A 144179-nucleotide genomic window follows, 5' to 3' on the forward strand; every position below is an offset into this window, starting at 1 on the left:
CGATTCCCGGTGGGGACATCACAAAAAAAATACTTTGTGGTCCCTAGTTTGGTTAGGACATTACAGGCTGATCACCTGATTGTTTGAAAGTAAGATGATCCGTGCTTTGGAACGCACGTTAAGCCGGTGGTCGCGGTTACTACTTACTGATGTAAGTAAGTAGTCGTTACATGGGCCGTGTCAGGGGCCTTTGGCGGCTCAATAGTAACCCTGACACCAGTGTTGATGAGGTTGGTATTCCATCTCACAACCCACACGATAGAAGATTGGAAAATAGAACAATTTCACTCATGACTGAGTCTGGGGTCGTAGGCTCTTTACAAGTGCCGATTGACATACTATAAACAAATAGACACACATTTACTAAGGAGTTTTTCTAAAAAAGCGTCCGTACTTTGTTATAAATATAATGTATACGTTAAGTTACGTTAGATAGTAAAGCTCCTACCCTCAAATTAAGATGTTATGGCTGTTCAAATAAAGTGCAACATGGGTTGTACAGTGTCGTTACACTCCGTCGCTTGTAACTTCAGGACCCCGATACCGACCCCGCCGGCGTGGTCGACGTTTTCCCTCATTCAGCGCTTATCGCTATCGACCCACTAGGGTCGATTAATTCTTTCAAATATTTTTCCTCTCAGACGACGCCCTGAGCCGAGGTTCGCGTCCAACTGGGCACCCACAGGCCTGTTGTCTTATACGTTGTAATCACGTCAAAAAAAAAGTTTGTAACAAGATACGCTGTGGCCACTTTTTTACGGAGAATGGTTGTTTATGAGGTCAACACAAGCCTTTCCATCGATGCAATTTTCGCAGTTCAGTTGGACCGGGGTAGCGAACCAGACGGAGCATAGTTCAAAATCCAATGCGTTGAAAGCGTATCCAAATTCCGTGGCCATTGTGAAATCTGAGCGGCGAACTATTTGTGCAAAGCACGAAATAGAAGGAAGAGCTAGTAAAGGCTAACGCGCATTTTGTTACCGGTTCATTCAACGCTACTCTAAGATAGCTACACTGCTTCTCAAATTTCGTAGCCGCTTTTACCAGCAATGTATATTTTGTGTGATACATACATAAACTCACGCCTTTTTCCCACTTTTTTTGACGTCACTTATTGTAGATTTGCCGCAGATGGCATTAACTACGCTAGCGCTGAAGGCTCTCACCCGGTACAACGTTTAAGACAACAGGCCTGAGGGTGCCTAGTTGGGCGCGAACCTCGGCTCAGGGCGTCGTCTGAGAGGAAAAATATTTGAAATAATGAATCGACCCTAGTGAGTCTATAGCGATAAGCGCTGTTTGAGGTAAATCGTCGACCACGCCGGCGGGTTCGGTATCGGGGTCCTGAAGTGTTTGGTGTCGCGAGCTGATTGGCTGCCTCTATGGCTAGAGTAATCAGGTCGTCGGGATCGTATATTACGTCCTTCGTGTTTTAACAGGGCATTGACACTTGGGCTTTAAATATTACAAAAATATAAATAAATAAAATACACTCAGTAATTTTAAATAATTATTATGATATTAAATATATCACCACACACGTTAACTAAATAAGATTTATAATTTGCTGCGCCTTTGATTATTTCGCAAGAGGCTTATAATTTCCTTTATACAATTACTTGCGCCGAATGTTCGCAGGAAATATTTTGAATGTGACCTTATGAAAATATATGTATATAATTTTGTTCGTATTTAATAAATATTAAGGTCCTGAATTCGGCTTAGAGGTTAATGTCCTACGAAAATAAAGTACGTACTAGAAAGAAAGTTGAAGCGCTTTTAATTTTTTTTCTACCATTTTTAGGGTTCTGAACCTCAAAAGGAAAAGAACGGAACCCTTATAGGATTCCAGACAGACTTTGCATCCCGCTTAGGGACGGTACTGAAAAGTATCGGCGTCCGAAAGACGTAATATACGATCCCGACGACCCGATTACTCTAACCATAGAGGCGGCCAATTAGCTCGCGACACCAAACACTTCAGGACCCCGATACCGACCCCGCCGGCGTGGTCGACGATTTACCTCAAACAGCACTTATCGCTTATAAACACACGCAGTAAGCAATAAAATAATCGTCTAACCGAATATTAAACTCTAAAAACTTTTATTTAAACACAATTTCATTGAAACAAAAAAAAATTAAGTTTTCTTCAAGATTAATAAGAAATTTGACGCCACAGATATTAATTTTGTTATTGATAAGTTTGGTAGGCCGCCGGGCGCCTCAAGTTCAATGTTATCGTGTTTTACATTAAATTGCTTTTGTAACTATCCGGGATTGAAACAGCTTTCGGTAAGTCATTAATATGCAACCTTAAAGCTAAGCTCACTTTACATACAGCCACTTAGGCATAGAGGCAGCTTAAAGGACAAAATGGGAATGAAACTAACTTTAAATATCACTACAATTTACATGATTTTTCCAATAGGAAATTCCACTTTATATCACTCAAAATCATGGTCTGAATCGTACCCCAAAGTTTTCGCTAACATCCTGTACTTTGTCACAGCTGCTAGGCGCTCTGAAACTTTTGTATTTGGTCTCACTATGGGAACGCATATATTATTATTATATTATGTATGTTTGTTGAACAACCTCCGTGGTTTAGCGGTTAGAGCGTTGAGCTCTCGATCTGGATGTCCAAGTTCGATTCCCGATGGGGACATTGTCGAAATCACTTTGTGAGACTGTCTTTCGTTTAGTAAGGAGATTGCATGCTTGAATCACCTGATTGTCCGGAAAAGTTATATGCTTCCGTGCTTCGGAGAGCACGTTAAGCCGCAGTGACTCAGCGTGGTGGTATACTGCATACCCCCTCCAGTTGATTGAGGGGAGGCCTACGCCCTGCAGTGGAACATATATAATAGGATGTTTATCTATGTGTATCTACTTTTGTCAGTATTTTTCCTATGTCGTGTGGGTTTATAGATTCCACGTCACTAACTTTCTATCAGCTTTTTATTCTGCCAAAGTCCTGAAATAGCTCTAGTAATGATTCAGTAATAGATTTACTTATCGATTATCAATCGTATTTTGACTTACATAAAGAACAGTTTCAAGCCGATGTTACTTACTGTGTGATGTTACTTTGTGGTCCCTAGTTTGGTTAGGACATTACAGGCTGATCACCTGATTGTCCGAAAGTAAGACTCCGTGCTTCGGAAGGCACGTTAAGCCGTTGGTCCCGGTTACTACTTACTGATGAAAGTACGTAGTCGTTATATGAGTCATGTCAGGGGTCTTTGGCGGCTCAATAGTAACTCTGACACCAGGGTTGATGAGGTTGGTAATTCACCTCACAACCCACACGATAGAAGAGAAGAAGCTGATGTTACGTCAAAAAATATATGCATTGATAATCTCTTCTATCGTGTGGGTTGTGAGGTGGATTACCAACCCCGTCAACCCTGCTATGCATTGATTATAAAATAATGTTATAAGTCAGTTCTGTTTCTAATAATAGTCACTATGGTCTTGTGGTTCACAGTGAACGAACACGAACAAACGGGGAGCGCCATTTCGAACCCCAGTATCGGACTTGCACCAATGACTTGTTTTCACTAACACAGTTGGCTCGACCATTATAGACGGCGATACGGCTCACCACCTATCATGTTGGTCTAACAGAAAGCTCGGTGAGGTGTGGATACTTAGTTCATCTTGCCATGGATGTGCCTTTGACTACCCCTATTGGGGTGTAGTCGTGAGCTTATGCTGTGTGTGTGCAGTAGCGCTGCATCTTCTTTTATCGTGTGGGTTGTGAGGTGGATTACCAACCCCATCAACCTTGGTGTCAGGGTTACTACTGAGCCGCGTCCTCTGACATGGTTCAGGTAACGACTACAAATAAATAAATCATTTAAAAAAAACTCTGATCAAGACGTAAAATAAAAGCCTACTTATAATGACATAACATAACATAACAAATACTTTATTGCACAAACAGGAAAAAACAAAATACAAAACAAAAGAGAAATAGAATTAGTACAATAGGCGGCCTTATTGCTAAGTAGCAATCTCTTCCAGGCAACCTTTAAGTATAGGAGATATTGAATATTAGGTAATATAGCGGGATAGTGCAGCATGGGAATACTTGTGCATATAAAAATAAATACACTTTTCACTACATAAACTACATAATAATAATACACATAATGATGATGATTCTGTGAGTCTGTTACATTAGTTTTTACTTATACCTAATTGTCAAATATTACGTAAATACCTCGCAACAACACACGTCTGTAGTAGATGCGGTATAACAGTACAATCCCAACTAGTTTCTGGAAGCTTAATCCTCGAATTCCGAAACTTATCCAATTAATTTGCAAAGAAATTCAGCGAGTGATATATTCCTGGCTAGTACTCTGCCTAGTACTGAATAGTGCTGGCCCAGTTTCTTGTACAATCACAGAAAAAATCGTAAATGTACTTATTCAAAGTCTTAAATCCCAATTTCAGTTTCACAGCTCTTTAGTACCATTCTCCATTAACAATATGTGATGTTTATTGCACCAGCCCGTGCTCCAATACATAATCTTCTTTCACCCTAAGGTTGCCTGGCAGAAATTGCTGTTTAGCAATAAGACCGCCTATTGTGCTTATGTTTTTATTCGTATGTTTATGTCCTTTGTATATTATTGTTGTGCAATTAGTATTATTGATTGATTGACTTGTCAAAAAGTCACGTTAAAAAATAACTAATAATACTGTGTGTGCGTGCGTGCGTGTGTGTGTGTTTGTGTATATGTGTGTAACTTCAAGAGTGGCTGCTGTAGTTTTCTGATGACTTGTATTATTCGTCCATTATTATAATATATTATATGGCCAATTCTTTCACTTCCTTATGAGACACGACGTTTGCCTTCTCTTTAATTTCTGTGAAATGAATGGATTGGCTTTTGATAGATAAGAATAGAGAACACTTCATCGACAAGAGCGGTTGGTGGAGAGTGTGGTTCTTAAGTTAGTGATGTTAATAAATTATGGAGTATTTACACGTGCAAAATATCAACAGAGATATTTTCCCAACACTACCTCCAATTAAACTTGGAACAGAAACGGTACAGGCCTGACAGATCGCTACTCGTGTACATTAGAATTAAAATCTTGAACTAATAAACTTCTTGTTTAAGGTACATTTTAAGAGTTACTTCTGGAAAGGAGGGCGGCTCTTAATCCAATAGAAGACTGCTAAGACGGGTTTCTCCTTAAGCTGATCATTTACGCTCCGGACACTTTGTACAAAACATCTCATTATACACAGACACTATACATTGACGTTATCGTACACGCGCATCCGTGTGTGTGACGTGGGACGTCCATACGATTGAACGGTAAAGTAAGGTCGAGGGGGTGAGGTGAACCTAGCTCAACCAGGTGGGGAGCGGAGAGACGCTGTTCTATACGTAGTATTTTTTTTTTATTTACTTTCTTTGTAATTTATTTAATTTTACTCTCTATAAACACGACTAATAATGAATCTATGTAGACTGATAATGTAATAACATAAACTGCTTATATACGTCCCACTGCTGGGCACAGGCCTCCTCTTAATCAACCGGAGGGGGTATGGAGCATACTCCACCACGCTGCTCCACTGCGGGTTGATGGAGGTGTTTTTACGGCTAATAGCCGGGACCCTCCGCAGCACGGAATCATCTTACTTTTTTGGACAATCAGGTGATTCAAGCCTGAAAAGTCCTTACCAAACAAAAGACAGTCTCACAAAGTGATTTCGACAATGTGCCCATGGGGAATCGAACCCGGACCTCCAGATCGTGAGGCTAACGCTCTAACCACTAGACCACGGAGGCTGTTATGATAATGTAATAAATGACGGTAATCCTAGTTGGAGGTCTGGAGACCTATAAAACAGGGTATCCTAGTTTAGGCTCCGGCCTCTACAAATGCTATTAAAGTTTATGTTATTAATCATTGTGAATAAGAAAAAGATTATGTTATTTGTCATCATAATCATAATCACCAGCCCATTAACGTCCCCACTGCTGGGGCACGGGGCTTCCCTATGGATGGATAGGGAGATCGGGCCTTAAACCATCACGCGGGCCCAGTGCGGATTGGTGGTTATTAACGACTGCTAATTCAGCCGGGACCAACGGCTTAATGTGCCTTCCGAAGCACGGAGGAGCTCGAGATGAAACTTTTTTTTTTGTGGTCACCCATCCTATGACCGGCCTTTGCGAAAGATGTTATTTGTAGAGGAAATAAATAATTTAGCTTCTTACTGACTATTATTCCTTGTTCTCCAGCGAGAAGTTATTCGGGATTCGGTAGCCGGTAATTAATTGTTTGCGCAACCAACCAGGTGAAGTACTTTCACGACTACATTTATGGTGACTTAGTGAGATAGGATCCTTATTACGAAACTATACTATTACTACCTATGCATGCACAGGCCCCATTCACATTTAATAGAGTTTTATTTATTTTTTTAAATACAGTTGTAAAAATTCAATTCCAGCTACAGGGATGTTCTATTTCTTTAACTTTCTTCTTATGGATTACCGATCTCACCGACCGTGGTGTCAGGGTTATTACTAGTAAGTACTTACATCAGTAAGTAGTAACCGCGACCAACGGCTTAACGTGCCTTGCGAAGCACGGATCATCTTACTTTCGGAATCAGGTGATCAGTCTATAATGTCCTAACCAAACTAGGGACCACAAATTGTGTCCCCAACCGGGATTCGAACTCGGGACCTCTGGATCGTGAGCCCAACGCTCAATCATTGGACCACAGAGGGCGTCAAGAAATATATTAAACAAATAAAAAAACGTATAGAATTTCACATGTTACGTATTTTTTTGAGTTGTTTATCGTATTTAAGAAGAACGATATATATTATAGCCAGGAAGTAAATTTCAGCCTATTCTTAGCAAGGTTATTTTGTAGTTGCATCTGATTCTGATTAAGTTAAAACTCTACTTACCCAGAGTCCTTAATTGCCGTTACACGAACTAGTTATCTGGGATCTGCCTTTATCGTGTCTTCAGCTTGAATAGATTCAAGATCTTTGAATTTTACTTCATAAAGATAGGTACATGGCCAGTCTCTACTAGTTGGATAGGTAAATGAATAATGCAGGGTGTTACTGACACCGTACTGAATACACAGGGGAATGATTCAGCTCATTTTTCTGAGTTAATATCGAAAGTGAAATTTTCCATCCCAAAATTCATGTTTATTTTGTTTATTTTAATTATTTTTTATTTCCATACTTTTTCGACGGAAAATTCCATTTAATATTAACCATCATGAGCTGAATTATCCCCCTCAGTATTCAGTACGGTGTCACTAATACTTAGTAGAGTCGGCACTCTGGCAGATGCTTAAATTTGAATTTAGTTTAATAGTTCTAAAACTGGCTTTATCTCTTTCTTGTATTTATGGTAAGTAAAGGACAGCACTCATCAACATCATCCTCATCATCATCAGCCGTACGACGCCCACTGCTGGGCATAGGCCTCCCCCAAGGATCTCCACGACGATCGGTCCTGCGCTCGGCTGCCCGCATCCAGCGGCTTCCCGCAACCTTCACCAGATCGTCGGTCCACCTTGTAGTGGGCCTACCCACTGAGCGTCGTCCGACACGTGGTCGCCAAGGACAGCACTATTTAAAGCTAAAATAAAATAAAATTTTGTTCGCTTAAAAAAAAAACCGACTGCTACTCCTTTCTCACATCTTTGAGAATATTTTTTAACTAAAGTCCTTTAGCTTCTTTCTTTCAAAGATTTGTCGCCGCATATTTTTTTGGTAAGTAATTTTATATTTCCTGTGTGTGCACTAGTATATGTTATGTCACCTGTGTTATTTCAGATTTCACGCATTCAAATTTAACTAAGGAAAACAAACCAGGTCAAATGAAATGATCCGAGAACGACAGTAAGAGACAAGGGTCATACAATATTAGGAAGTCAAATGACCAACTATATATTTCCTTTGGGATTGAATTTATTCGTACGTAATTTAGAGCAGGTGACTTTGGATTACAATGTCAAGCAACATAAACAGAATGACAGTTATATTCGACCTTTGCTTATCGCGAAACACCAGTCAGTAGTATTTGGCCGGTCAACGTATACAGGATCACACACCGGACAATCCGTACAAAAATCTCGTTCTTATCATGTGGTGCCTAACCCCGCGACAGACTAGACTAGAGAGAGTCAGGATTGATGACGTCGCTGAGTTCACAACCCACACGAGAGAAGACCGTTTTAATAGGCTAAACTGGCTCCAAAGGAGTAAACAAAGCTCACCCCTATCACACCCAGGACACTTCATTCAAAACACCTTGTTTTACACAGACACTACACATTGACGTTATCGTACAAGCGCATCTGTGTGTGACGTCTGACGCCCACACGATTGATGACTAAAGTAAGACCGAAGGGGTGAGGTAAACCTAGCTAAGCAGCTGGTGGGGAGCGGAGAGTTGCCGTTCGATACGTAGTATTATTCCTTATTCTTTGTCAATATCCTCAACATAGCTGTAATGTAACTTTTAGCTCTCATAGCCTTGTGGCTCGGTATAATTGGGAAATTATTAAGTGGTGACATTCTGTCATAGAATGATTAATAATACTAAGTTCTCTTAGGACGATGTCCACCCTGCTTCAATACGAACTTGGTGTGATAAAGTTTTGAATTTTATTACTGAACATAAATATAAATGAAGCTTTCTTAAAGAAAGTAACTTTATCATAATTAATTTCTTTTGCTTGCCTTTTTAATTCCTTTTTATACACGTATATTTTTTGCTTTTTCTGTTTACCTTTGTCTTTGAGTGTACCTTGATAAAACCTCTTGATCTACGGGCGACTGTCTCATGAAAAATGGGCATTGCCGATTTTTGTTCAACAATTTGTTTTGTTGAGATTTTCTCTTAATGTGGCCTTGGAATGTTTAGATAACATTACTTAGAATTTTTCAACAGTGTAATGAGTCTCATTCCTAACGCGTAAGGCTGCGTTTCCATTGACGCGGAGCTTCTTCTTCTTCTTATCGTGTGGGTTGTGAGGTGGATTACGAGTACTAACCTCATCAACCCTGGTGTCAGAGTTACTATTGAGCCGCCAAAGGCCCCTGACATGGCTTATGTCACGACTACTAACTTACATCAGTAAGTAGTAACCGGGACTAACGGCTTAACGTGCCCTTCGAAGCACGGATCATCTTTCTTTCGGACAATCAGGTGATCAGCCTATAATGTCCTATAACCAAACTAGGGATCACGAAGTGATTATTCGTGAGCGATCGTGAGCGAGACACAGCTCGCGCAATCCTTCTTACTCCTTAGCGGATTAGGGTCATTTAAGACTAAAGTCACACCCCGGACACTTTACACAAAACACCTCATTTTACACAGACACTATACATTGACGTTATCGTACACGCGCATCTGTGTGTGTGACGTCTGAAGCCTATACGATTGAAGACTAAAATAAGACCGAGGGGATATGAGGTAAACCTAGCTTAGCCGCTGGTGGGTAGCAGAGATTTACCGTTCTATACGAAGAGTATTAGGTATTCCTTATTTTATTTTATGCTAAAATTAGACCTAGAGGTCGGCGCCCGGTACGAATTGGTACAGGGTGTAGTGTTACCGTTCTCTAGAAGGTACTTTATTCTAAGATATTCGAACAGATAAAGCCACACAAACTGTTAGACTACGGCCCTACAGTGGCTATGCTGCTATTGATTGGCGTAAAATAAAGAAGTGCCTCATCATAAACAGCCTATATACCATCACCACTGCTGGGCACAGGCCTCCCCTCAATCAACCGGAGGGGGTCAAAAAAGTGCGCTGGGGGGGCTTGTGAAGAAGTGCCTATAGAACCATAAATTTGCTCACTTGTTTGTAGTGCTCAGATCCAAATTGAATACGTCACAGTATTGGATTAACGATGAAAATAGATTGGAAGCGTTATTGGGTTCAACGAAATAATGAAAGTTTAATTCGTTCCGTGGAGAATTGGAGCGGTGAGTCTGCTATGTCCTATCTATCTTGACTAACGTACTTACCGAGTATGCTATGCCATTAAGTCTGTTGGTCGCTTATCTCTAGCACCGAACACACAGTAGTTTTTTTTTGACGTGACTTATTGTAGATTTGCCGCAGATGGCATTAACTACTGAGCCGGACAAATAACACACACTGGGTTAATTGTGTGCGTCCATAGATTTACTCATATCAGTCGTGATTGGTTAATTTCCGCAGAAACTATTTCAGTCCGGCACAGCAACCGCATCGCGCGCGGTTCGAATTATATCGGTGCTTTGACCAATAGCCGTTAGAATTAGGAACCATTAAAATTATTGGGTATAATATAACACAATAGGTATATTTTAGTGTTTTTTGCTTTCTCTCTGTGTATTCAGCCGAGCGACTCAGGCCTAAGTCAGGTAAGCGTGTTACATTTTTAATATTTTTATCTCAAGAAAATAATCTGAATTTGAATTTAGACTATAATCACGGTTTATTCTATCATAAGCAATGGGCATAGTCATTATAATATCGTTATTTAAAAATCGCCCATTTGCTTTTAATGTTTAGGTCGAAAATTACGATTTTCCATTTTCTATTCTTTGTCGTCTCTACAGAATTTTTGACACCCATTTTTAAATCCATCTTTCAGTCACTTCAAACGAAATCCAATGGGACAATTGTGTTATTATCATCATCTGGCACCTCAAGGAAAATTATCCACGGCCCCATTTACAAATGATCCTTTGTTAATTTGTACGAAAAATTCACAGCCGCATTTTCCTACAAAAAATGCAAAGAAATGGTCTAAATTCAATAGGATTCAATTATGTTTCCGCACGACTACTTCTCAAAGGTTTGCCACGAGATTTTTTCATTAAAATCAAATCAAAAAGTTTCCAAGGAGGAGTTTTATTTTGAGCTGGTGTAAGATAGAAGCGGTCAAGATTGTTCAAAAACTAAATAGTCATTGTGGTCTTGTGGTTCATCGACTTGCTTCTCAAACAGAGCATACTTTTGAGAGGTATTTTTTACGGCTAATAGCCAGGTCGAACAGCTTAACGTGCTCTGTCGTATTACAATGTCAATACGGTTTTTAAAACATCATGAAGATCAAATATTGGCAACAGACGGATTTCTCAAAATTCAGCTAATATCTGGCCGCATTCGCTCGCAACTTAAAGTCAATATTACGAGTCGAGGAGAGTTTCAGTTGGAAACTTCATTGGATATTCTTTCGTCGTTGCATTTCTGAGGAATCCTCCTAGCTGAACGTAAGAAGTGTCAAGTAGATGCTATGTGTTGGCTCAGTAGTGGAATATTGAATGAACTCTGTGTACTTTTTCATATCTAATATAGCATCAGGCCTGTATGTATGCTTATGGGCCGAGATGTATATATATATATATACGTATATATATATATATATATATATATATATATATATGTCGTAACAGTGGGTCGTAACATCATCATCAGAATGGAGGGTGGGCGTTAGAAGAGTGGGCGTTACAAAACAATAATGGCCGTCATTAGTATCACAATCATTTTATTTACTTCCACATAGTTTTTGTATCACGATTAGATAAAGTCACAGCATAAGGTACACACTCACGGCAACGTCACGGTATTCGTAACGGTTACACAGTCTCTCGTTATCTAGCGCGCATAAGGACGTTAGCGCCAAGGGGCCCTCCACCACCCATGGTTCCAACATTCGGACCGAATCATCGGGACATGTGAACGTACTTGCTAGGCGCTCTTTTCCGATCACACTTTCTTGACGTCCCTACAAGTTATAGGTGAGCGACTATAGCACTCCTCGTAATTATTCGACACGTCCGCTCATGACGATGGTTCGCTGTAGACTGCCCGACTAGAACGGCAGTACACGTCCGCTCAACACGACGACTCTGTAGTGACTCCCCACTTCACTCCGCTCTGCTCGTACGCCACCTTTCGTCGGAGCGTTGCAACTTCATGACGGAAGTGATGTAACTTCATTTTATTTTCCGATTTGATCAATTTCTCTTCTTAATTCATAAATAACTCCGACACACACACATATATAAAAAAGGGAGAAGTTTATATATATATATATAACTTCTCCCTTTTTTGTATATATATTTAGTATATAAAAGCGAAAGATTACTCACTCACTGACTGACTCACTGATCACGAAATCTCAGAAACTACAAGTGCTGGGAGGATGCAAATTATGCATGCCTTTTAGGACGTAGGCGCTTACTAAAACGGAATTTTGTGAACATCAAACTTTAAGGGGGTAAAAGGGGGAAAGTTTGTATACAACTTGTATAGTGTAGATAATTATTATTTACTGTATATAGTATACATACATCTACACTTCATAACCACGGTTGCGCTACCGTCAAAAATGTATGCAATTGTATAAAGGGTGCCTACCTTGAATGCGCAGTTAATTCGTTGCTAGATACCAGATCCTGAATAATTTCCCCGCTGGTCTCTTGGCCAGACCATTTAGACGCCGGTTTTATTGCACGCGAGGCAGTCAACTTGTCAAGTCGTGACACCAGCTATTGACGTCTTTTAGCTCGTTTCAGAATTCCAAAGCATTGACAGGAAAGCGCTTGAAGACGGAAAACGCAGAGAAAGTCTTAGGAAAGTGAGTGAAATTATTGGTTCCCCAACGAATGAGACCACTGACATGTAAACAATACGTTGGACAAGTTGACGAATACCTTTTGTGCCTATAATTTGTGATGTTGTTTGTCAACTCAGCAACTGGTTTATTATGTGCGAGTTTTTCGGATGTGCAATTTAATACATACATAGGTAAGTCCAATTCACAACTGTAAGGCTGCGTTTCAATTGACGTGGAGCTGAGCACAGATGAGCGGAGATGTGCAGGAATCGACCAATCGCCGTGAGAGAGAGAGTGACAGAGCGTCTTCGTTTTTCGCTCTCTCGGACGCTGTGATTGGTCCGCACATCTCCGCTCTTCTCCGCCCATCTCCTCGTCAGTGGAAACCCGGTCTAATCCCTGATGGGATTTAATCCGGACAAATGATGAGAACTGAGGGATCTCATCCGGTACAAATATTAAGACAACAGGCGCAGTTGGGGCGCGTACCTTGACTCAGTGCGTCGTCTGAGAAGATTATATTTGAAAGAATTACTAGTCGACTCTTAGTGAGCCGATGGCATAGACCACGTCGGCGGGGGTAAATACCTCATAATCCACAGGATAGAAGAAGAGTCCTTAATTATTAGTATTCGTCCTTAGGACTTATGGTGCGGCCGCCCGAATAACGATTATGAGGAAGGATTTATTATTTAATTATTATTTATTTATTAAAGTACATACAACATTACAGTATGACCCAATGCGTTGTATGACGAGAAAACAATATACGAACTAACACAACAAAAATAAACATTGAATGAAAAAAAGAAAAATAAGACAAATAACATGAAAAAAACTAAAAGAAATTCCAATTTCAAAATTAAAAAGTAAACTATCACACAAAAATAAAAATAATAACAGAAAAAACAAAACAGTAAATCATTAATCAATCGTCTCGCAAAAAGCCAAACACTCTCTCCATACACTCCACCGTCTATCAACGAACACATCACATTGTATCATTGTGATTGTTTATGTATGAATAGCATTATAACACTCGCTATCTATGTAGTTATGAACAGACCCTCTTGTTCAAACTCCCTTCACCTCACAACCCACACGACAGAAGAAGTTGCGAAGAAATTTCGCACGCAGTAGTTTCAAATCGGCACAGATTTTTAGGTATCAGATGGTACGGATAGCCACTTTAGAGTATTGTATAGAGTTCATTGTATGAGACACAGCTGTGCGCTTGAAAGAAATGAAATTCCTACATCACTTGTTCATGTGACGTCACTAGCGACGTGCCGGGAATTGTAATATATACGACTTGATATAACGTCAAGTCAAGTTTGGTTTGCTGAAATGTTTCTGTTTTCGAATGTTCTTCTTACTTGTCGGGATTTGTAAAGTAAAGTAACGAGATCGGCTTTCTAGTCTTTGGTAAGCGATTGACTACTACAAACATTGATTTACCACTACCGTAGATACAGCGCTTGATACAAAAATGTGGCGAAAATTTGGCGCTTATTTAGCTATGGTACACATCGGTATATACATTCAATAAAATCGTGTCAAATTAAGAAAGTACGCATCGTCTTATTACGTATACTAGCACGTGGTGCTTCGTAACGCGGTCGGGTTATACTGCGACTCGGATTGACCTGGCATGCACAATGCCATTACGTGTTAGAAATATGATGTTTCATCCTTCTTTTTTCGCTTAGAGCTTCTATTTTTGCAAGTTTTTACCACGCACTTCCCCGTGTTGCCAGTTCGGCGCCTAATCGCGCACTGAGGTAAAGTGCCGTCATCGTCGCTATATTAACAGTAACTTTGCGACCCACTTTTTAAGGGTTGATGTTCCATCTACGGTAGTAGCAAATCTATGGCTATAAAATATAACATTTCGGAAGCTATTTTATAATAATACACTTTTTAAAACTTAGGTTAAAAGTCTTGTGTTAACTAAAGACACAGTCTGGACACTCCTTAAAAAAATCTCGTTGTTACCGTCTAAGTGCGAGTGAGACAGACTGCGCGCTCTAGTTTACGGCCATTTAGACTTAAGTAACACCCCGGACACTTCATACAAACAATCTCAGTTTACACAGACACCACACATTGACGTTAACTAAAAACCAAGCTCACTCGCTGGTGGGGAGAGATATAATTCATCTATAATTTACTACGTACAGAACGGCAAATCTCCTTTCCCCACCAGCGAGTGAGTTTGGTTTACCTCACCCCCTCTCGGACATAGTTTAGTCTTCAATCGTATGGCATCAGTACATACACACACACAGATGCAAAACTTGTTACTGTAACTTCTAAATATAAACGGTTTAGTAGGTAATAAAAAGCTAGATACATGTTTAAAAAAAATACTGTAGTACTTAACGGAAATTATATTATAATGTACATCATTTTAGTCTAAAGCAAACTTTAAGGTCTTAAGTTCGAATCCAGCACAGGCCTAAACCAATGATTATCGAATTTGTTTTCGAATTAGTTCATGTTTGGATCATAAATGGTTATCATGTGCTCAGCGGTGAAGGATTAACATCGTGAATAGACCCACATTCCCGAGAAATGCATTTTCGGAGGTATGTGACTTAATCTGTGTTGGGTTGGTTTTTCCTTCGCGGGTTGGAATGTCTGACAGGCAGTCGCTTCTGTAAAAAACCGGACAAGGCTACGGAGATTATGAACAACGATACCCAATAATTTATTATATTCAGATATATAATGAATAATATAGAATGAAATATATGTTCTCAGGAACATGTTCATAGATTTGGGTGGACAATTTGGAAATAATATATAATAGCGTCAAGTTTCTAACTCTACACGTCCTAATTATACAAACTATAAGTTCACAAACTCTACACGTTACGCAAAATATTTTGTTTTGTGGGGTTTTTATTGTATCAATATTTTTTGTGTCCTTATTATGAAAAAATAACATTTTACTTACGCAAACACAACAAGTACAATTAATTGACATCAAAAGTATAAGAAACTATAATGCTTTTACTTTTAAGGTGACGTACACCTTATGTAGCTAAGTACGTATTTTAAAACTTTCCCATCGATACGTTATCCAAAACAAATACGGCATACTTACAACAAACAATTCCCTACAACATTAATAAAGTCGATACATGAAACTTCTAAAGTCCCAATACCATCTAATTTATGTTTTGATAACAGTTTTATCGGATCTATATTGTTCTGCGGAGTTCGACAGCAGAATTCACCTTCCGTGTTTTATCTTTGTTAAAGTAATACTCATATTTCATAAGGGATTGTATAGGCCGTTGTGTACCGTTCGTATATTTGCAGTTACACAACTCCATTGGAACATTTTGTTCTTTGGCCAAATTTTATGGTCGTACAAAACGTCGAATGTTTTGTTTGTTTTACAATACAATACAAACTCTTTCTTTGCATGGAGAATGCTACACCGACAAGAGCGTGGATCATAAATTAGTGATAACAAACTATTACACAAAGGGTAAGCAGAGGTGGAATATATGTGCACACACTCTTGTCTTGACTTTTCTCTTTTTTTGACGTGACTTATTGTAGATTTGCCGCAGATATTGTTAACTACTTGGCTGGACAAGCGTGGGCTCTCACCCGGTACTAAATTTAAGACAACAGGTCTTAGGGTGCCCAGTTGAGCACGAACCTCGGCTCAGGGCGTCAATCAATCAATCAATCAATAATATTTTATTGCACAACGACATATACAAAGGACATGAACATACGAATAAAAACATAAGTACAATAGGCGGCCTTATTGCCAAATAGCAATTTCTGCCAGGCAACCAGGCAGGGCGTCGTCTGAGAGGATCGTATTTGAAAAAAAAATAATCGACACTAGTTGGTCGGTATCGGAGTCCTAAGTGTTTGTTGTCGCTAGCTGATTGGCCGCCTCTATAGCTTCGACCCAGAAAGTCACCAATATGAAGGTTCTCCAACGCGTCGGTATGTCCCGGAAATTGATGCAAACTGTCAAAAAACGGAAAGTAGCGTATTTGGGGCATATTCTTAGGAATGAAAGATACCAGCTGCTTCAATTAATTATGATGGGCAAAATTGAAGGGAAAAGACGTCGAGGGAGGAGGAAGAAGTCATGGCTGCGGAACATCCGCGAATGGACCGGCGTTACAACCGTAGAACAGCTGTTTCGTCTTGCTTCTGACAGAGAAGAGTTCTCAAAGCTGACGGCCAACGTCCAGTAATGGACAGGCACTAGAAGAAGAAGAAGAAGAGAGCCTATAGTCACTAACTGAGCACAAATCCGGGAAACTTCTTGATATCAATCATCAGCGGGTCAAAAAGGGCCACATTGCAGAACTCGCTTCAATTCAAATTAAAATTTAAAAAAAAATGTTTACTCCTACAACATAAGATGCCTTGGTGGGTTTTTGTAGATCCACTGAATTATTTTAGTTATCATACTGGCAGCTAATTGATATTGTACTTCCCCACTTATCTTTAGTACGTAACGTGATATCGTGTGAAAGTTTTTCTTGTAACAAACTTTGTTAAATTGTGATTTATTATGTAATGTTTCAGATTTTACCGAACAGGACTGGTTTTCCCTTCGCGGGTTGGAAAGTCGGACAGGCAGTCGCTTCTGTGAAAACCGGACCTGTCAAGTCTTCAGGTTATGTAAGCGGACCCTGTGAAAACGGGATAACGCTTGCGAGATGATGGGTTACTTTTCTTCGCCTTGCTTAGTTTGCTTTCACACTGAACTGTTGCGAATAAAAAAAACAGGATTGTCTAAAAACTCATATCATTTGTTAGTTCTAGTAGGGTAAGTCGGGGATAGTTGATCTTAGTTCTTAGTACTTCTGTTTCGGACGGGTCCGGTGATCTGTCAAATCTTCAGGATAGGTAAGCGGACCTTGTGAAAAATGGGATAATGCTAGAGAGATTATGATTATGAGTTTACATAGTCCCTCATTGTACTGAACTTGGGTTCCGGATAGGTCCGGTGACCTGTCAAAACTTCAGGTTAGGTAAGCGGACCCTGTAAGAAACGGGATAATGCTAGGGGGATGATGATGATGAGTTTAGATAGTTGTAGATCTCATTGTATTGATTTGGTCGTTCTATTTTAGTACCTACAGGACAAGTTATTAAATAGGCACTGGTAACGCGCGTGAGCTTATAACAGCTCATCAGTTTTCCGTCCACGTGCTTCCCCGACGAAATATTGGCTTTTTGATTTACGGCTGACATGTTGTTACAAGCAGGACGTCAGCAGTTCACCCTACCACCAAATAAATAATAAATTTTCGTATACGATCGGCTCGGGCATGAAGAAAAATGAGATATTTTATTTAGTTTTGGGTACCTCCTTTGAAAAATGTATGTAGGGTGATGGAGGTAAAAAAGAAATAACTGTAATACTTGAAGTTTTCTTATATTTTCTCTTATTATACAAAGCACAACCTTGCTTTCAAAATCTACCCGTCGCCATCTTCCTTCCCCTTCCTCTCTCCCCTCTCACTCCCCCTCAGAACACGTTCATAAACTTCACCTCATACACATTACGTTCATAAAAAGAATGTACGAATGTATGTGGGAATGAGTTTCCATTCCCACATATATGTATAACTGATTATAAGTCATTAAAATGCCGGGCACTTATGGCGCTAAATCAGTAAAATCAAAAATATACTTTAAAAAAAATATTCTATATAAAATATCTTTAAAATTTGGCTGCCTAATATCAGTTCCCAGACTTATTTTTTAAGATAGGATAGGATAACTGATATAAGGCAGCCAAATTACTGAATTTATTTGTATAATATGTATTATATTTTATTCAAGAATATTTTATATAGAATATTTTCGGTTTAGCTGATTTAATGCGATATAATATATTAAAATTTTGATTTCGAGTTAATAGGTAAGGCTATCTAAAATAGTATCAATCCTGTTTAAAAATTCATCTCGGAATTATTTCGAACGTAAGACAAGAGAAGTCTAGTCCATTTTCGTTTGAAGTTGAAGAAACAATGACGCTGCTGTTGAAACGACAACGTTCCTAAGGCTTCTATAAAAGGTAAGTACCTAGTAAAAAGACCAGACGACATTAATCCGATGGGACATTTTGAATTTTATTTCTATAAAATAGTCTGACTTAGCAGAATTATTTCCTTTGTCAACTGTAGGTCTTCATCTTTAAGTTAAGAACGTTTAATTTATTTATTTTGCAAGTCATACGGTATTACTCTTCTTATCGTGTCGATGGCAAACTAAATAGTGTCAGCCTAAAACTAGGCAACAAGTATGGCGCTATCTGCAGCGCTCATCAGATTCTCCTGCGTGTTTCGGGCACGCAGGACACAATGTAAGATGTACCATCGTTTGGGGAACAGTGCCGCACTTGCACTTTAAGTCCGAGCTATTCGAGAAACCCCACCTGAACAAATCGTCCTTACTTTGGCCTACCTGAGTCCGAAGTCTATTTAGAGACTTCCAGGTAAGCCAGGGCAAATCAAGACCGGACGGCGAAACAAAAGGGTTCGGGAGCTGTACCCGTTCCTGCCAGATCCTGCATCTTTCCGTAGAGCGGTCATCATCATGTAGAGGCGACACACACTTGGCGAAACTTTTGCGGCTTTTCAGCCTTTGCGGCACAGGATGATAGCTGTGGAGTGGCTGCCGTGTGTCGTTCGTTCATCATTTAGTACGTACAAATTTAAATCCAAAAATATCTTTATTCACACTTTTAATCGTCATTTTTAAATAACGAACGTCTCATCCGTTTAAACCTACCGCAGCTTTTTACGACCTGCATAGCCGGGAACAACAAGCTGCAAGAAAAACCAGGGCACATTAGGTATATAATAAGTAGTTATCTATTTTTCCTTTTTAATTTTATTTTACGTGCATTTCATGTTTGTTAAGTGCAATAAAGCAAACTAAGCAAGGCGAAGAAAAGTAACCCATCATCTCGCAAGCGTTATCCCGTTTTCACAGGGTCCGCTTACATAACCTAAAGATTTGACAGGTCCAGTTTTTACAGAAGCGACTGCCTGTCTGACCTTCCAATCCACAAAGGGAAAACCAGTCCAATACAGGTTAGGTCACATACCTCCGAAAATGCATTACTCGGGAATGTAGGTTTCCTCACTAAGTTTTCCTTCACCGCTGAGCACGTGATTATCATTCATGTTTCAAACATGAATTTGAAAACAAATTTGACAATCATTGGTTTAGGCGCGTGCTGGATTCCACATAATGTTTTCCTTCACCGCTGAGCACGTGATAATCATTTATGAACCAAACATGAATTTGAAAAGAAATTTGACAATCATTGGTTTAGGCGTGTGCTGGATTCCACATAATGTTTTCCTTCACCATTGAGCACGTGATAATCACTCATGTTCCAAACATGAATTTGAAAACAAATTTGACAATCATTGGTTTAGGCGTGTGCTGGATTCGGACTTGCGACCTTGAGAGGCAAGCGTTCTACCAACTGGCTGAATGCAATAATGAATGCTACGTATGATTCGTATTGAATGATTCAGTCTGAATCAAATGAAATCCCTTTCTTTCGCAATTGCTGTCGCGGGCCCGTTATACGCGGACGTGCTTGCCTGTTTGACTCGCGCGTGGCACGCGTGGTATTTCTTTAATGCGGGGCTGCCCGCATGGATCGCTTCACTTAGGAACGTCGTGGACACGGTAATTGCTAAGAGTCTTGGGTTTGAAGAGCTTTGATAATGACGTTTTGATATTTGGTGTCAGCAAAAGTTACTAGCTAAACTAATTTAATAAATACGTAAATATGAAATGTTTTATGTATGAAGGAGCCGTGGTAACCCAGTTGGTAGTACGCTCGCCTCTCATTTTGAGGTCGCAGATTCGAATCCAGCACATGCCTAAACCAATGATTGTCGAATTTGTTTTCAAATTCATGTTTGTGCTCAGCGATCAAAGAAAACATCGTGAGGAAATCCACATTCTCGAGTAATGCATTTTCGGAGGTATGTGACCTAACCTGTATTGGGCTGGTTTTCCCTTCGCGTTTTGGAAGGTCAGTCGCTTCTGTAAAAACTGGACCTGTCAAATCTTCGGATTAGGTAAACGGGGGACCCTGTGAAAAACGGGATAATGCCTGGTTGGCAGGCGCTTTATTTTATAAGTTAATCTGTAAATGAATGTCTTGTGACTGGGAGTTTTTACGGGGTCGTGCGCCTAACACAATGTTGATTATTTCATAATTCATTCGTATTTTCCCTTCAATTACGCGTCTGTTTTCGTATAGAAGAACAATACACCATAATTGTATCGATTCCACCGGTTTTAACGGCCTCTGCGGTCCAGTGGTTGAGCGTTGGACTCACGATCCGGAGGCCCCGGGTTCGAATCCCAGTGGGGACATATCACAAAAATCACTTTGTGATTCCTAGTTTGGTTAGGACATTACATGCTGATCACCTGATTGTCCGGAAGTAAGATGATTTGTGCTTTGGAAGGCACGTTAAACCGTTGGACCCGGTTACTATTTACTGATGTAAGTGAATAATCGTTACATGAGCCATGTTAGTGGCCTTTGGCGGCTCAATCAAAACCCTAACATCAGGGTTGATGAGGCTGGTATTCCACCTCACAACCCACACAATAAGAAGATCGGTTCCACCAATTGTTACCACACTGCCTAATGAGGAGGATAATGTTTTTCGAGTGTATGTATGTATCTCTATTTCTTTGTGGCTTATGTATTTAACTATCTATTTCGAATACATTTCGTAGTGCATTTAATATTGTTGAAACAGTATTTCATAGCTTACTGTTGTGGGGCTCTTGGGGGGTTGTTTTCTTCATCTTCTATTATGTTATTAGTGGTGCGACTGTCGTGGTGGACCATGGTGTCCTAGTGAGATATGGCCCTTATGTAAACAGTTTTCTTTTTCATATTTATTGTATAGACTTACCTAAACACCCGGACTAAATGAATTATAATTAGCTATATAATTATTGCCCCTGTAAATCCGACGACATTCACCTCAACAAAATTTCTTAAACAATTTCTTTTCACAAACGCAATTTACCCCAAAAGGGAAAATTTAGAAAAGGTGGCTATAGAATTTGGCAAACTGAAGGCACCTTTTGGAAATTAATGCCTCTTGGAAAGTTGTTGGTAACGACATTCAGTTAAACCAACATTACAATTCAGTTAAAGTTTGTAACTTCATTAGTGGAGTCGTCAAGACGGAATTACCGTTTAGAGACGAGGTATCTGGGTACACTTGCCTGGGTAACAAGCAGAGTCGACCACTTAACTCTTCTTCTTATCGTGTGGGTTGTGAGGTAGAATACCAAGCTCATCAACCCTGGTGTCAGGGTTATAGTTGAGCCACCACTTAACTAGTAATTCTGTTTTATTGAGCACAAATCAAAAATACATAAACAAATACAATTCATTGAATCAAAATTGTAACAACACACACAATAATTAAAACAATTTATTATTATAATAATAATTCTTAGTTAAATAATAGACGCTAGTAACATAACGAATTTACGAATGCAGTCTAGCGACTGTTCGCTTTGTCTGATTTACAAGGACTGAAAATAATAAACAGGAAATCCCACTTATTATTACTATTTTTTCTAAGGCATTCTTATGTATTTTTTTAAAGAACGTCTAGGGCCCTGTGCCGAAGTTTTACTTTAAGCTTTTCCCCGGCTATACAGGTTGTGAGAAGCTGCAGTAGTTTTAAGCGGATGAGATGTTCATTATGTAAAAAATGACGATTCAAAGTTGATCGATGTTACCTACTGAAGAAAGATACTTTTGAATATGAAATGAATTTTGCCTTGACATCAACTCAGAATGATGGTCTGAATCATCCTCCAGTTTCGTGACATTGTCGAAATTACTTTGTGAGACTGTCTTTTGTTTGTCAAAAACATTTTTTTTTACCTTTGACGGGTTTGTTCTTGGCCTCAGACTTGTCCGAAGGCATTGACGAGGCCTAAGATGGAGCGAGCTCTAAATCACCTGATTGTCCGAAAAAGTAAAATTATTCCGAGTTTAGGAGCACGTTAAGCCGTTGGTCCCGGCTATTAGCCGTAACACACTTCCACCAACCCGCAGTGTGGCTGCGTGGTGGAGTACGCTCCATACCTACTGTGGTTAATTGGGGGGAGGCCAGTGCCCAGCAATGGGACGTATATAGGCTGTTTATTTTATGTTATTACTAGCTTTTGCCCGCGACTTCGTTCGCGTGGCGTGTTATAAAAGAGAGATCTTTGTGTGTGAGGGAGTGCATATCAAATTTCAAGCATCTAACTTATGCAGTTTAGATTTTTTCATACAAATGTTTCTTCCCGCTAACTCCCGTTTCCGTGGGAATTTTTGAAATATCCTGTTGCAACTAAGCTTTAAGTTTACTAAGGTACCTGCATGCCAAATTTCAAGCGTCTAACTTAAGCGGTTTAGATTTTTCATACAAAAAGATTTTCCCGCTAATTCCCGTTCCCGTGGGAATTCCGGGAATTCCTTTCTTATTGCACCTCTGCGGTACCTAAGCTACGTCCCTTCCAAATTTCAAGTTCCTACGTTTAGCCGTTTAGGCTGTGCGTTGATATGTCAGTCAGTCAGTTTCTCCTTTTATAATTAGATAGATGTACTTAAATATAACTATTTAATGTTATAAATCAATAGTTTACCGTTTAATTACTCCTGACAACGCCAAATAAAATCTTCTCACTAAAATGTACAAGGCTCATTACACTGAATTGAATTTATTTAGCTATCAGCTACAGCTCACTTTGCTTTTTCTTCGAAACTCTTCTTAAATGAAACTTGTTAATGAATTAAAATAGTTATTCAAGAAAATAAAAAATAATGCTAAGTAACTCTAACAGACGAGTAAATCTAATATAAAATTTATTGAGTTCAAGACAGGGGTAGTACGGCTGTGGTGGGTGGTGGATTGATCATGTCTTTAGAAGACATATTGAACACCCGTCCCGACGAGCTTTAACCTGGTGTGCGCGTGGAAAACGCAGAACAAGAGACCTGGCGACCCCCGGGAGACCTGGCGACGCTCGGTTGACCGGGAATTAAAAACTCTCGGCACGTCATGGGAGCAAGCTACAGGGGCTGCAAAAGATCGCGAGGAGTGGAAATCTGATAACTCAGCCCTACATCAGGAAGAAGAAGATAGGGGTAGCTGTGTTCGGAAAACGCGTGACTTATTGTAATGTCCTAGTTCAAATCCCTGCTCATCTCAAAGCCACTAAATTCGACTACGCGAGTTTGAAGTCATGTTTGGCTATGGATAATTGAAATTACGTGTATTCTACGTTGATGGGCTAATGATGATGATGATGATGACACATTATTTTCCAGGAGTGGTGTACTATACAGCTCTGCCTACCCCTTTGGAGGATGTAGGCGTAACGCTATGTTATAACTAAACTTTAAAGGCATATATAAAATCTTTAATATTAGCAAGCATTCTTCTAAACTGCAAAGATAATTTTTATAGAAAATAAAACATTTAAGTACGTTTTTCTAATGTTCTCTTCAAAGAGAGCATTTCTCATTTAAATATCATTCTATTTCTAAAGGCTAGAAGGCTAAAGTCAAGACTACAGTAAATATTCATTGGAAAAGTAATCTAAGTGAAATAGGGCATAATAGTGTTGCTACACTACATTAATAAAAAATAAAAATATTATTGACCATTCTAACAATGGCCCCGATTCCTGCAGACACCTCCTAATTTTATTTTAAGTTATACCCGTCATTTTCTTATTCGCAGAAAAGGAAAGGAACGGATGATTGACTACTGTTAAAATTTTAAAATCAAAGAACAACCCGCGCTAGTAAAATACCGTGTGACATGTGCTGTCAACTTAATTCTATCGGGTTATTTGCCAATATAAAATTTCGGAAGGGATTTTTTTAATTTGTGCTTAAAACGTGTGTTCCATAAATTTTATGCCTGTCGATTATCCGTCCCTTTCCTTTTCGGCAGATAAGAAAATGACAGGTATAACTTAAAATAAATTATGGTGTATAAGTACCGGATCTCACCAATATCTAACACTAACACATGCAACTTAAATATAAAGCTGGCGAGGAGTTGGTGTACAGTCACGAGCAATATCACGTGCCCACTTTAGAACCCTGTCGCAATATCGTATATTTAATAAGAGTTACGGTTTATTTTGTCAAAAAAGTTAATGTGACATGGTTTTAAAGTGTATACATATTAGTACTCGTGACTGTACATACTAGTACTAGAGATTATACACCACTGCCTACCTTTTCAGGGATACAGGCGTGATGCTGTTTGTTATGTCTAACACTATAACATTTACGTGTTAATAAATAACTCCCTCATTCAGCGCTTATCGCTATCGACCCACTAGGGTCGATTAATTCTTTCAAATATTTTTCCTCTCAGACGACGCCCTGAGCCGAGGTTCGCGCCCAACTGGGCACCCTCAGGCCTGTTGTCTTAAACGTTGTACCGGGTGAGAGCCTTCAGCGCTCCCCATTTGTCCGGCCAAGTAGTTAATGCCATCTGCGGCAAATCTACAATAAGTCACGTCAAAAAAAAAAAAAAAAAAATAATAATAAATAATGTTGATTAAGAAGTTCCCTATTAATATTAGAAATGCGAAAGAAACTCAGTCCATCTATTACGCTTTCACGCCAAAATTACTAAACCGAGAATTGAGGAGCGCTGGTCAGGATTGAAGGTAAAAACGAAGTTCGCCTTTTGTAAGATTATTATAATAAAACGACACAAATGACAACACAAGACAAAAAAAGACATACCTTCTTATAAATCCATAGCCAACGCCGATTTTGATTAAATTTGTTTCGGAGATAGCTTTGACCTCGAGAAAGAACAAAAGAAAGATTTTTTTAAAATTACTTAGAGGTGGAATAAACGCGAGCGAAAGGCTTTTGTTAAATAACTTTTAAAACGTGTTAAAACCCAGTAAAAAAGCACCAAAAAAAAAAAACTCTATGACCGTACGACAGCTTGCCTTTGCCACGTTTGACTTGAAAATTGTGAGCTTTTACTCTTTCTAATAGATACAAGAACGGCTCAAAACACTCGCTTCTTTAATATCTTAATTACACTGAAATGTGCACGCTTTTAGCGCTGGTAAAGTTGCAGGCTGTATACGCGAGGTAGCGATTTCTGTAGCGTTTCTCTTTTTTTTTCAACCTTAACCATAGAATAAAGAATAATACTACGTATAGAACGGCAACTTTTTGCTCCTTCGCTCCCTACCAGCATCTGAGCTAGGTTTACCTCACCCCCCGTCGAACATAGTTTAGACTTGAAGCGTATGGCATCAGACGTCACACACACAGATGCACGTGTACGATAACAGTATTTATTTATTTATTTATTTATTTATCAATGTTCCAGAACTATCTTTACAAGACTATCCCAATACAATAGTTCACTAGAAATATACATAATTATACAAATCTTAAAGTAGTAGCAATTAATTATATAGTACATAGCATGTAACATATAAGGTGACCTTTCGGAATTCGGCCAGGCTACATATAAATATATCAGTCCTTTCTGCGATCTCATTAAGTGTGTGCAGTGCTCGAGTCAGGGGCGATTTGTTTACAAGGTTCGTCCGTCCCCTGGCAACGCTGAACAGCCGAGGCATCCTTCTCCGATACACATATCTGTCGGGTACACTTACTTTTAAATATGCTAGTGCACCGGGATTGTGAATTATTCCACGAAATACTTCACACAAGTACACAGATAACGCCAGGTTCCTCCTAACTTCCAGTTTGTTTTAGTAATGTGTAGTGTCTGTGAAAAACAAGGTTTTTTGTATGAAGTGTCCGGGGTGAGCCTTAACATAAGCATCAGTAAGTTCATGACTTTATTCCTAATTACCTTCTTAACAGTTGTAACAATAAAATATAAAATATGTCGGATAATCATTTAATTATAATAAATTATCCAATAGCATTTTTTTTATTACGATATTTTTTTTTTTTGTATTTTATTTTTACAAAATAAGAATGTATTTTTTTATCTGTGTATTACAAGACTCGAAACACCGGCGGCCATGATTGAGCTTCGTGTGACTACTACATTTTCGTGTTGCTCTAAGACACACCACACCCAGGACACTTCAATTTAATTCAATGCAATTCTTTATTCATAATAAATATTTCACGTCAACAAATATTTCCATGAGTAGGTACACATTCTATAAATTACGTTACAATATTTCAATATTACATCACATAAAAATCATAATATATAAATTTAATCGCTATATTGTCGTCATCCTAATTTTATCATTAAATCATACATAAAATAATACATAATATTTTATCCTTTATACATAAAATCTCGTTTTACACAGACACCCACACATTGACTTTATCGTATCCACGCATCTGCGTGTGTGACGTGTGACGCCTTACCGCCATATGATTGAAGACTGAAGCGAGACTGCGGGGAGGGGGTGAGGTAAACCTACCTCAGCCACTGGTGGGGAGCGGAGAGTTACCGTTCTATACGTAGTATTATTCCTTACGTCTAAGACTCGCATAGTTAGATTAATGTCAGGTTTTTATTACGTTGACAGGACGTAATATTGTTGTCTATTTCTACGACAAAGCCAGAAAAAAACCGAATCCTGTCTTTACCGAGATAAATAAAACGAAAAGTCGAGATGAAGATGTAATAATGTTATTAAATGAAGCTATTCACTGTTGTTCAATTTCCTTTACCAGATATAAGATAAGGAAAAGTCCCTTATTGCAATAACGGTAAGATATTCTTTGTAAATGTTATTAAAAGAAATCGACGGTACAACGTCTAGAAATTCCTAATAACAGACACACGGGTTCTGTCAACATATCTGACTAATAGATCAGATCTAACGTAACCCAATCAGGGGGGTTAAAATGGCCACATCGAAACAATTCATCTAGGAAAGCAATATTGCAATTTGACATTTGTTTGCATTGCGCACTTACTTTTATATGCGCAAATGTCAAATTGCAATATCGCTTTTTTAGATGAATTGCTTCGATGTGACCATTTTAACCCCCCAGAAAGCAGCGTCGCGCCATAAAATTATTATGATTTGTCAATTAGTTCCATAAATACCCGTCGACTTCTTTCGTGGCGCGGACTATACAAGGAACTATATGGAACGGAAAATAATTAAAAAAAAAACATAAAACATGAATTTTCCGTTCCATACTTTTCCGACGGAAAATTCCACTTGATGTCAACTCAGAATCATGGCCTGAATCGTTCCTCAAAGTTTTCGTTACGATGTCACTAACACCCTGTATTTTATTTAAACCTGGATTTATCTCTAATCTTTGTTTTGTAATAAGGCGGTGCGGGTCTATTGCATATATCGTCGATGATAAGAGTGAAATAGACAAGAAATTCATCTTATTTATTTCTTTTATATTTCAACTGTCCATAATATTATATTTCGATTTCAAAAAAATAGATGTTTACCTTTTATATTATTTTGCTCATAAAGTCAATTGATAATGACCACTAGCCACTGTAAATGAGAAATTACTTTATTTATTTATTTATTATTTATTTATTTATTTTGAGGAAGACTTACGGCCATATACATTTTCTAACCTAATAACCAGACAATAACTAAAGGCTAATTACAAGTCTCCACCTAATAGTGGCTAAGTTATTTACCCTTTTACAATTATAAAAATAGAGTATTAAGTAAGTAGGTAGGTTAAAGCAGGTTAAGTAAGGTAGATACAAACATTTGACGTTCTCAAACTAGGGCTGATAAGTCACTAGTGTCTCACAAAAAGTTCCAATTATATTTCTAGTTATACTTGTATTTTTTGAGTTTTTTTTAATATCTTCAGTTCCATACTTTTGCGACGGAAAATGCTACTTGATATCAACTCAGAATCATAGTCTGAATCATCCCTCAAAGTTTTCGTTACGATGTCACTAACACCTTGTAGTTTTGAGGTTATGTTATGTTGTTAGAAATTCCGCTTTCCGCTCTTCTTGTTCACAAAGTAATTACAGTTTTTGAGCTAGCTTTGCACATTTTCGTGTAAGCAGTACTAAAGCGTAGCCTGAACATTTTTCTGGCAAAACCGGGTACTTTCCGTAAATCAAGCTAGAATGTAACTTTTCATATAAAAAGTTTTAGTTTTCCTGTAGTTGGTGCAAGTTATAATTAATAGCTAGCAACCCTAATCCAAAAATGATATATGGCTGTCAATATTTATGTACTTAGTTCGAAAATGTTGTCAGCGAACAGGCGTTGCGGCGTCGCGTCAGATGTCTGCAAAATGTGAATCTTGTATAATACGTATAAGCATTATGAATAACAATTTGTTTTGTATCTATGCATAGGATTCATGGTTTTGTAAACAGTTGGTAGGTTTTATGTTCTAAGTATCACATGATCCGCTAGATATATGTTTTCCTTAACCGCTGAGCACATGATAAACATTTATGATCCAAATATGAATTCGAAAACTAATTCGACAATCATTGGTTTAGGCATGTGCTGAATTAGAACCTGCGACCTCAAAGTGAGAGGCAAGCGTTCTACCAACTGGGCTACCACGGCTTTTAGTATGACTGTTAGTAGGTAAACCTCAATAAATAAAAAAAAATGTCATGTGTAAATTTCTTTAAAATTCAAATTCAAATTAATTTAATTCATATTTGGATCATATATATCACAATAAGGAAGCTACGACTGCTAAACAAAGAAAACATGTTATGTATAAATCATTGTCGATTTCCTGAATAAATAAATAAATAAAAACAGTTTATTCAACCACAAATATTTTTACAAAATTACTTATAATTACAGTTGTGGTTGAAAAGGAGGAGTCTCAGCATTTTCTACTGCTTTTCAGTCACCCCCTTAAATAGATCTATGTTATTTGTCAACATTTGTCACCCTAAAATTTTCAACTTTTATTTATTCGGTATTTACGCGTCACAGAGCGATGAATTCTAAGAAGTGAGCAAAATATTTTCCTGGTCTTCAATTAAAATGAAATCGTATAAAGTCAAACTGGCAAAGTGAAGTTCACAGAATTAATTGAACTGAATTAAATTAGTCCAACAGGTCAATTTCAATAATAATCACATACATACATACATAAAAATAACATATATACTTCCCACTGCTGGGCACAGGCCTCCCCTCAATCAACCGGAGGGGGTATGGAGCATACTCCACTACGCTGCTCCACTGCGGGTTGGTGGAGGTATTTTTACGGCTAATACCCAGGACCAACGGCTTAATGTGCCCTCCGAAGCACATAATCTATTTTTTCAGACAATCAGGTGATTCAAGCCTGTAAAGTCCTTACCAAACAAAGGACAGTCTCAGAAAGTGATTTCGACAATGTCCCATAGGGAATCGAACCCGGACTTCCAGATCGTGAGCTTAGCGCTCCAACCACTAGACCACGGTGGCTGTTTTCTCATACCTACTTTATTAACCTTTTCAAAGTGCTTTGTTAAATAAAATGAAGAAGGTTATTTCGTCTACAATAAACTTAATTAACAATTATCAGGGTTGGAGCTTGCTAGTAAGTGCAAAAACACCTTTGGCAACAGGATCCGCTCCTCCATAGTCATTCTTAATTATTCTTGGCTTCGCTCGGGTGCAATGCTGAGGAAAAAAAAAAATCATCACCAGCCCATTAACGTCCCCACTGCTGGGGCACGGGCCTTCCCTATGGATGGATAGGGAGATCGGGCCTTAAACCACCAAGCGGGCCCAGAGCGGATTGGTGGTTATTAGTTATTATTATATATAAGGGCTTAACGTGCCTTCCGAAGCACGGAGGAGTTCGAGATGAAAACTTTTTTTTTGTGGTCACCCATCCTAAGACCGGCCTTTGCGAAAGTCGCTTAACTTCAACAATCGCAGACCGAGCGCGTTTACCGCTGCGCCACCGAGCTCCTCATCTTTCGTCTTTCATGTGAAAGACATACTTACAATAATACAAAGAACATTTTTTTCGAATTTTGTTGTGTTGGGTATCAAATTAAAAGACTTAATTTGCACATTTCAAATATGTACATACAACTAGCTTTTGCCAGCGGCTTTTTTTTGTATTTACTCGATAATAAAAATAAAAAAGAACGAAGATAAGACGAATGCTTAGACATCTTCCAGTTGACATCAACAAACAAACATCAACTCAGAATCGTGGTCTGAGTCAAAATCGATCATCCCTCAAAGTTTTCGTTACGATGTCACTAACACCCTGTATAGAATTTTCAGATTTACATAGCAAATTAATTCATACAATCGTAAATAATCTAGGTCAAATACAGCGAAAAATCATGACATCATTTCATACGTATATTTCCACCGCTTTTGAGGCAGTGAAACTTTGACGTTTTCAAAGTAAAACTCACGTCCAAATCCTTCAATTAAAACGTACGCCGCAGTACTTATGTCGTCTCATTAATTTACACTCGCTGTGAAAGTCTCACGTCCTCAAACATTGCGTAACTACCTCACTGGCTACGTACATAGGTACATTAACGTATGAAATGTTTCCTACTATGGTAATTCAAATTCAAATTCAAAAACACTAGAACTTCCATGAACCGTCACTAACATTCTTATGTACTCGTACCACTACCCTGTTCTTGCTTGTACGGGGTGTAAGTGAATGATTCAGCTCATTATTCTGAGTTAATATCAAGTAAAACTTTCCAACGCAAAAGTATAGAACTGAAAAAAAAACTCATTAAGTCACGAATTTAGCGACGGGAAATTTCTCTTGATATCAACTCAGAATCATGGTGTGACTCATCTCTCAAAGTTTTCGTTACGATGTCACTGACACCCTGTATACATTCATACCATGTTGATGATGATGATGTGATCTACCCGGTTTCTTCTACGGTAACTGTTTCAACTCCTATCAGAATCAGAATCAGAATCATTTATTCAACGTAATTATCATGGATAAACTTGTTGAAGGTCAATAAAAGTTCTACTACCAATTGTCGAGTTATAATGAGTTATAACCCAATGGGATCAATCAGTGTTACTGATACTGATTTAATTACTCATTATAATTCGTCGCTTCATTCTTCTCAAAACCATTTTATATCTATTATATCTAACAATTAATACCCAATGGGATCAATCAGTGTTACTGATACTGATTTAATTACTCATTATAATTCGTCGCTTCATTCTTCTCAAAACCATTTTATATCTATTATATCTAACAATTAATATCAAGTAAAACTTTCCAACGCAAAAGTATAGAACTGAAAAAAAAACTCATTAAGTCACGAATTTAGCGACGGGAAATTTCTCTTGATATCAACTCAGAATCATGGTGTGACTCATCTCTCAAAGTTTTCGTTACGATGTCACTGACACCCTGTATACATTCATACCATGTTGATGATGATGATGTGATCTGCCCGGTTTCTTCTACGGTAACTGTTTCAACTCCTATAAAAGTTCTACTACCAATTGTCGAGTTATAATGAGTTATAACCCAATGGGATCAATCAGTGTTACTGATACTGATTTAATTACTCATTATAATTCGTCGCTTCATTCTTCTCAAAACCTGCGATTTTGCCTATAGGTTAAAGGGACTACCTTGTATTGATTTATATTATATCTTCGAATGAAACGACTCATATAATAATGATCGACCTTCACTTATTAGAAGTTCGTTTGATCATCTATTATATTTCATCGATTGAGTGGCGTCGTGATCAGTGAAAAATCGATTTTGGGATTTTCATCCAAAGAGCATTATTCTTTAAAAAAAAAATTGGCTCTACTTTCTTTCCTTTTTTTCTTTTCTATTTTTTCTTTTTTTTTTGTTTTAGGTTGATCGATTGACATTAGGAAGTTATTGGGTTCTTTTTGAGTTTTCTAAAGGTAAGAAATCCATTTAAGAAGAGAACAGAGTATCCGTACGTTTTCTCTCAGTTTGTAATATCCTGCGCCTGGCATATTGATACAAACCGCAGCCAGCTGTTGTTGCGGTAAACTCTGTCTGTGATGGCCGGCTGTTCTCTGGGAAATTGAAACACGCTGAATAATAACGAGTAAAAACGTACATAATATAACATAAGCTCACGACCATATCCCAATTTGGGTAGTCAGAGGTAGCCAATTGGGGTAGAGGCGCCGCTGAGCACCAGGCACAATGTTTTCTATACACCTATCCCCCTTTTTTATGGTTTATGTATTATAATACAACTCACCAACTCAACTCTTATAGCCTGGGGTCCTTTAAATCACGGGTGATTAGGCATTTTCTGGGTAAGCTCGTTCCAACGTCGATCTCTTCTTCTTGTGGAAGAACGAAGTCAAGAGCAAACCCATCTTAATTAAAAAAAAACCTTATTGTTGTTTCTGTGTTCTATTTATATGTGCAATAAAGCGTTTTTGTATTGTATTGTATAATATTAAAGAAATTTCGTCTTAGTTACCTACATCCATCATCATAAGGTTCAGCATTACCGTAAAGTTCATCGTCATCATAAGGTTCATCTTTACCGTAAGGTTCATCATTACCATAAGGTTCATCTTTACCGTAAGAATCATCATGACCATAAGGTTCATCATTACCTTAAGTAATGATGAATCACCATAAGGTGCATCTCTACCGTAAGGTTCATCATTACTATAAGGTTCATCTTTACCGTAAGGTTCATCATTACCATCGTAGGACTTCGTATCAACATCAGTGGCTGCAATTTGTCCTTGATTACTAGTAGCCTGCCACTCCGATAGGGATTAAAACTCAAACTCGAAAATATCTTTATTTATTAGGATACATAAGTATTACTTAAACAAACTTTGAATCGTCAATTTTTACTTAGATAATATATTTTTGACGATTGATCGATGACGGTTACAGGTGTGAGTTAGATAAGTATGTCAAACTATTTTGATCACAATTTAACACGGTCAACTTGAATTTCGAACAGAGAATAACGTGTTCGACCACGGACCTAGTTCAGATTTGTGGTCAGCTTAAAATTCCAACCCAAACCGAATTAATAGTTGGACCTCTAAATTTTCAATAAGGGCCAAGCAATCGTCATCGATAACCGAATCCTCTTGAAATTGAAACTTGATGCTTAGTTGTGGACCCTTTTGAGGTCGTGGGGTTAACCGAGCCCACATTTAAAACGAATTGCATACCAAATGGGTAATTTCAAAATGACCTTTGCGGGGTTTTTTTCCTCGAATACTACTGGTAACGAATCTACTGAGTAAAAAATATGTACCAATTGGGTGGTTTTCTGAGCAATCATAGACTTTGCAAATGTCTAACCCACATTAAAAAAAATAGATCGAAGTTCGTATCTCCCTAAACCCTCTAATTTAAGCATAAGCTATACAGGGTATTTTGCCTTTGGTGGCTCAATAATAATCCTGAAACCAGGGTTGATGAGGTTGGTAAAATTCAGATTCAAATTCACCTCACAACCCACACGATAGAAGAAGATTCAGACCATGATTGTGAGTTGATACAACACTTACACCCATACGTACGGTCACGACCATTAATATATATACACTGAGGTACCATGTCACATTAACATTTTTGACAAATTGAATTGTAAGTCTCAGTAAATGTCAAATATGTTAGTGCGACAGTCCTAAAATGGGTACATTATATTGCTCATGACTGTACTTGTATGGGGTGTAAGTGACATCGTAACGAATAGTGAAGGGGTAATTCGGACCATGACGCCGAGTTTATTTCAAATGGAATTTTCCATCGCAAAAGTATATAATTTGAAATAATTTGAAAAATTCATGAATTTTGATATTAATTCAGAATCATGGTCTGAATCATCCCTTTCAGAATTCCGCGGTGGCCGTCCAGAGTCTGCTGGAGTTTGAGCCAGTAGCCTGGGACAAGTGATTGTCGCTTGTTTGGCTAGGTAGAATATCAGGCTACAAGCTTATTTTTTCGGACAATAAGTCACCTTATAAAAAAAAAATAAGGTTGATATTCCGTAAAATGATAATAACAATTATGTATCCATCGTTTTTGGTGAAACCACGCTTATTTGCATTTAGATAAGCGACGAAGTCAGCGTTTTTGTTTTTTTTTTTATTCTAAAATTAATTACTAAATGTCTTAGATAGACATTACAAAATGAATACAGGAGGGGTTTCGTACCCGCAGTCTAGACTTCAGACTTTCCGTTAACAATTTAATGAATAATTGAATAATATTTAACTGTAAAGTTTTGATTTCTGTTAACGCACTTTAGACTGCTTACCGAATCAAACCAATTTCTCAATCGGTGTTGTTCTAGCTAGAGCCCTACCAGAATCCATATCCTCGGCCTCCAACCAGTACTGATACCGCTGCTGCCCGGCATCAGGGCAACCTCCTCAATCTTTATTTTATTGGCGGCGAGGAAAAGCTGATAGCGCTGAATTATTCTTTATTCTACGGTTTAGGTTAACTAAACCTCAGCAAGTAAATAGATATAGCAAACCTTCCTTTTGGCTTCGCGCCAAACAGTTCGACACACATATTGACAAACGAGGGAACACATCACTCCACAGATCCAGTGAGCCCAAACCGATTTATTTGTTGTTTCCAGACACTGTTACGAGAATATTAGACTTATTGCCGGCTCTATAACAATCGAGGTTTCTATATTCGGTTAAATTAGTTATTGGTTATTGGGTTACTTTTCTTCGCGGTTTTATTTTCTTCGCAACGCTTGACTCTCACTGTAAGATCGCAGGTTCGAGTCTAACATGGGTGTAACAGTTTCACTAATCACTAGAACCTATATTTCTAAAGTTTAAATAAAAACTACTTACTTAAATGAAAACCTTAAACTACATACCTTAATAATAAAACTTATAAAAACATACGCAAATAAATAAAGTCTTTTTCCAATACATGCATTATTTATTTATTTACGTAGATTTTTTATGATCCATAAATGATAATCACGTGATCAGCGGTTAAGGCAAACGTCGTGAGGTGTGTTTCGGGGGTATGTGGCCTAACTTATATTAGGCTGGTTTTCCGTCCGCGGGTTGGAAGGTCCGACAGGCAGTCGTTTCTGTATAAAACCGGACCTGTCAAATACTCAGGTTAGGTAAGCGGACCCTGTGACACCGGAATAATGCTAATGAGATGATTGATTACTTTTCTTCGCCTTGCTCAGTTTGCTTCCACACTGAACTGTTGCAAAAAAAAACATAGGATTGTCGCAAAAACCGATAAGTATATATAATTTGTCACTTCTAATAGGGTAAGTCGCGGATAGTTGACCTTAGTTCTTGGTCCTTCGGTTGTTAGCAACAAATTCGTTGCGCAAACAGTGAGGAACGCTTTTTACAACTGTTTACATGTTGTGACATTGCAAAGTTATCTCGTTATACGAAATGTAAATAGTGCCAAATGTAAAAAAAAATATTTCCAGGTTTTACAAGATTGACAACTAAAAGCTAGGAGTCAAGAGTAGTGATATAGAGGTAGGTATCTTGGAGGCCTTTTCATCAAACTCTACGAGTATTGCCAACAGCATCACATCTTAGGCTGTTGTGGATGGGGCATGAACTAAAATATGTTTTTTTTATCAATATTAGACAGTCTTGATCGATGGGTCTGGCAAACCAAACTTTGTCAAAAGCTAACTTCTATATAAATCAATAAAAATAAGATTTGTGCTCGGTTAATGGCAATAGGCTCGCCCGCTATTATATATGGGGTTTAAACGTTGCAAAGAGTACCTTTTTTTGGTCGGGATTTTATTTTAAATTTTATGTTTATAATTCAAACGCACAAAATCGAATTCTGTGGTTTAGAGCCCGGGCCGGAATTCGAACCAGAACCACGCGTTCTCCAAACACGGCTATCACGTTTACACTTTGAAACCATGTCACATTAACTTTTTTGATAAATTAAACCGTAAGTCTCATTAAATGTCAAATATGATAGTGCGACAGGGTTCTAAAGTGGGTACATGATATTGCTCATGACTGTACCTATCAATCAATCAATCATTTTTTTGCGGAAAATATTGGTATCATTGGGTATTGTTTACTATATACCTACCTCTTCATGGATAAAAGCATGATGCTATGTTCACGCTAATTTAAGAGCCACGCTCTTGTCGGTGTAGCATTCTCCATGCTACTTTTTAGGGAAAAATAGGGCAGTAGTTTCCCTCTTACCTACTACCCCGCAGTACTCTGTCTGACGCGAATGTGATGGCTCCCAGAGAAGTCTATTCCAAAGCCGTAAAAGGACTCCTGTCCTCTGCCTCTGAATAGTACTGACAGTTACTGTTGCCCTCTGTCAGGTTCCAGATTACAGTCCCTGTAACTCGCCTCTTTCGTCCTGCATTGCCGATGGCTACCGATGGCTCTCATCCCCGCCTCTGCAACCGTTGAGGTCTTCCCTATGCTATGATGCTTCGTTATGTTAAATAATTTTGAAAATTAGCTAACATAAGTTCTAATGGAGTACAAGCCTCCCCTCAATGAACCGGAAGGTACAACATAAATATACCATGATAATTTATTAATAATCAAGCCAGAAACAAGCCTTTTCAAAGAAAGCTGATGAAAGTATTTCCCTTACCTCTTTCTTAGCTGTTCAATGCCCGGAAAAGTCGAACATTGTAACGACTCTCTAAGAATATTATTGAGACAAATCTGTTGCGATCAACGCCTTTTGTTTGGTAGGGTTACCAGACTTCTGAATATTAAGTAAAATTTTATTCTGCAATAGTGCCACTGTCATAGGATGGGTGACCACAAAAAAAAAAGTTTTCATCTCGAGCTCCTCCGTGCTTCGGAAGGCACGTTAAGCCGTTGGTCCCGGCTGCATTAGCAGTCGTTAATAACCACCAATCCGCACTGGGCCCGCGTGGTGGTCTAAGGCCTGATCTCCTATCCATTCATAGGGAAGGCCCGTGCCCAAGCAGTGGGGACGTTAATGGGTTGGTGATGGGAGTTTTCACTGACACGGTTGGCTCGACCGTTATAGACGGCGATACGGCTCACCACCTATCACGTTGGTCTAACATAAAGCTCCATGAGGGGTACCTCTGGCTCCCCTAATTGTGATATACTCGTTAGCTTATTTTATATTATGATCTACTTATACTACGAGTACTATGCTGGACTGGGAGGGAAACAAAAACGTAATAAGCATTCAGCTAAACCACCGGAAAAACTAGTCATTTGTCCCGGGTTTCACGCGATTTGCTTAGTAGATAAAGATTTTGGGAAGAGTTTTTCCCCGGAACTATTTCTTACGTTTAGCTGTTAAATTTCTCGGGATTAACATAAAAATCAACATGGGCCATTTCTTGGACAATATATACTGATCATCTGTGGTCATACGATTCATCCGGTGGTTGAGTGGGCTTACGATTCGGAGGTCCTAGGTTTGATTCCTGGCAGGGACACATGTAACAAAAAATACTTTGTGAAACTGTCCTTGGTGTGGTCAAGACATTGTTGGGTGAAATCACTTCGAACCCGTGACACTTAACGTCATCGACCGTTGACGTCCATTGTCGTTGGCCTGTAAGCGCCCTAAGTTGTAAGTCACGTGTTAATGAGCAGGGTTGTCACATATTCAAATTACCCGCGACTTCGTTCACATGAAACCCTGCTATTAAAACTAAAGGTGTTTTAAACTTTTCCACCCCTTTTATCCCCTTAAGGGTCAAATTTTACAATATCATAATCATCTATGTCCTAAAAGGACAGAGGATAGGCTTGGCAGTTCAGAGGGAAAATGCTGGCAGCGTTTTGGGCGCTCAGCCTCAGTGTGGCGCGCTGGAAGAGTTTTCTATTTATAATAAGCTGGTGTTGTTTTTTTTACATTTTTTTATTTCTATCTCTTTGTATATTATATTATATTTGAATTAATTAACTACTTAAAGGGACACAGACATGTCCAATAGTGAAAAAACAAATATTCATTCTATCCCTGCGACGGTGTTTGCCAGAATTTTGTCGTTTCTTGGCGACTGGCCAATTAGGAAGACAATGTATGAGTCTTGATGGCGCGTTATGTTTCGTTCATTTTCCAAGGCTTTAGTTTCATGGCTATTTCTATAACATAAGTTTTCTAAAGTACATCTTACCCGGTACTGAACTTGCACCAATGAGTTATTAATTTATCTTAAGTGTAGTTTTCACAAACACACTGAGGTATTTTCCAGGCTACGTTGACCGAAAAACATTAAATGGAGTTATACAAATTTAGGAAAGAGAGGAAGGGGAAGACCAAGAAGATCTTACATGGAACAGATTAAAGATAAAGTTAACGTCGTGTCTTATAGGGAACTCAAGGAATTGGCCTTTGATAGACTGGAATGAAAAATGCTACACCGACAAGAGCGTGGCTCTTAAATTGATGATGATACAAATTTAACGTGATAATGGCCCCGATTCCTGCAGACATCTCTTAATTTTACTTTAAGTTATACCTGTCATTTTCTTATCCGCCGAAAAGGAAAGGGACGGATGATTGACAGCTCTTAATTTTAGGAAGAATGAGTAAATAAATGAATAACCCGGGCGAATTTTTAGACGGTTGTTTTAGATTTGTGCTTAAAATTGACGTGTGTTCCATAAATTTTATGCTTGTCGATTACCCGTCCCTTTCCTTTTCGGCGGATAAGAAAAAGACAGATATAACCTAAAATAAAATTAGATGGCATTTACAGGAATTAGCACCATTAAGAGACTTTCCAGACTTCGTTCCCAAAAAAAAATAGTTGCTGCTGTGTAGAGTTGCCTTTGTTTAACCTTCTAATTTCATGGATAATAGACATAATAAAAATAATAATAATAAAAAAAGTTTATTTAGGTAAAATCTACGACATGTCGCTTTTATCATTGTTTTTGGGTATAAATGATGGCCCTTGTTATTACACCCAGATGCAACACATCTTCCATCCATTATAATTCTGACCAAAATAAAGATAAACGATATAGGGTTGCAACATAATTCTATACCATATACTTAACTTGCTCCTTACTAATTTTGTAACTTCTAAATTGTTATTAAATGGTTTCTTGTGGAAATAAATTTTATTATTATTATTAATAATTAGGCCATATCTCGATATTATTGGTACCTACTACACACCATCAATTAGGATTGAAGATAATTATGTCAGGATTATAGATGTCAGTATTGCACTTGCAAACAATTTAATATCATACTGTTGTCATAAATTAATCCGGGATCATCCCTTATTTGATGTAACGTGATGTAGTACCATATAGACACAATTAACTGACAATATATAATTATACATTTTGATTATTATTATACAAATTTATGGACTCAATATGATTGATTTTAATTGTTTACTTTTTTAAATTATTATTATTTTAGTTATACACATTTCTGTTCATAATTAATTAATAGAATACGTAAATTTTGATTATTATTTTAAACTTACAATTATTTTTTAATATTATTTTGGTTGATTAGTTGTTTTAATTTATTATTGTTATAATTATGAATAATTATTTGCATGCTTATTTTGGTTTAACATTAAGTTACTATTTTATTATTATAATTAAAACACATAATAACGGGTTCTTACCGCGTTTAAATGGGGATATGAGACTCCCGATATTTCGACACTGTTGCAAGTGCCATGATCATGGGATGACTGATTAGTTTAGTTAGTTTTAATTATGATAATAACCGCGTAAACTTAAAACAATGTATTTTATTATTTTAAGAACCAATGATACCAATATTTTCCGCAAATAAATGATTGATTGATTGATAGGTACATTCATGAGAAATATCATGTACCCACTTTAGAACCGTGTCGCACTATCATATTTGACATTTAATGAGACTTACGGTTTAATTTGTCAAAAAAGTTAATGTGACATGGTTTCAAAGTGTAAACGTGATAGCCGTGTTTGGAGAACGCGTGGTTGTGGTTCAAATTCCGGCCCGGGCTCTTAACCACATAATTCGATTTTGTGCGTTTGAATTATAAACATTAAATTAAAAATTAAAAATAAAATCCCGACCAAAATAGTACTCAATTATCATGACAAAAGGTTAAAAATACTAAACTTTATAAAAAGCAAAAAATAACTTATCCCACATATGCTTGCAAACAAACTGAGCGTGTAACGTTCCTATCACACTTAACAAACGACCTGATGACCTTGAAGATCTGAACCGATTTCCACCAAACATAGCTAAGAACACTCTCGTCTGATATACCTTTCAAACAAAAACAAACCGCATCAAAATCGCATCATCCGTTTGGGAGCTACGATGCCACAGACAGACACATACACATTTACACTTATACACTTATAACACCCCGTCGTTTTTGCGTCTGAGGTTAAAAACGAGATCATAGATAATTGATATCACGTGATTTCCAGAATTTGTGCCCGGTTAATGGCAATAGGCTCGCCCCCGAAGAGTGTGTGTACTATTACCTCCTCTGCCTACCCCTTCGGGAATACAGGCGTGATGCGGAGTTATTTTACGCTTGTCATCATCATCATCAGCGCATTAACGTCCCCACTGCTGGGGCACGGGCCTTCCGTATGGATGGGTAGGGAGATCGGGCCTTAAACCATCACGCGGGCCCAGTGCGGATTGATGGTTATTAACGACTGCTAATGCAGCCGGGACCAACGGCCTTCCGAAACACGGAGGAGCTCGAGATGAAAACTTTATTTTTTGTGGTCACCCATCCAATGACCGGCCTTTGCGAAAGTTGCTTTACTTCAACAATCGCAGACCGAGCGCGTTAACCGCTGTGCCACCGAGCTCCTCAATTTTTTTTTATAATCATTTATTTATTCGCAATAAAAAATGGTATTACAGTTTGCAGATGGTCAGCATTTAACATTTGGTCTACATTTTTAGTTATTTAAATTATAATATGCAAATAATTAAATATAATAAAATAGATAATTTAAAGGTCAATAATTAGGTACATTAATAATGAAATAATAATATAATGATTTACAATGTCATTATCCAAATTACACATCACATAAAAACAAACAACACACAAAACAGAGAAAAAAAAATAGAAAAGAAAAACAATGAAACGAAACATTCAACGTTTCATTCGATCGTTATAATAATCGATATTAGGCCTTTATCAGTGGGTTCTTCGTGATTGTCTAATGGATTTTACGTCACCGACTACCACGATGGGACCAGTTTATAGTTGTCACTGTTTGAATAGGCTTTCGAAAAAAAAGGGTTGCCTCACCTAATCCTGGGGCAGTTTTTGTATAAGGCAATTATTTGTTTCATTTTTTTGGTGAAATTTACGTCATCGGATACCACTTAGAGACCTGAATCTAGCACGGAATAGAAAAAACAGTAAATAGGAAACAGGAAGTTAAATTTAGAGGGTTTTTTTTTGAAGTGACTTATTGTAGATTTGCCGCAGATGGCATTAACTACTTGGCCAGACAAATGGGGAGCGCTGAAGGCTCTCACCCGGTACAACGTTTAAGACAACAGGCCTGAGGGTGCCCAGTTGGGCGCGAACGTCGGCTCAGGGCGTCGTCTGAGAGGAAAAATATTTGAAAGAATTAATCGACCCTAGCGGGTCGATAGCGATAAGCGCTGAATGAGGGAAATCGTCGACCACGCCGGCGGGGTCGGTATCGGGGAGGGAAATCGTCGACCACGCCGGCGGGGTCGGTATCGGGGATAAATTCAGAGGTTCGTGCAAGCCTTTGTATGAAAAATTTAACATACAGCCAGTGACATGTATCTACATAGAGAAAATTTGTTTATTTGTAAAAAAAAGACTAGGAAAAACTTGGACTGTTTCAGTAAAAAGAAGAACTAATTTAACTCTAACGGGCTCCGTGGTCCATTGGTTGAGCGTTGGGCTCACGATCCGGAGGTCCTGGGTTCGATTCCCGGTGGGGACATATCACAAAAAATACTTTGTGGTATCTAGTTTGGTTAGGACATTGCAGGCTGATCACCTGATTGTCCGAAAGTAAGACGATCCGTGCTTCGGAAAGCACGTTAAACCGTTGGTCCCGGTTACTACTTACTGATGTAAGTACGTAGTCGTTATATGAGTCATGTCAGGGGCCTTTGGCGGCTCAATAGTAACCACCAGGGTTGATGAGGTTGGTAATTCACCTCACAACCCACACGATAGAAGAAGAATGTATTATTCTGTCAGATGTTCTACGCAAAAAGTATGATGAAAATGTTAAATGTGATCTTTTTAAATCCCCAGATTGCGTACAACAATGTCTACACAAAAAGTCAGATAGAAGACATTAGTAGGTGCGCGCACGCCTCGTTTTTCATCCGGATATTGGTTGAGTTTGGGTAACTAGGGTAATACTGACCTTCCATCCCATAGGGTAAGGCCACTATGATAGCGGTTAACCTGGATATTTGAGGCCCAATAAACTTACTCATGTTATAATATATATAATAAAATAATAATGGCTAAAATTAAATACAGACATAAAATTATATAATTTATTATAATACAATTACAAATTAAATATTAATAATTACAATTATAAATTAACAATTCAGGACCTTACGTGTCTAATCGTCAAACATTACATTACATTACACTCGCCGCAAGTTAGATTAAATCAAATCATTTATTCGCATAGGATTCATGGTTTTGTAAACAGTTGATAGGTTTTATGTTCCAAGTATCACATGATCCGCTAGATAAAAGCATGCACAAATTTAGGAGGTAAGTAATATAAATCTACCTACTAACTTAACTAACCTAAGATAAATGTAATAAAAAAAAATAAAGAAAACAATCTTACAATAATTAACAAAAATAAATATCTCCTCAAAACTCTCTAAACATTATTAATATAGCCTGCATATTGCATTATTAGCTTGCCTGTACCATCTGTTTTCTTTGTATGTTTCTTGTGTCTGTTTTATTGTGTACAAATAAATAAATAAATAAATAAAATTAAACTTCAATACTTTCTTGTTTTTCTTATTAAATTGGATTAGTATTTTATTAACCCACCTGCATTCGAACTAACTTAAGGTTTTTGTTTTCTTTTTCCATGTTAGCTATTATTTTTGTGTACCGTTGTAGCCGCTTTTCTTATTTTATTTTGTTCAGCTATCCATTCAATATTTAGTTAATTTAATGAATAATTAGTCTGTAAGTTCTCCAAATAATATAAAATAAAAATAAAATAAATAATTCATACTGGCTTCCGCCGCGTTTGTCTGCGTGGACTTCAGTTTTCGCGCGCGGCTTTATTCATCAACTTTTAAACCCCTTAAAGATAAAAACTTTTTTAATCCTACTACTAGCCCTGCAGACATCTCATAATTTGATTTAAAGTTATATCAGTAGTTTTCTTATCCACCTAAAATGAAAGGAACGGAGGATTGACAACAGTTAATTTTAAAATGAATGAATGAACAATCCGGGCGAATAAAATAGGCAGCTCGCTGATTTGCAACCCATTTGTGAGTACTGTCAACATAATTCGGTCGGGTTATTGACACAATATAAAATTTTGGAAAGGATTTTTAAATTTCTGCCTTCCTTTTATAAATTTTATGCCTTTCGATTACCCGTTCCTTTCCTTTTCGGCGGATAAGAAAAAGATAGGTTTAACTTAAAATAAAATTTTATGGTGTACTGAAATCAGCACCATTGTTACCTTATTCACCATGTTTGGAGCAAATAAACACTTCTCTATTCTATTCTATCCTATATTTTATTCCATAGATCTAAAACTATCTCCATACGACATCGAAATTAGTCTCTTCTGTAAAAACCGGGCTTTATAAATAGTACCCCTTTGGACAATAGGTGTGATTATAAATGAGCTGGTGATAATACAAATATATTTAAAAAACAAGTTTTACACACATGGACGAAAGATACAGATCAATCTGGCGGCCATATTGCTAAGCAGCAATTTCTTCCAAACAACACTCAACAGTCACCACAACACCACAACAAAAGTTTAACAACAACAACAGCAGTTTTAGTGTTAATCAACAGTGTTTTTGATAACAGTCAAAAATCTCGCTAGCACAAGAGCTCTACGCTTAAAGGCTGGGCCGCATCCCTCGGTTCTTTTTTTATCAAATAGCCGTCATCCATATTTATTTCAATCTATCCAAAAGGCCTGCATGTAGATACCACCATCGCTGGAAACATTTTATTTGCAAATCCCAATTTATTTTATTTTTTTCATGGTGTAAACAGAGCATCGGTGGTGTTAGAGCGAATGAAAAGAACGAAACACGCACCGCTGCTTATCTTTCCGGGAATCGTTTCCGGGAATTGGGAATCTTATGAAAATCAATAGAGGTATTGGGAACATTATATATTTTTTTTATCGTTATAGCGATAAGGCTGCCATTTGCCATGTACCTAGTTAAATGGCTTTTGTAACTATTTTTTTTTAGTTCAAAATAAATTTTAATTTGGATATCTTATTGTATTTAAAAGACATTTCTCTTTTCGTATTTTTATTATTTGCATTTTATTTTTACTTTACTGAATATTTTATGAAATCGACGCTATTATCTAATGTGTTTATAAGATCGGAAGTAATTTTAGTAGTAAGTGTAACTACGTTTATTTTTCTGTGTGAATTTACGCCCTGTGATATGAAATTGTACCCTACTGTGTTTTTGTTCTAAACTTGGTCCTTAGTTACATACAAAGTTACAACATACTAAAGTAGAAATCATTTGAAATTCGAACGTCTCTATGTACTGCGGGGAGGGTCCTTCTTAACTTTACTTCTGTGCGAAAACAAACCTTGTAATCAATTTTATTTAGGTATACTTCGTTATTTACCTAGGCACCTTTGCCAAACATTTAAGCAGTTGCTCGTTCCGACAGAAACGATTGTTTTAGGTTACAGTTACTACTATTTTGACCATTATCACCCCACAATAATTTTGTACCTAGTTAAATGGCTTTTGTAACTATTTTTTTTAGTTCAAAATAAATTTTAATTTGGAAATGACAATCAAATTGGGAGCGAATGAAAAGAAAAAAAACTAGTTCCGCGGTTTATCTTTCCGGGAATGTTATGAAATTCAAAAGAGGTATTAGGAACATAGTATATTATACACGTGTTAGTGACATCGTAACGAAAAGGGGATGAGAGACGATTCAAAACTTTATTGTAGTTATCAAGTGGAATTTTCCGGAACTGAAAATAAATAAATACAACACAAAAAAAACATGGATTTTCTAACAGGAAGTTCCACTTGATATCAACTCAGAATCATGGCCCGAATCATCCCCCTCAATATTTGTTACGCTGTCACTAACACCCATATGAACTTGTATGGCTTCTTGTACGTGCTTGTATAGGGTGTAAGTGACATCGTAACGAATACTGAGGGAGATGATTCAGTTAATTATTCTGAGTTAATATCAAGTGGAATTTTCTATCACAAAAGTATAAAATTTAAAATTATTAAAAAAAAACAAAACTGATACATGAACGGAATATTCCATTGATGTTCGCTGCAGCGCGCGTTGATTGCTTATTCGCCACAATGCGCAAAAGATGCACGTCTCTGGTGCGCAGGATACGGGCTAGTTCCAGCAGCATCCTAGCGATGTTGGCTAGCAGATTGGACTGTGCTATTGCTGGGGGTGTGGCAAGGCGGTGAGTCGCGGCTCAACTCTCCCGTATTTAATTTAATTTCCTTAATCTACTAACCTAGTATGTAAGTTTTGTTATTAACAAATTATGAGTCCTAGTAACTTGAAAAAAGAATTTAATAATAATAATAATTGCAAAATTTACTGATTTGACTAGTTGAAAACTACCCTTAATTCTCAACATATCGTTTGTTATGACTCGAAGTCATCATCATCATCAATTGAAGATCCACGCTCTTGTCGGTCCAGCATTTCCATGCTACTTTTTTAGGGAAAAATAGGGCAATGGTTTACCTCTTACCTTCCCCTCCGCAATACTCTGTCTGACGCAAGTCGGATGGCGCCCAGAGTAGTCTATTACAAAGCCATACTAGGACTCATGTCCTCCGCCTCTGAATACACTCGAAGAAACTCGAAGTATCAAACAAGAAATCGAGAGTAAACTTTAATAGCAACAAAACTCCTCTCTATTTACCCCTGAAACGAAAACGCCGTGATTATTCAGTTACACGGAAATACTTAAACAGTACTTCTAATAATGCAAATACGATTGTCAAAAACTTTGTTAATTAAAGAAGTTTGAACGCTCTCTTCACTTTAATATTATTCAAGTTCGCATGAAAATGCGAATAAAACCTAAAGAGACAGGTTCAGAAGAGATGGAAGGTGGCTGAATTGTGAAACAGTGTGTTTTTAAACTTAAACGTATAAAATGAAGTCTCATTATAAACTATTTACTCATACTTGTATAGCGCGCTTACTTAGCGCTTCCCATGGTATAAGAAAACCAGGTATGCTCAATCCTACAATCCGCCATTGCTAGCCCTATGACGTAAGTGTTACCATTGATTTGGTATCTCCAACATTCCAAGGAAGTAAACTTTATTATTGAAAATTAAGTGAATTTCTGACTAATATTATTTAATTACTACTTATTACTTGTCACATGTATATAAAACTTTAAAACTGTAAGTAAATCTTTAACTAAACGTTGACAATTTCCTTGCAAAGTAAATTAAAATCATTGGTCATGGGTAATTTATTTTAACGAAATGGCAACGCAGGGTCGGTTGACGTCAGCTGGGCTAACCTTGAAATGTTAGCTGTCACTTTTGAGCATACCTGCTTTTGTTATATCATCGACACACTTCAAAACTTGAATTGAATTGAATTCTTATACCATGGCGCTGCCAACCTCTTTCTTGTATTCCTTGTGACGTACGCTATCCGAAATCAAATATACCTGTGTCAATGTTCTCGCCACTTAGCGGGAACTAAAAACGCAACCTACTTGGTTATTCTGGGAATCGCGTGAAATGCACAATGGGGCGTGACGCGACTGAGAAGGGAAGAGGTGCTACTAGTACTCTGATAGGCTTTTAGTGACGCACGGAGTGGAATCTTAATTCAGTAGAGGTACAACTCACGAAGGCGGCTCTGTTTTTAGCTACGGAAGAAACTGTAGTTCAGTCGTCATGGCTACCGGCAGAGAGATTAATGATAGTAACATTACAAAACACTTTATCGCACACACAATACAAAAAATACAAAAGAGAAATAGAATGCGGCCTTACTGCCAGGTAGCAACTCTTCCAGACGATCTGCTTACTTGTCACTATTGGGTTTATCATATAAGGGGCCTCTACGTGTTGGCTTCGGCCCCACGCACGCCTTCCAAAAGTCCGGGCCTCCATAGGCCCGAGATAAGGAAACGACATACAAATAATAATAATAAAAAAGTTTATTCAGGTAAAACCTACGACACACATATACATTTATAACATTAAAATATACACACTAAAAAATAAAAATACAATAAATAAATAATAAATATATACATTAATATTACCTCAAAGTGGAGTGTATGGTGAGAGTGTTTGGCTTTTTGCGAAAAGATTTATTCATGATTTTACTGTTTTGGTTTTTTTATATTATTATTTTTGTGTGATAGTATACTTTTTAATTTAGAAATTGTAATTTCTTTTAGTGTTTTTCATGTTATTTATAGTGTTATTTTTCTTTTTGTTTCTTTTTTTCATTCAATGTTTATTTTTGTTGTATTAGTTTTTATATTGTTTTCTCGTCATACAGCGCATTGGGTCATACTGTAATGTTGTATGTACCTTAATAAATGAAAAATAATAAATAAATAAATATTTAGTTGGAAAACATAAAGGTATACGGGTATCATATCTATCTTAGGACTTTGTAACAGCAGTGGCTATAATTTGTCTGTCATTACTTACGGGTCTGCTTACTCATCAGGGATTAGGAGCGCGAGCGTGAGGCTTAGTGGTTTTCAAAAGTAGAGGGTTCGAATTTTGGTTCAGTCACTGTTAAACAGACATAATCTTGGCCGTGCCGGTGGCGCAGACGTGCACGGCACGGGGTGCGCCCACAACGCATGCACTCACTCTGCTTAACCCTTTGCTTGCGCGCTCCCCATTTGTCCGGCCAAGTAGTTAATGCCATCTGCGGCAAATCTACAATAAGTCAAAAAAAATTTCTTGCTCAATACCCAGAAGTGGATATATTTTTTACTAGTTTTAAATATATTTTTATTGAATGTTGTACTGTATTTTTAAGTTACCTGTAATTGTCTAATTGTAATTGTGTTTTGTCTAATATTGTCTTTCGTTTTGGTGTATAACTGTCAGTGCAATAAATGTGTGTACTTAAATAAATAAATGTAACCCACATTCAAACTCATAAAATCGAATTCTATAAAAATAACAAACAGAAAAAATAACATCTCACAATAAATCTAAAATCATCCCGAAAAATCCAACTACGTATATAAAACTTTTGGCGTCACAATTGGAGCCTGAAAATGGACAAAGGGACTTTTATCTCCGTTCGATTCTTTCCAAATTTCCTCTTAAGAAAGAAATTATAGATGACAATCTCAGTTGTAATCCCTTCTGGTGTGAAAAGTGTAACAGGGACTCAAGAGTCATCAATAACTCGAAGGTCTCTTAGGTTGTACGAGCGTTGTCTTCGATCTAAGAATAAAAAAGGGGGGGGGGGGGAAGCGCTTTTAGTCCGGACGGACTTACCCTCACCATAAAGGTCCCTTTTACCCGACTTCACTTTGACGGCCTCCTTCGTCCAGTGCTTGAGCGTTGTGCTCACGAACCGGAGGCTCCGGGTTCCAAACCCAGTGGGGACATACACAAAAATCACTTTGTGATCCCTAGTTTGGCTAGGACATTAGGTAGTGCTTACTGATGTAAGTATGTAGTCGTTACATGAGCCACGTTAGGGGCCTTTGGCGGCTTAGTAATAACCGTGACATCAGGGTTGATGAGGTTGGTATTCCACCTCAAAACTCACATGATAAGAAGAAAACCCGACTTCAAAAACAGAAGAAGGTTCTCAATTCGTCGGGATCCTTCTTTACGCTAAAAGCATCTTACATCCTTGGACTTGGAATATTTTTTTTACATACAGTACTTTCTCGCTGCGACAGAGATCGTCTGTCTCTTTCTGTGCTGTACTGTGAGAGAGTGAAGGGTGACGCATGTCGAGGCGAGAAAGAGTCGCGCGCTTACGGTGCTAAACCCGCTGTGCTTCTATTATTTTAATGCACCTCAATTATCATCGCACCGAATACAAACGAATGCTAATTTCCATGTTCATCAATTATTCGATTTATATCAGAATTTGAAATCAGAACTAATTATTGTATTGTTGTTATGTCCACGCGGTAAAACAGACCGGCTATGAAGTTGGTACTCCACTAGTTCAATATTTCGGCACATATTTTTTTCAAACTGCAACATTATAGCAGATCGGGAGCCGTGTAAGACCAAATGGTAGAACGCTTGCCTCTCACTTTGAGATCGCAGGTTCAAATCCCAGCACAGGCGTCAAACAATGTATGTCAAATTTGTTTTCGAATTCATGTTTGGATCAGAAATGATTTTCACGTGTTCAGCGGTGAAAAAAAAACAACGTGACGAAACCCATATTTCCGAGTAATGCATTTTCGGAAGTATATGAGCTCCGGACCAATGGCTTAGCGTGCCTTCCGTAGCACGGAATCATCTTACTGTTTCAGACAATCAGGTGATTCAAGCCTGTAATATCAAACAAAGGACAGTCTCACAAAGTGATTTCGCCTCGACAATGTCCCCATCGGCGGTGATTTGATATTTGCGCAAATAAAAATAGTGCTCTGTGCAAACAAATATGTGATAGATATAGCATACTAAATGAAATGTTTGAATATGGCCCTTCAAACCCCGTGGAATAAACTAAATCATGGAAATATCGAAGCCAATTACCGAGTAAAGCAACTGTCACTAACATTCGGCAGGCTCCGGCAAAGTGAGAAGGGTCCGGATTGAAACAATGCGCGGATTAATCGACTTTGTACTTATGCAGCCACATAACTGATGGATGGAACTCCCGATTTATAAAGACTTCTCTTGACTCCCACTGTATGGCCAAGCGGTAAAACAGGATTAGGATAAACAGAGAGGGAAGACGTAAAATCAAGATCAGTAATATACATTTCTAACTATTTATAACTAGTTATAACACTACTCTTGCCTTCTGCAGCACTCTGTTTGACGTGTGTGGGATGGGGTCCAGAGAGAGAGAGAAACCACTGCTCTATTTGTCCCTAAAAAGAAGCATGAAGGGTGCTACACCGACAAGAGCGTGGTTAAATTAATGATGATGATAACGCTACCAGCGCTCTCCGTTTGAGAACAATGAGTAACGACGATTTCCCTTATTCAGCGCTTATCGCTATCGACCCACTAGGGTCGATTAATTCTTTCAAATATTTTTTCCTCTCAGACGACGCCCTAAGCCGAGGTTCACGCCCAACTAGGCACCCTCAGGCCTGTTGTCTTAAACGTTGTACCGGGTGAGAGCCTTCAGCGCTCCCCATTTGTCCGGTACCGGTCCTGCACCAATGAGTTATTAATTTATCTTAAGTGCAGTTTTTCACATACACACTTGGCTCGACCAATATAAACGGCGATACGGCTCACTTTTTGGTATAACAGCTCGGTCCTTGCTGAGCTGTTTTACTAAAAAGTTAGGACTTAGTTCATCTTTAATGGATGTGTTTCTGACAAGGCCAATTGGGATATAGTCGTGAGCTTATGTTATGATACTATTAAAAAAAGTGTTTGTTTCGTAATAATAAATTACTCGTTGTCACAGTGTTAAAATATACAGGTTTTGTTTTTAACGCCTGCGGGAATCTTCATATCAATTCATAGCTCGAGGTGTTATTGCTAAGACCGTACGATGATGCATATCGTATTTATAGAGTGACTCCCATTACGTTCATTTGTAGACGTCCAAAGCGCATTGGCCCATCTATACGGGTGCATTTTGCCAACAATAAATATTAAATAAATTTATATTCGATCTCTTCGGGGTATTTGGATAACGTTTAAGAAAATATAACAAATTGTATCTTTTTAAAAGTTTACCTTCGCCTTTCCTGTTTTTTAAAATCAGAACGGATTGTGCACATTGAATCTGGTCCTAACTGTTTGCGTCATTTCTAGTAACGGTGACTAAACATATTTTTGTTATTAACGCGTTAATGATAAATACATTTGAAACTTATACGTGCACGTTCTTTGCCATAGTGTGTCTGTGTTTATCGAAATAATAACACACGGAAGTCAGGAGTCGATAACTTGATACCTAATTTTCTTTTAACGTGTTAATATTAATACAATAATTAGTTCGACCTGTTAGTTCGACAACAAATATACCGTTTAAAATCATGTTCTAAACTGGTTTTAAAAATGTTTTTCTTACAAACAAGTAGCAAATAAAATACACGAGTTTTTGTTTACGAGTCATTATGATTCTACATTTTTAATCACATGCGTGCGACCTTGTTACAATGACTATTAGTTTCTTATCGTATAGATAGATAGCACTATGTATAAAATGACTATGAATATTTGTTGTCAACTAGTTATAATATTATCGTTAATGAAACCATTGGAAAAGATGTTGGTTTCTTTGTTAACGTTGTGTGTTGTGGTATTAGCGATACGTATTGACGCGGCAAGGATATTAACAGTGATTCCTAGTCCCTCAATTAGTCATCAAGTTGTCTTCCGTCCATTGACCCTGGAGCTGGTCAAACGTGGACATGAAGTGGTCGTTATCACAACAGATCCTATGTTCCCCAAAGGAAAAGCTCCAGCAAATCTCACAGAGATAGACGTTCGCAATGTATCATACTCGATTATTCGAGACAGTCTTCTAAAAACGATGTCCCAAATGAGTCCAAATGACGTCGTTGGTCAAACAGAACAAGGCATGCGTACGATCAATACAGTGTTTGAACAGCAATTGCAGACAAGTGAAGTGAAGGAAATTATACGCGGTAAACAACATTTTGACTTGATTTTTGTTGAAGCGTTCGTGCGACAAGCTTTAGCGTTTTCTCATGTTTACAAAGCACCAGTAATTTTACTTAGTTCATTTGGTGCTATGCCTGGTACATATGAGGCTCTTGGGGTACCAACACATCCACTGCTTTATCCTACGCCATTCCATCGCAGATTGCATAATTTGACATTCTGGGAGAAAATCAACGAGTTATACACGCATTTTAGATTACTAAGACTAATGAAGGCAAATGAAGAAAAAGAACACGAAATGCTAAGGAAATATTTTGGAGAAGATTTACCTTCAATAAACGAATTGCTGAATAATGTGGATATGTATTTTGTGAATGTACATCCTATATTTGAAGGCAATTTCCCCGTACCACCAAGCGTGGTTCACATTGGAGGTATACATCAGAAACCACAAACAGAATTACCAGAGGTATGTGTTTTATGGAATATGGTATGCTTACTCTATTTTATAACAATAATTTGGATGTTTAAATTTTTTTTTCTGTATCATTGTCCCCGATTCCTGTAGACACCTCCTAATTTTATTTTAAGTTATACCCGTCATTTTCTTATCGGCCGAAAAGGAAAGGGACAGATGATTGTCAACAAGTTAATTTTAAAACGAATGTATAACCCGGGCGAATAAAATAGGCATATCGCTGGTATGTAATCCGTTTGACGTGCTGTCTACTTAACTCTGTCGGGTTATTGGCTCATGTAAAATTTTTAGTCGGTTGTTTTAGATATCTGCTTAAAATTGACGTGTATTCCATAAATTTCATGCCTGTCAATTACCCGTCCCTTTCTTTTTCAACGGATAAGAAAATGACAGGTATAACTTAAAATAAAATTAGATGGCGTCTACAGGAATTAGCACCAATGTGTCTATAATTTTGATGCTAAAAAAGATTAAAATTATTATCAGACGTTGGTCAAAAGGCAGAATTTGTATTCAAAAAAATCATTGTGAAAAAAGTTTTGCATCAATAACTCATTTAATTCTCGGCAGCCTCGATCCTGCAATACTCGGCAGCCTCGATCCTGCAACAGAATGTTGTTAGTAGGCCCTGTTCACATACCCCTGAACCCCCCCCCCCCCTGCCCCCCCTACCCCTGGGCCCTGTGTAGATTTCTATGGGCAGTCTTTTACGGTGTAATCTGTGCGACTGTGGAATTCTTTACCTCCCGCCATCAGAGTAGCTAATTCTCTTCAGAGTTTTAAAAATCTGTTACGTGCTCATTACGAGTCGTTGTGTGGATATTAATATAACGTATTTTATCCTTTAGTAGTTATAGGAAACTATTGTCATATCTACATGTAATGTCATATTTAATTATAATATTATACGTCTGATTTAAATGGGTATATGTATATATGTAATTATATTTATATATTTCTATTTTATTTTTATTTATTTATTTTACTTTTATTTGTTTTTTTTTATTTATAGTATTTATTATTTTATACTAGATGTTGCACTGTCCCGCACCAAATTGTAATAATGTTTCCTATCCACTGGTTGCCTGGAAGAAATTGCTGCTTAGCAATAAGACCGCCAGATTGTACTGTATCTATCATCATCTGTGTTAATTTGTTTTGTATATTGTGTGCAATAAAGTATATTTGATTTGATTGATTTGATTTAATTGTTCTCAAGGATCTAAAATCTTACCTGGATTCATCTAAGCACGGAGTCATCTACATCAGCTTCGGTTCAAACGTCGACCCAGCAAATCTACCTCCAGAAACGATACAGATGTTCATCAGAGTGCTCTCTAAACTTCCCTACGACGTTCTGTGGAAGTGGAATACGGATGAACTGCCTGGAAGGACTCCTAACATCAGAATTAGCAAATGGTTCCCACAATCTGATTTACTCAGTAAGTAAATGCAGGCACACATACACACACACAATATAAAAATATGCAAATGGTTCCCGCAAACTTTACTTAATAAGTCATAATACCGTAATAATATTTTTTAAGACAATATTAAAACAATTAAAACACATAATAACGGGTTCTTACCGCGTTTAAATATCGGGAGTCTCATATACCCATTTAAACGCGGTAAGAACGCGTTATTATGTGTTTTAATTACAATACAATACAAAAACTCTTTATTGCACTCTTTATTGCTCTCTTTATTGTTGGTTATGATAATAACCGCGTAAACTTAAAACAATGTATAATATTAAAACAAATCGTCTCAAGCATTTGTTTCCGCTAATAGATTTACTAAGTATTATTGAACGACATCACAAAAAATGTGCTGTAAAAATGAAGAAAAACAGCTGAAGAAATTTTATAACCCTTTTTCGGTCATAGAATAACAAATAATAGTATGTAGTAATATAGCATGTGATAAGGTCCTGTCCAAAGTATAGGGACTTAAAATTGTGCCTTTTCTAATAGGAGATAAAGCAAGATTCTTTCAAATAGTTAATCAAGCAAATGTCATTATAAATATGCTTTTACGTCCATTTACCAATATCATGCAGATCTAGCTATATTGTCATAACTAAAAACAAATTAATATTTCCAAAAAGTAAGCATTAGACAAGGATTGTCGACCATAAACTTTTGATACAATGTCCTTTGAAGAATAAAATTATTATGAACAGTATAAAGTGACAGATGATCAACCTATCGCCCAAAACAATAAAATGAATTATGTTTTTCAGGACACCCAAAAATCAAACTCTTTATCACACAAGGGGGTCTACAATCAACTGATGAGGCTATAACAGCTGGTGTACCGCTGGTCGGTATGCCAGTGTTTGGAGATCAGCCGTATAATACTGAGAAATATGTCCTCTTGAAAATTGGTGTAAAATTACATGTAGAATCTGTTACCGAAGATGAGTTCCGAAATGCTATTAACACTGTCATTGGCGATAAAAGGTAAGTTAATTTTACATGTTATGCTTATATAAGGCAAGTCATCAAAAGAATTGTTGTTCGAAGATAAAACAAAACACGATGGACGATAATAATGTCAGCTTATCAATCTATTAACGACTATAACCGTGGAAAGTGGACTATATCATGAAAAACAATATTATGGAATAAGTACCTACTAAGGTATTTGTTTTATTCCTGAATTTATCAATGGACTGGCGTTTGATAAATTGTTTCTATCGCTTTCAAATTGATTTTGATGAGAACGTCTAGGGCCCTGTGCTGAGGTTTTTCTTGCAGCTTCTTTTCCCCGGCTATACAGGTTGTGAGAAGCTGCAGTAGTTTTAAGCGGATGAGACGTTCGTTATGTAAAAATTGACGATTCAAAGTGTAACTATGTTACCAACTGAATAAAGATATTTTTGAATTTGAATTTATAATAATAATGTTCTTCAATTCCGCAAGTGATGTTATCGATAATATTATCCACTAGAAGTCTAACAACATAAGCAATATTGCTGTTCATCATCATCACCAGCCCTTTAACGTCCCCACTGCTGGGGCACGGGCCTTCCCTGTGGATGGATAGGGAGATCGGGCCTTAAACCATCACGCGGGCCCAGCGCGGATTGATGGATATTAACGACTGCTAATGCAGCCGGGACCAACGGCTTAACGTGCCTTCCGAAGCACGGAAGAGCTCGAGATGAAAACTTTTTTTTTTGTGGTCACCCATCCTATGAACGGCCTTTGCGAAAGTTGCTTAACTTCAACAATTGCAGACCGAGCGCGTTTACCTGCGCCACCGAGCTCCTCAATATTGCTGTTAAAATGCCATAATTATCTGAAAAATAAAACACAATCATATCATCATTATTACTTAAAAGCCATTTGACTTTCTTGTCGGTGTAGAATTTCACATTATTGTCTACTCACACTTAATTATTTGCCTTCTCTAAGACTAAGAATACCAAGCAATATTATTCTGTAAGTATAACATTGATATATATATTGTAAAATCGAATATTTCGATTTCAGCTACAAAAAGAACATCCAGAATTTTAATTCTTTGATGCGTGACGAGCCACAGCAGCCGCTGGAGCGAGCAGTCTGGTGGACAGAGTACGTGCTACGTCACTCTGGTGCCAAACACCTTCGAGCACCCGCTGCCAACATATCCTGGGCTGAATACCTTCTGCTTGATTTCTTCTCAACTCTACTCTTGGGTCTTTGTGTCTTAGTGTCTATAGTGATTATAACTCTATACCAATTGTATAGCTTTTATACGAACTCTAGTGTTAAGTTAAAAACAAAGTAAATAATTATGTTTTTTTTTTTAATTAGGATTATGTGTGACTTTTTGTGTAAACTCTTTCACCCCGTGAGGGTTGAAATTCTAATAACCTCTCTTCTTGTGTTCTTGCCAACATTATCAAAAAGAAGCTTTGTATTTTTTTAACTATTTGTTCTGAGTGCTTTAAAGTTGACTTAGTTCTATAATGGATGTACTCATATTGGTGTGTCTTCAAATTAGTCGCGACTGTTACCTGGGACGACTAGGGCTGCAGCCACGTGGCGTTTATAACTTTTTCATTGCAGCAATGCAATTGCTTTGAAGGCGTCCTTACTTCTTTATCTGTGATAATTATTACCTACGTAAGTCGTGTTTATGTTTACTTAGTTAAAAAGAGAGAATAAACTGTTGATTCTTGTAAAACTCTTTATTGAACACATTATTACATAAATAATGGCAAAAAATAGATATAAAGCTGGACTTATCTATGAAAGATATATCTTTCAGTCGACCCCGAATGTTGTGAGAGGTCACTAAAAGTGGGAAGGCACAAAGTGTACAAATAAAAGAAACGTATATACATAAAAATAATAAATAAATAAACACGTGTAAATTTCGCGAACATCCTGTGATATTAGCGAAATCATAACGAATACCGAGAGAGATGATTAAGACCATAATTCTGAGTTGACATCAAGCGGAGTTTTCCGTCGCAAAAGTATAGAACTGAAACAAATTAAAAAAAAAATCAATTTTTCTGAAACTGAAATTCCACTTGATATCAACTCAGAATCACGGTCTAAATGATCCACTCAGTGTTCGTTATGGTGTCACCAACACCTATACACGTACTTACATATGGCTACCTGTATGTGCTTGTACGGGGGTGTAAGTGACATCGTAATGAATACTGAGAGGAATGATTCAGCTCATTATTCTGAGTTAATATCAAGTGGAGTTTTCCATCGCAAAAGTAAAGAATTAAAAATAATTTCGCGACGGAAAATTCCAATTGATATTAACTCAAAACCATGGTCTGGATCATCCCCCTTAGTATTCGTTACGATATCACTAACATCCTGTATTTTTAGGATATTTTATGTCATCAATAAATTCAATCGAGTATTTTATTCAATAATTTGTAATATCTTGTTGTTTATCCTTTACTAGACGGTAGCTAGTAAAATTGAGACGCATTTTAAGATGCGACGTGTCCGTTATAAGTTATCCCCACGCAAAACCATTTATTAACGTGGCAAATATGAAGTCATTGAAATAAATTATTATGTTGTTCGCCTTAGTCTATAGTATAATGTACTCGTCATTATCATGTTGCCTTAGAATATTTTATCTGTAAAGATATTTAAAAATTAAAAAATATATATTATAACAATAAATATAAAGGTTTATCATTATTTATGCTTAACCATACTGTAGCATGCTGATAGCAACAATTATTAACAATATCGTTCAAAGTGTCGATAACGCAGCGTTGATATTATCTAACTCGTATATATACTTAATAGTCTACCTGTGTTGATTATTACTCTGTGAGAAACAACAATAGTGAGAACGATGTTATTTTATTCGTTATTATTGTGTACTGTGATAGTGATAAAATGTGAAGCAGCGAGGATTTTAGCCGTGTTTCCTTGTCCCTCTATAAGTCATCAAGTTGTCTTTCGTCCGTTGACCCAAGAGCTGGCCAAACGTGGACATGAAGTGGTCGTCATAACAACAGACCCAGCATTCCCCAAAGGAGAATCTCCAGCAAACCTTACCGAAATAGATGTTCACGATTTAACTTACAATATGTGGGTGAAGAATTTCACTGAATTATCGAAAGGAAAACAGCAAGATGCCTATGACCAAATAGAAATTGCTATGGATATGCTGAACACTGTAATTGAGCAGCAGTTGCAGATGAGTGAAGTACAAAAAATTGTGCGTGGGGGACAACATTTCGACTTAGTTTTCGTTGAGTCCGTTGCAAGGCAAGCATTGGCTTTTACACATGTGTACAAAGCTCCTGTTATTTTGATCAGTTCTCTTGGCAATATAGTTAACATACAAAAAGCTCTAGGGATTCCAACACATCCACTGCTTTATCCGTCACCCATAAGTCATAGATTGTACAATTTGACATTCTGGGACAAATTGAGTGAATTATACAACTATTATAGATTTGAGAGATTTATGAATAATAACGTAGAAAAAGAAAATAGGATGCTGAGAAAATATTTTGGAGAAGATCTTCCTTCAATTGCTGATTTGCTAGCTGACGTTGATATGTTATTTTTGAATATACATCCGGTATATGAAGGCAATTTCCCCGTACCACCTGGTGTAGTGTACATATGGGGGATTCATCGGAAAGAACCGAAAGCATTGCCACAGGTTTGTTATTTATAACCAGAATCTGTTTTATGTTGCATCTTAAATAAGGTCATGACATAAAATTGGGCGAAGTTACGCCAAAGTTATATGAATTTGAGACCCTAGCTTTCAGAAAAGAATTGAACGAAAGTTAAATCATTTAAGGAAAAATAAAGCAGTATTATAGTGTTTGTCGAAATAATAGTTTCTTTCGTCTAAAAATAACAACTTATTTCAGGATTTAAAATCTTTACTGGATTCATCTGAGCACGGAGTGATCTACGTCAGTTTTGGCACGAACGTCGACCCAGCACAGCTACCCCCAGAAACGATACAGATGTTCATCAGAGTGCTCTCTAAACTTCCCTACGACGTTCTGTGGAAGTGGAATACGGATGAACTGCCTGGAAGGACTCCTAACATTAGAATTAGCAAATGGTTCCCACAATCTGATTTACTCAGTAAGTTACCTTCGCTTCTTCTACTCTCATCAAACTCTTGATACATGCTCGCTCGTTGATAGTACTCGTGATCTTGCTTGGTTTTGATCGTTATACATTTGACGGCGTCGCTTCGTGTACGCTTAGATTTTAGATTTGCTTTTCTGAATGAACCATTTATATTTAAATAGGTGTTGCTAAATTACTATGGGAAAACACCCGAAATAAAAGATTTTTATTTTTATTTTTTTTATTTTTTTTTTTAAATTATAGTAATTCTTGTTCACGTGCAAAAAAGTTGTGATAAGATAAAAGTAATGAAATTGTGATAACTAAGTCTGTGTGTCTAGAAATGTCGTCGCGTAATCCTGTGACAATAGATTAACGAGTTTTTATCTATTCAGAAGTGTAATATTGATTAGATTCATGAACTGCAAATTTCAAGTAATACACCTTTACGGATTCCATATCTTTCATTCATGGAATTAGGAGGGAGATTAACAAGAACCTTATTGCAATCACTTTTGACATCAAATCCTTAGAAGGATATATCCTGATGTTCATCTCCTTATCAGAAAATCAAATCTTAATTAAAAAAAAATATTTTCAGGACACCCAAAAATCAAACTCTTCATCACACAAGGGGGTCTACAATCAACCGATGAGGCTATAACAGCTGGTGTACCGCTGGTTGGTATACCGATGTTGGGAGATCAGTGGTACAATACTGAGAAGTACGTCCATTTCAATATTGGTGTCCAACTAAATGTTGGAACTGTTACTGAAGATGAGTTCAGGAATGCTATCAACACAGTCATTGAAGATGAAAGGTAAGTTAATTATTTAACATAATATAACCCAAAAGCAATGGTGTATAGTATACACCCACTCTTCGCCAGCTATGTTTAAATCTCATGGCGAGCCTTTAGCCATTTACCGGGCTAAAATCTTGGAAACAACGTCATATCATTTATCTACCTCTATGATCCAAACATGATTTCAAACTCATACAGTTAAATTCAGTGTTTAAGAGCATTTAGAGCGTGAGGCGGAATTAAAATTTAAAGGACTAAAAAAGGATCCTTTACTAATTTCAGCTATAGAAAAAACGTCAAGAAGTTGGATGAGTTGATGTCTGACCAGCCCGATGATCCACTAGAGCGTGCAGTGTGGTGGACAGAGTACGTTCTGCGTCATTCGGGCGCTAAACACCTGCGGGCACCCGCTGCCAACATCTCCTGGGCTGAATATCTTCTATTGGACTTTTTCTTGACTCTCTTCTTAGGCCTTTTTGTTTTAGTGTCTTTAGTTTTTACAGGTTTATATCAATTTTGTAGGAATTCTCATGTCAAGTTAAAAAAGAAATAAACAGCAGATTGTTCTTTTTAAACTAGGACTTACCGTATCCATGACTTAGTCCGCGTGCTATCTCATTAACTATCATACTTCTCTGTTATCAGTGCTGATAAAATTACCCGTTGTGATGACATCAAATTTTGCAAGTGCATAATTCTTAAACTTATCTATCTTATCATGTTACGTTTATGTTTCTGTTAGAGAAGATTCAGATAGGATCACATCACTAATTTAAGAGCTACGCTCTTGTCGGTGTAGCATTCTCAATGCTACTTTTTTTTAAATAAGGCAGTGGTTTCTCTTTTACCTCCCGCCCCGCAGTACTCTGTGACGCGAGTGGGATGGCGCCAAAAGTAGTCTATTACAAATTTGTACTACGATATACAATTTGTTAGTAAACACATCGACACGATATTAATTTTATTTATTTATTTATATCGTGGTGTGACATCGTAACGAAAACCTTGGGATGATTATTTAAACCATGATTTTAAGGTTATATCAAGAAGAATTTTCAGTTCTATACTTTTCCTTTGCAAAAGTATAGAACTGAATATAATTAAAAGAAACTAAAACGTTCATGCATTTTTCGATAGGAAATTTCACTTGCTATCAATTCAAAATCATGGTCTGAATCGGACGATTCAGACCTCAGTATTCGTTACACTAACACCCATAAACACTCGTATGGCTACCCGTACTTACTTGTAGGGAGTGTAAGTAATATCGTAACAAATACTGAAGGGGATGATTCAGCTCATTATTCTGAATTCAATCAAATGAAAAATTTCATCGCAAAAGTATAGAATTGAAAATCTAAATATATAAAAGGAGAAACAGACTGACTGACATATCAACGCACAGCCTTAACGGCTAAACGTAGGCAGTTGAAATTTGTAAGGGACGTAGCTTAGATACCATAGAGGTGCACTAAGAAAGAAATTCCCGAAATTCCCACGGGAACAGGAATTAGCGGGAAAATCCTTTTGTATGAAAAATCTAAACCACAAAAGTTAGACAATTGAAATTTGGCATGCAGGTACCTTAGTAAACTTAAAGCTAAGTTGCAACAGGATATTGCAAAATTCCCACGGGAACGGGAGTTAGCGGGAAAAAACATTTGTATGAAAAAATCTAAACCGCGTAAGATACAAGTAGATGTTTTCAATCTAGCATGCATGCATACCTTAGTAAATATAAAGTTAAGTTATGGCTGTATTTTGAAAAATGGGAGTTAGCGGGAAAAAATGTTGTATGTAAAAAATCTAAACTGCATAAGTCAGATGCTTGAAATTTGACATACACTCTCCCACACACACAAAGATCTCTATTTTATAACCCACCACGCGGCCGAAATCGCGGGAAAAAGCTAGTAATTATATAAACGGAAGAGTAATCATAAATTTTTGCGACGTAAATTTCCACTTGATGTTAACTGAGAATCATAAGCTGAATCATCCTCCTCAGTATTCGTTACGATGTTACTAGCACCCTGTATTTTTAGGATATTCTTTAAATAGATAATTGTAAAAAAAATTATTCAAAGTATTAAACGTGTTTTATTTTGTTATGTCATCAATAAATTTAAACGAGTTTTTTTGTTTATCAATTTGTATTACAAGGTGTATAACCTTTTTACCAGTGTTTAGTAGAATTGAGACGCATTTTAAGACGCGAAGTGTCCATTATAAGTTGTAACTACGCACAATGATTTTATAACATATTTTACGAACCCAATTTGTATCTTGTGTGTAAAATCATTGACATAAATAATTATGCTGTTCGCCTTATTCTGTGGCATAATATAGTCGTCGTTATTATATTGTCTTATCTGTAAAGGTATTTAAAAATAAACAAATATATATAATAGTTAAGATATACGTATATCACTATGATTTGCAAAAAAAATACTGTAGCATGCTGATAACAACAATTATTAAAAATATCGTCGTTATTGTCTAACTCGTATAAATACTAATCACTGTATCTCTGTGTTGGTTATTACTCTGGGAGAAACAACAATAGTGAGAACAATGTTATTTAATTCGCTATTATTGTGTACTGTGATAGTGATAAAATGTGAAGCAGCGAGGATTTTAGCAGTGTTTCCTTGTCCCTCTATAAGTCATCAAGTTGTCTTTCGTCCGTTGACCCAAGAGCTGGCCAAACGTGGACATGAAGTGGTCGTCATAACAACAGACCCAGCATTCCCCAAAGGAGAAACTCCAGCAAACCTTACCGAAATAGATGTTCACGATTTATCTTACAATATATGGGTGAAGAATTTCATTGAATTATCGAAAGGAAAACAGCAAGATGCACATGACCAAATGGAAGTTGCTATGGATACGTTGAACACTATAATTAAGCAGCAGTTGCAGATGAGTGAAGTACAAGAAATCGTGCGTGGGGGACAACATTTCGACTTAATTTTCGTTGAATCCGTTGCAAGGCAAGCATTGGCTTTTACACAAGTGTACAAAGCTCCTGTTATTTTGATCAGTTCTTTTGGTAATGTTTATTTCGTACAAGAAGCTTTAGGAATTCCAACACACCCACTGCTTTATCCGTCAGCAATCAGTCATAGATTGTACAATTTGACATTCTGGGACAAATTCAGTGAATTATACAAATATTATAGATATATGAGATTCGTGAATAATAATGAAGAAAAAGAGAATAGGATGCTGAGAAAATATTTCGGGGAAGATCTTCCTTCAGTAACGGATCTGCTAGCAAACGTTGATATGTTATTTTTGAATATGCATCCGATATTTGAGGGAAATTTTCCTGTACCATCGGGCGTAATATACATTTGGGGGATTCATAAAAAGGAACCAAAGGATTTGCCACAGGTAATTTTTTTTAAATTGTAATAACTTAGCTTATGTCTGCATTGGCTGATGCCAATGGATGAGTACAAAACTCCAATTTGTGAGGAACAGTCTCATTTAAAAAACATATTACTCAATTTGTATTTCAAAAAATTTGCACGTTTTAAATTTATTTGAAATGACGAAACAAAATTTCAGGATTTAAAATCTTTCTTGGATTCCTCTGAACACGGAGTGATATACATTAGTTTTGGCACAAACACCGACCCAGCAAATTTACCTCCAGAAACGATACAGATGTTCATCAGAGTGCTCTCTAAACTTCCCTACGATGTTCTGTGGAAGTGGAATACGGATGAATTGCCTGGAAGGACTCCTAACATTAGAATAAGCAAATGGTTCCCACAATCTGATTTACTTAGTAAGTAATTGCAGTCACACACACACACACACCCACACGGGATCATGTTTTGTATTGAATAATGTTAGGCTTTTCTTTTCTTAGAACATCTCGTACTTACATGCGCTGCAATAATGCTATTGCACAATTGGAAATTAATATACGTAGTATCAAACTTGAGAATTCGGTAAGGAAGTACAAGACAGTACAGTAGATAAGTCATTATTAAAACTACAAGCGTTTTCCATATTGGAAGTGGGAAAATCTACTGAATTCGTAGTCAGTAGTCGTTTGGGGTAGGCAGAGGCACACAAGTAATGAGCGGACAACATGCAACCACTTTTGATACTATGTCCTTAGAAGGATATCACGATGATAAATTGTTGGATTCATGTGATCATCTTCTTGCTCGCCAAATATTTTTTTTTTTTCAGGACACCCAAAAATCAAACTTTTTATCACACAAGGAGGTCTTCAATCGACTGATGAGGCTGTAACAGCAGGTGTACCGCTGGTCGGTATACCCATGCTGGGAGATCAGTGGTTTAATACTGAGAAATACGTCCATCTTAAAATTGGTGTGCAAATAAACGTTGAAACTGTCACTGAAGTTGAGTTCAGAAATGCTATCAATACCGTAATTGAGGATGAAAGGTTTGTTAACGATTTGTATTTTAAAATGTTTACTCCACAGCATGAATTAGTATTTCATATCGTTACTAAACTTAATAATATGATTTTCTTTCATTTCACATAGAACCTATTAAACCACTTGCTGTTATAGTGTCTAATAGGTTTCACAGCTAAACAGAAGTAATATTATAAAGTGGTGACATGGGTTCTAAATTTGATTGCTATGATTAATTAAACTAAGAATATAAATTATTTCGTCTATCTAATAAAGATAAAATATTAACTCATTGTACAAAAACTTATAGTAATCGTGAATGGAAATGCAGTTTGTAAAAATCGAGTAAAGGTGAACGAATCTCTTGTAACATTAATTTTGATTTTAAAGATAATGTTACACGATTTAAAGGCTAACTGATGTACGAAGACTGATTATATTTTGAATTAGTAGAGGTATGATTTAAGCAAAAGGGTGGGACTTGCACTTGAGAGAAGAATTGCCGGAGAGAAATAAGTATGTTTATCCTTGTACAAAAAGCCGTCGTGAGCTGTTTTACCCAGTTGGTAGAACGCTTACCTCTCGCAGGTTTGATTCCAGCACATGCATAAACCAATGACTGTCGAATTTGTATTTGATGTAATGTTTGGAACATAAATGATTATCACGCGCTCAGCGGCGAAGGAAAAACATCGTAAGGAAACCACATTCCCGAGAGATAGATTTTCGGAAGTACCTAAATGACCTAACTGGCGGGTTTCCCTTCACGGGTTGGAAGGTCAGACTGGCAGTCGCTTCTGTAAAAATCCGGAACTGTCATCTCTTCTGGTTAGGTAAGCAGACCCCGTGTAAAACGGGATAATGTAAAAAGTGTTTTGAATTTGAATTTGAATGAGGTTGTTACAAAGTGTATAATTTTATCTCATGTTGTATATAGATTGATAAAATGTATTAAATTAACCTATTTAATTGACAGCTATAGAAGAAACATCAAGAAGTTGTATGAGTTGATGTCTGACCAGCCCGAACAGCCTCTGGAGCGTGCAGTCTGGTGGACAGAGTACGTGTTGCGTCACTCCGGTGCCAGACACCTGCGGGCGCCCGCTGCCAACATCTCCTGGGCTGAATACCTGGAGCTAGAATTTATGTCAAAATTACTCTTGGGTCTTTTTAGCGTCATCGCATTTCTGCTTGTCGCTTTGTACCAGTTGTTTTGCAAGAAATATTTTTTCTATGACAAGTTAAAACGGGAATAAATATTTTTTTTCATTTGGACATTAAATTATGTCGATAGTATGAATTCTTATGTGATCTAGAGTCGGCCGATGGTTATAGAAAAATACCATTAAAGAAGGTCTTTGTTGAAAGTGATCAACTATTTTGTTGTATTTTGTATAATGTAAAAAGATGCCTCGATATTTTTACAATGTTTTTTGCTGTATATCTAATTTGAATAAGGTTTGAAATATAAATAAAAAAAAACATTTCTTTTGCAAAGTTGTTTTATTATAAACAGAACAACAATTTACGTGCAATAATGTACCTTTTTAACAATGCAAAGTTATAAAAACACATGCACTAAAAAGTATACACATTTAGTGTACCTTCAAATTAATAGCGCGACATTCGCATGACAAAATACCATCAAATTCAGTTAAACCTGTAAGATCCGATTTTACAGACCCAATATTAAAAAAAAAAGATTTTTTGATTTTAAAAGAACATTGCACGTCATGACTTAGTCTAACAGTTCACAATATCACAGATACAAGAATAGACCCTAATTATCTTCTTGGCCTTGAATCTTTAATCAACATAAATTTACTTACAAAAAATCACTACTATATCACAATTATAATGATGATCTATTTTTTAATGACACACACACACAAAATCATTAAAATTAGTATTAACCTGTTGGCGTATTAATGGTGACAATAATTTAAATTTAAGATGAATATAACAGTGCTGATTCCAGTACACACCCTCTAAATTTATTTTAAGTTATACCTGTCATTTTCTTATCCGCCGAAAAAGAAAAGGACGGGTAATCGACAGTCATAAAATTTAAGAAACACACGTCAATTTTAAGCAGAAATTTAAAAAACCTTTCCAAAATTGTATCCTGGTCAATAACCCGACAGAATTAAGTTGCCAGCACACGTCAAACGGATGCCTTCTAAGCGAGATGCCTATTTTATTCGCCCGCGACATTCTTTCATTTTAAAATTAACAGTCGTCAATCATGCATTGTTGGCAACACCAACACGCGCGCGCATGCGCGATACAAAGGACCAGAGGACAGGAGCGCCGCGCGCGCGGACCCGCCCACTTCTCGACCGACTCCGCCGCCGCCGCACGCGCGCTTGTTTAATTCGTCATATAATTATTTCGCTGTAATCTAAAGTAATTAAATACATTTTTATACTTGTATTTAGCGTCGTTTAATTTAACTTCAACACACAGTCTACTTAACATTTTGGTCCTTCGAGCTTCGCGTTAAATTCACCCGGCAACGGCGACGACGCCCATCGTAACCGCCATTTTGAAGAGACGCGGGATTACGGCGCTAATCCAGACGAAAATCAAGACGAGACCATCTACACAGCGCAGCGAAGATCAAGCAAGCGGCAGTCGAGAAGTCCACTGGAATTCAGTTTCAACGCCCGCGACATCGCGAAACATCGTGACCAGCAAGCAGCGTTGAAACATCCAGTGCCGTCGTCAAAGTGAAGCATCACCGGCGACATCAGAAGAACAACCAGTCAGATTGTTCTAAGGGTTTGGTGCAGCAGTCGTGAGTCGTTCCAATTAATTACTCCCTGACACAAACTCATTTTCAGAAACTCAGTGTGTGTGTTCTTGTTTAGGTATCTCAATACCTACACAATATTTTTCAGACCTATTCAGACATTTTTCAGACCCATTTCAGATATTTTTCAGACCCATTTCAGACATTTTGCAGACCTTTTTTCAGACTTATTCAGACCTCAGATTGCTAAATAAATTTCATACTTCATACGTATAACCTATGTGCAACCCCATTAACACCTACTCAGCTTGGCTCTAATTTTTATTGAAATTAACCCGCACCCAACATTCCACAGCACTGTGTTCGCTTTTGCTGTGGTGCTACTGCACGGCCCTGCCACGTCACCAGCCTGTCCCGCGCAGACACCCGCGCACCCACGCCACGCGCCCACGCCACGCGCCTGCGCCCCTGCGCCACGCGTCCGCGCCCACGCCGCGCGCCAACACCCCGCCATCTTGTTGCACTGCACTGCATTCGCCGCTCTCACCTTCATTTGCTAATTTAAGTATTGCATTTCTTTTTTTGGTTATTCTGCTCAGAACATTTTGCAACAACATTTTCATGCACAAAACCTTAACCTTTTTTTTAAATTTTATTATAGACAAGTGAGTAATACAGGTATTTTCAATAATTTTACAGTAAAAAAGTCAACATGTCGAAACAAAGTGCTAGTGATTTAATAAGAAAACGTAGTATACTTAAAGGAAAAGTGACCATTTTCAAAAATTATATTGATCTCATTGCCTCCTGTCAGTCATTAACAGATGTACAGCTTTTTGAATTAAAAAATAGACTGTCAGTATTCAAACCAATATACAACACCTTTAACGAAACACAAACTTTAATAGAATCCCTTGTGGATATTTCAGAATGGAACGAAGACCTGCCAGACCCGGAACGTGAGAGGTTCGAGAATGTCTACCACCCTCTGGTAGCCCAAGCGACTGAATTAGTTTCCAGACATGACAAAGCGGTAACCAAATCTATGTCGGACACTGACAAATCAGGTGGGACCAAATCATTTATTAAATTGCCCACAATTGACTTACCACACTTCTCCGGAGACTTTCATGATTGGCTTGAGTATAGGGACACTTTTCAATCTCTTATTAACAAACACAGCACACTAGATAACATTCAGAAATATCATTACCTTCGTGCATCATTATCAGGCAGTGCCTCATTAATCATCAAGTCATTGGAAATGACTGGTGAAAATTTTGAAGTGGCATGGGAACTTTTATGTGAGCGCTATGACAACAAACGTCAGCTTATAGGCAATCACATTCAGGCACTTTTTAGTATAGCTAACATTCGCCAAGAATCAGCAGAATTATTGAGAATGTTATTGGACACTATACAGAAAAACCTCAGAGCTTTAGCCACGCTTGGTGAACATACAGAGCATTGGGATACACTAATCATTTATTTAGCAGCAAGTAAATTAGATTCAACAACACTCAGACACTGGGAGGAACACAAAAATACACTAACAGATATGCCCAAACTTGATTTTTTTTATAAATTCTTAAAAAACCGCGCTGACTTATTGGAAACTTTACGGGACTCCAATATAAATAATAAAAACACTCCTCAATTAAATAAAAATGATACATTTGCCAAGCAGGGTAGTAGTAAAAATACTTACACAGTACAATTACCTACATGCTCCTTATGCAGACAAAAACATTTCTTATTTTCTTGTCAAACATTTAGAGACATGACAATTGAAGGCAGATTAAAAGAAGCAGAAAGGCAGAAAGTTTGTTACAATTGTTTACATCCAGGACATGATAGTAAACATTGCAAAGGAGGAGCATGCAAGTATTGTAATCAGAAACACAACACACTCTTACATTTAGAACGAACAAAAAACACACCAGTCACACTTACAAGCACACAAAACAAATCAGTGTTACTGTCAACTGTACAAATTAATGTCTATGATAGAGATGGTGTGCCTCACCTTGCACGAGCCTTACTGGACACTGGTAGCACCTCTTGCTATATCACAAGACATCTGTGTTCAAAATTAAATTTACCTCTTCATAGCATTGAGACTACAGTGACAGGTATCACTAATCAGAGCATAAACATAAACAAAAGCACCACTATACAAATAAAGTCAGCACACAACTGTTACGAAACAGAAACAACATGTCTAGTAGTCAATCAGATATCAAATTCACTTCCTAGTGCATACATTGATAGGCAGATGATTAACATCCCACAACACATACACTTAGCAGACCCAGACTTCAATATTCCTGCTCCGATTGACATATTACTTGGCTCAGAAATATTCTGGCAAGTAATACGGACAGGAAGGTTGTCATTAGGTAAACACCAACCAGTCTTACAGGAAACAGAACTGGGATGGCTAATCTCAGGCTGTTTACCTATAGATGGTATCAGTCAACCTAACAAAAACAACACATGTTTTTTTGTTAGTCAGATTTCAGATCAGTTAACTCGCTTCTGGGAGTTAGAAAACATCACAGACACTTCAGAAACCTCATCACCAGATATTCAGACATGTGAAGACATATTCTCCACAACCACAACACGGGATGAGACAGGCAGGTTCACAGTGAACATTCCTTTTAAGCAGTCACCAGATTGCCTAGGGAATTCATATTATCAGGCCAAGCAGCGTTTTCTTAACATAGAAAAACGATTCAGCTTAGACCCACTATACAGACAGGAATATGTAGACTTCATGCAGGAGTACATTGATACAGGGCACATGACTAAAAACATACAGACAGACAGACAAAAACCCTCCTATTACTTACCACATCATGGTGTAATACGTGAGGAAAGCACAACTACAAAATTCAGAGTAGTGTTTGATGGTTCCGCAAGAACATCAAACAAAATATCACTTAATGATATTCAAATGATAGGTCCCGTAGTGCAAGATGATCTCACATCAATACTAATCAGGTTTAGACAACATAAATATATAGTATCAGCTGACATCGAAAAAATGTATCGACAGATACAAGTCAGACAGATACAACGGCCTTTACAACAAATTGTTTTTCGTTTTGACCCATCCCATCCACTTGACACGTATACACTAAACACGGTCACTTATGGAACAGCATCAGCACCTTTTCTCGCCACACGTTGCTTGAAACAGGTGGGGCTGGACTGTCAACAGGACAAGGAAATCTCAGAGGTGATAATGCGTGATTTCTACTGTGATGACCTACTCACTGGGTCTGATAATGAGACACGCCTTACACACATAATTCAAGAAGTAAATAATGCATTAAAGTCAGCACAATTTCCTCTTCGAAAATGGCAGTCCAACCACCCTGACATATTACAAAAGGCACAGTTATCATCAGACTCTCCACATCACACAGTCAATTTAGGTAACAAGGAGGCATCTAAAACATTAGGTATTTATTGGAATCTTAAACATGACACTATAACGTACACTACGCAAATAAAAAACACAGACCATGATAAAATCACCAAACGTAAAATTCTCTCCACCATAGGACAGATATTCGACCCATTAGGTCTCATAAGTCCTTCAGTTTTAGAAGCTAAACTATTAATGCAAAATATGTGGTTACAGAATATTCAGTGGGATTCATACATCCCACATGACATTCAGAAACAGTGGAAGGCGTTCGTAGACTCCTTAGCAGCTTTAAAACAGCTTATAATACCCAGATATGTTTTTAGTTCACAGAACAATGCAGAACTACACATATTCTGTGATGCTTCACAGAGCGCTTACGGAGCATGCGTGTATGTGCGCACGCAGGACCCTAACGGCGCTGCGTGTGCACGACTATTCATAGCCAAGTGCAGAGTAGCTCCCTTAAAGAGCTTAACTATCCCACGCCTGGAGCTCTGTGCAGCACTCACAGCTGTTAGATTATACAAGAAGGTCATTGACTCTATTCGTAATCCACAGATTATTTCAAATTGCTATTTTTGGAGTGATTCAATGATCACCCTATCATGGATAAAGTCATCACCTCACAAGTTAAATGCATTTGTAAGTCATAGAGTCAATGAAATTCAAATCACAACAGGCCATCACACATGGCGATATGTACCCACGAAACAGAACCCCGCAGATCTCATATCTCGTGGTCTCACAGCGACTCAACTCATACATTCAGACATGTGGTTTTCAGGTCCCGAGTTTCTTAGGTATGATGAAAACAGCTGGCCCACATCACCCGGGCACCTCAGCGAGTCTGACTTACCAGAAACAAAAAACCACACAAACACAGAACATTGTTGCATGCAAGTAGATAAAAATTCATTTATTTACGACTATTCAGACTTTTCAAAATTAACACGCATTACAGCATACATATTAAGATTCATTAACAATTGTAAACAAAAACTTCACAACAAACGTAACTATACAACATTAACAACATCAGAACTTAATCAAGCAAAATTTCAATTAGTGAAAGTTTCACAATTGCATTCTTTTCCAGATGAATATCAGTCTCTTCTGCATAATAAACTTCCAGTTAAACATAAGTTTCACTCATTGCATCCTTTCATGGATGGTCGCGGTGTCATTCGCGTGGGCGGCAGGCTCGCGAACTCGCGATTTTCATACGACAAAAAGTTTCCAATGTTATTACAATCTAATCATTACATTTGCAAACTAATTTTTAATTCTTATCACAGAGCACTTCTTCATGCAGGCCCTCAGCTTCTACTCGCCACCATACGCGAGACATACTGGCCTCTCGGTGGCCGCAATTTAGCTAGAAAAACAGTACATACATGTGTCACATGTAAAAGATATCAAGCAAAACCAGTTACACCTATCATGGGTAACTTACCAGAACCACGCATGCATTCAGACTTCGCATTCACACACGTCGGGGTAGACTACGCCGGGCCAATCATGATCAGTAACCGTAAGGGTCGCGGTAGTCAATTAATAAAATCATACATATGTGTATTTGTATGTTTTGCAGTGAAAGCCGTACATTTGGAGTTGGTTACCGACTTGACTAAGGAAGCCTATTTAGCTGCATTGAATAGGTTCATTAGTCGTCGTGGCAGGCCTTCTCACATTTATTCAGATAATGGTACCAACTTTGTAGGTGCTTCAAATGTCGTTGCAAAGTTCTTTACAGATAATCAGAATGCAATACACCGCAGTGCAGCAGAGCAAGGCATTACTTTTCATTTCATCCCTCCATACACTCCCCACTTTGGTGGACTGTGGGAGAGTACTGTGAAGTCCACAAAGCATCATTTAAAACGTGTCCTAGGCTTAGCCCATCTTACGTATGAAGAGATGTACACAGTACTAGTTCAGATTGAAGGCATTCTCAACTCTAGGCCCATGACGCCTCTCTCTTCCGATCCGTCAGATCTTACAGCCCTCACACCTTTTCATTTCTTAATTGGACGATCTCTAACTGTGATTCCTCACCCGCAGATCACTGGCTGCAACCCGCTGCGTCTGCCGAGATACCAGCGAGTTGAACAGCTACGTCAACACTTTTGGAACCGCTACTACAAAGAATACATTTCACAGCTCCAAACGCGGTCCAAATGGCAGCAATCTCGTGGACAACTGGAGGAGGGCATGCTGGTCGTCGTCAAGGAGGAGGACGCCCCGCCAGCCCGTTGGACCCTGGGCAGAATAATACACCTTCACCCTGGAGCAGACGACGTCGCGAGAGTTGCAGATATCAAAACCCAAGCAGGCACCATAAGAAGGGCCTTCAATCGAATATGCCCTCTTACATGACCGAGGCTCTCACACTTGGCCCCCGGCACAAATGACCCGGCTCATAACACAGATGACTCGCAGACAACATAATCAGAAAGCAGAGAGCTACTTCAGAATGCAGACAGCTAAATCAGAAAGCAGAGAGCTACTTCAGAATGCAGACAGCTACATCAGAAAGCAGAGAGCTACTTCAGAATACTGATAGCCATTTCAGAATACAGATGGCCTTCACACAATGCACATCACGAGGCCTTCACTCTTGGCCCCGGCAGAATGTTGGCAACACCAACACGCGCGCGCATGCGCGATACAAAGGACCAGAGGACAGGAGCGCCGCGCGCGCGGACCCGCCCACTTCTCGACCGACTCCGCCGCCGCCGCACGCGCGCTTGTTTAATTCGTCATATAATTATTTCGCTGTAATCTAAAGTAATTAAATACATTTTTATACTTGTATTTAGCGTCGTTTAATTTAACTTCAACACACAGTCTACTTAACATGCATCCCTTTCGTCATCAGCGAATAAGAAAATGGCGGTTATAACTTAAAATAAAATAAGGAGGTATCTTCAGAAATCGAGGCCATTATTTCAAATATGACAAATTGTACTAATATGGGCTAGGATATTTATAAAACTAATTATTTTTTAACTTTACATTAACAACTTGGTTTACGTAAAATCTATACAATTTGTACAATACGATACTTGCTAAAGAAGCAATAATAAGGAATCCTATCAAGAGGATGGAGAAGAATTCCAACTGAAAGTATTCAGCTAAAGAAATGTTGGCAGCCGGAGATCGCAGGTGCTTTGCTCCTGAGTGACGCAAAACGTACTCTGTCCACCATACTGCTCGCTCAAGAGGCTGATCTGGTTGATCACTCACTAACTCATTTAGCTTCTTGATATTTTTTCTATAGCTGTAAAATAAAAGATTGTAAATGATATAAATCATTATCCAGGTAGAAAACTTAAGATTCCAAGCGATTCGAATTTTGGATGCAATGTTTTAAAATTTGTAACATTCTTTATGATTTCATGTACATCCTATTACTTGAACATCTTTCGTAATATTGTTTCATCTTTTGTAAAAAACAGTTGGAAAAAATCTAGCTTTCTACAATGTAAGTTACGAGTTACTAACCTTTCATCTTCAATAACATTGTTGATAGCATTCCTGAACTCATCTTCAGTAACAGATTCCGCATTTAACCTGATACCAATTTTTAGATGCACGTACTTCTCAGTATTGTACCACTGATCTCCCAACATGGGTATACCGACCAGAGGTACACCAGCTGTTATAGCCTCATCAGTAGATTGTAGACCTCCTTGCGTAATGAATAATTTGATTTTTGGATGTTCTGAAAAAGTAAAATTACGATATTATTTTACAAAACAAAAACGAACATTGTTATCATGCTTTTTAAGGCTGAGGAAAATATTGTGAAGAAACCTATATGCTTTATAAAATATGAATTTGGTGGAATGTGACAGAGTCTGTTAATAATGTCGTTTTGGAAGGAAACCAGATTTGTCAATATCTTCAGTTTAAGTAAATGAATCCCAGGAAAATAACTCAGTTTTCAGAATAAGACTTGCGCTATAGGTACCGTAGTAACTGATGTAATGTTTTACAGTTTTATCAAGCTCAGACAAAATGGTAGACACAAAGATAACGTTATCTTTACGTTTTAAATACCTATTACAACCGATAAACGTTTAGATAAAGTTGAAGAAACTGATTGCAAAGCGACTTCCAATTTGAATTTTTCTTCGGGGCTCCTTAAACGTTCATTTAAGTATTAAATGTCCTCCTAGATCTTACAATATTCCATTAAAAAAGTAGATTTAATTTGTGGCCTAGTTAAGACTATGATTTGTACATAAAGAACTAGCAATAATGAGTCAATCAGGAAAACATTAATTAGAATACACGTGTAAACTGTAATCTTGAAATGAAAAATGTAAATACTTACTAAGTAGGTCAGATTGTGGGAACCATTTACTTATTCTAATGTTAGGAGTCCTTCCAGGCAGTTCATCCGTGTTCCACTTCCACAGAACGTCGTAGGGAAGTTTAGAGAGCACTCTGATGAACATCTGTATCGTTTCTGGAGGTAGATTTGCTGGGTCGACGTTCGTACCGAAACTGATGTAGATGACTCCGTGCTTAGATGAATCCAAATATGACTTTAGATCCTGAAAATGAAAATAATAATTTAATATAAATATGAAATGAAGCTCTTAAAATTCAGTTTTTTGACGAAAATTCCATTTTCCTTAAGCCATTATCTTTTCTTGACTTTTCTGCAGTACTTTTGTTTCTATTGCAAGTAATAAAGTGTATTGTCCAGAATCTTTCGTTATTTTATTTATAACAAATCATTTCTAATACTATAGGAGATTGAACTTTACAGCAAGAAAAAAAAAGCTGTGTAAACACCCAGATACATTCAAATTTGACATACCTGTGGCAACTCTTTCTGAGCCTTTTGATGAATTCCCCAAACGTGCACGACTCCTGGTGGTACCGGATAATTTCCCTCAAAAATAGGATGAATGTTCAAAAATAACATATCAATATTATTCTGCAATTCAGAAATCGAAGGCAAATCCTCTCCAAAATGTTTCACCAGCATTGCGTGTTCTTTTTCTTGATGATTGTTTATAAAATTTAAAAATTTATAATGCAAGTATAATTCATTGACTTTCTCCCACAACGTTAAATTGTACAGTCTTTGTCGTAAAGACATTGGATACCATATCGGATGTGTCGGGCCGCCAACCGCATTGTATATATTAACCATTGCACCAAATGAACTTATCATAATTACTGGGGCTTTATAAACATGCGAAAATGCTAAAGCTGGTCTTACAATAGCTTCCACAAAAATAAGGTCAAAATGTTGTTTCCCTTGTACAATTTCTTTTACTTCTTTTGTCGATAGTTGGTAATCAATCACATTGTTGATGACGTCGAAACCAGTTTCCATTTGTTCAATTATGTCTGCCTTTTTACCTTTGGACAATTTTAAGAAACTATCCCTCCAAATCTTGTAAGACGTGTCGTGTACATCTATTTCTGTGAGATTAGCTGGAGCTTTTCCTTTGGGGAACACAGGATCTGTTGTGATGACCACCACTTCATGTCCACGTTTGGCCAACTCTTGTGTCAACGAACGGAAGACAACTTGATGACTTATAGACGGAATAGGAAACACTGCTAATATCCTCGCCGTTTCACAGTTCGGCGCCAAGATAGCGCACAACATTATCAAATACACTAACATTTTTGTGAGTTGTTTCTTTGATGGTATTCAATAGGCTAATATTAAGAAATCATAAGAACGCGTCTTTTATACACAACTTGTCACAGTAATTATGATTATCAATTTAAGATTTGACAGTCACGGTTACCACGACAAGGCAAAATAGCGTTCACAATTCTCGTTCGTGATTTCGCGCTACCATTTTCAACCTCTGATAAAAAATTGCGTAATATATTAATCGTAGTTACAAACTGATTCGAATAATTTAACCTTTATTCACTATATCGTGTGGGTCACAAGGTGTAATACCCACCCCATCAACCACCACCTTCTCCTTCATTTAATATGAAGAATATTATTAATACAGTGTTCAGTAATTGATATAAAATTGACACAAATGAATGATTTTGTAAATAATAGTGAAACTGATTTTTGACCATAAAAGCACGTCAGGATTATTCCGAATCGTACGTACAGTCATGAGCAATACCATGTACCCACTTTAAAACCCAGTCACACTGTCATATTTGACATTTAATGAGACTGACTTGTGGGTTGCTTCTTCTTCTGTCGTGTGGGTTATGAGGTAGATTACCAACCCTATATCAACCTTACCACTATATCCCAATTAAACTACCCTAAAAAAAAAACTATCCATAAAAACTATCCACGCGTCACCGAGCTTTTTGTTAGACCAATCTGATAGGTGGTGTTTGTTCTTCTTCTATCGTGTGGGTTGTGTGGTGGATTACCAACCCTATCAACCCTAGTGTCAGGGTTACTATCGAGCCGCCAAAGGCCCCAGACATGGCTCATGTAACGATTACTAACGTACATCAGTAGGTAGTAACCGGGACCATGGCTTAACGTGCCTTCCGAAGCATGGATCATCTTACTTTGGACAATCAGGTGATCAGCCTGTAATGTCCAAACCAAACTAGGGATCACAAAGTGATTTTTGTGATATGTCCCCTCCGGGGTTCGAACCCGGAACCTCCGTATCGTGAGCCCAACGCTCAATCACTGAACATAGAGGCCGTACTGTGTTTGATAAAAAATGCACTTAAAAACGGCGCCTCCTTTTGAAGCCATAGTACCACAGTGACTATTTATGTATGTATTAAATACTGGACACCTTTTGTCGTCATTTATAGTCACCCTACTTAACATATTCTCATCTTATTCGTTTCATGGTCATATTTTCGCTGAATCATCGCGTCCGCAGATCACGGGTGACCTGAATGATTTTGTTTTATGTAACGTAACAAATCATTAAACGCAATGACTCCTTGCTTTTAGATTTGCTAACATAGAACCAATAATTACCTGTCTTTACGGATGTACCAACTTGATTACTGTTGTCGCCGTGTATCATTGTTTTTAAAAAAAACGGAAATCAGTAGTGCCATCTGCCGTAAGTTAAGCTTTGCGGTGCCCTTACAGGGTGTTTCATGTTTGTATATATTTATTTATAAGAAGTGTAATACCATGTGACATGCAAAAAAAAGTAAGTGACCAGTGTTTCGTTTAGGCGCGAATCCAAGTTTTTCCGACTAAAATCTTACTATGTGGCGAATACACGTGGAACATAGTAAGATTAATAGTTTATCGTCATTATTAGGCTAGATACTAGACGCGAAGATAAAAGGGATTTAGATACAATTCATTGATACGTTCTCAACAACAAAGGGATAATAAAAAAAAAATAAAGATTATTCCGTGCTTGGGAGGGCACGTAAAACCCAGTGGGGGCACGTACAACCCTAGCATAGGTGGTGCGAAGCAAGACCTCAAAGGGGCACCCCTCAGCCGCTTAAAAAAAATGTTGTTTAGGGGCACACGTTATGAGCAATCTAACCCGATAAATTTCATTTGCGGGCAGGGTGAACCAGTCTTGGTTAATTTCCCCTCCCCCCAATTCACACCTCGCCCGCTACTGGTTAAGCCAGAGTATTCTACAGTCATGAGCAATATAATGTACCCACTTTAGGACTCTGTCGCACTAAATGACTCTGGCGATTTACAAATTGGGACCCAAGATGTCACTTAGAAATAAATTTAAAGAAATTAATATTTTAACTTTGGCATCACAATATATCTTTGAAAACTAAATATACAGGGTGTTAGTGACATCGTAACGAAAACTTTGAGGGGTGGTTCAGGCCATGATTCTGAGTTGATATCAAGTAGAAATTTCCGTCGCAAAAGTATGGATTGGAAAATAATTAAAAAGAAAAGAAAAATTTTCATGATTTTTTTGACACGAAATTCCACTTGATATCAACTCAGAATCATGGTCTGAACCATCCCCCTCAGTATTCGTTACGGTGTCACTAACACCCATACCTACTTAATGGCTACCGTATGTACTTGTACGGGGTGTAAGTGTCATCGTAACGAAGACTGAGAGGGATGATTCATCTGATTATTCTGAGTTAATATCAAGTGGAATTTTCCATCGCAAAAGTATAGAATTGAAAATAATTTAAAAAAACTAAAAAAAAATCATGAATTTTGCGACGGAAAATTCCACTTGATTTTAACTCAGAATCATGGTCTGAATCAACCCCCTCAGTATTCGTTACGATGTCACTAACACCCAGTATGTAAAAAAACATATAGGATTATTTGCAAAAAATAGCGATCGGCATATTGTTAATACCAGGAATAAAAATAAACTTGCTTTACAAGTCAGTCGATTACATAAGATTACTAAATCTTTTAAGGGGCAATGTATAGTATACGTTTTTACAATAAGATTCCCATTGACATTCAGAATTTGCCTTTCAACTGTTTTAAGACAGTAGTTAAACAAAAACTTTACAAAAAAGGTTATTATAAAGTTAGTGATTATTTAGAAGATATGAATGCATGGGATTAACTGTCTGAGAACTGATATTAGGCAGCTAAATTACTCAATTGTATACCAATATTTTATGTTTATTTTTATTTTTTTAAAGAACGTCTAGGGCCCTGTGCCGAGGTTTTTCTTGCAGCTTCTTTTCCCCGGCTATACAGGTTGTGAGAAGCTGCAGTAGTTTTAGGCGGATAAGACGTTCGTTATGTAAAATTGACGATTCAAAGTGTAACTATGTTACCTACTGAATAAAGATATTTTTGAATTTTGAATTTGAATTTTAACATATTTGAGAGTTAGTGACACTTACAGTTCAATTTGTCAAACAAGTTAATGTGACATGGTATCAAAGTGTATACACATATCAATGCTCGTGACCGTACATACCGCTTCCGGTTGATAGAAGGGTCGCATTTTTTATTTCGCCTTCCTTCCTTACCTTTTCGGTTTAAGTTTAAAATTACGAAACATTTTTAAGTATTTTAAAATAAATAATAGGAAGGTAAATAATTATGTTTTATCGTATCAGATAATTCTATTCACGTGTCGTAATGTAATCGTCATTGAAATCAGATTGATCAGCGATCATCGGAAGTACATATTTTTGACTCAATGTGAAAACTGTTTACAGTTCCTAATATCAAGTTATTTTAGAAACGATCTCCTTGGTCTTAGTGGTTAGAGCGTTAGGTCACGATCTGGAGATCCGAGCTCGATTCCCGATGGGAACATTGTCAAAATCCCTTTTTGAGACTATGCCTTGTTTGTTAAGGACAGTGCAGGGCATGTTCAGCTGCTGCTGGTCTCGGCTCTTAGACGTAAAGACACCTCCACTAACCTGCAGTGGAGCAGCGTTGTTGGGGTAGTAAGAGGTACATCCATTGCAAGTTGAATTAAGTACTCACACCTCACCGAGCTCTCTGTTAGGCCAATACGATAGGTGGTAGGTTAAGGTCACTTAACCTATCTTACTTTTCTACATTACTTGTTGGGTATTTTATTATGTTTCTTTCTCTCTCGTTTCCTCAGTCTGACTATATAATTGTGTTGAAGCAAATTAACCTGTATTAATTAATTTATGGCATTTAATTTTCAACATACAACTGGTGACGAGAATGTGATACGAACCTATATAAGCCATAATCACAACAGCTTAAAAACAAGACTAGAGAAGCCACAGAAGACAAATACTGTACTATTTAATAGTAAGTCCAACAGAAGGTATTAAGTCTAGAATATGTAGAAAACTAACTGTAATTTTAATTAACTCTTTTTCACCTTCGTACTTCTAAAAATAACTCTTAAAACATAGAAAAATATTTTACAAATCACTAGAATTGCCACCAGAAGTACCAGGAGAACAGAAACGAAAAAGTCAATCATAAGGTATTCAGTCCAGGAGATGTTGGCAGCGGGCGCTCGCAGGTGTCTGGCGCCAGAGTGACGTAGCACGTACTCTGTCCACCACACTGCACGCTCTAGCGGCTGTTGTGGTTGGTCAGAAAGAAGAGTCCGAAGATGAAGCACGTTATGTTTGTAACTGGAATTGGAAAAACAAGTAGTAAATTCTCAAGGCCGAAATTTTCAGACAATTAAATAATAAGTTGTGGGTTTTAAAAGGAAAAACCCGGAAAGATAGCGTGATGATCATGACTAGAACTTAAAGCTATATGGAAAGGATTTGCTCAGTGGTGAAGGAAAAACATTGTGAGGAAACCCACTTTCTTCACACTTCACACTTGAGGTATGTGACCTAACCTGTATTGGGCTGGTTTTCAAGGTAAAACTGGACCTGTCAAATCTTCAGAAAAATGGGATAATGCTAGGGAGATGATGATGACAATATAGTGACTAAGATTGAGAAGGGAATGTTAGGTTGGTTTGGACATATAGAGCGGATGAAAGATAATAGAATTGCAAATGCGGTTTATAAAGCGAATGTTGATGGTAGGGCTGGCAGAGGAAGACAGAGAAGGAGTTACATTGACCAAATTGGAGATGTCCTTAGAAAATGTTTAATACGATCTACTCTGAACCGGCGTGCGTGTATGAAGTGATTGATGAATGTGGAGGAAACAAGAGAAGTGTGTCAGGATCGAAGCAAATGGAATTCTAGTTACTGCTTACCCCGGTGGGAAATAGGCGTGAATTTATGTATGTATGTATGATGATGACTCATTGATGCAAGTCAGGTGCCAGGACTCAAATGACATAGCTTTTCGTACTAAGACAATCTTATACGCACCTCTCGTCTCCAATAACAGCGTTCACAGCATTTCTAAACTGGTCTTCAGTGACGGTGTCAAAATCAACTTGGATGCCAATTTTATGGCGAACATACTTCTCAGTATTGTACCATTGGTCGGCAATTATTGGGACTCCGATAAGCGGTACACCGGCGCTTATGGCTTCGTCTGTCGATTGGAGACCTCCTTGCGTGATGAATAATTTTATTTTTGGATTTCCTGCAACAAAATGTTAGTGATTTATTCATATTGTACGCATTATTAGGCTGTTTTTAGGTTGTCGTTGTCACGCGCGTATCATTGATAGGTCACGTCCCTAAACGAGGATTTGGTTGAAAACTTTTAACCTAGAGACAGAAATAGAGTATTTTCTAAGGATACATTTGGAACAACTTTATAACGGCCTATGTGGTCCAGTGGTTGAGCGTTGGGCTCACGATCCGGAGGTGCCGGGTTTGAATCACGGTGGGGACATATCACAAACATCACCTTGTGATCCCTAGTTTGGTTAGGATATTACAGGCTGATCACCTGATTGTCCGAGAGTTACTTACCACTTTGTGTCTCGATAATAACCCTGACACAAGGTTGCTGAGGTTCGTAACCCACCTCTTAACCCATACGATAGAAAAAGATTATACATTAACTCTTTCCCGTAATCCCTACTAATAGGATGGGCAGAGACACCATGTAATCAAAAGATAACTTGCAGTCATTTACGTCTCTCTCTTTATTTAAGAGCTGCGCTCTTGTCGGTGGAGTAATCGCCATTACTCCATAGATAGGGTGTGAGTCACTTACGTATTTTTAACTAAATAATATTTTAAAAAGGATATTATTACACCCCCCCCCCCTACCTCAACCTCCATACCCCATATTAATGTTCACTGTGTAACTAAAAATTAGATATCAGCAGTTTTTTTTCGATAGACACATTTGGATTTAGGTACCTGCGGTACATAGACACACTATGGCAAGAAAAAATGTGCCCCATACATATGTGACATATTATGTCCCAATGTTCACTGTGTAACTGAAAATTAGATATCAGCATTTTTTTTCGATAGACACATTGGGATTTAGGTACCTGTGGTACATAGACACACTATGGGAAGAAAAAATGTGCCCCATACATATGTGACATATTATGTCCCATACGACATACACGTATGAAATTCAAATTGATCGCCTCATAAATGTGGTTCATACAATGAACGTGTTAAAACAAAGGCTGGACTTAGCAAAGAAGGAATGTATGTACAAACGACTTACTCAGCAGATCTGACTGCGGTAACCATTTTTCAATTCTTATATTTGAAGCCAATTCGTCGTCTCTGTCCCACTTCCATAATACGTCATAAGGTAGTTGAGACAACACAGTGATGAATACGTTCATTCTCTTTTGGGGAAGCATTGAAGGGTTTACGTTAGTGCCAAAACTAATGTAAATCACGCCATTTTTTGAAGTATCCAGGTACGATTGCAGATCCTGAAATATGAATAAAAATGTTTGTATTATTTGGTTGTGAGTATTTGAGGATTAACAGCAGGGATTTGAGTGACGTAGGTATTATAAGAGAGTATGCAGCAGGTACATTAGATACACATTTAGCATAATGTCATGGTCAAAAGGATGAACAATGAAACGTTGTTAATTTACGTAAACAAAAGAATCAGTCAGAAATATCCAATATGACTACTTATTAGGAAATATGTTGTTATTGTATTGCTACTTTAATAATCAAATTATTGTTATCTTTCGTCATTTCTCTTCGATTTTTCTTTCTTTAATATGTATTGCTTACAATCATAATCAAAATTAGATCTTCTTATATTTTTTCTATGTATATTTTTCGGATAAATATAATATTCAATAGCGCATATTTTTCTCTATACGAAAAGTGTATTGTAGATTTTTTACCTTTGGCAACTCTTTCTCTGGTTTCTTATGCAATCCCCAAATATATACTACTTTGGGTGGAACCGGACGATTATCTTCCAAAATTGGATGTGTGTTAAGAAACAGCATATCAATGTTATTATTCAATTCATCTATACCAGGTACATCGTGTCCAAAATGACTCTTCAACATTTCATCTATATATTTTTTTATCAAATCGTCTGCTCTACTTAACAAGAAATGTTTGTACAATTCTGTCACTTTCTCCCAAATAGTAAGATTGTAGAGTCGGATGTTAAGAGGTGAAGGATACAGAATAGGATGTGTTGGTGAACCAATAACATTGAACAGTCCAGGGAGAGCACCAATGGAACTTATAAGAATCAGCGGCGCTTTAAAAATGTTCGACAACACAAATGCTGGTCTAGCACAAGCTTCCACAAACACTAAATCAAATGATTCTTCCTTGATAATCCTTTGAAAATCTTTATTCTTCAACTCTTCGAAGAAAACTCTAGCGAACAGATCAGTCGCATGAGTCATATGCAGCACTGGATCATCCTTCCATCCTTTTTTTGACACTTTGAAATTACTACGCCAGAAGTTATAAGCTATATCGTGGATGTCTACTTCAGTAAGATTGGCAGGTGTTTCTCCTTTAGGAAATGCTGGATTTGTTGTTATAACAACCACATCATGTCCACGTTTAGCCAGTTCTTGTGTCAATGGACGGAATACAACTTGGTGACTTATAGATGGCGTTGGGAACACCGCTAATATCCTGGCTGCTTCAATTCTCCCTAAAAAATAGAAAACTAATACTGCTTTCAATAATAACTTCCACATTATTTAAAACTATATTATTTGTTTTAATACTGATCGGACGCAGAAGACGTCTGTTTGATAAATAATGAACTCTGTGACTAGATCGTATAGGAAGTTATATTTAGACTTAACCCACATTACACTTCCTACAAGAGATAACGAAAAAAAAAACTCATTTACAAGTCGCTTAAAGACATATTGACATTTAGATAACTCATCGATAATTTAACGGCCACACTCTTGTCGGTGTGGTTTAGATAACAAAGTAGTTAATAATTATTAGATCTAAATAATGTTATGTACCGTTAATTACGGATACGCATCAAATCCCTTCATACGTAGATAAACATTGTCTCTTTCTTTCTAACCTATAAATTTTTGGCAGTGAGAGTGTGCCACCAAAGGATGTTTTCGGATTACCGAGCAGAGCATAGAATCCCGTTAGCCACAAGTTGGTAGTGTGACTAGGGATCGACGATCCCATTTTGTGTCATTCGCACTTTTGGTGTCCACATTAGGGCGTCCATATCGAAAAACCGGCGCTTTTACCACTAGACCACAGAGGGATTTTGCTATCTAGTGTTGACAAAGGCAAGCACTAAATGTATAAATTACGGTATAATAAATGGCGACAATGCAAATGCAAGAATGCCACACAACGAGCTTAGGTTCAAGATAAACTGTACCATCCTGAATAGGAATCCACACGAATGCTGGCGAGAAGCGAATACCCCTGCCGCCAAAGGCCCCTGACATGACTCATGTAACGACTACTTACTTACATCAGTAAGTAGTAACCGGGACCAACGGCTGAACGTGCCATCCGAAGTACGGATCATCTTACTTTTGGACAATCAGGTGATCAGCTTGTAATGTCCTAAGCGAACTAGAGATCACAAAGTAATTTTTGTGATATTTCCCCACCGGGATTCGAATCCGGGACCATTAATTAATAACTCCAGGGTGGTGAGGATGAGGTTGGTAATCCACCTCACAACCCACACGATAGAAGAAGAATTAATAACTATAATAATCATTCATTTATTTGCAAGAACACAAAGTTACAGATCGTATTTTAAGTTAAACAGAGTTTGTATACAACCTGCAAGCAAGTGTGAAAATATTTATATAATTATTATTAGAGTTATTCCTAAAGTTAAAAAAAATATTTGACACTTTAAAAACACATATCTAATAACCATTTAGTTTCATGCTTAAATTATATCGCTTTAACTCTAGCACTAAGGCAGCTGAATTAAGCATAAGAATACTGTAAACAGCTTAACTATATTATACTGCGTTTCTCCCGCGTGTTTATCATGACAATAGGATGGTAAGAGAGAGATATATCATTGTTGTCACGATGAATTTCCTTTGGTCCGCTTTGTACACTAAGGACCATGTAGGAGGGACGTACAATAAAATGGCTATCGCTAAAAGTATCTGTTTGTGGTTTGATTTTTGTTTGTGTAGTGACTAAATTAACATAACATGGTATCACGCAAGTTTTCCCGAAGGAGGCAGAGGTGTACAATATAATATACACCGACTCCTCGCCAGCTATGTTTAGTTCCTTATAATTAGAGGCGAGTCTATTGTCATTAACCGGGCGTAATTGCTACAAGATATCAATCATCTATAATCTAAAGATGAATTCAAACTCATTTAGTGTTTGCATTTGTCAGGAACGCTAAAAATCAAGCTACAAACGGATGCATTACTTTATCGGCCATACTTTTAACCATAGCCATTTTATTCCTGACACCTTTACGAATCCTAACTCGGGCTCTCAAACACTAAATGAGTTCGAATTCATCTTTGTATCATAGATGATTGATATCCTGTAGTTTCCAGCATTTATGCTCGGTTAAAGGCTATAGGCTCGCCTCCAATTACATGGAACTTAAACATAGGTGGCGAGAAGTGGGTATGTATACTGTACACTTCTGCCTACCACTTCGGAAAAAAGGGTGATACCATGGAAAGAAATGGGGATGAGTCGGAATTACTCGTTACAAATCGACTTTCATTGTTATTCTAGGTTACAGTGGCTGCAAGTTGTCTTTGATTACTTGTGGCTCTGCCCACTCCATTTGGGATTACGGGCGTGAGTTTATGTATGTATGTATGTATGTATGTCTAGGTTACAAAAATATCCTTAGTTTTTTCACCAGTAGTTATAGCGAGCCGCGACAAAATCTACAAGAAGTCGTGCCAAAAGAGAAATTGGTGTATCGTTTTTTTGTTGACCATATCCGGCCGACGTGCAGACTCACAACTGTTCCCTCAGTATTATTTTTATCAGAAAAAGATAGGGATTACCCAATCAGTTTGGGGCAACACTGATCCGACAGTTACCATTACAGTCCGTGGCAACTATCAGATTTTCCTGTTTGTCCTTATGGCTTGTTAAAACAGTCACGTAAGGCTACATCTTGTCGCGTTAAGCGTCCTTGTTGCGTATTATGTAGACGATTCAACTTCCTAGACAGTTTCAAACTGTTCGACAACTTTGGTCTTTAGAGAGGCTGTAGATATTAGTTGTGTACATGGTAAATTATTCAATATGACCCGGAATCTTTAAGGGCGAGATCACACCATGTGTTGGAGCCCCGTTGCGATGTCAAAGCTTCGTCATTTTACACGCTACATGATAAACTGCTAAGGCGTTGGACGCGTTACGATGTCATAGCTTCGTCATTTTACTCGCTATATGATGCCTGATACGGCGTTGAGCATGTTACGATATCATAACTTCGTCATTTTACATGCTACATGATGGAGTACTACGGCTTTGGGCGCGTTACGATGTAATAGCTTCGCCATTTTACATGGCACATGATGAACTGCTACGGCTTTGGGTGCGTTACGATGTAATAGCTTCGCCATTTTACATGGCACATGATGAACTGCTACGGTGTTTGGCGCGTTGCGATATCAAAGCTTCATAATTTTACACGCTACATGATGAATTGCTACAAATCAAATCAAATCAAATCAAATCAAATCAAATCAAATATTCTTTATTGCACAGAACTACATTTAAACAATCAGACATTAACACATGAATACAGTACAATTACGCGATACAGCTACAGTGTACAGCGCGATGTACAGTGTTGGACGCGATGCGATGTCGTCGATGTTGCCTTCCCAAGCATTAATAATTATCATTATTTCAAATAAAATACAATTCTGTGGCGGAATTATACCTTAATAATTGTTTTTTTAGACTTCTCTGAGCCCCATACCACTCGCGTTAGACAAAGTACTGCAGAGCGGAAGGCAAGAGGGATACCACTAGCCTATTTCTTCCTTAAAAAGTAGCATGGAGAATACCACACCGACCAAATCTTATAGTCCACACGGTCTTAAAAAGGCAGCAGAAAGAAAACCCTTGCATCATGTTAAGTACAATGCGGATTAGTGTAAACGTGTGTCAATTGAAAAATGATCACCGAAGTACTTAAATTGGAAGGACAAAGCGACATACGTAGCTGTATTGAAAAATAAATGCTTAAAGTCACCCGCGTAATCCTTAATGAGATGGGTAGAACCAAAAGCAACCAGAAAATTTGGTCATCCACGCGTCCCAAACGATAGATGAATTAATGAAAACAAGTGTTAACATAATTCTGATTTATATAAATAAAAAAAACAACAGCAATACAACCATCAAAACAAAAAGGTACGAATGGCGTACTCGTATTTCTTTTCCAATTGAAATTGCTTTAATGTCAGTTGAGTGATAATTGAATTCTTCTCCACGTACTGGGGACGCTCCGAAAATGCCTCTTTCCAGGGCAATTCAATTGAACGGGCATATTTTACGTCGAACCGTGTTGGTAAAGCGCTCGTTTCGTTTTAAAAAAGGATAAAATTCAATTGGAGTGTTAGCTAATTTTGAAGCGTAATAAATGTGGGCGGGATGCGGTTTTGGGGTTCTGTTATTGCTTCATTATATTTTAACACGATCACTGTGAACTGAAAATTGGATATCAACCCCACACGTGAAATGTTATTATTCGGTAAACACATTGGAATTTTGTACATAGACACACTATAGCAAGAAAAATGCACGTATGAGTTTCAAAATTGACTCATATTATGTGGTAATTATACAGTTTATTTTTCGTCAAAAAAATTATAATAAAAAAACAAAAAAAGGTAAATATACAGAGAACATGTTAAAAATTTACATACTAGCAGCTATTCTTACACTTTGTTGTTGGCTGAAAGATATCTCTTAGAGATAAGTCCACCCTTGTTAACTTCGATTTTATTTTAGTAATGTAAGTAGTTATTAAGTGCAATAAAGGACATTTTTTATACTTCGAAACTCATGTACATAATAAATTATAATATTTAATTATCATACACCGCAACAGTATAAACTTGTCCGTACCTCGGCTAAGGGCGTTGTCTGAGAGGATGATATTTGAAATAATTAATCGTCTCTAGTGGGCCGATAGCGATAAGCACTGAATAAGGGAAATGGACGACCACGGGGTTGGTTTCGGGGTCCTGAAGTGTTTGTCGCGAGCTGATTGGCTAGAGTAGGGTTGTTGTGGGTGGTCTTTGATATTTTAGGTATTTATGAAGTTGTTTTACAGAACACTTTTGAACGTCAGCGTCAGCGCTTAAAAACCAACGATACAAGTCTACCAACTAACCTCATGACAACGTCAGCAAGATAATATCTGGGAATGCTTAATTGTATAACAAAAAACAACAAAAATATTATATTATTTTTTTAACAAAACGGGAGGGGGTTACAATGGCCACATCGACGCAATTTGACATTAAATTTTGCGCATGTAAAAGTAGGTAAGTGCGCAATGCAAACAAATGTCAAAAAGCAATATTGCTTTCTTAGATGAATTGCTTCGATGTGGCCATTTTAACCCCCCTGTTATTTGTATTACATATAATTTACTCTAATTGTATAACAATATTTTATGTTTTTGTTTTATGTAAAAACTTCAAGGACTATGGGCCGAGGTTTTTCTTGCAGCTTCTTTTCCGCGGTTATACAGATCACGAGAAGCCGCAGTAGACGTAGAGTTTAGACGGATGACACATTCGTTATGTAAAAAAATGACGAATAAAAGTGTAAATCTGTTGAAAGACATTCTTGTATTTGGATTAGATCATGTGCAATTGTTATTGTTACTCTTTAGCTACCTGAATTTCTTTAAAAATAATCTCTTTAGAATGACGTTTTAAAATTCAGTACGGAACCTAAAACAGGCCATGCAACGCTCTTGGTCGCTTTTTACTCGTATGTTTATATAAGAATTGAAACATTTACATTTGTTGTTTTCACTTTATGCGAGTTATTTTAATATAAATTGTTATATTATGGCCTCAGTGTTCCAGTGGTTAGTAAGTAGTCATTAGGTTGATGAGGTTGGTTGTCCACCTCACAACCCACAGGATGGGAGACAAAAATATATGTTTTTATTTGTTCGATAAGACCATGATACAATAAACTAAACAAATATTCTAATTTAATTACAAATGATTGATCTCTCCGACCGATTTCGGCCATGTTGACCCTAGTCGACTCCTAGTCGGCACGACGCTGATGCGCCCGAAGATGGCTTGTAGCCTATCTTTACAGTGAACTCCCGCGCACAGTGAGGGCACGTGAGCACACCGTTTTGGTAATTATATTGAATAGCGGCAGGGGGACGGGCCTTCATCTCATCACGTTTAGCGTCGAGGTCTGCCGTGCGCTGTTGCTCGAACTCGTGTACTCGCCTCATCACCAGCCTGCGCCATTCTGGGCGCTGTGCTGCCAAACCCTCCCATTGAGAAGGCTCAACACAAATAAGTATGCTAAGTAATGAAAATAGGTACTTTAGTACTTTAGCAATGTATTTGGTCTTATATGAGTAAAGCAATAAATAACCAACACACATGTTTATCATATTGCACATCGCACTAATGGCAATGACTAAAAGCCATCAATAAAATTACCCGGAATGTTCAGTCGCTTTTGCTATTTCCAAGGAGTCAGCAAAATATTTAAACATGAGACTTATTTCTCAAGCTTCAATATTAGTCAGAACTGGAAAATCGAAAATTCCACCTTTCGTTACTTATTTCTTCATAATATCTCAACTATGTTTCGGTATTGATTTCGGTTTCACAATGGTTTTTAAAAGAAAATATCGTCTTTTAGTAAAATACTTCACTATATCGCTCTCCCTTTTATATATAATTCTTATCTTATTCCCGTTACTGTACAACGATTTCTGGTTTTGGATGAACATTATCGAATACACATCTTACTTTACAATTTTGCTACGAACAAAATATACTTTATACAACTTAGTTTTTGATGCGACTGCAATGGTGGAAATTAATATCAGTGAGAAAATTCTTTACAATGCAGTGTCCAATATACAATTTATACTGATGTTCATATTGAAAGCGACTTTTATGATTCTGGGTTGTACATTTGGTGACAACCAATATTGTGTGACATATATATCGCCAGTTTTTTATGCATTTTACTGCATCCCAATGTTGGGAGTAGATGTGATCACCGTTGGGCAAGCTACAATATTATACTATATCTCATGCAGTGTTAAAAGTCTGAAGAATTCGTTGAAAGCTGGCTTGAGTTTGGAATTGTTGACAAAGCGGTATATGGCAATAGCTGAATTGTATGATAAAATTCGACCTTTGGCCGATAACTTGGTAAGTTGAACAATAGTTTGTAAGTTTGAAGCTGTAGTGAGAGGGTTTATTCTTCATAAAATTAATGTGCCATAATCACAATACGACTACTACGAGTACTGCGGGGCGGAAGGCAAGAGGCCCTATTTTTTCCTAAAGAAGTAGTATGAAGAATGCTACACCGATAAGAGCGAGGCTCTTAAATTAGTGATGTGATGAATCACAAGACATATTACACCCTCCATTCATATGTAGTGAAATAATTATATCCCGTCTAGTGAGTGTGCCCTGACACCAAGGTTGCTGAGATTGATCAAAGCCATACAAAGCACGCGATTGAAGAAGTCAATGCATCTGTTTTTGGTACTCAGTAATCCATAGAACAGAGTTCGATTTTTCTTTGAATTCCTGGTCTATTAAAAAAAAAATGGTAATTATTGCCAATAACCAAATACTCAACATCCCTTTGAAGTATTAATATTTTCGTTTGTTCAAGGTACTTTTGGAGCTATGCTTCGGAATTCCAAAGATAATGGAAACTTTATGGCAAATGCTGCTTTACATCAAGAGCAACGTAAGTATTTATGAAGGGATTGCATTTTTTAACTCTTTATCGTAAGCGACCTTTCTTTCTTATGTGTAGAACGGCAACTCCCCCCACCAGCGGTGACTGAGCTAGGTTTACCTCACTCCCCTCGGTCTTAGTTTAGTCTTCAATCGTATGGCGTCAGACGTCACACACAGATGCGCGTGTATGATAACGTCAATGTGTAGTGTCTGCATAAAGTATCCAGGGTATAGAGTAACACAACGCGACTCATACATACATACATACATACATAAACTCACGCCCGTAATCCCTAATGGGGTGGGCAGAGCCACAAGTAATCAAAGACAACTTGCAGCCACTGTTGATACGATGTCAATCAATCAATCAATCAATCAATCAATCATTTATTTGCCAGAATACAATTTACAAAAGATGGTAAGTATAGTATTACAGTAGGTCATAGTATTCAACCTTAACTAGGCATGCAAATATTTTAACAATTTGAAAACAAAACTTCCAATCATAATAAATTTAAAATTTTACGTTTTAAAAGACAAATAATCGTTTAAATTATAAAAACAATTCTCCAACAACCAATTTGTCAATGTTTTCTTAAAACAGCTTCCTTCCAATGACTTCAGACAATCCGGTAGTTTATTATATATTAAAATACATAAGTTAAAAACATTTTTTTCATAAATAAAACACCTGGAAGGGGGCTGATATAGCATGTCTTTATACTGTGCTCTAACATGTCTGTTTGAACGTTCTCTACGGAGTTGGAATATATGTTGATTACATTTAACAAATAAGCATATATCCTTAATGTACATGCATGGCAAGGGCAAGATCCTAAACTTTTTGAAAAGAGGCCTGCAACTGTCCATAAATCGAGCATTTGCCAAAGCACGCACACATTTTTTCTGTAGCAAGAACACTCTATTAACCTCTACAGAATTGCCCCAAAGAATTAACCCATAACTTAGTATGGACGAAACATAGCCATAGTAGGCAGTTAGTGCCGCCTCGCATGACACTGTCTGTTTCAATTTGCGCAGAGCAAAAACGAAACGGTTCAACCTTTTGCAAACAGAATCAACATGGGTTTTCCAATTAAGATGCTTATCCAAATTTAATCCCAAAAATTTAATATTGTTAACTTCACTTAAGCGGTTATTATTGTAACTTATATGTAAAGAGAGAGGTGATGTTCTGTAGGATAAAAATTGCATTATATTAGTCTTATCAATATTAACTTTAAGATTATTTAACTTGAGCCAATTAATTACATTTTCTATTGCAATGTTAATATCATCCTGAAATAAGTCCTTACTATGCGATTTTACAAGTAGAGTTGTGTCGTCAGCAAAAAGAAAGCATTTATGTGTCGTCTCATCTGGCAAGTCATTGATATATATTAAAAACAACAATGGGCCAAGAACACTACCCTGAGGAACTCCAGATCCATTGTGAAGTAACTGTGACCTATAACACATTTTAGTAAATGGTGCTCGCGATCCAGGCTTCGATTGATTCGTTAATCTTGATATTTCTACACATTGACTTCTATTTTTGAGATAACTCTGAATCCATAAAAATGCCTGACCTCTAATACCATATCTTTCCAATTTAGCCAACAATCGATCATGGTTAACAAAATCAAATGCTTTGCTCATGTCTAAAAATATAGAGACGATAGGAGTCTTTTCATTAAGACTTTCAGTTATATATTTGATAAGATTAAAGCAAGCAAGAGTGGTCGAGGATTTTTTGCGAAAACCAAATTGATTTGAATGTAAAATATTGTGTTTAACTAAGAAACTATTTAGTCTGGACAACATTGCTTTTTCAAATATTTTAGAAAATACTGATAGTATCGACACTGGCCTGTAATTGTTTGGATCTGTCCTATCCCCTTTTTTGTACAATGGCTTAACTACCGCTATTTTTAGCCTATCAGGAAATGAACCTTGAATAAAAGACAGGTTAATAATGTATGACAATGGTCGACATATACAATCAGCACACGATTTTATTATTTTGGTAATTATCCCATCATAACCGCTAACTTTGCTATTTCTTAAACTCATTATTATATTAAAAGTCTCTTTCTCATCAGCAGGTATTAGATATATCGTATGGGGATTTATGGATGTAGCTATAGAACTTTGAGCATTATACGTTTTATTAGTGCATGTTAAATTAATAAAATAGGAATTCAGAGAATTGCAAATGTCAAGTGAATTAGTAAATGTCAAATTATTAAAATTTAATTTACTAATCCCATTATTCATATTTGGATTAGATAAAGTCGATGATATTGTTCTCCAGGTCGCTATACATTTATTTTTACTATTTTTAATGAACTTTACATTATCATTTCTTTGGGCTGTCCGTATACATTTTTTTAAGATAATTTTATAGTTATTAAATTGAGTTTTATTTAATATTTTATTTTTTGAATGTTGTTTATAGTTAATGAAAAGTTTTCTTTTTGTTTTTATAGATTTACGCAAGCCTTTAGTTATCCATTTCAGTTTTGTAGGGCTATTGTTTATTTTAATTTTTATTATTGGAAAACATAAATCGTAAAACAATGATACAGTATCACTAAATTCATCAAAAGCTTCATTTAATGTCTTGCTGTTAAAAACATTTGAAAATGATAAGGATGCTAAACTTTCATAAAATTTTCTAATATTGTCTAGTTTATAATCCCTTCTATATTCAAACCATGATGTTTGTTTTGTTTTTTGTTTAGGTAGTTGAAAACTAATACTTTGAGCGGTTTCATGATCTGAAAGGTTTAAATAATGGATCTGTGATTTAACTGATTTGATATTACTTGCAATTTGATCTATAGAAGACTTTTCTCTGGTTGGTACAAGTATATGCGGATCTAGGTTGTAATTTTGTAATGTAGCAACTAAATCTCTCTTATGTGAACTGTCTTTTATCATGTCAATGTTCCAGTCTCCGCAAATAATAATTTGTTTCTTTTTAAATTTATCACATAAATAAAATAAGAGTTTGTCAAGTTGATGTAGAAAAATATTAATGTGTGATTTAGTCTCAACGGGTATTCTGTAAACAGCTACTACTATTACATTTAACTCTACCAAAATAGCTCCACAGCATTCAAAATAATTAACGATCGACAATTCTCTACAATATTCTAAACACCGTGCATCATATTCTTTCTTGACTAATATGCAAGTGCCGCCTCTGGCTCTATTCGATCGACAATATGATGCGACTAGTTTGTAGTTATTTATTTTAATATTATTTTGTGATCCATCCTTTACAAATGATTCACTGAAACATAGTACATCAAATGCCTCCTTATTATGAATAAACATATCCAAAGATAATTCAATCAAGTCTTGTTTATTACAAAGGCCTGCTATATTTTGATGGAACAGTCTGAAGTCATCTGAAGTTGAAACACATTTCTCCTTATTTACGAAAAAACTCTGGGTTAGTTTGAGTACATTGGTCATTGAGAATCTTAGTTTTAGAATTTACTAATGCTATATTTTTACAATTTATCATTATCATATCCATTATCAAAGCTCTACATGTATTTTCTTTATGTAAACCAATATAGCCCGAATAAAAAGTTTGTGAAAAATTAATGTGGTCGAAGTTATTACAAATTATGCGTAGCATTTGATTGAATTTATAAGTATTAAGATGCTTACAATGCTGAATCTTACCAAATATTACATTAGTATTAGTAACTAGATTTTGAAAGTAATATAACTCAGATTGGAATTTAATTAAATTAGAGTCATGAGAGCCAGCCAAAATAATTATATAATCATTTTTTGTCATTTTCTTGCATTCTGAGATATAACCAGACAGTACATTCTTAAATGAAGCCATCGGTTTTATAACTGCTGTAACTGTATATTCTTCTCCCAATTTCTTCTCCAAAGTGTTACGTATATCACGACCTGTTTCATCCGCAAGAATAAGAACTCTATTTTTAGTTGATCGTCTGTCATATAACTGTCTCACTGAAGAAGACGGTGTAAATTCCTTTTCTATTTCCTTATGTCTTTCATCTTCTGTATTAAGTTTAACTTCTTCATTATTTATTACTTCCTTATCTATTTCCTGATATATTTCATCTTCTGTATTAGGTATATCTTCAATTTGCTGTATGTCCTGTTTATTTAAAAACTTCTTGTGTCTATTCGTCACATTCATACTAAGTTCTCTACCCTTTATGTTGTCTTTCTTTTTCTTTTCTGAAAGTTTCGGAATTTGTTTTAAGTCTTCAATCTCTTTATTTTTTTTATTTATTTCCTTCTTTAGTAACTCATTTTCTCTTAGGCACTTTTCCAAAACTTCATTTGTAATATTTAGTTTCTGTTTCAGCTCCTTTAATGTATCAATTGATTCTACTGTTAAATCATTGCTATCTTTCTCACAAACTTCTTTTGAACATCTTCGATCTTGAATATCTAAAGAGCAATCAGTATGAAGATACTCGGAGTCGGAGTCTAACGAATCGAAAGAATTTTGTGTGGAGACGTTAATAGTGTAGTTATTTGTTTCCCTTTCTTTTTCAGTCGAAGTATAGTTAGGTTCCATAGGAATTTCACTCGTTGTTTTTACTGATGGAGCTGAGATCTTTTTCTTGTTTCGGAGCGTCACATTCTTAGAGCTGTCCGTGTCACTTAGGTAGATTTGACTCTCTGAAACAGGTATCTCATTCTCTATAAATGACTCCGAATGTTGTTGGCGAACTGGAGTATCATCTTTGCGTATCTTTCTCACAGTAACAATACATTCCGGACATTTCCACACTCGCTCTAAGTTATGTCTCTCACTGTTAAAGTATTCTTTGGTCATGCTGATACAAGAATAATGGTACCATTTTTTACATTTAATACATTGTATTCTTTGCATTACTGATGTGTATTCACCACAAGCCCAACAGTTTAACTTTGACATTATGAAGTAGATGAAATTCCAGCGCAAATAAAGTACCTATTTCACTTATGAATTAATAATAACCACTTTATAAAACACTAATGATAGTATATCAGTATATTTAAAGAATACATAGTTCATAAGTTAAAAACAGTTTTCAAATTTGTAATAATTAAAAACAGCGACATCTTCCGAGGAATAGTATAGTGGTATCAATGTATTTCACATTCAGTTATTTTATTTTATTTTTGTCGTAAGCTGGATATAATAAACCTTATGGTGATAAGGGATCAGCCTATCGCCAATAACATTAGTCCATCAACACACACAAACACAAATTATTTTTAATAACAATAAGAAAAAACGGAATGATTTCATTCCCATTGTGGAATTGCAATAAAGTTATTGATGATTGGTGAGAATGATGATGGATAACTGTATTGTCACTTAAAAGGATTTTGTTGTTCTATCAATCAATAACAATTCTTTACTATACCTTACAGTCACACTGGTTAACTTACATAACTCAGGTGATATTTGGATCACATAACGCAGTACAGATGCTAATTCCTGCTATTTTTGCCGAAATGGTCCAAGCGCAGGTTGATGACGTCAAATTTTTGTTGCACGAGCGACTTATGACTAATTTGGGTATGTACCTTCTAAAGCTAAAGGTATTCCTTGTTTCGTCAGGCACGTTAAGCCGTTGGTTCCCAGTTATCTTTATCTTTACTACTCACTGATACAAGTACTTAGTCGTTATATGAACAATGTCAGGGCTTATGGCTGCTCAATAATAATTCGTTAAGAAGAGCTTATATGGAACAGATTAAAGATAAGGTGAACGTCGTGTCTTATACGGAAGTGAAAGAATTGGCCTTTATTAGACAAGGATGGAGAGATGGAGAGAGGTGTACCTCTCCATTAGTTATGTCTCCATTACTTAGCAATAAGGCCGCCTATTGTACTAATTCTATTTCTCTTTTGTTTTGTATTTTGTTTTTTCCTGTTTGTGCAATAAAGTATTTGTTATGTTATGTTATGTTATGTTATGTCATGAATAGAAGTAGATGAAGATGCAGCTATAATAACCCATAAAATGACTAACTTCTTCTTCTTCTATCGTGTGGGTTGTGAGGTGAATTACCAACCCCATCAACCCTGGTGTCAGGGTTATTATTGAGCCGCCATAGGCCCCTGACATGACTCATGTAACGACTACGTACTTAACGTGCCTTCCGAAGCACGGATCTTTTTGCTATTAGATTATAAGATTATAAGCAGTAGCTATTATTATATTTCAGATGGAAGGCAATCGTCAGAAGTCGTAAAAATACTTCGTTATTTAGAAGCGAGGAAGCTACAGCACCGAATATGGCGGTTTATTCCAACCGACGTTCGGCTTGTTCTGACGCTATTTAACTTATGTATTAGTTATTTTATCGTTATTATACAGTTTACGCATCTTTATAATTAACACGTTCACTGTGTAACTGAAAATTTATCAACCCCTCACGTGTAAAGTTATTTTTAGATGGGTCGTTCTTCTTTTTTATCGACAATAAAAAGACACTTTCTCGATTTATCGGATTTAACATCTTTAAAATTATAACGGCAATAAATATTTTAAAACATCATATATTATAAAGATGTGTCTGTAGAGGACTATTTAGTGGTTCTCTTTATCTTGGTAACATACTTTTCTTTGCAGGCGCATTCCAAAAAATATTGTGACAGAGTGGCCCTTTTCACCGGAGACAGCATTTCAATTTACCACTCTGTCACATAATTTTGTGAAAAACGATCAAGCTACGTTAATAACTAATTGAGGAACCGATTAGTATTTTGCTTGTATTTTGAGTATAATAAGATAACTATATTTTTGGACAATCAAAACATGAAATAAAATTCTAAAACATAACTTATCAGAAGCAGAACGAAGGACAGATCATTGTCGATAAAAAAGAAGAACAACCCAGATAAACACATTGGTTTATGTTTATAGACACACTATGGCAAGAAAAAATTTACCGCACATATGGGACATGCACATAATATGACTTTCAAATTTCTTGCCTCATATATGGTTCATACACGGTAAACATATAAAAAAATATAAGTATAAAAACTCTAATAAGTAATATTTCAGGATATTGTCTAATTCTTCCAAATAATAACGTTGTGGCCGAATAAAGGAAAACCCGCAAGTAAAAGCTAATAATATGCACATATTTGAAATGTGCAAATTAAGCCCTTTCATTTGATAACCAACACGCTACCATTAAAAAAATTGTACTCTCTTTATGTCCTCTAGAAGGCGCCACTTTAAATTTAGTGTAACGTTACATAGCTTATAACCACCTGACTTACAAAACGCTTCTAGTGACACCTCATTTGTTAAATTCCGTCAGGTGGTTTAGAAGTTAGGTTCAAACAGACGTCCATACACACGATACATGTACATAGTGGTCAAACACATAACCCTCCTTTTTGCTTCACCGCAGTGGGGTAAAAATGTTATGTAATTTACAAATAGTAAAAAGTCACTCGTAAAAACACATACTTACCTTAGTACTTTAAAATGCTAAATGTAAACATAAGGCTTAATTTCATTATGAACTTGATAAAATAAAGTAATGAAAGAAATTCCGTTTCACGTAACTTTACTGACAACTTTATGAAATTTCATTCACTATCTATGTGTTTATGTTTCAAGTCGCACTATAAGTAATACTATAAGTAATACCATTAACTAAATGAACAATCAAATTACAACAAAATGTTCAGTCGCTTTTACTCTCTCAAATAAGTCGGTAAAAATATCTAAATATGAGGTTAACACGAGTGTCGGGCGTATCTTGCGAAAATAAAAAGAGAAAAATTCCACTTTTCATTTCTTATTTCTTCATAATGTCACAGTTGTCATTCGGCATGGACTTTGGTTTCACAATGGCGTTTAAAAGAAAATACCGTGTTTTAGTAAAATACTCCACTTTGACGCTTTCTTTTGTGTACATAGTACTTCTAAACATACCATACGTATATAAAGATTTCTGGTATTGGATGAATATTATTGAATACGCATCATATTTTATAATTTTGAATAAAACTAAATATAACTTATACAACTTAATTTACGATGCTCTACCGATAATAGATGTCAATTCGCGACATAAGATTTGTACTGCAGTTTCGAACGTGCAATTTATAATAGTACTGACAGTGAAAATAACTTTATTGACAATGAACTGTTTATTCGAAAAGAGACTTTGCGAAAGGTACATTGGTCCACTGTTTTATGTATTTTATTGTATACCAGTTTTGGGAGTAGATGTTATCACAGTTGGGCAGGCTACTATATTGTACTATATATCGTGTAGTGTCAGGAAATTGAAGAAATCTATAAAAGCTGATATGAGTATAGATTTGGTTACTAAGAGATATATGAGGATAGCTGACTTGTATGAGAAGGTGCGGCCTCTATCGGACAATTTGGTAAGTTTAATTCCTTAGTTCTTTCACTTTTATATAAAAAAAAAACGCGCGTGATAATGGTTCCGCGTGAACGCTCCTATACATTGCCATATGTTTGAAATAATCGCGCGCCGCTCAACGCCTCGCGCAATACGCCGTGTTTCTAAAACAAGCCTTAAAAATAGATATAATGAATATAAAGTGATTTTTTCCTGTTAAAGGTGCTTGTAGAACTCACTGTTGGGATACCAAAGATGATGGCAACAATATGGCAATTGCTGAATTACATCAAAGTCAGTGTAAGTAGGTGTTTGTACGTTGGAAATTATTTCACATCTTTTGTTTTTCTTTTACTGCTTTTCACATTTGAATAAAGAAAAAGTCATCATCAGCCTAGCATTATCCCGTTTTTCACATTGTCCGCTTACCTGACCTGAAGATTTGTCAGGTCCGGTTTTTTACAATACAGGTGAGGCTACTCTAAAAATGCATTTCTTGGGAATGTGGGTTTCCTCACGATGTTTTCCTTCACCGCTAAGGTCACATACATCCGAAAATGCATTTCTTGGGAATGTGGGTTTCTTCACGACGTTTTCTTTCACCGCTGAGCACGTGATAATCGAACTACCGGACTTGCATCAATATTAATAAAAACATCTGACTACCCTAGCCGTGAGCTTGTATTATGTGATTCATTCCAGTCACCCTGGTTCTTCTACATAGCTGAAGTGCTGTTCAGCTCCCATAGCGCTGTACAGATGCTGATTCCTGCTATTTTCGCCGAAATGGTTCAAGCGCAAGTGGATGACGTCAAACTGCTGTTGCACGAACGACTTATGACTGACTTAGGCAAGTATTATGGCTATTAGCAAATTAAGCCATTATGTTATGGCTTACGGCTTAAACCCCTCTGGCTTATATCGGGCTCGGAATGGCCCTTTATTTCTATTATAGGGTTGTTTCGCAGCTGATGCTCTGAATTTACATGTGCATGCATTTTTTGTTGCTTCCGTGTAGAATTTAAGTGTAAAATCGTGAGGGAGGTTCTTTAACGTGACTTTTTTGATTTTCGTTTTTGTAGCGATTACAAGTGCTTAGGGAAACTCACAAAGAGAGAATTTAAATCGAAATAATTTCTGACTCGGACGGGATTTGAACCGCAGCTTTTGTTAAGCCGGGGCAAGCTTGACGAAACATAGATCATAGATAGATTGCTGTTTAGCAATAACGCCTATTGTGCTTATTTTTATTCATCTGTACATGTCCTGTGTTTATGTTTTTGTGCAATAAAGAATTATTGATTGTTAGATCGCAAGAATTTGCATGGACAGGAGGAGGACCCGGTGGTGTAATACAGGGCCCCGATACCGACCCCGCCGGCGTGGTCGACGATTTCCCTCATTCAGCGCTTATCGCTATCGACCCACTAGAGTCGATTAATTCTTTCAAATATTTTTCCTCTCAGACGATGCCCTGAGCCGAGGTTCGCGCCCAACTGGGCACCCTCAGGGTATTTTTTTTTTTGGTGGGTAATATTTATTCGTAGCCCTCTGGCCTGTTGTCTTAAACGTTGTACCGAGTGAAAGCCTTCAGCGCTCCCCATATATTGTCCGGCCAAGTAGTTAATGCCATCTGCGACAAGTCACGTCAACAAAAATACTTAAACATGTACACATTACAGGCGGACCCCGCACTAGGGAAACCCTGTATCGCGGAGGTCCTGAATATTTGTTATTAGCAAATACTTTTAAATACATCAGCAAGCTACCCTTTCATAGAAGTAGAATTATATCATATTATCGTACAATTTAGAATAACAAAAGTAATGGAAAACAATAAAACATTTTATTATGACACAATTGGCGAAAAAAAGAATATAAATTATGTAATAAATAAAGAACTGAAAATTTAAAAAGTTGATTAATAGAACATAATAGAAAATGAAAGAATGTCTTGTGAGGGGTCAGTGTGTATGTGTGTGTGAGTTAGTGTAGGTTTAAGTGTTACGATAGAGACTAAATTTTATTTAAGAATAAGAATAAAATAAATTTATTGCCAGTAACTTAAAACTTTATAACTAATTATAACTTTTTTAAATTTCAGATGAAAGACAATCAGCGGATGTATTAAGATTGCTTCGTTATTTAAAAGTGAGGAAGCTACAGAATCCAATATGGCGGTTTATTCCAACAGACGTGCGGTTAGTGTTGTCGCTAATAAACTTATGTATCAGCTACTTCGTTGTCATTATACAGTTTACACATCTTTATAATTAGGATAATTATACTTCTATCTAGATGTTTATACATATTATAAATAATTAAAAAACAAAAGCTACAATTTATTTGTTTTCACTCAATGCATATCTGAATCATCGTGTTATGTAAATAATGTTACATTACATCTGTTAAAATTATTAACTTTTATTTTCCGAAGACAGCATTATTATCATCAATAGAAAAGCAAAATGACGCGCCAAAAAGCTTTTTATATTTTAATAAATATTTACATTACCTAATTATTTTCATTATATGATTATTATGTTTATTTTATATTTCGTCCTTTTTTGGCATCACTTTTTACCCATTCATCTAATGAAACGTCAACTTAAGATTACAGTTTTGTTAGATTTCTGTGTCTAGCAATATGTTATAACATGCACTGCTATTTTAGGATATTAAGACACTTAAATACGTAATTTTGCCTTTCCAGTGGCGATATACTTTTTCAGCTTACGACATAATTCGTGTTCATCGCAGCTTTAAGGCTTTGAAGAAATTAATCTCTCCTGACGGGACGTCCCAGTTTTATCTTGCCTCATAAATTTTTGTCCGTTAACAGTAGTCGTTTGGAAGATTATACAACTAATTATAGAATGATGTATTATTCCGCTATTACAACAACATATCCATCTTCTCGTCTTATCGTGTGGGTTGTGTGGTGGAAAACCAACCCCTGGTGTCAAGGTTACTATTGAGCCGCCAAAGGCCCCTGACATGGCTACTTAGTTACATCAGTAAGTAGTAACCGGGACCAACGGCTTAACGTGCCTTCCGAAGCACAAATCATCTTTCTTTCGGACAATCAGGTGATCAGCCTGTAATGTCCTAACCAAACTAGTGTTCGCAAAGTGATTTTTGTGATATGTCCCCACCGGGATTCGAACCCGGGGCCTCCGGATCATGAGTCCAACGCTCAACCACTGGACCACAGAGGCCAGAGAGGTTTCAAATCCGTGATAGCCCATAACGAAGGGTTCGAATTCCGGCTCGCACTCCAAACCACTGAATTCGAATTTGTGAGTTTGAATTCGTGTTTACATCATAGATAATTGGGTAGTGTACTAGGTTCAAGATAAATTATGTAATTCTAATTACTAAATAAAGACAGATCTTGAAGTACCAAAAATATTTTATTTTTTCTATTTTACTTATATTTTATGAACTTTAATTAAGAAAAACGTCAAAATAAGCCCGACATTTTATCACGTTTTTCTATGACGTCACATTGTGCTTTTTCATACGATTTCCGTAGTCCTTTCGTGTTTTGACGTTTAGTAAAAAGTAACTGATTTGACTAGTTGGAAACTAGCGTAGTGATTTCACGTGGTTTCAGAAGTGAGCAGAACAGAACGTGATAAGAAAGTAAGAGAATACTATGAAAGGATAATAGATGGGGATTTGGTCGTTTATGGTATGACTTTAAAAAGAGTTGTGTATGATTATGTTTTTTTGGCGGGAAACGGGAACGGGACAGTTGCTTTCTTCATTGAATAGTCTAAATAATTAATACGAAGTGGTGTTTTGTGATTAATGATCGCATTAAGTTAGTCGGAAGACATTCGCGAGTGTTATTATATCGGAGTATTCAATAAACAAAGTGTATCTGCCTATTTTCGCTTCGTGCCAAGAAGCCGCTTCATAACTCGAAAGTTTATGCGGACTTTTGAGTTATTTCGTTTGGGGTTCGGAGTAGGAGTCTTAAGTTTCACCATCATCACCTTTCATCATTTCATTAATCATCAAGAAAAAAAATACGTAAGACATGGCTGTATGGGCATAGTTCCCTTTGCCTTACCCTTCGGGGAAAACCGAAAAAAAAATGTCTATGATTATTCGGATCGGAGTAAAATGATGCATTTGATTTTTTTGTAAAAAGGAGAAAATAAAAGGCGTGAAGTGGACACCCACTAGGGGCGTAGGTACACACCTACGCCCCTGAATACCCCTTCTAAGATACAAGTGCGATGCTGTATTTTGTAAGGATACAGCAACTAATTATTACAAATAGTATTTTTTTTGACAATAATCCGATCTGGCTTGACGCCTCACCTTACAAAAAAGTAATTTTACGTGAATTTGTCATAGAAAACGGTAACTATAATCCTGATCAATGGGAAGGGCTCTCCTCTGGTAGTGTGTTTTTAAACCCAAACATGGCACGTCCAATTATATTGAAATAATTTCATTTAACGATCAGTCATCTACCAAAAGAGTACTCACTAACTAGATATTTTATAAATATTATATGATGAAAATTCAATCCGTAAGATAGTTTTTCTCGTAAATTCGTTGCAAAAAGAACTATCCTGCAAGAAGTGACAGAACAAAAAGTTAGTAGCAACGGAACGCCCCACACATCACCATAACGACTGCTATATTTAAACCGTCAGGCGTTTAGCTTAGTGGAATGAAGGTCGCTAGACTCTTAGGGTTCAGTAGACTAAAATGTCTTATTTTTTATGATAACAGCAAGAAATTCCCGATTTTTTTTAGAATTAAGTAAAGAATAGCATTAAAGTCTGAAATAAATTATTGTTATTTTTTCCTTATACTTTGGACTAAGAGCAAAAAAACCGCGTTCAGTTGTTTATCTTCCCGGACATGTCGTAAATACTGACGATATTCATAGTGACAGCGTAACGAAAACTTTGAGGGATGATTCTGAGTTGATATCAGGTGGAATTTTCTATCGTATACGTCCCACTACCGGGAACAGGTCTTCCCTCAATTAACCGGGGAGCATATTCCTTATGCTCCATAGAACATTCACAACAAACACAAAAAGAATAAATTCACATAAAACCAAAGTGTAACTCACACAAACGGTTTAAATAAACTAGTAAGCTATGTTACATTTCGTGTGTGTATAATTGAGCTTGTAATACCAGGTACTTATAGGTAATTTGACAAATATAGCTAATTATTAACCTATTTGTACCTTATTTCTAAATCAAATTTCTTCAAGAAAACCTGTAGAAAAGTTACGTATTAAATTATAATTGATAGTTACGAGTGTACAGTAAAAGAAGAAAAAATGCTTCAACCATAGCATTCACTAAATGTAAAAATATGTTAATGCGACAGGGTTCTAAACTTGTATGTACTTTTATGTAGGTACAGTCGTGAGCAATATAATGTACCCACTTTAGGACTCTGTCGCACATATTTTGTCTGTCGTAACATATTTGACATTTAGTGAGACTTACAATTCAATTTGTCAAAACAGTTAATGTGACATGGTACCAAAGTGTATACATATTAATGCTCGTGACCGTACAACAATGAATATTAATTTAAGAGTACGGAACCATAATTGCGCAAGATGATTTCGCACTGTTCAGATTTTTTGTTTACTTCTTGTTTCTCGTCAGCCCAATGGACTCAGACGGTCGACAAAGTGACTTCGGTGTAAGTACACTTTTAAAGGAAATATAATTTTGTCCATTCCGTGGGCGTCACTATTTTTAGAAGCATTTTTAGGAAGCATTTTTTTAATATAATATTATTATAATTTATAACATTCATAAAGTTAGGTAGTTAAATCATTCAGATAGTGGTGTACGTATTTTTTGTGTCCATTTTTGAGATTTAAATTAAATCTTCTTAGGTAGATTAATAATAATATATTAATTCGTCTCTGCCTGGACTTTTTGGTGGGAACGGAAACGAGACCGTTGCTTTCTTCATTGAATAATCTAAATAATCAATACGAAGTAGAGTGTTGTGGTTAATCATCGCATTAAGTTAGTCGGAAAACATTCGCGACAGTGTTATTATATCGGAATCTAAATATATAAAAGGAGAAACTGACTGACTGACATATCAACGCACAGCCTAAACGGCTAAACGTAGGCACTTGAAATTTGGAAGGGACGTAGCATAGGTACCAAAGAGATGCACTAAGAAAGGAGTTCCCGGAATTCCCACGGGAACGGGAATTAGCGTGAAAATCCTTTTGTATGAAAAATCTAAATCGCTTAAGTTAGATGAAATTTGATATGCACTTCCACACACACAAAGATCTCTCTTTTATAACACGCCACGCGGACGAAGTCGCGGGCAAAAGCTAGTATTCAATAAACAAAGTGTACCTATATCAGCTTCATGCTATTTCCGCGATTTACAAGCCGCTTCATAAATCGAAAGTTCTTTTGTGTTAATTCGCTTGGGGTTCGGAGTAGGAGTCTGCTCCGAGGGTAGGGGCTTAGGTTTCATCATTCATCGTCATCACCTTTCATCATTTCATTGCTCATCATCAAGAAAAAAAATACATAAGACATGGCTGTATGGGCATAGTTCCCTTTGCCTTGCCCTTCGGAGAAAACATATATATTCGCGCGCTTTATGCGTTTGAGTGGCTCTCACTATAAGGCGACGATATGACAAGCTGTTTTAATTAAATAATCAAAGAGACACTTCAATAAAGATCATTAATATATTTCCTTTGAAAGTCCAATCTCAATGAGAATTGCGGTTAAGCCTCTTGTCGCAGGTTGATCAATACTACAAACCTTTCAACCAACACTGACTGACTGATTGATCAATACAAAATACGTTGAACTTCAAACAAGCGTGTTTATATTGAAGTCACGTTTCGGAGTGGAAAACAAGTTACTTTACAAAGGGAAAGCTGACTTAGCATTTCCTCGCAAAAACTCGGACTAAATAAAGGTAAAGAGGAGGAAGGACCAAAATGGTTTCACGTACGAAAAGTCGGCATTGCGTGAATTCATTACCTATCCATTTTTATTTGCCTCCTTCAGACACTCTTTACACATCTTATGGACTGGGAGTATAGAAAACCATAACTAAATAATCATCCTATAAAGTTTAGTATGATCTACTCTGAACCAGCGTGCGTGTATGAAACGATTGACGAATGTGTAGGAAGCGAGAGATGAATGTCAATGTGTGTGTGTGTGTGTGTGTGTGTGTGTGTGTGTGTGTATGTGTGTGTGTGTGTGTGTGTATATGTGTGTGTGTGTATATGTGTGTGTGTGTGAATGTCAGGATCGAAGCAAATAGAATTCCATAGTCTCCTGGGAAATAGGCGTAAGTTTATGTCAGTATGTAGGTAACTATCATCCTGGACATGTAAAACTATGGACCCTATCTCACCAGGACACCATGGCGTATTAACGGTCGCACAACCAACAAATTGTAAGCAGTTGTTTAAACGAAACTTCATCTGGTCTAGGTGATGGGGTTGATAATCCGCCTCACAACCCACGCGATAGAAGGTCTGGTGTAGGTGGTAACTGTATGCATTGTGTGGGTAACGCAACCTTGGTTGTGCCACCATGATGTCCATGTGAGATATGGCATAGTTTTAAAATAAAAAATAAAAATAAGAAATGTTTATTGTCATAGAAAAAGATCGACACAACATTGGATACTATGCAACAGAAGTATAACACCCAAGTGTAGTACCCTGCTATCTGAACTATAGACCTCTATCTCTCTCTAGCAAATTACATCTATTTATAACATCAGTTTTTCGGTTTTCATGATACACTATCTAAAATCTCCTTGCTAGTTTGCTTATCTATATCCCCGAAGGGGTATCCAGAGGTGTATAGTATATACACACCCAGTCCTCGCCAGCTATGTTTAAGTCCCAAGGAATAGGGGACGAGGCTATTGCCATTAGGTAACCCCGGCTCAAATCCTGGAAACCACGTGATATCAATTATCTATGAACTCATGAAGTCAAATTCAGTGGTTAAGAGTCCGGACTGGGATTCGAATTTCGTTTATTCGAAAGCGTTCTCCAAATAGGGCTTTCACGGATTTCTTGTCTTTACTGACATGATAATGGGCCATGATATTTTTTCTTTCTTTCGATGGGCTGATTATGTCACCAGGTTCATGATGTCCATCTTAAGTACTTTGTATCACATCAGTGGCTGCAAATTGCCTTATGATTGCTCAAGGCTCCATCCTCACACGATTTACTGGTATTAGTTGTATCGATCGGATTTCACATATTTTATACTGTAAAAATGATCGTTTAGTAAGTTCGTGTTCAGACTCCAAGCTAGAGCATTAAAGACCGTTCACCGTCCTTACTTTCTTCTAAAATAAATTCCGTTCTCAGTAGAATATTACTTTAATATTAGGATCTTGCAACGAAGTTGCCAAAATGAATCTCATACCGTACAGCTATGCTAACAATTTCTTTACCAGACAAACCGTGTGAACATGTTTGTACGCAAACCACTAGCATTTATGAAATATTTTCTGAAATGTATTATAGTCTGTCAAAACAGAAATATTACGAAGAACACAGCACGTTTTGAACAAATTGGACGTTGACAGGTCCGTAAGTCAGGCAAGTTTAATAATATTGGGAAATGATTTAGAGCAAAGGACCTAGTATAAGACCCTGAGGCAGTGTGAATAAAATTAGGTAGGTATTAGGATCAAGTAAGGTGAGGTTTGGTAAAGTTTTATAATATTGGTAAAATAAAGCTTAATACACGTGCCTTCTAGAAGTGTTTGAACAAACAACACTTGCAAATTCTATTGACTTTTAATAATGTTTATTTTTGTGAAGTTTCTATTGCAGTTATACCAAACGCACAAAGTCTGTACCAGCTGCAATTTGGATATCGTTTTCAGTTACAAATGTAGGTCAAAAAGTGTCTGGATTTTAGAAGGATTTTGGGCCTTAGGACTAATAAAACTCCTACTTTTAGATAGAAAAGAATCGATCGGCTCAATCTCGACTAAAACTCATGGTAATGAAATAATGAACGTTACAACACTGGCTTGCGTACTTTGCGTTAAAGCTTTTGTGAAATGCTATAATCTATATTGAATATAAACACTAGTAATTGTACGGTGAAGAGTACAAATATGTATACACTTTGATACCATGTCACATTAACTTTTTTGACAAATTAAACCGTCTCATTAAATGTCAAATATGATAGTGCGACAGGGTTCTAAAGTGGGTACATGATATTACTCATGACTGTACTGAACTAATCGTTTTCTCTAATACTAATAATCTGAAAGCATATCTGGATTCATCCGCATTGTACGCGCTGTCAGTTTTCGATATTTTATGGAATTAAAGTCACTTTTACAGAACGTATAAAGTTGATATTTATTTTGATAATTATAAAATATTCGCGTTTGTAATGTCAAACGCCACAAATAGGGTGACATCCGATTTTTTAAAAATAAACAAACCAGAAGTAACCTCATCTGTTCAGCGATTGATTATTTAATTCCATACAAAACTGAAAATGCTGTTCTGAAGAATCTGTATCTGTTTTCAGCTTTAAGAAGAATTCGGAGCAGGCTAGATAATAAACAGTTCAAGTAATAAACAGAAAGGTAAATATTTATTATCCGACTTAATTGATATTCCATTGTCTTTCTGCTCCCTTTCTTCAAGGATATAAATGTTAGTTTACAAAGAAAATGGGTAACAGGTGTTAGATGGAAACCTAAACTTGACTCGCTATTATGAACACAGCGGTGTCAATTTTAGCAAGCACTTTGCGAGCATCAGGATAGTAGGTAGCATCTCCATAGAATTCACTGAAGCCACCAAAAATCGCGCCAGTAAAGGTTGAACAATTTTTTTGGTTTAATGAACTATTTCATAATATTTATTAAAGCATTTTTAGTGCTATCAAAATCTATGAATTCCATGGTGAGGTTGTTACCTAGATGCATGCACTATAATGCTTGTTTTACTTTGAATATTACAGATATTTTATTCTACCAGTCTACTCTTCGCGGGTTGGAAAGTCAGACATGCAGTCGCTTCTTGAAAAACTGGACCTGTCAAATCTTCAGGTAAGGCTAGCGGAATGGGATAATGCTAGGAAGATGATGATGTCCAGTCTATCATTTTGGAGAGCTGTTACTTTTACCACATCCCATACTCCAATCAAAAATTTATTTCTTACCGTGAGCTTTATTTACCACTTTTTCAACAATAAAACTTTGTCTATCTAAGTATCATTTAATTATACGACCAGAATATATGGAAATGTAAGCTAATCAGACGTTATTGATTCATCGCCTTGTTCTCCAATCTTGGAAGCAGTGTGTTGCTGGGCTCAACCTATCTCCTGGAGAAAATTTACTGGCTCGTTATTTTCTAGTGGCCCTTCTCACTCGAGAGCAATTTATTGCAGGTTACGTAAAGATATCTTCATCCCATTCTGACATAAACTATCTATCGGAAGCGAGAAGGAGACAGCTAATATCGATAGCAGAGGTACAAAATGTGAATGCATTATTTTTATGGTTACCTATATCTTTTAATCCAGTTGGAGTAGCAGAATTGACTTCGATAAAGAATTGACGAGAGGAAAAAGCAATGACAATACTTAATATATTGCGTATTGCTTATGTAAAATAATGTGTCTATACTTGACAAATACAAAATACTTGAGAATTGTTCATCATGGCAGGTCCTACGGGAAGTCGTAAAGGTGGTCACGTTATAAGTTTTTATTATAAATTTTAATAATAAAATAGTTAATAATATTAACACGTTCACTGTGTATGAACCACATATGAGGCAAAAAACTTGAAACTTATACATGCATGACCCATATGTGGGGCACATTTTTTTGGGTGTCTATGTACATAAATTCCAATGTGCTTATCGAAAAATAACATTTCACGAGGGGTAGATATCTAATTTTAAGTTACACGGTGAACGTTGATTGGGGTAGTTTTAATAATGTCTATGTTTTGTTTTTTATTTTTGTTTTTCGGGCTAAGCTATAAAATGCTACTTTGGTTCTATGACGATCTCGTGACGTAGCGAGTAGGCGCCGCTACTTCAAAAGCGCACTTATGATGCCAGACAGCAGCGTTGTCAGGTATCAGTACTGGTTGGAGACCGAGGAAATGGATTCTGGTAGGGCTCTAGCTGGAACATCACCGAATGAGAAATTGATCGGTGTACTGCGGAACGGAAGGCGATTGCGGCAACCACTGTTCTACACGCCCTATTTATGGAGTAATGAAGGCAATTACTCCACCGACAAGAGCGCAGCTCTTAAATAAAGAGAGAGAGATGTTTTCTCCAATTATTATTATTATACACTCAAAAATCCTATTTGCGTCCCACTGCTGAGCGCATGCCTGACCTTCAACCCCCCAATCAACCGGAGGGGGTATGGAGCACACACCACGCTCTCTAATTATCTAATGGTGTCAAAATTAAATTATAGTCATGTCTTGTTGTATAATTTTGACTTTTGATTTGATTTGTAATTTTTTGTAGGAAACCTTTCCCGTTGTTCAAGCAGGAAATACAATCGTGATAAACAACATAAATTTCGGATCACTCGATTTGTTCGGTGCAAGATTTTCCTGTTTTCTGTCAAAGTGTCAATCGCATTCGGAAAAAATTCCAATAACGTTGCGGGGTTCTTGATTTTTATTATTCTTGCTACATGCGAGCCTCGTTAAAACGTATTATGTCACTCAGGAATTCCTTAAGCCACATTCCGTGTGCATTTGGTGTAAATTGCCTTCAATTCGCAAGTAGGGTTTGGTAAATGTGTGTCTAGAATTAAAAAAAATAAAAGACCTTGTTCATCCCGCTCCACCACGCTGTCAAGGCCATTCTTACCGTGTGCCACCTAATACGTAAGTGCGAGCAAGACAAATAGTCCGGGCGGTCCTCCTTACTCTTTAGCGACTTCATCGTCATCATCATCATTACCAGCCGTACGACGCCCACTGCTGGGCATTGGCCTCCCCCAAGGATCTCCACGACGATCGGTCCTGCGCTGCCTGCATCCAGCGGCGTCCCGCGACCTTCACCAGATCGTCGGTCCACCTTGTAGCGGGCCTTCCCACTGAGCGTTGTGCGACACGTGGTCGCCATTCGAGAACCTTTCCACCCCAGACCCCAGCGGCCATCGGCGATTTAGCGACATTGGGCCATTTAAATGTAAGACGCAGGGGCGGGGGGGGGGGGGGTGTTCGTTCCCGATACGAATTAATGTCGGGCAGAGGAGTTGGCGTTCTGAACGTAGCAACGTATTCTTTGACACTATTCTACTACGGGTTGGCGCAGAACCAATCCGACTCAATCGAAAATTATTTCCTTTCCTACATTCATCCGAGTAAAAAATAGACTTTCAGAATAGTAGACGGACCACTACTACTTTTTCACATGTTGAAATGGCCATAAATGCAAATGAAAATGCTCACAAAAGACAATACGATAAGATATACAATACAATCCAAACTAGGAAATATTATATTCAAAGGTTCTTCTGCGAGTGTTCTCAATCAAGACACGCTTCATGCCGCTTAAGAATTTGTGATACGAAATGTGTGACAAATTTTATATCATCCATCCGCTGGGGAATATTTCCTGAATTTTGTCAATGTTAATCTTCCAAGGTCATATGGGAAGTGTGTTATACTCGTAAGCATAACAAAGCTGAAGGTTTCGGGTAGCGAAAACTTTTCCGTGTTCTATATTAGGTTTATCAAATACTTATTTATATTTGTGTAAGGAAAGGGTTTCTTACCTTATTTTCAGGAAGTTACTTTGATAAATTCTATCTTTTACAAAATGTTACAGACTTTGGTCCAAATATTATGTAACTTTACATTGTATTTTTTAACCATAATGGTCTTGTTTATTATGGGTGATAACCTTTCACCAAATATATCCCTAATTTTACCTTATTTATTTCATTTATTGATATACCACTCCGTTATAATCCGTGATAGGTGAGCGTCAAAATGGCCGGCCACTCGGCGCCACTCGGAGTATTTTAACTTGAAATGGTGCTCAATCATTGCTTACGTATTAGAAACGCTTAGTGCCTGTCACAGGACATTTTCTTCGAAGGTATTTTAGAAATAAAACAATATTTAAAGGTGGAGTCGGCCATCATAGCGTCAATTTGGCCGGTCAACATGATTTCATTTCAAGATACGCTGAGTGACCGGCCAAACTGACGCTCACCGTGGTAACCTGCGTGCGATAGAATGTCTAAATTACATCGTAGTGTCACTCTAAACAATTGATTTACCACTACCGTAAATACAGCGCTTGATACAAAAATGCGGCGAAAATATGGCGCTTGTTTAGCTATACATTCGTACACAGCGGTACATACATTCAATAAAATAGTGTCAAATTAAGAAAGAACGCAACGTCTTATTACGTATATTAGCGCGTGGTGCTTCGTAACACAGTCGGGTTATACTGCAACTCGGATTGACCGGGAGCAAGTACTTGTTTTACAGTAAAACTAAAATAATAATTTTGGTGGGTTTTACTGCGAAAATTAAAATTTTTATACTATGATAATATGCACCATGTCATTACTTATTAGAAATATGATGTTCTATCCTTCTTTTTTCGCTTCGAGCTTGTATTTTTGCAAGTTCTTACCATGCGCTTCCCCTTGTTGCCAATTCGACGCCTAATCGCGCACTGAGGTAAAATACTGTCAACGTCGCTCTATTAACAGTAACTTTGCGCCGCACTTTCTGAGCGCTGATGTTCAATCTACGGTAGTAGGAAATATAATGCTCTAAACCAATTAAAAGAAAAAAAGTTTGAATGCATGTTTAGATCATAAACAATTGATATTAAGTAGTTTCCACAATTTGTGCAGACCATACAATATTCGCCGCTAGTATACACTCATTAGGATCAAACGATGTTTTATCTTCATGGTTCAGTGACGGTTATACGAGGCCATTATTGTGCTTCTTAGTTGATAAATGATCGCACAGGGTTTGACCTTCAAACACTTCTACTGACAGACTACCCTTAATAGATACCATTTTTATTTTTGACGTGACTTATTGTAGATTTGCCCTAGATGGCATTAAATACTTGGCCGGACAAATGGGGAGCGCTGAAGGCTCTCACCCGGTACAACGTTTAAGACCACAGCCTGAGGGTGCCCAGTTGGGCGCGAACCTCGGCTCAGGGCGTCGTCTGAGAGGAAAAATATTTGAAAGAATTAATCGACCCTAGTGGGTCGATAATGATAAGCGCTGAATGAGGGAAATCAAAAAACTTATGATATTATGAAGTCCCAAAATGAATAAGATAAATCGTATATTAAATGTAAGCTGATTACCCCATTACCAATATGTAATAATAGTATGAGGTAAGTATGATGTATAAAATACAGAATAATTTTTACTTATTATTACTCTTATATTTAAGGTTATGTATTACCAACTGCGGCGAAGCAATAAGGAGGGCTATGTGTGTGACCGTTATGTATGTTTGAGGGAGAAGGTTGGAACAGATATGCATACACACATACATACATACCAATACAGGGTGTTAGTGAAATCGAAACGAAAACTTCGAGGGATGATTCAGACCATGATACTGAGTTGATGTTGTTCAAGTGGAATTTTCCGTCACAAAAGTATGGAAATGAGTTTTCCGACAGGAAATTCCATTTGATATCAACTCTGAATCATGGTCTGAATCCCTCTCAGTTTTAGTGACATCGTAACGAATACTCAGGGGGATGATTCAGACCATGATTCTGAGTTAATATTAAGTGGAATTTGTCGTCGCACAATTCATGATTTTTTTTTAGTTTTTTAAAATTATTTTCAATTCTATACTTTTGCGATGGAAAATTCCACTTGATATTAACTCGGAAAAATCTGCTGAATCATCCCCCTCAGTATTCGTAACGATGTCACTTACACCCCGCATAAGTACATACGGTAGCTATACAAGTAGGTATGGGTGTTAGTGACACCATAACAAATACTGAGGGGGATGGTTCAGACCATGATTCTGAGTTGATATCAAGTGGAATTTTTAGTCTGAATGTTCATGAAAATTTTTGTGTTTTTTGAAATTATTTTCAGTTCCATACTTTTGCGACGGAAAATTCCACTTGATATCAACTCAGAATCATGGCCTCAATCACCCCTCAAAGTTTTCGTTACGATGTCACTAACACCCTGTATAAATGTGCGTATATGCACGTCTGTTCCAACCATATCCCTCATATTCAGGAAAGCTCGATTCCAAAGAAAACTCGAACCTCTTTTATAGCGGTATCTATTGGAGGTAATCTGAGCTTTTCTTATGTCACTTCCAGCTAAGAATACAAAGGACCGTTTACTCGTGTGGCAATGGAATTGAATAGCACTTCGGTTTTGTCGTCTCAGAAAATTGTTAGTCCCTAAAGGATTATCAGTGCATAAGTGTGAAGGAAATAGATACTATTGCAATACTTAACATCGCAAACCTTTATTGAAAATAATAGATAAATACGATTATAACGGCCTCTATGGTTAAGTAGTTAGAACTTTAGTGTCTCGATTTCTCCCGATCAAGGTTTCTGCTTCGATGACCGGTGGACACCAACCACAGTCGCGCCATCTTTTTCTTTTTTGTCGTGACTTATTGTAGATTTGCCGCAGATTGCATTAACTACTTGGTCGGACAAATGAGGAGCGCTGATGGCACCCACCCGGTACAACGTTTAAGACAACAGGCCCAGTGCCCAGTTGGGCGCGAACCTCGGCTCAGGGCGTCGTCTGGGAGGAAAAATATTTGAAATAATTAATCGACCCTAGTGGGTTGATAGCAATAAGCGCTGATTGAGGGAAATCGTCGACCACGCCGGCGAGGTCGGTATCGGAGTCCTGAAGTGTTTGGTGTCGCGAGCTGATTGGCTGCCTTTATGGCTAGAGTAATCGGGTCGTGGTCGCGCCATCAACTTTTATGCCGTTGTATAATACCCCATCTGGTGTATTGCGCAACCAACTCTGTCTACTTCAGGGTTACGGATTTGCATATATACATATATCTATATAAACTAACATACGTAGTTCCTTACAAGGTGACCAGAGTCACAAGTTTAGTAATGAAAAACAACTTGCAGTCACAGATTTGTATAACAATTATTGTACTTGTATTAATAAAATTATCCAATGTACTTTTTAAAATATACTAACTCGCTATTATATAATATAATAGGTACTATATATATATATAGGGTGTTAGTGACATCGTAACGAAAACTGAGGGGGATGACTGAATTTTGAATACTGAATAATGACTGAATACTCCGTTGAAAAAATTAATGTTTCCTTTTAGTTGTTTTAAATTATTTTCAATTCTATACTTTTTCGATATAAAATTCGACTTGATATCATGGTCTGAATCATCCTTAAAAGTTTTCGCTACGACGTCACTAACACCCTGTATACACATCGTTTTCCTTACATTAGTATGTCGAATAAATATTTTTTCTTTCTTTCCTTGTCGTCTGACAACGGCGATCTCAGTCTTCTCTCTTGCGTTCGAATGTGACTGGCTAAGCCGAAATTCGGTCACATTGAACGCAGATTACCTGTCCATCCGAATTAAAGGTGTAGATGTGAAAGTTTGGGGCGAACCTTGCGTGTATGGCGTTTTTCGTCGAGCTCTTTCAGACGATTATGTTCGAAGTTAGCTATCCCTGTTTTAACACAGTATAATATTTAATGTATGTAGGCACGTGTATAGGGAGGTTCGACGACTTCCGAACCCTATTGTTATGACAACCGGTCCAAAGGCCAATACAATAACGTATAAATGTGAAAACTGATTACGGAAAAATAGATTTTCTCGCAGATCGCCGTGGGGTGTTGTCGCGAAACCAATTCCCCCAAATGTGATTCTGGACGATTGAATCCGGCAAAGGAAAGCTTTCACCTGATGACGTCATGGGTATCTTTGTTCGTAATTGGTGACTCATTGCGCGTCTCGTCAAACGCTATTGGATTATTTCCTCTTGGTATTTTATTATCGCTATAGAATTAGGAATAAAACTACGTATAGAAAGGGAAGTGTCCGCTCCCCACCAGCGGCTAAGCTAGGTTTACCTCACCCCCTCTGCAACATAGTTTAGTCTTGAATCGTGAAGGCAGCGCGCGGGCCTTTGTTTTATTTTTTATCAGTTTAGTTTATACGAGTATGTTCGGATTTTGAAATTAGACGCCGATGTTCTTTCGTCTGATTCTGAGTATTATTCGTTAGCCACATCATGATGTAGTTTGGCCAGATCAATGAATATCAAATTTAATGTTTAACAATATGAGCAACTAAATGCATGATTACTTCATGATACGACCAAACGTTAGCAATCATATCGTAAAATTAGTAACATTATCCACCGGTAGTCTTGATTAATAATATTATAATCGATGATTAGATGTAATTGTACAATTTTCAAGCTAAGAAATCGACTGTTCGCATTTTTATTACACCACATAGCCACCACATTTGGCCAAACATTGATTGAAATATCATTAAACGTTGATGTTTCAACGATATGGTTAACTTAAGTTGGCTTTTTCATGAAATACGACCATATCATGAAATGATAAAGTTACGCATAATAAAGTTGACGCAGACATTTGTCTATACTATCGATTCTCATGTTCCGTTGATCCTTAAGGGAAGAAAAGGCAAAATAAACTCATCTGTCTTCCATTTTATCACCTCTCCAAGTAAGAAAGAATCAAAGCGATGTCCTCCGTTCGCTAAGTTTTTTGTGACCAGAATAATATGAGCTGTACTTCCTACGTATATAATATCTGATGTTTATTTGTTTCATAATTATAATAGATTTATTCACTCAAACAACACAGGGTTCATTTTGTTAGTAAATCAATGACTTAAGAATTACATTTGAGTAGGCGTTGCCTTTAAATGAGACATTTCAAAGGCGTTTGGCTCGATGCTAACTTTGATTCAATAGCATAATTTGTGTTTTATGATATTATTGGTCCCGATTCCTGCAGACACCGCCTAATTTTATTTTAACTTATATCCGTCATTTTCATATCCGTCGAAAAGGAAAGGGACGGATGATTCACATCTCTTAATTTTAGGAAGAATGAGTAAATGAATGAATAACCCGGGCGAATCAAAAATGTATGTCGCTGGTATGCAATCCGTTTGACGTGCTGTCTACTTACCTGTGTCGGGTTATTGACTGATGTAAAATTTTTAGACGGTTGTTTTAGATTTGTCTTTAAAATTGACGTGTGTTCCATAAATTTTATGCTTGTCGATTACCCGTCCTTCCTTTTCGGCGGATAAGAAAATGACAGATATAACTTAAAATAAAATTAGATGGTATTTACAGGAATTAGCACCATTATATGAATATAATCATGTATATAATACATAATAGGTTACTTGACACCCTAGTCAAATGAGATATTTTTTACGAATCGTCAAAACGAAAGTTCTCTCTGTAGTTTGTATGGAAATACTGTCCTGTGACGTCATTAATAAAAGCAGTCATACATCGTACTCATTGTTACTTCATTCTTAAATCAAATTCGAAAATACGTCGAGAAGTAAAATGAGATTGAGTTTTGATAATATAAACTGGCTTATATTTCTAAATTAGCGTTTTATAATTTTTCTTTGACCCAGTCAAATACCCAATTCTGATTACTAAATAGAGACAGATCTAAAGATGCCAAAAACGTTTTATTTTCTATTTAATTTATTTATGTTTAATAAAGAAAAAAGAAAGTAATATGTGCGATATTTTGTCACGTCTTTCTATGACGTAACAGGTTGCTTTTACATACAAATTCCATAGTAATTTCATGTTTTGACGTTTAATAAAAAGTAACTGATTTGACTAGTTGGAAACTGAACAATGACAGACGCTATGTCCACTGATGAACCTTTTTTTTTTTGACGTGACTTATTGTAGATTTGCCCCAGATGGCATTAACTACTTGGCCGGAACCACTGATGAACCACTTACCATTATTATTATAGAGATTCACCGTATCTGGAATCGATGTTCGGAGACTCGCCGTAAAAGCTATAATAATTGGGTACAATGAATCATCTAGGTATAATATTTTAATTTTATATTTTAAATTTACGTATATTTTAATCAGATAATATTTTAAATTTGTTAGAGAATAAATTTAAAGCTCACGTGAAGCTTACTTTATGTAAAAAAGCTTATTATAAGATTAATGATTACCTAAATGATAAAAATGTCTGGTATTGAATGAGTTCCTCTAGTTATTAAATAACTTGTAATGTACCCTCATTGATTTAAAAGATGTGTTGCTGTTGCAGTTTCTTGTCATTTCTTCTCCTCAGCCATAACACCTTGCGAAATGATGTAAATTCAAAAATGTTACATTGACCTTCAACAAGTTTATCCATGATAATTACGTTGAATAAATGATTCTGATTCTGATTCATCGACCTAAAGTCATGATTGATTATGATTACTTTAATTTCATCGAAGGAGGTGTTACTTCTATTAATTTTCTGCTTACTAAATATTGCTTTGTTCTAAAGACAAGTGTGCTGATATTAACTCCCCCCCTCAGACCCACCAGACGCCCTGAGCCAAGGTTCGCGCTCAACTGGGCACCTTTTTTTGGAAATTTTGTATCGGGTGAGAGCCCTCAGCGCTCCCCATTTGTCCGGTCAAGTAGTTAAATCGCGGCAATTCTATAAGTTCGAAAAAAATGTTCCTCTTCTGTGTTTGTGTGTACAATGGTCCCGATTCCTGCAGACACCGCCTAATTTTATTTTAAGTTATATCCGTCATTTTCATATCCGTCGAAAAGGGACGGATGATTCACAGCTCTTAATTTTAGGAAGAATGAGTAAATGAATGAATAACCCGGGCGAATCAAAAGGTACGTCGCTGGTATGCAATCCGTTTGACGTGCTGTCTACTTAACTGTGTCGGGTTATTGACGGATGTAAAAGTTTTAGACGGTTGGTTTAGATTTGTGCTTAAAATTGACGTGTATTCCATAAATTTTATGCTTGTCGATTACCCGTCCCTTTCCTTTTCGGCGGATAAGAAAATGACAGATATAACTTAAAATAAAATTAGATGGTATTTACAGGAATTAGCAATAATGTAGTGTCTATTCATACTACAAATGGGAATAATTACGAAATCAAAAGACCACATGGCGCAAAGCTACTTTGTGACGAATAAGAGGTGACGCGGCGTTTTGCATATGCAACATAACCACAATGGAAACGTTTCCGGCTTTGAAAAGGCGCATAAGTTATGTAAAAAGAATTTTATTACCTTGTCTTAAGACAGGTGGGATATAATTGTTCACTTTGAAAAAAAAAAAAGAAAAAAAAATCAGGGTCCTTAGGATTTTATACGACACGGACATTTGCACTTTGGGAACATTGTCGGGAACAGAACATCACATCACTAATTACAACGTCGCATATTATACTTATTTAAAAAAAAAAATATTCGGACAACATACGATCATAGGGTTAGTAACAAAAACTTACATACTTACTAAGTAATAGTAGTGGTTTGGATGGGTAGTGGGTAGTTTATTAAATCAAAATAAAAGGAAATATTTATAAAAGTCTCCTAACTAAGTACATGGCAACCATAAGGCGAAGAAATATGTAAAAATGAAAAAATTGCGTGTGCAAACTATAAGTACAACTTACAAATAAATACATGCACAATAATAAATAAATACATAACATACATTTATAAATGTACACTTACATAAGAAAAAATACATATACATGTGTTGTGACATCAGGGCACACAGTGAGTTTGAAACATAGCGATGCGACGCCTGTGTGTCCTCACTCCAAACAGTCTTTAGAATAAACTAGAGTACACTAGGGAGATAGTGATAAAGTATTTACCCCGCTTCAAGTTCACAGAATCAGTGGCAGCCCTAGGGCGGTGCGAGGTGAGCCACCGTCCCGGGCGCTGATTTTTTTTTGACTACTTGGCCGGACAAATAGGGAGCGCTGAAGGCTCTCGGGTGAGAGCCTTCAGCGCTCCCCATTTGTCCGGCCAAGTAGTTAATGCCATCTGCGGCAAATCTACAAGAAGTCACGTAAAAAAAAAAAAAAGGCTCTCACCCGGTAACTGAAATAGAGGGGGCGCCAAAATCAACCAAGACTGGTTCACCCTGGCCGCAAACTAAAACTTCGTCGGGTTAGGTTAGGGTAGGGTAGCCGTAAACAAAATTTTTAAATGATTAAAATAAGTAAATTTCGGTGGCCGGTTAATGAATCGTTTTTTTTTTTTTAAGAGGTTAAGGGGTGCCTCTTTGAGGTGTCGCACCACCTAAATATTTTACTAGGGCCCCCACTGCACACAACCGCAATTATCACAAACAAGTGATACGTATTAAATTCAAGGAAGGGCTCCAAATAATCTGGTCAAATTTCCCGTCGGACCCATGTCTTTAGTATGAATATCTCTTCGAACAACGCGAGTTAGAAACTTCATGAAAGTTACGCTACATATGGCGTTCGCAACATACGGAATAAAACATTTTTTTCTCCATTCCGTTACGACAATGGCCAATAAAAGTTTGTTCCGGTGAAAAACTTGTACGCAAGGCGAGTTAGAATTTTGTTTTATGACTATGCTGATGCTATTCACCTCATGATGTACCCAGAACGAGGATATTTTACTACGGAATAAATATAATCATGGTATAAAAAAACCAGGTATGCTCAATGTGGGTACTTACGGCTCAAAACCACGAAGGTGGCGAATTTGGTTTGGAAGCTCGTAAAATAAAATATACAAATGAATAACGTTAAATAAGAATTGAATACTATCGAGATCAGTTAGATGTATGTATACCTAAAATTGATAATTTGAAAAATAAGTTATTTTAAATAATTTAAAAATAAATATGTGTAAAAAGTCATTTCGGGAACGCGTCCAAAACAAAAAATTCCAACTTCAACTTACGTTAACAAATAGTAAAATCGTTTATTTTAAATTCTCAATGTTCAATTGAGTTTGTTTATTTCCTAAACAATTATTATCTTAAAGCCAAAATATAGAAAATAAAATAATTTTAAATACGGCACTTGTCAATAGTTTGTCCAAGAAATCAAACGTCATATCCGTGAACACAGCATTAGGTAGTGAAAACTTTTATTCTTGAATGCCAGTTGCGGCGCTAGTGTGCTTTAGTAGCGAGCAATAATGTTGTGAGGCCGGCGACATTTGTTTTGTATGTAAATAAATAACAGTTTAAGTGGTAAGTACTATTATGTTCTTGTATTTTTTACCGTACCTTAATTATACGTCATTCCGGGAATGGGTAAAATAGGAAATCATATTAAAATAACTGTTACTTAATTAATATTATGTAAAATTATAACCGTTACTTACTTAATTAATATTATGTATTGTGTAAAATTATTCCGTGGTCTAGTGGTTAGAGCATTAGGCTCACGATCTGGAGGTCCGGGTTCGATTCCCGATGGGGACATTGTCGAAATCACTTTGTGAGACTGTCCTTTGTTTGGTAAGGACTTTTCAGGCTTGAATCACCTGATTGTCCGAAAAAGTAAGATGATTCCGTGCTTCGGAGGGCACGTTAAGCCGTTGGTCCCGGCTATTAGCCGTAAAAACACCTCCACCAACCCGCATTGGAGCAGCGTGGTGGAGTATGCTCCATACCCCCTCCGGTTGATTGAGGGGAGGCCTGTGCCCAGCAGTGGGACATATATAGGCAGTTTATGTTTTATGTTAATTATAACTGTTTACTTCACAATTACCTTGAAATAATATGTCTAAGACGGCGACCATCAGAATTACAAGCGCGAAATTTCGAAAACGTCATTTCGGGAACAGTCATTTAGGGAACGTTCCCGGAGATGATGACGCGTTCCCGGATTGACGTAGTGGGTTCTGATGATATGACTTTTCATAGGTGAATTAATTTTGAAAAAATATTTTGTTAAAAATCAAAGAATTTCTTTTGTTTTCAGTAAAAATGAAACGAAACGAAGACGAGAAAAAGAAGAAAACTTAAAAAATAACTTAAAGAAAATAGTTCATCTTATACCTATAAAACAAAGGGAAAACGCCAATGCATGAAATCGCAAGTTATTAGTATCTTATGTGACATTTGAACAAATTATAGAGATAACACCTACACCGTCACTGAAAGTTGAAAAGAATCGCGAGTATTACCATTTTACGTCTAATTTGAGAATGTTAATTGTCTTATTTTCTTGAGGCTATTCTATTATTGAAAAAAAAGTTTATTGTAGTACTATTGTTGTCTTGTAGTTTAAAGTGCAACATTTAATTCGATTATTTTCCATGAGACTATAATTAAAGACTGATCAAAATTAATACGCTAGGCTTAGTTTAAACTAATTCAAAGTTGAGTTTGTGATTGTAACAGTTAGTAAAGTATTAAGAAGAGTTTTGTTACCAGTTTCCTTTTTATAATTTCCGAATTCTATACTTTTTGGTTATAATAATATACCAAATAATATTTCTAAACAAGATTAAAGAAATCACAAAACTAAATTTTCGTATTTATTACTCAAAAATACCTTTACCTGTAAGAAAATCCCAACAGCATCATTCAGTGAACACCTTAGTCATTCCGGGAACACGACAGCATTTTCGGGAACTCTACTTTTATTTGCCTTTATAATACTAATTTCAAATATTATTGAACATTTAAATATGCACTTACAAACATAATAAAGTTATTATTATAGTAATATCTAATTTTACTTCTCAAGTCATCTAAATTTTGCTATATTTTGAATTTGGTGCTTGAAATTAAAAAATTAGCTACTTTTGAATTTTCAATTTGATAATTTTTATAAATATCCATGTTTTTCAGCGAATTTCCATTTACATTTAAAAAAATATAGTAAAATGCAATTAAAAATGACAATATTTTACTGCTTTCTGTAAATATTATATTTAAAAATAAATATTTAGTTACGTTCCCGAAATGACGATTTTTACTGCCGAGTTACCTTAAAATCGCTTCAATTTGAAAAATTTTGAAATCTGTGCGCGCCCCTTTTAAATATGTTAAGTTTAATAACTAATAAACCATTTCTACTTCTTTATTTGGCTATTGCTTTTAACATTGTATGCTCAAATTGCAAACCTGAAATTCGCCACCTTCGTGGTTTTGAGCCTTACCCACACCTCACTGAGCTTTCTTTCAGAGCCGTATCGCCATCTAAAATCGTCGGGAAAATGTGTTAGTGATAACAGTACTTAAGATAAATTAATAACTCATTGGTACAAGTCCGATACCGGAGTTTAAACCTACAACATTTACCTTGAGGACGTTAGATTCTGCATGCGATCCCACATAAGTACGTATTTGTCGCCGAAATCTTTATTTAAGGTTAGAACATTTCTCCTGATCCTAACAAATCGAATTATAAAAGGTTCACAGTAAATTTAATCTTATGGGAGAGTGAGTAAAGCACGTATTGAAGATTATATTGGTTCCGAGTTGGTTTCAGGTTTATTTTTCTTACACTTTTCATGAAAAAGTCGAGAGGACTTACATACGTTCATGTTTCGTAAGGATTATCAGAAAAATACCAAATAATGCGAAAGACTACTTATTAAAAATAATAAAAAAGACTTGTTAGTTTACAGTGGGTGTAATGTCTTAAATTCGTAATATTAATAATGTTCCAAATTCAAATTTAATGAAATCAAATCAAATAATAATATACTTTATTGCACAAAAAACACGAAATAAATAAATATAGGAAACTTTTTAATAAGAGTACTTCTTAAAAATAAAAAAAGGTCAAAAGGATTTGATTATGTTCAATAAAAACGAGAAACGTCAAAAAAAAAAGAAATCAGAATCATTTATTCAACCTAATTATCATAGATAAACTTGTTGAAGGTCAATGTAACATTTTTGAATTTACGTCATTTCGCGTGGTGTTATGGCAGAGGAGAAGAAATGACAAGAAACTGCAACAGCAACACATCTTTTAAAAACCAATGAATGTATACATTACAAGTTATTTAATAACTAGAGAAAAACGTTTATGCTGGTACGGACACGTCCTCAGACGTCATGAAGACCACATGGTGCGCGGAAGACTTCTTGCAACATATTTAACGATGGTCCAAAAAGACCCGCTCAAAATCGCCTAGAATCAAGATGGCGGACAAGAAGAGCCTACTCCATATTATTGGAATGTCATACTTACCAAAAAAAAATGCAAAGTGTGTTCCCCTGGTAGTTGCAGCTTCCGAATACATCCCGCTTAGGAACGGTACTGAAAAGTATCGGCGTTCGAAATACGTAATATACGATCCCGACGACCCGATTACTCTAGCAATAGAGGCGGCCAATCAGCTCGCGACACCAAACACTTCAGGACCCCGATACCGACCCCGCCGGCGTGGTCGACAAATTCCCTCAGGCCTGTTGTCGTACACGTTGTACCGGGTGAGAGTCACGTCAAAAAAAAACAAAGCGTGTAATTTGTATTGTCGCCTGTTTATCATTCGCCTTTAAGCAAAGTCATAAATGACATAATAAATTTTCTTTCAAAATAATTCATTGTTATAAGCTGGTTACATACATACATAAACTCACGCCCGTAATCCCAAATGGGGTGGGCAGAGCCACAAGTAATCAAAGACAACTTGCAGCCACTGTTGATACGAAGTCCTAAGATGGATATGATGAACCTTATGGTGATAAGGGATCAGCCTATCGCCCATAACATTAGTCCATCATGTTAGAGGACGCAATCCCTCTGTCGGTTTTTACGACATGCCCGGGAAGAGAAGCAGCTGAACGTGTTCTATGTTTTTTATTTGCTCCCAGAACAGCATAGAAGCAACCTTCAACCTTTTTTGTCGAGTAGGTCAGATATCATTGTAGTAATAAAACAAAGTAACATTATATTATACATCAATGAGATATCACGACTAAAATAAGCAGAAAATACACAAATTAAATTATTTCATACATAGCTTTGTATTTGCGTCGCGATATAAAATCTTAACCTCTTTAAACAATTCATTTTGAAACGTGAAAGCCCTTTGAAGATTAAAATTGTAATTTAGAAGAGAGATTGACATTTTAAATTCTTTACAAAAGTCACATGATAAATATTTAAATAGGTACACATGGCTTAATTCTTTGTATGTTCTTCTTCTTATCGTGTGGGTTGCGAAGTGGAATACCAACTTCGTCAATGCTCGTATCAGGGTTATTACTGAGCCGCCAAAGGCCCCTGACATGGATCAGGTAACGACTACATACTTACATCAGTAAGTAGTAACCGGGACCAACGGCTTAACGTGCCTTTCGAAGCACGGATCATCTTACTTTCGGACAATCAGGTAATCAGCCTGTAATGTCCTAACCAGACTAGGGATCACAAAGTGATTTTTGTGATATGTCCCCACCGGGATTCGAACCCAGGGCCTCCGGATCGTGAGCCCAAAGCTCAATAACTGGACCACCGAGGCCTGAGACAACGTAACATGAGCTCACGACTATATTCAATTGGGTTAATTAGAGATACAGTCATGAGCAATATCATGTACCCACTTTAAAACCCTGTCGCACTATCGTATTTGATATTTTAATGATGATTACGGTTTAATTTGTCAAAAAGGTTAATGTGATATGGTTGCAAAGTGTATACATATTAGTATTCGTGACCGTACTTCCATCTCAGATGAACTTCCATGACTAAAATAAAGTCGTTACTAGTAACGGCTCAATAGTAATACCTCAATAGTAACCCTGACACCAGGGTTGATGAGGTTGGTAATCCAAGTCGAGTTTTCTGTTAGACCAACTCGTAAACTGCCTATATACGTCCCACTGCTGGGCACAGGCCTCCCCTCAATCAACCGGAGGGGGTATGGAGCATACTCCACCACGCTGCTCCACTGCGGGTTGGTTAGACCAACTCATTCGTGCTCTTTGTAAAAAAAATTGGATGGGATTGAGATACAAAAAATTGTGCTATTTTTTTTTTTGGAAATCTGTCTGCAACTCCAATGAGGGGGTGAAATTTTATACGGGACTGCTCGCAGTTTTCAAGGTATGAAGCTAAAAATTGGTACATTAGAAAAGTGCGGTTCCACAATTTTTAGCTTGCTACCCTGAATTTAACGCGAGCTAAGCCGCGGGCAAAAGCTAGTAATAAATAAATAACGGGATTACGCTAAGGAGATGTTGATGGTACCTACCGACAGTTTTTGTTAACCTACTAATTTATGTTATTATCATGTGTTACAATTTATTTCACTATTTTTTTAATATTTAATAGCTAACTACAGAGGCATCAAATCACAGCAAACCAAATATAAATAGAAATGTTTTATTGCGACCATGTGTTCGTACAAATTGTGGTGTTATAAAAATACAGAAGTAAGTATTATAGTATCAACATGGACCCGGTAAGGGCACTACAACTGGTAGAGAGTCTGGTAGAGTCTGCGATACAATTTATATTTATTATACTTACTACACTTTATTGTACAGACCTTAATTTTAATAATGATACATAACACATGAACACAGTGCAACTTGAGGTGCCCAATTGCTCGAGATAAATTTCTTCCTGGTAAGTACTTCCTACCAGAAAAAAAAGAAAGATAATTGTTTTTATTTACTTGTTTATTCCAGGTCGAACGCTACTAGACCACACTTTATATAGCTACTTATGTGTGTTTTATTATAATATCTATTATCTACATTATATTACAACATAATAATATATAACGTTAAAATATACACACATATTTTGACGATCCTAATGACTGCCAGCTCTGAGAGGTCTTCGGTCATTTGGCCGCACATTATGTAGGCGGTCATTTTCTGCCCAATGCTTAAGACGGATATGGTTTCGGGTTTGGCCGGAGGTATAAGCTTAGGCGAGAAATAAATAATTATTAGAGATAACTACCATCATTCTTTTCTATCGTGTGCGTTGTAAGGTGGATTACCAACCTAACCATACCTCAATGAATATTACAAACCTGACAACAGCAGGGCGTTAGCCATGAAAGCATTAAAATGCGCGACGTGATATTTTTTTTGTGATAAGATTCTGACTGTGAACTAAAGTCACCGACGTAGCTCGGAGAATTGCAAAGCTGAAGTGGCAGTGGGCAGGACACATAGCGAGGAGAACCGATGGCCGATGGGGCGGAAAGGTTCTAGAATGGCGACCACGTGTCGGACGACGCTCAGTGGGTAGGCCCGCTACAAGGTGGACCGACGATCTGGTGAAGGTCGCGGGAAGCCGCTGGATGCGGGCAACGCAGGACCGATCGTCGTGGAGATCCTTGGGGGAGGCCTATGCCCAGCAGTGGGCGTCGGACGGCTGATGATAATGAAGATTCTGACGATATACTTATGTCATTTTGTCGGTTGGTGCTAACATGTGAACCCAATATTCTGTCAAAATACGAACAAAATCACGTGGCAAACATGTTAGGGGAAAAGCAAACTTATCGATTTCGACAAAATTTATTGATAATTTTATCACGTAGCGCATGTTAGCCACTAGGCCTCCGTGGTCCAGTAGTATGGGCGTTGGGCTCACGATCCGGAGGTGGCGGGTTCAAATCCCGGTGGGGACATATTTTATCACAAAAATCACTTTATCTGATCACCTGATTGTCCTAATGTAAAATGATCCGTGCTTCGAAAGACACGTTAAGCCGTTGGTCCCGGCTAATATTTACCGATGTAAATAAGTAGTCGTTACATCAGCTGAGGTGCCTTTGGCGGCTCAATAATAACCCTGACATCAGGGTTGATGGGGTTGGTAATCCACCTCACAACCCACACGATAGAAGAAGTCTTACACCAATAAGTTATTAATTTATCTTAAGTGTAAGTTTCACTAACACAGTTGGTTCGACCATTATAGACGGCGATGGAACTACCTCTGCCTACCCCTATTGGGATATAGTCGTGAGCTTATGTTACTTACTTTCTTATTTATTTGAGAGAATAAAAGGTCAGTTAGGTAGCCCAGTTGGTAGAACGCTTGCTTCGAATCCAGTACAGGCCTAATAGGTAAGCGAACCCTGTGAAAAACGGGACAATGCTAGAGAGAATGAAATGGTTAGTTTGATAATTTTCGCTCAATACTTATGTCTTAATACCACACTCCGCAGCTTATGACATGGATGTGATGGCATATGATGAGGTTAAGGTGTCACCCGCAAGGAATCGGGGTGACACCCTCGATTTATGGTTACGACACGGTTTAGAATGACCCTCACAGTATAGGCCGGATTATATTTATTGAATGAATGCAAATCTAAGGTTGCTTTCTCACGAAGCGAATACGTATAATCGGATTTTAACGAATAATATTTCGTATATGGCAACTCTCTGCTCCCCGCCAACGGCTGAGCTAGGTTTACCTCACCCCCCCCCTCGAACATAGTTTAGTCTTCAACCGTATAGCGTCAGATGTCACACACATAGATGCGCGTGTACGATAACGTTAATGTTTAGTTTCTCTGTAAAACGAGGTGTTTTGTATGAAGTGTCCGGACACTTCATATAAAACATACCTCGCCCCGGGGTGAGGTTAGGATGCCAATATTAGACAGTTGACCAGGTTTTGACGTCGTAATTTGATGGTTTGTAAAAAGTACAGCTACCCTGTATTCCAAAAATCATTTGTTGATATATTGTTCTTTTGTTGTCACTTATGTAATTGTTTTTAGTGTTGTGTTTGTTGTTGTTCAACAGATGGCGCCACATGTGAAATAAAGCGTGTTTGTATTGTACTGTATTGTATTGTATTGATGAGTTCATAATAATATATTGAACTCAAAACCCACACGAGATAAGACTAAAGGTGAACCTATGACTTTTAATGACGACACCAGGACAACCCTGACACCAGGGCTGATGAGGTTGGTATTCTAACTCACGACCCACACGATAAGAAGAAGATGACGACAAACTTATTAACCTTTAGGCTATTATATCTATTAATAAATACCTCTGAACTATAATCGAATTAAGCTTAAACTTAATATAACTATCAAAATGGATTAATGGATTAGCAGTATTGAATTTATTCTATTTCTATTAATTAATTAAGAATTTTTTTTTGTCATCAATGATCGGGATGTAGCGCGATTTTGGGTCAATAACTTGTAATAATGAATATTATGGTTAATATGGATATGACCACGAGATTTTCGAGATGCGAGATTACCTACGTTACGTTATAATAATTGTCTTTGCCTTTGGCGGCTCCCCTGACACCAGGGTTGATGAGGTTGGTACTCCACCTCACAACCCACACGATAGAAGAAGATAATTGTCTTCTTCCTTTTTTATTAAATAAAAGTAAACTGTTTGAGGTATCATAAGTACAGTCCCACTAATATTTATTTTAATTTATATAAAGGTACATCAAAAATACAAGCATATATAAATGTAAATATCTAATGACTTAATCTAGTGCGTATACATATTCATCACTAATTTAATAGCCACGCTGTAGGTGTAGCATACTCCATGCTACTTTTTAGGGAAATGCCCATACCTATTATAGATAGAATATTTTTAAATGTGAAAGTTTTTTGATCCAGACAAAGAGTTAAAACAAAAATATATAAATAAATAATAATAAACAATACAAAAAATATTAAAATAATTCACAAAATAAAAATGAATGTTTAATAAAAAAATCGAATATTGTGTTTCGGAATTCTAGATTTGGGAGGCATATCTATGTTAACAAGTTGTGAGACTGCTCTGGACGCTATCCAGGAAGGCAATAGGGAAAACACTAGGTAAGTACTCTATTTTCTTTAAAAAAGTAGCGTGGAGAATTAATTTGTTTAGCATTTATCTTTGACCTAGTCATATCCATGGTCAATTGGTCAAGTCTATTGTTGAACAGTTAAGTACCTACAATAATTCGAATCGTGATTCATTTGTTCAATTGAGTTTGTTTCCACAGTAACTCAGTTACCACTTCCATAATAGAAGGAACAATGCTACTATGTGATTTGCACAATGGTACGGGCTGATTGAGTTACACCCAGTAACTGGATATACAATACATTTTGTCGTATTATATGAACGAGTATGTGTTCGTGGTATTTGGCATTCAGGGCAGCGGAAGGCGCAGGATTGTTACAATACGGTCTGGAATTAATGAGCGAGTTTCCAATCGAAGTTCCGCAAACACACGATAGATGGCGTTGTTTTTTAACGTGATATTGGCCCCGATTTCTGCAGACACCGTCTAATTTTATTTTAAGTTATATCCAGTCTTCGACAATGGCAGAATGGTCGTACTCCTAAGCGACCCATTGCCATAAAAATAAAAATAAAAAAAAAGTTATATCCATCATTTTCTTATCCGTCGAAAAGGAAAGGGACGGATGATTGTCAACAAGTAAATTTTAAAACGAATGAATAACTCCGGCGAATAAAATAGGCATCACGCTGGTATGTAATCCGTTTGACGTGCTGTCTACTTAACTCTGTCGGGTTATTGGCCGATGTAAAATTTTTAGACGGTTGTTTTAGATTTCTGCTTAAAATTGACGTGTATTCCATAAATTTTATGCCTGTCGATTACCCGTCCCTTTCTTTTTCAACGGATAAGAAAATGACAGGTATAACTTAAAACAAAATTAAATGGCGTCTGCAGGAATTAGCACCAATTACCTATTTTCTCATTGCTGGGGTACATAATTATACAAAAATGTAATGTAATGGCAGAAGCATATTATTATATTTAAAACGAATTGTTGTTTAATATTTGACTCACATTATGTATAGAATATTATTGCTTCTCTTTATTTTGAACAGAATAATGGAAGTTGTAATTGTACCTTGGTGTAATAAAAAGAGTCATCATTAATACCCAAAAATAAAGAAAAACCTCGGCACAGACGTCGCACAGACATAGACGTTGTTAATGTTTAAAAAAAACAAAATATTGTTACGCCATTTAGTAATTTCGCTGCCTTATCGGGTAATACAAAATCGTTTCATGCGAAACGATCTATAGGAGCTCCGTGGTTCCTTCGCAATGAAAATCTGCACATTGACCTAGCTCTGCGAACCTTTGCCCAATGGCTCAAACTAGCTTCAAAACGTTTTTTCGATTCTGCTCCGCATCACCCAAATCCCCTGGTAGTTGCGGCTGCCGAATACATTCCGCTTAGTCGATACTTTTCAGTACCGTCCATCCGACCGAAGGATGTAATATACGATCCCGACGACCCTATTGCTCTAGCCATAGAGGCGGCTAATCAGCTCGCGACACCAAATACTTTAGGACCCCGATACCGACCCCGCCGGCGTGGTCGACGATTTCCCTCAATCAGCGCTTATCGCTATCGACCCCCTAGGGTCGATTAATTCTTTCAAATATTTTTCCCGACCCGACTAAACAGGTAGGTACTTTGAATAAAAAAATAATTGACCTTAATTGAAATTCAAATGAACCTTGTACGATGCCTTTCTATTTTGGACCCAAGTCGATGCGGGAAGGTTTTATAATTATCGAAGGAAACTTTGTAAACCCTGAAGGCCAATCGATACACAGTAATCTCTTTGAAGTAAGAAAATACAAACGCTCTTCAAAAGAGGAATCTGGCTTCAATTATCTGTGTACGGAAAAAGTTTTTTAAAATATTTGAAGTCTTTTTCAGCCGATATCGGGAGCTTCGAATATGCACAAATCACTCTGTGCTTCGCATCGATACAAGAGAACGGCTCCGTGGTTGAGCGTTGGGCTCACGATCCGGAGGTCCTGGATACGAATCCTGGTGGGGACGTATCAAATTCAAATTTCAATTCAAATTATTTATTTCAAATTAATATCCATAATTATAAGTACATTAGATTAGATTCCATTATTAAAATTAAAATTGAATTAAATTATATAAATCAAATAAAATTTATATTATTATTAATAATGAAATAAAATACATTGGTGCCCACAAACGTAAAATAAACTTGATAAAACCGGATAAAACCAGATGGCGCTGAGTCTAATGGTTAGAGCGACGGGCTCATGACCTTTGGGGGGTTCTGAAGGTCTTTCTCTCTTTCCTTCTGTCATCCCTTATATGATGTTTTTATTGAATTTGTTGTATGTTATTAAGTGTCCGATCATCTTGTTTCTTTTGCCTCAATCTCCAAGGGATAAGACGGGATAATAATTTGTATATTTAAAAATTAATACATGTATCTCCTCGCTTAGCAATTACATGGCAACCTAGTCAAATGGCATACTTTTTACGAAACGTCAAAACGAAAGTTTTCTATGGAGTTTATATGGAATTACTGTCCTGTGACGTCATCAATAAAAGCGGTCTTACTATAATTTTATTAATTTATTAATAAATAAATTCCGAAAATAAGTCGAAAAGTAAAATGAGATTTATTTTTGATCATCTTAGACTGGCTTCTATCTCTAGATTAGCATTTTATGATATTTATTATTGACCCCGTCAAACAACCTATTATGTGTGTGCGTGCGTGTGTGTGTGTGTGTGTGTGTGTGTGCGTGCGTGCGTGCGTGCGTGCGTGCGTGCGTGCGTGCGTGTGTGCGTGCGTGTGTGTGTGTATGTGTGTGTGTGTGTGTGTGTGTGTAAAGGTACATGGCGCTGAGCCTATTTTAAAGAACACTAAGACCTTGCTGACAATTTACAGTCTCTATTTGGGATTTAATTTAGTTGAGACCTTTTTTATCACACCGAACCACGCTTGTATTTTCGAAGAGGTATAATATAAACAGACTCTTCGCCAGCTATGTTTTAAGTCCCATGTACTAGGGGAACCTATCGCCTATAAATGGGCACAAATCCTGGAACCCACGTGATTCCAATTATCTATGACCAAAACATGAATTCAATCTCATAAAGTCGAATTCAGTGGTAAGTTTTCTAAGTCAGTAAATAAAGACGGATCTAAAGGTAACCAAAACGCTTTCTTTTTTCTGTTTAACTTATTTATGAATTTAAGTAAAGAAAACTGTAATAATAAGTACGACATTTTGTCACGTTTTTCTATGACGGTTTTTCATTTTATATTCCATAGTAATTTCAAGGTTTGAGGTTTAATAAAATGTAACTGATTTGACTAGTTGGATGCAGCCAGTTTCGGCTACGGCGACTGCTTCAACTCCGACGTCCATGCGCTCTGTATCTATACTATAAAACACCTCTGCCTACCCCTTTGGGGATACAGCCGTGATGCTATGTTACAGTATTATAATGACCGACTTTGAAATACAAATACATTTTCAATCACCATTGCACCATGCAATCTTGCGTAAGCGAGTTGCTTCACTGTTGGAACGAGTGCGCGGCAACTTCAACACAATCCTGTAGGCTCTGCACGACAACCGCGCTGCGCTCGGCGCAAATTATATCGAAGCCTTCGACCAATAGCCGTTTGACGTCCATCTTCGTAGATAGCATTCGTCTCGTTTATAGGTCGAAGCGCTCGATATAATTCGCACCGCGCGCGACCAGGCTAAATGCGATTGCCGATAAATACGATTCGCCTTTAATGTGCCACCTGATTGAGATGGCACTAGCGGGCGGATTGAAATCCGAATATCGTCCACCTTATTTTGTAAAGAAACTTAGTACGTATGTAAGTTTTTTGTTATTAACCCTATGGATCTTATGTTATCCAAATAAATAATTTTTGATTTTGATTGGATTGCCTGAATTTTCCAGTATAAATCGATACATTAGATAATTCTATTTTTGAAAAAGAAGCGAGACGTCGCTTCACAGACGTCGTATAAAAGCAATAGGCTCCACTGACTTGCAATTTCACAAGATAGATGATAGAGCGATGACCGAAAAAGTTTTGGGCAATCAGCAGGCGACGAGACCCTAAAAGATGTAGTGTTAGAATTGGAAGAGATTGGCCCTGTTTCCTGCAGACACGTCCTAATTTTATTTTAAGTTATACCTGTCATTTTCTTATCTGCCGAAAAGGAAAGGGACGGATTAACAACTCTTAATTTTAAAATGAATGGATTTTAATTATTTATCTTCTTCTATCGTGTGGGTTGTGTGGTGAATTACCGATCTCATCAACCCTGGTGTCAGGGTTATTATTGAGCCGCCAAAGGCCCCTGGCTCATGTAACGACCGAGTAGTAACCGGGACCAACGGCTTAACGTGCCTTCCGAAGCACGGGTTATTTTACTTTTTGGACAATCAGGTGATCAGCCTGTAATGTCCTAAGCAAACTAGGGATCACAAAGTGATTTTTGTGATATGTCCCCACCGGAACAACCCGGGACCTCCGGATCGTGAGCCCAACGCTCAACCACTGGACCAAGGAGGCCTTTATTCATTATGAATTTCATAGTTTCTGCTCGCGACGAGGTATAGGCGTGGGTTTATGTATCTATGTATCATCATCTACTGAGCGTTATGCCGTTTGCACAGGCTACTCTTACCTAACATGAAGGTTTGACATGTTCAAGTTTTTACAGAAGTGACCATTGTCTGAACTTCCAACCAGAAGAGAAATCAACCCAATACGGGTTAGTTCATACCTTTGAGTGTATTTCTCAGGTGTGTGGGTTTCCTCGCGATGTTTTCCTTCACTACTCAGCAAAAAAAAATCATTTATTGTGATCCAAACATGAATTCGAAAACAAGTTTGAAAATCATTGATTTAGGCCTGTCGACCGAACTGCGACCTATCTCAACGTCAGACAGACGGTCTTCCAACTCAGTTATCATGGCTCCTACGAGTATGTTTGTATGTAACGGAAAATCAGGTCAACTACTTATCAGTTCGAACATGTTATTTACACGTTCACTGTGCAACTGCAATGTGCAATGTGCACTGTGCAATGAAAATTAGATATTAACCTCTCACATGCAATGTTATTTTTCGATAAACAAATTGGAGTTTATGTACATAGACACACTATGACAAGATAAAAATGTGACTCACATGTGGGTCATGCACGTATGAGTTTCATTTTTTTTGCCAAATATGTGGTTCATACACAGTGAACGTGTTAAGAGTGCGCACAGACCAAAGACGCTGTCGACGACATCGTCGCCCTGGATCGACTCACTCTGTAAGCGCCCTAAGACAACTAAGCAATTCAATCAATCAATCAATCAATAATACTTTATTGCATAACAACATATATAAAGGACATAAACATACGAATAAAACATAAGCACAATAGGCGGCCTTATTGATAAACAGCAATTTCTGCCAGGCAACCTTAGGGTGAAAGAAGATTATTCATTGGAGCACGGGCTGGTGCAATAAACATATAATGATACATAACAAAAAAAAATATGAATAATAAATAATAAAAAAAAAAATACAATATAATATATATATATACAAATCAATTATGCAATTATGTCCTCTCTAGTGTTATGAACTAATAATAGCAAGGAACTAATTACGTAAATGCCGTTATGTCCAAAGTACTCAAATAATAAGTAAATCTGCTAGTTGTACTATATATTTATTAATATTTTCTTTTATGCATTTATAGGTTTCCAGGAATATACACTAAACTCAGCGCATCATCGTACAGCTATAAAATTCTCGTTGGCCGATTGGCACTCAAAAATTTATACTTTAACCCGCCCACTTTATCCGCGTATAGTTTAATACACTCAAAGCCAGACAAAACGTTCTACACAAATGTTGACGACCAAAACGTCTGTATTCGGCAACGTGTTAACGAAAATGTTCCGTCGAACGCACTTTTTCCGTTTTAAAATTTCAAAAATAGCTGTTGGTGCACTCTCGTATATTGCTGGTATGAAATGGGAAGGAAAACAATGAAACCCAGACGGGATAGACACGGACAATCGAGCGTACTTGAATGGGCGTGCGACCTCGATGCAGTCTTATGTGGAGCGTCTAATAACCTACGAACGGTTAGTCTAGAACTTTATAACTCTACTTCCATATTTCTTGATCAAAATCTTTGGAACAAACGAATAACGTTCCAGATTGGATTTGATAGACAGAGGAAAAAGAGCCGTGGTAGTACAGTTGAAAGAACGCTTGACTCTCACTGTAAGGTCGCAGATTCGGATCCTGCCTAAACCAAACTTCAAAGTTTCGGTGTTGATGTAAAATATCGTAAGGAAACCCACATTCCCGAAAAATGTGATTCGGAGGTACCCTGTATTGGGCAGGATTTCCCTTTGTAGGTTGGAAGGTCAGACAGGCTGTCGCTTTTGTAAAACTCCGAACCTTTCAAATCTTTAAGTTAGGTAAGCGGACTCCGTGAGAAATGGGAAAATTCTAGGGAGATTCTTACTTATCAGCATCAGAAAGCGGGTTATAGAATGTGACCGCTTCCGAAAACCGGTGGTTGTCGCACGCTTCTGCCACTGTTACAAATGTGGTGGAAGCGCGCGATAGATATCGATGGTTAAGTCTTCAGCCTTCGCGGCACGGTAACCACACCGCACACGGCTTATAATTATATCAAGGCCATCGACCAATAGCCGAACTACACCTATCCAACATAGATAATATTCGCAGCGTCGTCTATTGGTCGAAACCCGAAGCACGGAATATACAATCCCGACGACCCGATTACTCTAGCATAGAGGCGGCCAATCAAACACTACAGAACCCAGTTACCAACCCCGCCAACGTGGTCGACGATTTTCCTCATTCAGCGCTTACCGCTATCCACCCAGTAGGGTCGATTAATTCTTTCAAATATTATTCTCTTAGATGTCATCTAATCCTAGGTTCGCGCCGAACTCCCGCAGGCCTGTTGTCTTAAATTTTGTACTAAGTGAGAGCCGTCAGCGTTCCCCATAAATGTCTGGCCAAGTAGTGAATGCCATTTGCGGCAAATCTACAATACGAAAAAAAACAATACGTCTAGTGATCAAAGCCCTCCATATAATTCGCGCCGCGCGCGATGAAGTTGCTGTGCGGACCCCGCATCACTTTAACAATACTAAAAAGGCCACATCAAAGCAATTCATCTAAAAAATGCAATTTGGCATTTGCGCATATAAAAGAGTAAGGTGCGCAATGTCAACAATGTCAAATAACAAAATTGTTTTTTTTAGGTGAATTGCGTCAAAATAGCTTTTTTAACCTCCGTGTGTAATCTAGCTGGTATTCTTTGTCTAAACTGAAATCAATCAAAATGCTCCGCGCGTGAGTATTTCAAGTATGGATGAATTTCATTCCAATGGGTAAATGTAAACAAAGCGATGCAATACATTTCACTTGATACCGCGTGATCAATCACGGTCTAAACGATGCACGGCTCTTCATGTGCTGCGTTTGTAGCGGTTATTGATTGAAGTTGGAACCATTTTTAGTCACAATACATACAGACGCCAGAAAGGAACTCTCTTATACGGTGCGAGTTTGTCTATATGTTTGCCACAGTTAGTTACTTCAGAAACACGCTAAGCGGTTGGTTCTCGTTACTACTTACTGATGTAGCTACGTAGTCGTGGCATGAGCCATGTCAAGTAAACCATGGCCTTTGGCAGCTCAATAATAAACCTGACACCAAGGTTGATGACGTTGGCAATCGACCTTTAACCCCCACGATAGACGAAGATATCAGCTAATTACTACTACCACGATAATGACATCGAAATTGTTAATATTCATAGACATTTTATTCGCATTGCGCACTTATTCTAATATGAAATACGACTCACTGCTGGGTGCAGGCCTATCCGCTATCAACCGGAGGGGATTTGTTGGACTTTTACATGAGCAAACGGTGAGCGTCAGAATGGCCGGTCACTCGGCGTATTTTATTGAAGTATCAAATTGCAACATTGCTTTAGGTGAAGTACGGCCAATGCCGCACTGTAAATGAAGGTGTCTCCTGTCGTGGATTGGTGCTGGCGGTGGTGAAAACTTAAACACCTTTGTTGAAACTTGAAAGTCACTATTTTATTGGGTTTTTTAGAAAGTAGGGCAGTATTGCCAAAAAATCACGCTTATATGTGATCATCATCATCATCACCAGCCCATTGACGTCCCAACTGCTGGGGCACGGGCCTTCCCTATGGATGGATAGGGAGATCGGGCCTTAAACCACCACGCGGGCCCAGTGCGGATTGGTGGTAATTAACGACTGCTAATGCAGCCGGGACCAACGGCTTAACGCGCCTTCCGAAGCACGGAGGAGCTCGATATGAAAACTTTTTTTGTGGTCACCCATCCTATGACCGGCCATTGCGAAAGTTGCTTAACTTCAATATTCGCAGGCCGAGCGCGTTTACCGCTGCGCCACCGAGCTCCTCATGTGTGATCACTATTGTCAATTAATATTTTAATGTGTTGGTTGCGTGTCGGACGACGCTCAGTGGGTAGGCCCGCTACAAGGTGGACCGACGATCTGGTGAAGGTCGCGGGAAGCCGCTGGATGCGGGCAGCGTAGGACCGATCGTCGTGGAGATCCTTGGGGGAGGCTTATGTCCAGCAGTGGGCGTCGTACGGCTGATGATGATGATTTTAATGTTTCACACACAGGTGAAACAGGTGAATCGCTTCAATTACTGTGGTCCCGTGATTCTTCGGCTTGCTTCTCAAACGAGGAGCGCCGGTTTGAACCACTATACCGGACTTGCACCAATGAATTATTAATTTACCTTAAGTGCAGATTTCACTAACACACTTGGCTCGACTGTTATAGACGGCGATACGGCTCATCAACTATCGCGTTGACTTAAAAGAAAGCTCGGTGACGCGTTGGTTTTCAGTTCATCTTCCGATGAGTCTCTGCCTGCTCCAATTGGAATATAGAATTTAGCTTATTTTATCATGTTATGCTTCAATGTGTCGTTTTTACTCCCCCAGATGCTTACCAAACGCGTCTTGAAGAACAAACGTATACGGAGGATATTATGAAGTTGGCTTTAAAAGATATTTATATCTCTGCGTTGGAGCAGTTTCCGATTCAAGATTGATTGTCTGCAGTCGAAATAAATCTGCTCAGTATTTGTCTCAATAAACCGTTTTGTAATTTTCTTTCTAATATTTTAAGTTTAGTTTTCTTTTTTACCCCCTCCGATTGATTTAGGGGAGGCCAGTGCCCAGCAGTGGGACGTATATTGGCTATTTATGTTATGTTATGTTATTTTATCAACATTTGTAAATCCTCAAAAAAAAAGGTTCAATACGATCTACTCTGAACCGGCGTGCGTGTATGAAGCGATTGATGAATGTGGAGTAAGCAAGAGAAGTGTGTCAGGATCGAAGCAAATGGAATTCTATAGTCTCTGCTTACCCCGGTGGGAAATAGGCGTGAGTTTATGTATGTATGTTGACTCATCATCATCAGCCCATTAACGTCCCCACTGCAGGGGCACGGGCCTTCCCTATGGATGGATAGGGAGATCGGGCCTTAAACCATCACGCGGGCCCAGTGCGGATTGATGGTTATTAACGACTGCTAATGCAGCCGAGACCAACGTGCCTTCTGAAGCACGGATGTAAGATGTATGTTGACTAATCCTCTTTATATAAACAGGGTGTTAGTGTTTCCGTACTGATCCCCCTCAGTAGAGGGGGATGTGGGAAGGTGTGTGCAATAAAAATTTATAGTTGATTTGAAAATCGACTTGTAAACGCGCCCCTTACTTATATTCGTTAATGCGGAACAAAACCTATAAATAAAACCGTTCGCAAAGGCTAGCAGTTAATTAAATATGGAGTTTAATATCCCTTACGATATGCACAGACGACCCAGAGCATTAAGTAAGGATGAGCCGTCCCTCACGTCCGTAATTATAATGATAACCGCCCATAAAAATGAGCAATTTCTACGTGATAAAATGAGATAAGGGGGGATGTGGTGACCAGAGTTAGTAAATTACGGTTGACTCATTATCCATAGGGAACGGTCTGGACAAGTCATCAGAAAGCGCGATTGTGAGCAGACAGCCGTCGTAATTATGGGGATGAAACGGTCAACGGCATTTAGAGCATAAAAAATAATGAATCTAGAAAATCTTCTTTTCTCGTGTGGGTTGTGAGGTGGATTATCAACCTTAGGTACTATTGAGCCGCCAAAGGCCCCTGATAAAATAATCAAATAAAAAAGAAATCTAGAAAATATAAAGCAAATGATTGGGAGCAATTCGAAAACGTTTCTGTGTTGTAATTCACTTAATTCGTAAGGTTACTTGTCGTAATTGATAATGAATTTATTCGTTTTAAAAATGGTAGGTACAGTTTACAGGTGGTCAGCATTTAGCATTAGGTCAACATTTTTCATTTCATTTCATTTTGGTCCAGTGGCTGAGTGTTGTGTTCACGATCCGGAGGTCTCGGGTTCGAATTTTGAATCCCGGTGGGGACATATCACAAAAATCACTTTGTGATCCCTAGTTATACATCAATCAATAATACTTTATTGCACAACAACATATACAAAGGACATAAACATACGAATAAAACATAAGCACAATAGGCGGCCTAGTTCGGTTAGGACATTACTGGCTGATCACCAGATTGGCCGAAAGTAAGATGATCCGTGCTTCGGAAGGCACGTTAAGCCGTTGGTCCCGGTTACTATTTACTGATGTAAATAAGTAGGCGTTACATGAGCCATGTCAGCGGTCTTTGGCGGCTCAATAGTAACCCTGACACCAGGGTGATGGGTTTGGTACTCTACCTCACAACCCACACGATAGAAGAAGATTATTTAAATGGATTTGACATTATATAATATGGAATGCATGAATATTCAAGCATTATCCACTTAGACTTAGACATTATCGACCCGCTATTATTATACTTGTACAAAATTTTCCTGTACCCAAAGGTTGCCTGGAAGAAATTGCTGCATGAGCAATAAGGCCGCCTGTTATGCTTTTCTGTATATGCTGTCCTTATATCTGTATTTTGTGTCTATTGTGCTCAATAAAGTATTTTATCTATCTATCTATCTTGGGATATTACTTGTAATGAATCATCATCGTGAAGAAACCCGCATTCCCGAGAGATTTACTTTACGTGGTTTTCTTTATAAGGCACCGTATTATTATATCTTTAGAGTGACTGGAATAAAATAAAACGTATGTTTAACTACTCTCAAGTCAGACCTAAACGAAGCTTCTCTCAAAAATGTCTTCAAAGATAAATTTCAGAAAAATGGCTTCCTATGTTTATTTTCCATGAGTGTGCGAAGAATTTTAAAATAGGTGAGTTTTAAATTTAAATTTATGAGACGACGGATGCTTGACTGGCTCAGGTGTCAAACGGGATGGAATTTCTTACCACACACTAGCGCAGAGAGAGACTAATCTTGTATGAAATTTTATACCTACATTTTTTTATTTACTACTATCGGTCCGCCAGCGATGTGCAAAATTACGAAGTTTCATACTTATTTTCAACCGCTTGTTTAACTTCACCACCTTACAAATAAAAAATAAACCAGGGATGAACGTGGGGTTAAATATTTGACAGTCAATCCAAATATCATACAATTCGACTGAACTATGCTTCCGTGCTTCGGAAGGCACGTTACGCCGTTGGTCCCGGCTATTAGCCGTAAAAACACTTCCACCAACCCGCAGTGGAGCAGCGTGGTGGAGTATGCTCCATACCCTCTCCGGTTGATCGAGAGGAGGCCTGTGCCCAGCAGTGGGACGTATATAGGCTATTTATGTTTATGTTATGTTATGTTAAATAATAAGATAATTAGTGCATTACCAAAATACCAATGTAACGTTATTTGTTACCCATTTACATGGTTAGAAACTACACTTATAATTGTCTTAAGTATACAAGTCCTTGAAATGACAACTATTATAAAATTCTGTTTTTACGAGATTAGTCCGCACATTATAATGCACGGTTATTTACGGATAGTAAACGATATTTTTATGTATACGTAGTATTAAATGTACTATGTTTAATTGAAGTACTTAATTGAATTACTTTTGTATTGAGTATATTTAATTCATCAGTATAAAGTGATACGGACTGTTGTGTGGTATTGACACACACACACACACACACGCACGCACGCACGCACGCACGCACGCACGCACGCACGCACGCACGCACGCACGCACGCACGCACGCACGCACGCACGCACGCACGCACGCACGCACGCACGCACGCACTACCCTTACACGTTATTACACTTGTCAATGATCTCAATCTAATCATCCTACACAGGGTGTTAGTGACATAGTAACAAAAACTTTGATGGATGATTCGGGCCGTGATTCTGAGTTGATATCAAGTGGAATTGAAAACATTCCAACTGTAATCACGTATATGCATTTTCAATACAAACCCTAAGTTTAAAAACTCTACATGTGGAAAAATATGTGGCTTGGCTGTTTCGCTACCATCACAGGAGCGTAAGATGAAAAAACGAATTCATGTCGTAACCATTGGTAACAAATTTATTGATGGTTGATGGCCCTTCTGTTAATTATTTTTTGTAGTAACGAAACGGACAAGCCCCTTATTTGTATAATTAGGGAGTGAAGAGTTAGAAGCTTGGCTGTACATGAGATTTGATAACTTTTTGACAAAGCGATCGATATGACTCTGATATAAAATAATAACAATAGTTTTTATAAAATATTTATCTTAGATGCCTACTTATATATTTTGCACTACATAATAACTTACTTACATATAAGAATACAAAGAATATTTATAGAGGTCGCGGGAAGCCGCTGGATGCGGGCAGCGCAGGACCGATGGTCGTGGAGATCCTGGCCTATGCCCAGCAGTGGCCGTCGTACGGCTGATGATGATGAAGAATACAAACATACACACACACACACACACACACACGTTCATTACAAAAATATACTTAATTAGAAAATTCAAAATGTGCTTAGA

The 144179-nt window shown here is 37.3% G+C and overlaps 5 protein-coding genes and 1 non-coding gene across 6 annotated transcripts; 3 read left to right on the plus strand and 3 right to left on the minus strand.

The window, feature by feature from the left end:
• Window positions 1–52269: 52269 nt before the first annotated feature.
• Window positions 52270–57333, plus strand: LOC126377349 (UDP-glucosyltransferase 2-like). Its single transcript, XM_050025066.1, has 4 exons — window positions 52270–53145; window positions 54374–54596; window positions 55400–55619; window positions 56655–57333. The coding sequence occupies exons 1-4, from the start codon at window positions 52300–52302 to the stop codon at window positions 56932–56934; spliced, it is 1569 nt and encodes a 522-aa protein (XP_049881023.1). The 5' UTR covers window positions 52270–52299; the 3' UTR covers window positions 56935–57333.
• A 141-nt stretch (window positions 57334–57474) lies between these two features.
• On the plus strand, window positions 57475–61494 carry LOC126377356 (UDP-glucosyltransferase 2-like). The gene is made up of 4 exons (XM_050025077.1): window positions 57475–59307; window positions 59525–59747; window positions 60337–60556; window positions 60824–61494. Exons 1-4 carry the CDS (start codon window positions 58486–58488, stop codon window positions 61092–61094), a joined length of 1536 nt encoding a protein of 511 aa, XP_049881034.1. The 5' UTR covers window positions 57475–58485; the 3' UTR covers window positions 61095–61494.
• A 1311-nt stretch (window positions 61495–62805) lies between these two features.
• Window positions 62806–66409, plus strand: LOC126377354 (UDP-glucosyltransferase 2-like). Its single transcript, XM_050025075.1, has 4 exons — window positions 62806–63937; window positions 64115–64337; window positions 64751–64970; window positions 65921–66409. Exons 1-4 carry the CDS (start codon window positions 63116–63118, stop codon window positions 66198–66200), a joined length of 1545 nt encoding a protein of 514 aa, XP_049881032.1. The 5' UTR covers window positions 62806–63115; the 3' UTR covers window positions 66201–66409.
• A 7597-nt stretch (window positions 66410–74006) lies between these two features.
• Window positions 74007–76889, minus strand: LOC126377353 (UDP-glucosyltransferase 2-like). Its single transcript, XM_050025074.1, has 4 exons — window positions 75967–76889; window positions 75475–75697; window positions 74640–74859; window positions 74007–74415 (listed from the first exon to the last, which is right to left on the minus strand). Exons 1-4 carry the CDS (start codon window positions 76786–76788, stop codon window positions 74130–74132), a joined length of 1551 nt encoding a protein of 516 aa, XP_049881031.1. The 5' UTR covers window positions 76789–76889; the 3' UTR covers window positions 74007–74129.
• A 3802-nt stretch (window positions 76890–80691) lies between these two features.
• Window positions 80692–84676, minus strand: LOC126377355 (UDP-glucosyltransferase 2-like). The gene is made up of 4 exons (XM_050025076.1): window positions 83792–84676; window positions 83143–83359; window positions 81870–82089; window positions 80692–81164 (listed from the first exon to the last, which is right to left on the minus strand). The coding sequence occupies exons 1-4, from the start codon at window positions 84614–84616 to the stop codon at window positions 80888–80890; spliced, it is 1539 nt and encodes a 512-aa protein (XP_049881033.1). The 5' UTR covers window positions 84617–84676; the 3' UTR covers window positions 80692–80887.
• Window positions 84677–103392: 18716 nt separating this feature from the next.
• Trnam-cau (transfer RNA methionine (anticodon CAU)) lies at window positions 103393–103464 on the minus strand. Its single transcript has one exon. It is a non-coding gene; the product is annotated as a tRNA-Met (tRNA).
• Between the last annotated feature and the right edge of the window lie 40715 nt (window positions 103465–144179).

This window comes from Pectinophora gossypiella, chromosome 23 (assembly GCF_024362695.1).
Source record: "Pectinophora gossypiella chromosome 23, ilPecGoss1.1, whole genome shotgun sequence".
In the NCBI taxonomy this organism is placed as follows: Eukaryota; Metazoa; Arthropoda; class Insecta; order Lepidoptera; family Gelechiidae; genus Pectinophora; species Pectinophora gossypiella.

Bases quoted from the DNA above. Each gene is read 5' to 3' on its own strand.
- LOC126377349 (XM_050025066.1), top strand. From the start codon at position 52,300: ATGAAACCATTGGAAAAGATGTTGGTTTCTTTGTTAACGTTGTGTGTT. The intron at 53,146-54,373 runs GTATGTGTTTTA...ATTGTTCTCAAG, and splicing joins CACAAACAGAATTACCAGAG to GATCTAAAATCTTACCTGGA. The intron at 55,620-56,654 runs GTAAGTTAATTT...TTTCGATTTCAG, and splicing joins ACTGTCATTGGCGATAAAAG to CTACAAAAAGAACATCCAGA.
- LOC126377356 (XM_050025077.1), top strand. From the start codon at position 58,486: ATGTTATTTTATTCGTTATTATTGTGTACTGTGATAGTGATAAAATGT. The intron at 59,748-60,336 runs GTAAGTTACCTT...AAATATTTTCAG, and splicing joins CCCACAATCTGATTTACTCA to GACACCCAAAAATCAAACTC. The intron at 60,557-60,823 runs GTAAGTTAATTA...TACTAATTTCAG, and splicing joins ACAGTCATTGAAGATGAAAG to CTATAGAAAAAACGTCAAGA.
- LOC126377354 (XM_050025075.1), top strand. From the start codon at position 63,116: ATGTTATTTAATTCGCTATTATTGTGTACTGTGATAGTGATAAAATGT. The intron at 63,938-64,114 runs GTAATTTTTTTT...ACAAAATTTCAG, and splicing joins AACCAAAGGATTTGCCACAG to GATTTAAAATCTTTCTTGGA. The intron at 64,971-65,920 runs GTTTGTTAACGA...TTTAATTGACAG, and splicing joins ACCGTAATTGAGGATGAAAG to CTATAGAAGAAACATCAAGA.
- LOC126377353 (XM_050025074.1), bottom strand. From the start codon at position 76,788: ATGTTAGTGTATTTGATAATGTTGTGCGCTATCTTGGCGCCGAACTGT. The intron at 75,698-75,966 runs GTATGTCAAATT...TTTCATTTTCAG, and splicing joins CTCAGAAAGAGTTGCCACAG to GATCTAAAGTCATATTTGGA. The intron at 74,860-75,474 runs GTAAGTATTTAC...TTACTTTTTCAG, and splicing joins CCCACAATCTGACCTACTTA to AACATCCAAAAATCAAATTA.
- LOC126377355 (XM_050025076.1), bottom strand. From the start codon at position 84,616: ATGTGGAAGTTATTATTGAAAGCAGTATTAGTTTTCTATTTTTTAGGG. The intron at 83,360-83,791 runs GTAAAAAATCTA...TTCATATTTCAG, and splicing joins CAGAGAAAGAGTTGCCAAAG to GATCTGCAATCGTACCTGGA. The intron at 82,090-83,142 runs GTAAGTCGTTTG...ATTTTGTTGCAG, and splicing joins ACCGCAGTCAGATCTGCTGA to GAAATCCAAAAATAAAATTA.